At 40.6% G+C, this 144,179-nt stretch overlaps 1 protein-coding gene across 3 annotated transcripts; it reads right to left on the reverse strand.

Moving 5' to 3' along the window:
* Positions 1-13,343: 13,343 nt before the first annotated feature.
* On the reverse strand, positions 13,344-111,915 carry FLRT2 (fibronectin leucine rich transmembrane protein 2). Of its 3 annotated transcripts, XM_084864011.1 has the most exons (3): positions 107,992-108,688; positions 100,853-100,968; positions 13,344-20,192 (listed from the first exon to the last, which is right to left on the reverse strand). In XM_084864011.1, the coding sequence occupies exon 3, from the start codon at positions 19,748-19,750 to the stop codon at positions 17,753-17,755; it is 1,998 nt and encodes a 665-aa protein (XP_084720137.1). In that variant the 5' UTR covers positions 19,751-20,192; positions 100,853-100,968; positions 107,992-108,688; the 3' UTR covers positions 13,344-17,752. The 3 variants fall into 3 exon arrangements, with proteins under 3 accessions (XP_084720137.1, XP_084720136.1, XP_084720135.1); XM_084864010.1 differs by lacking the exons at positions 100,853-100,968; positions 107,992-108,688 and adding an exon at positions 111,474-111,915; XM_084864009.1 differs by lacking the exon at positions 100,853-100,968.
* Between the last annotated feature and the right edge of the window lie 32,264 nt (positions 111,916-144,179).

The following is a 144,179-nucleotide window of genomic DNA, read 5'->3' on the forward strand; positions in this document are numbered from 1 at the left end:
GAATCTGCCAGTTCTGAAAGGTCCATCCATGTATCTGTTCCCCATACCTCCTATTATCAATCTTTCAAAATTTATCCATCTTTCCAGAAACCTTTGTTTTTAAGCAAGGTAAGATGTGCTGCTGAAAGATCTGCTCGCTTGAAGATTTCTCTTCTCTAGTTTTACTCGTGAATAGGTATTGATTGAAGAAGAAGTGGCAATGCAACAAGTTAGAGCCCATTGCTCAAGCAACAGATTGGAGCATTCAGCTAATCTTATGTATTATGTTTCCAGTTGATATAGGTGTTTGGTCGCACAAGCGCAACTTTATGGTAAGGTGATAAAAAACATAACCAAAGTTATTAGCGTGATCATTTCGTAAGTTATATAAATGTCTAATCACTCTTTTGTACACCTGACACTAATATAATATTGTACATCAACTGTAATTGAAAAATAAAAAATATGTAAATAATAAATAAACATAATAATTGTTGCATGATCACTTGAGCATCCAATGGTCAAGTGTTTGGCTTCTCTCGGCATCTGTTAGCAAGGCAGGATATTTTTCTCAAAAGGAGATTAATAATTTCAGGAAGAAGACATGATTTGTTTTAATACCCCAAAGGTCTACATTATTAATCTCCTATCAGACTTGCAAGATTTTCCAAACTGTACGGCCATCTGCCTCAAACACTTTGGGCACCACTGAGCTTGCTGAATCGCTATGATTACCAAGTGGCAGAGAGAACAGCTTGCACCACAGCCTGGATAAGCTGGAGAGTCTACTCTTGTTCTGGAACGAACTGGAAACTCACAGCTGTAGTGATTACTTGGGGAAAGTATTGAAGTAGCACATCCCAAATAGTATATGTCGCTTTCAAACGTTCAAGAAGCCCACAAAGAACTGGGACTATTTATTTGGAAGGGATAATCCCGCATGCCCCACTGAATGCCCAGAAATTTGAACAAGATACCAGGTCCTGAATTTTCATGCAGGGTTTTCTCCTACCTTCTGGCATGTGAATACTGACGCTGTCTAACATCATTTATTTCCAGCTCTGCCATTTCAGTCACTTGATGTCATTAAATAGTAGAGCTGTGTGACATCCTCTGGTACAGTGAGATAATCAAGGGCCCTGGGCGTAATTCGTGCTATGGCCATGAAACATGTTAATTAAGATGAAAGCAAACCACTTTGGTGTTCTTTGCTTTTTGCGATAAAAATAAACTACATTTCTAGGTTAATGGCTGAATATGAGATGTCATAGCTCAGCCGATTTGGTTTCAGTAGCAACTGGAGTCATCACTTGATGAAGTGTACATTGCTCTGATATTTTCCAAAACATGTCAACTTTTTCAGAGGTAAAAGAAGCAAGTGAAATGGGGCTGTCACAGAAATCACCACCCCTATTCTTTAAGTCAGGGGATATGGATGTGGCTGTATTTGATTCTTCATGGTGATCATTAAAGTCAGGCTTCTATTGGTCTTACCTGTGCTGTTACTTCAGTTGCACAATTTAACACAAGTTAAATTGATTGAACATCTATTTTACTCATAAAGTTACGATGAGTAATTGTCTACTCCTAGAAAATTGGTCAAACCATTTTCCTACTACTTTATTTTTATGACCATGTCCTCTCTGATGGCCATAGCTGTTATCCTTTGACCTCTGTCACTCCAAAATTCCATTATTCCCACTGAAACATGAAGTTCATTTCAAGGGTCTACAGCTTCATCTCTGTCCATAAGAGGACAGCCCTCATTAACGTATTGCTAAATGCCTTAGTGAAAGAAATACTCTACGGACTCTCTTTTGAGACATAATTAGAGGTTAAAGGGAATCACATGATAGATAAATTACTCCAATGTTCCTGTTGTCCCAAGTCTCAGATTCTACAAAATGCCAAGGAATTCCTTCCTCCCAATTTACTTTTGTGTGAGTCATGATTGAGTCCAGTTTTTCAATCAACTAACCCAAAAAGCAGCTGATATTCAGAACTGTTTGGGCAAAAACATATTAGATGCAAACTCTGGTAGGTGCACCTATATTGGTCAATTTGGACCGATATATTTCAGATTTTTCCTATCTGCTGCAGTTCCCTTCAAATCCAATGCCACACATACTCCCCAGGTTTTTGCTGATAAAAACAACAACAAACTCTTGCCAGTTTTTTTATGTTTTAGCCTTTTCCTCCTGGTGCACACTTTGACCTCCCTGACACACTGGAAACCAATTCTAACTCTAGGTCTGAAGGCAGTGAGTTGATGTGATTAGACCATGATGAGAAATGGAATCCCTTATACATTAGTTACCTCAATGGAATTAATTCTCCAAGGAAAGGAAGAATGAGAAGCTTCTATTAGCAAGGTAAATTAAATGGATTTTGGATGTTCAGCATAGTCACAATAATCTAAATCCACCTAAAATTTACATTCAAATATTCCTAATTAATTCCAGTCAAGGCCATAACTTTCACCAAGAAAAGACCTGGTGAGGCTTGATTTAGCTCAAACTATAATTCATCAATAAACAGGATCAGACACTTTACATTTTTCCCCAATAGCAGCCCTGCAGCTACAAGATCTAAAAAAAAAAAAAAAAAAAAAAAAAGGGGGGGGGAGAAATAGTCATGGATGCTCCCTAGGCCTCTGAGTGCCTTGAGCAATGTATGTAAAACCCAGAGCTTGTTGTTATCTTTTTCTACACTCTTCAGTTCAGTCAGAAAAAAAGCCTACCCCCAATTAATATATTTATATTCCCATCATAAAATACTATTGAAGAAATCACCATCCACCGAAACCTTGGCTTTATAGGTATTTCATTCCATGTGACTTGAGGCAATAATTTCAGTAGCCAATTTTTTTTCCCTTTTCCCTGCAAGCCAAGAACTACCAATGTTCCACTTTGCACTGAATAGGTGTGTCTTCTCTTTCGTACTCATCCAGATTAGGCAGCAAATACCAAAGTTACATCTTTGAGTACATAGACCTGCTATCAGTTTTGGTACCAAATACTTTATCTGACACATAAAATGCAAAAAAGAAAAAGAAAGAAAGAAAGAGAGAGAGAGAGAGAGGGAGGGAGGGAGGGAGGGAGGGAGGGAGGGAGGGAGGGAGGAAGGAAGGAAGGAAGGAAGGAAGGAAGGAAGGAAGAAAGAAAGAAAGAAAGAAAGAAAGAAAGAAAGAAAGAAAGAAAGAAAGAAAGAAAGAAAGAAAGAGAAAGAAAGAGAAAAGAAAAGAGAAAGAATGAAAAAAGAAAGAGAGAGAAAGAAAGAAAGAAAGAAAGAAAAGAAAGAAAGAAAGAAAGAAAGAAAGAAAGAAAGAAAGAAAGAAAGAAAGAAAGAAAGAAAGAAAGAGATTCCAGTTATTATAAGAAAGGGAAGATTTACTGCAAATATTAGGTTGCACTAAATTAGTGAAATGGCTAAGGGAGGAGAAATCTGAGGCCACCTCCTACACTGCTACATCCAAGGTCACTCTGCTATACTCTTTATCCAGAAATCAGGGCTCTCCTGCTACTGTTCTTGAACCCTGCGAAGTTAGTGACTGACACTGCAACACTGATGATGGATGGCCACCTAGCCCGGCTCCCTCTTATACTTAAGCCCAGGCATTAAAAGGAAGATAACCCCCACTTCGCTTCTGCCGTGAAAATGTCGCACATGCGCTTATAGTGGGCAGAGCCTAATTCACGTATGGAACCTTATAGGCCAAGGGGTCTAGCAGATGTGGTTGATTCCTCCTGGAAAGAAATGTACCCAGGAAGAATTAGGAATTACGAACACCAGACATCTCTAGGGCTTTGTCTCAAATGTTGACTCTTGAAGCTTGTCACGCCAGCATTAAATACTGGGTTCTCTTCTTTTATCCTTGGAGGTTGTCATGGTTGTAAAAGCCCTCTGTACTGTTAGTGTTCACTTTAGTGGGTTTCAGCAGAAATATGACAGACTGAATGCACTGTGGGAAGAATAAGAATATTGCCACCCACGTCATGGAGAACTACACTGGATGCCCCTGCTTCCCAGGCACTTAAACTCATTTAGTACTTTCGCTGAGTCTACAGGTGAAGCAACTTGCTCAAGCTCACGTGACTCTTATATAGCTTGGCACCTCCGCTGGCTGCGGAAAAGCCTCTGGTAGGTTCTGCACTTTAGAGAGCTTGACACTAATTCTCTCAAGCTATTAGCGAGACGGGAGAGGAGGTGGTTTTTAGTGATGTGTTTGCCAGGCTGTCTGAGTAGTTTGCTGTGTTTTCATCAAGCGGCTTACATCCCTTTGCAGAGAAGCTGGGCTAGGAGTGAGAAGGCTGATCCTGGCTAGCGAGAACTCCGCACATGTGTACAGTCAGAGCAATAGTCACAAGGCACATTTATTAAAAAGTGGGAAATTTATGGCAGCCAATGGCTCCTTCATGTCAGAGGTCTTAATGAGAGAGTGTAGTCTTTACTTTTATTAGTATTAATGGATTCTGACTCTTCTAATTTGCTCTTGGAGAGAGAGTTCTCAGTGGCTTTCCCAAGGATTGAAAACCTCTCAAGATATCTAATTCTTGCTATATATACTTCGGTGACTCAATTTTACTTCCTGAGGGAAGCTGGGTCATGACCTGTATTAAAAGCTAGTAATTGCATGATTCTAAATGTAATCAGCAGGTTGGCGGGGTCATTAATCCACTGAGTGCCTTGCTACCCTGATAAAATATATATATATTTGGGGGAATAAAGTACTCAGGTGTGTCAATTCCAGATTTTCTTAGCTTTTTCTGCAGGATGGTCTCCCACAAGCTCATAATAGAATGGGTGCAAGGGGATGGGATAGCTTTTAATAACAGCAGTACAACTGTCTAGTATTTGGAGAGTTAATGTGTTAAACTACTTTTGGAATGCTTTTGATAACTTTTTGGTGTAGATGTAGATTTTTTTCACATTTCATAAACCTGATCATTTAACTTATTCTCATGTCACAACTGATTTTTATGTTTTTTTCATATATTTTATTGATTTTTTACAGAGAAGAAGGAAGAGAGAGATAGAGAGCTAGAAACCTAGATGAGAGAGAAACATCGACCAGTTGCCTCCTGCACATCCCCCACCAGGGATGTCCGGCAACCAACCTACATGCTCCTGACAGGAATCGAACCTGGAACCTTTCAGTCCGCAGACCAACGCTCTACCACTGAGCCAAAACGGCTTTGGCCAATTTTTATGTTTAAATGTATTTATCCGTATGTCCACAAAACACGTTGCTTTTTTCCTAAAAATGTATGTCACACAGCTATTTAGTTGCCTATACTTTAATAAATTTTCTGTAAAACATGATGGGTTTTGTTTGTATGTTTGTTTTTGTTTTTGTTTTTTAAGTTTTGTTTTTGATGGGTTTGGGGGAGCTGTTAAAATGCTAACTATTTTGCATAAATTTTTATTTATGTATTTCCATCCTCCTTTTGCTAGTTTTTCCAGGTTACCATGTTTTCAAACAGACCCACTTTATAGTAATTCTTTCATTACTAAAAACTTTATTAAAGTAAATGATTTCAAAAGCAAGTCTCTGAAGTTTTGAATTTTTCTCATTATAGAAAAATAGTTAAGATTAATAAGAATGTGTTTTTACCCTAGACTTGACCTTTGACTTACTTGTATTTAAACAGTTTTAGGAATGTTTCTGAACTGCCAGGTAAAATGTTTATGTTTGGGACAAAATACTATTAAATAATTTTATAATATATACTTTAATAAATTTCTTTTAATAAATGCTATTTGGTCCTTTATGTAGCATAGCACTAAACTGATTTTTAAAATAATTATATTACCAACTTGGTTACATTTTATTAAATTCTCTTTATAGAATCAACTTTTAAAATTTCATAACAAAGAGCTAATGAATGGCTGCCATAAATAATAGCTTGTAAGAGAGGTGAATAGATAATAATACCTCAATCTGATTCTCAAGGAGCACTTTCCAACTATACAATTAAAAGCCATTCATTTAAAATATCAATCTTTAGACTGTTACAAATTATTGGAAAGTCTGCATTATATAAACATCTTTAATAAAACAATATTTCATTATAAAATTCAGGTGTGTCATGTAATCAAATGAGGCTATTGTTTGCTGGGAGGGATTCTTAGGCAACAACTTGAAAGCTAAATATTTGGAAATTAGCATCCATTCTTATCTGTAAGCAGTTTTATAAATGTTTTTGAAGTTCTGGAAAGAAGTATTTTCTAATTATTCAGAAACTCATCCTTTATTTTTAAGAACATATCGTATACTTTTTTCAAGTTTCACTAATAAGTGGAAGAGTCGAGTGTTGAAATCTGTTCTATTTCATCAAAAAATAAACCACATTTAGCATTTTCATGGATATTCTTCTCATAATGCCCTTTCTGTTGAATATTTAAAGCTCAATCGCTATTGCATAAAAGCCCTGCAAAGAGAGAAAATGCATTCAATATTTTAAGAAACAATTCTGCTTTATACAACTTTTATTGCAGAGAAATCTATCTTTGATACATTTTATGGAAATAATAAATTTATAAATATGCCTATTTAGTAATGTGGCTTGACTTTTCATATTTCGAGGGAACCTTAATTGAGTAAAAAAGAATGCATTTTATTTCACTTGCTTTTCTTTCTATTCATTTGTGATTTTTCAGCCATAAGAGATTTAAACGAATTCCAGTCATTGCACTGAACTCTTGATATAAATTACCCCATTGACTCCTTACAAGTATCAATACTCCATTTTACATATGAGCACAGTGAGGCTTAGGGACATCAAAGAATAGCACATGGGTATGCAATCAGAGTTCTGGAGTCCACAAGTTTGACTTTTAATGACTGAGCTTGTTGCTTCCCAAATAAATTGAGTTTACTGTTGCAAAAACTAATGGGGCCATTGCCAGTCTTTCAAATACAGTTAACAACACTGAGTGTCTGAATGCTTCCTGTTTTCTCTCCCATACACATCTTCCTGAAATGTGTAAAAACATAGAACATAGGTCAGCCCAATTAACTAGTACTAACCGTGGAAAATTAACAAGGATGAAACAGAATTTAAAGAAAGGGGGACTTAAGAAATCAACCTCCCAAGCCTTTCACTAGAATAAGGCAGAGCCATGAATCCACAGGAGATCCGAATTAGGAGTTGGGTAGCCTGCCTTTTTGGACACTGCTTTCATATATTTCAGAAAGTAGCTGACATAAACTGAGCACTTGGTGTGTGCAGGCATTGTGCTGCATTGTGCTTGCTGAAATGAGTTTTGTAATTACCCCTTGCATAGAAAACCAAACAAAACACAAAGTATAAATGTGCCCATGGCCCAAGGTCACGGGCCTTGGCTGCAGCTGGGATGAATCTAGCCATAGACAGCTTTGAACTCAGAATTAAAAGGTTTCATCATGTTTCAATAATTTAGCTCCCCATCCAATATACTGCATAGAAATGGCTGTTCTCTCGGCTGTGATTGACCTCCATTACAAAGCCTGAGATTTCCCCTTCAGATATACTAGTGGAGCATGCTCTATCCCAGCCATGAGAGCTGATATGTGAAATATTTAAGAACAGAAAGAGATGGGGGCCAATCTATCAAAACAGACACTGGCCCAAACAGAATAGAAATTGGCTATGGACCACAGGAATGCCAGTATTGATTTATAACTGCCCTGAAACCAATTAAACTCTGCTGTCAAGGACTCAGAGAGAAAATAGTTTTCCCTCTAGCATCCAAACATCCCATCTTCTGCATTTATTGAGCAAGGAAAACTGGATAAAAAAGGAAACTAATGCTAACATAGCCCCCAAGGAGTGTGCTGCTTTGAGCCTATTTCAACTACCATCAATAGAAAGTGTGCAGAAGGAAGAAATACCACGATGTGGCCAAAGGAGATGCATTCTTAATTACAGCTAGATATCAAGATTAAGAATGGTATTGATTGCAAAAAGTATCTCTGGGACAGCTGGAATACTATGATATCTGCAGCACAGAGCCATGGATGTGTTCCTCCTTTTGGTTGCTTCCATCCCCACTATCTGCCAATCAAATGTGGATGTAGATGCCATGTTTGATCATGTAGTAGAATGAAATAAAACGATGTCATTTTACATTAGAGATGCTTGAAACCAAGTTAGTCCCTTGATTTTTAAAAAAATTTCAATGTCCCAATGTCTTCTGGACACTCATTTTGGGGATTATTTGACACTCCATTTCCTGAATTAATTTTCAACTATAACCACCCCTGTATGTGCCCTTCAGGTCAAAGAGGAAATATAATACACTGAAGGGAAGACTATTCTTTTTCTCTTCAACATGCTATTCAGTCGTCCCACTCACCATGAGACAGAGGGACTGGTGCTCTGTGTCACCCTGTGGGACCTCACTTTCCCAGAGAACCTGAGGGAGAGGAGAGAGACTAGGGAACATGGAAAACACTCTGTCAGGCTTGTATTAATAATGCTTGCATAGATTTGTAGGAGATTTGGGATACTAATCACCTTTAAAGGGATGATCCTTACAAATAATTCTGATCCGAATACTCACGAAGTTCTGTTTCATCACGTAAAGTTGGCAGTATGTAACTCTGTGCTTGTGAATTGGCTTTGGCTGGAAAATAAATGGTGCTTGATATCATTTATTCAGTCCCAGCGACTGTGTTAACTGCTCTATATGCCTTTAATTCTGACAACCACCATATGTGTTAGACTTCGCTGTCTCCGTTTACAGCCAAAGAAATCAATGACCATAAAGTGTAATTTATTAACAGGGCCAAATGGCAGGTCAGTGGCAGAGGCAGCCTTCCAAAAGAAGCCAGCCTGATTCAAGTCTGAGTCCTTAATAATCACCACTGCCCCAGCCTCCTTTAAGGGCCATCCTTTCTAGAAGAGAGCTATTTTCATTATAATAGCCCCAAATAGTGCAACGTAAACCTTTACAAAATTTATGCCATATTTTAGATGTAGGATGCAACATGGTGAATAATGACTGTCTCTTTTGATATTGCTGATAGAAACAAAAAAAAATCTACCTCTGCTTTTACATGTGAAGAATTCATTTTGACTAGCAAACTGTCAAAATGTTTGACTTTGACTTTGTGTCTGCCATACCTTTCATGATGGTGACATTGTGTTACAACAGTTCTTTAAGATATTTCTTATATGCCTTTCTGCAAGCTGGCTCAGAGCTTTGAGTTTGTCTGTGAAATGTAAAAAGGATGTTCTCCAAGTCATTTTAATCGTTCTCACAGCCTTCCCTGTGGGTGTAGACATATCCTGATTCCATCTAAAGCTTTCAAGTCAGGTTAATGTGCGGCCAGCCGATAATCCCAAACATAAAATGTCTGTAAAACATGGGTAACCAAGAGCTTTTTTAAGAAAATATGCATGTTCTGCTGCTTCTTGTAAAATGCATATTGTGGTGTTTGAACAAGGCTTACTGAGCATATTTCAGAATGCCACAGCTCTTTCTGAGGCTTATTTTGAAGTCATCCTGCCATAAAGATGGACAAAGCAGCTGGCATTTGAGCTGCTGCTGTGGGTGGAGACCTTATCCCACAAGGAGCCTGCAGGGTCCCATTTGCTCCATTCACACTTTGTCCAAAAAGCATGTGCTGGGCTCTAGCCAGAGGCTAAATACCTTAAGCAGCCCTGAAGGAGATACAATTGACAGAATATGCCCTCCGACTCCATGGGCCCCAGAAAGCAGGCCTGAAACAGACCCATGGAAAGTTTTCTTACTGAGGTGCTACCAACAAAAGTATTTAAAAGCTATACTAATTGTACCAGGGGAATCAGTTACTGACAGGTGTGAGGGAAGAAGTTTTGGGGGTAAGGGAGCATTTGGATTGTATCTTGAAAGAGAAGCATGTCACCAGGCAAAGGAGAAAAAAAATCAATGTCATAGTATTAAAGACATTGAGTAAATCTTGGGATTGCTTGAAGATAGCCTGAAACCTTGTTTATTCATTTTAAGTATATATAGAAAATAAAGCACAGCCCAGCTGGTCTGATGTGGCTCAGTGATTGAGCATGGACCTACAAACCAGGAAGTCATGGGTTGATTCCAGTCAAGGGCACATGCCTGGATTGAAGGCTCAATCCCTACTAGGGGGCATTCAGGAGGCAGTTGATCAGTGATTCTCTCTCATTATTGGTGTTTTTTATCTCTGTCTCCCTCTCCGTTCCTCTATGAATCAATAAAAATATATTTTAAAAAAATAAAGCACACAACAACTGAGGAGGAAATACTTGTAGGAATATCAGAGATAAATGTGTGCTTTGACATATATGTGACACAAATATTTAAAATAAGGCAGTGTCACAATTAGGCATTCAGTTCACCTGGTAACAGACTGGAGCAAGGGTATTAGCCATGATCAAGTTAGGAAACAGAGAAGCAAACACGTGTGAGAGAGCATGTAAGTACTGGGCTATGACTGTGGGTTCACTAAATGCAGGAGGGTGAGCACTCAAAGACAGCAACGTGGCAGCAACAGCCTAGAATATGGATATGAGAGAAACACATTGATTGGTTGCCTCCCAGGGCAAGGTCGAGAAGGAGCCTGCAACCGAGGTACATGCTCTTGACCGGAATCGAACCCCAGAACCTTCAGTCTGCAGGCCAACGCTCTTTCTATTGTACTAAGTCAAAATGGCTAGGGCCAGGAGAGATTGATGGTCCAATTAGCTCTCCTGGAAAACAGGCTGTTCAGCAACAAAATGTACCTGGCCTCAGCAAATATTTACTGAATGAAACAAAACTAAACTAACAAAGGGCCATACTACCCAAGCCAAGGAGTTGAGCAGGCTCTGAGCTAACACAGTGTCTGATTAGAAAAAGATTGACTCAATAGGGAGTTTTAAGATGTCATTGAAATGATAAGAATCCTCCGAAGGGTAGATTGACATTTTTATGTAGTTTAGATTTCATACCAAGGGAATGGACACATGGAATTACCAGCTGGTGCATGTGCTAAAATGACATCTGGTTTGGAGTATGACATTAAGAATGCTTTATTAAAAGAAAATGCTTTATCCCTTTTATATGACTAGTGAATATAAAGCTTGTGTAATATCCTCTAAAGCAGTGGTCGGCAAACTCATTAGTCAACAGAGCCAAATATCAACAGCACAACGATTGAAATTTCTTTTGAGAGCCAAATTTTTTAAACTTAAACTTCTTCTAATGCCACTTCTTCAAAATAGACTTGCCTAGGCCGTGGTGTTTTGTGGAAGAGCCACACTCAAGGGGCCAAAGAGCCACATGTGGCTCAAAAGCCACAATTTGCCGACTGCTGCTCTAAAGCCTACATTCTCCATTTGTGCTATGAAAACAGTATAAATCCAGAAACTGGTTTGCTAATGCCCTAATAGATTCTGACGTCTGAGCATCTTCTGCAGGATATACAAAATGCTTAGAGCAACCTCTCCAGTATAAAATGAATTTATTACTAAAAATAACCTGCCTCGAGTCCTTTTAATAGTTTGCTCAGCTCTCCCTGTGGGTGTAGACATATCTGATTTCATTTAAAGCTTTCAAATCAGATAAATGTGCAGCCATCACATAAATCACAAAAACAGAATTTCTATTAAAATATGGGGATGAACTACCAAAGAACTTCAAAGACATAGATATTTTGAGGTTTATAAAACTTTCCCTTGATTTGTCAAAAACACTATTTAATATATGCATCCAGAGTGAAGAGATAATACCTCTATTATCAAAAGTCTAAAACATCAACTACAAATTTGTACTAAAGGCTAGTCAGTGTTACGGCTAGTCAATTTATTAAGAGGCAAGAAAACAGTTAAAAGTCCATAGAGTCATAGGTGAGGTTAATTCCTGACTCTACCATTTTCAGGAAGCTGAGTTTTAAAATCTGAAAAAAATCATAACAGAATACACCTTACAGATTAAAAGACAAAATGTAATCACCTCTATCAAAGCACTTGGGATGGAATCTTACAAATACAGTGATGCTCAATAATTTGGGGGTGCCATTATTATTTTAGTTTGATTTCCATTCTGGCACTCAGTGGAAGTTTAAGAGGTTGCATCTATATTTATCAAATACAATTCTTACATTTTTAAAGTGCTTGTTATAAATTTGAAAAATTAAAATTGAGTTCTGATTTTATCCATGTAAGATCACTTGGTTTCATCTATTAAACACCAAGATCATCTAATATATGACAGACATGTCATTAAATTTACCAAAATGTACATATGCCTCTTTTGTTACCTTAGATACTTTGTTGAGTTTAATGAGTGTTAAGTCATTACATAGGCTCTCAGACACTAGAATGAGTGAGAACATGAGTTTATTACATAATCTGTGAGCTCCTTAGCAATAGAGTCATACTTTTCTCTGATCCCCTCTATAACCTAACATGATCCTCCATATAAAGTGGATGAGGAGTAAATACATTGAACAAGCAAACACATTTCTTTAGAACATTGTGGAGTAGAAGGTATATTTTATATGGCTAAGACTGTATTTTAGTTGCCTATAAGACCTCTAAACACAGCCCAGTGCCTGGAACAGAGCAGAATTTTAATAAACTTTTTTGAATGAATGATATTCCTCAGATAAGGATCTGGTCTTAGAATAATGCTCAAAGTATGTGTTGATAAAAGTAGCCCGAAATACATGAACATTATTTTGAATGAAATCTCCCAAACTTAATATGAGTACCACTGCCATTGTTATTTTTCCAACAGAGATTCTACAAATAATTAATACTAGTTAACTGTAGTGTCCTGATTTTATTTCCTGGTTTAATCTCTAATATATTATTAATGAAATGGCACAGAGGGGATTTAGAAAAAAGGGGGGGGGGGGGCCTGGAAGATCATGAGGTTAATCCAGAGTCAAATTTGGGCATATGGATAAGTTTTTCATGAGTGCTAATTAAAAGTATAGGTAGATGAGAGATAAAAAATTTTCAAGTAGAAAACCAAAAGAATTCTTGAGGAAAATTGACATTTAAAGCCAATAATTTATAACGGAAAAAGACTACTCTGATTAGATAACTACACTGGTGTTTACCTATATGCTAAACAACATAGGCTTCACAAATACAAAATAATATGCTCAAAGTATGTGTTTACATTTTAAATATATTTTTAGGAATGCATGATTTAATAGAAGAGAACATGAAGATTTCATGTAAAACCCTTACATGACTAGAGTCAAATGATCTTAAAACACCAACACTGTCTTCAAGGTTAGGAGAGAACAAAAATCCTATTCTCCCCTTCATTCCTGCCCTCTTCCTGTATGATCTAGAACCATCTCTCGTTTCTCTACCATTAACAAGCATTGGCTGTAACCCAACAAATGTACTCAGATAAACACAATGTGGTTTTCTTTTAAAATAAGCCTTTACTGAATATATCAACAAGGTACTGTATAGTGTAGAGTGAATTTGTAGTTAACAAAGTGTGCGACATGGTAGGTCTCAGAGGGTGAGCGATGCAGAATCTTCCAGCCCCTTGCAGTCCCTTGTCAGCGAGTACTCACGGGAACAGAAGCAAATCAACATATGATTCAAACAATAACACATCATCAGGGTTAACACTCAGTGAAGACATGCTGGTCCTCTGAGGGACACACAGTGGCCACGCCTTCATCCTGCCTCCGAAATGATATAAATCTGACATCCCATCTCTCTACAAATGACCCAGCGTGTGCGTTTGTGTGTGCACACACGTGTTTTACACTTGTTTAAAAATGCCTGTTGTGATGGCCTTGCTTTGTGCTCTTCTGGTGGGTGTGCTGCTAGGTAAACGAGGCGCTTAGTAAAATGACATGATTTGTGTATTCTAACAACAGTGTCATATGTGTACAAAAACGTTCTCCCCACACTCAGTGACAAGCATCCCCCCTCGCCAGTACTATCTTTCTATCCTGCTGTAGACATCAGAGAAGGATGTACATGACAGCTTTCTGTATTAGAGCTTTGTGTGAAACATAAGAGCCTCAGGCAAGGTTTGACAGAATTGAGGACTGGAAGGGGTCTTTTGTTTGTTGTGTGTATATATCTCTTTCCCAATTGGGCACTCTTTCCTGTTTCGCTTTCTCAGGCAGCTGGAAAGGTAAGTCATGAGCAAAGTTATTCTCACCTTCTAAAGTGAAGCGTAATGTCTCCTTGTGATGGGTTAGAGAAGGACGTTATGAACAAAGAAGTCAATGGAAAGTAACCACTTCACTGTCAAAGTTTGCTATGGCCTGCAGGACCACCTCTGCTCCCTGTGTTAGGAATGAATGTTCTGCTCACATGAAGAGCATGTCCTCAGTGGGGAAGTTCTGACTCCTGTAAAATGTCTGAGACCATTAAAATCTGCACTGGTAGAAAATGGATCTGTAATATTAGCTACTTCATTAATATTGTCTTACCAGACTGGTAAAATGACACCTTTTTTTTTTTTTTTTTTAACCTCAGGGCAGGGGAAATTTTAGTGTATTTTCAACCAACATCCAGAAAATTAGAAATTGCAATATTTCTCATGGGTAGAACGAGGGGAACACAGTCCAGTCTCCCAGTCTCTGCCTGTGACTGTCCCATGTGATGGGCCACTAATGAGTCTGGTAGTTTTGAGGAAAGTCCAGGGTCCCTCCATGATCAAACACATTTCCTTAAACAAGCAGGTATGAATGATGACCCTGGACATGAATGGTGGTCAGTAATATCTCTATGATCATGACTATGCCTCTTTCTTAAGAGTCTCTTCTGCATGCTGGTGGCCTACTCTCTGAAATCATCTCACTTGGTCAGACAGCATCAGCTCTTTACAAGCCAGTGGGTGTGGCTTTGCTCACCGTCTTGGCCTGCACCTTCAACTTTGACTGTGGACTGAACTCCTCAGAATACATAACGATGCCAGCAAAACAGGCCCAAATACCTCGAAGCATAAGCTACCACTGATGGTTGTTGAGCAGTTTTCCTAAAACACATACCATATTACACATCCCATGATGTGTTTCTCACCTTGGTGTAGGTGAGCGCCTCAGGTATGTGATTACAAATGGGGTCTGCTTTCCATTTTAGCCATCTTTGTCATGTTGCACTACAAGATGTAACCAGATTATCTCTCTTCAGGAGCATCTTCTAGCAACAGAGCCTTTTGCGATCATCCTAACCATTTCACAGGACTAGTTCCCAATATACCCATTAAGCCCCAAATGATCCTGTGAATCCCATAAGATGTGAAAGAACCTCTCCAACCTTGGCCCAGAGTAAATCATTTTAGCAGCCAAATATCCCACTAGGGATTAGACACACAACGCAAATAAATAAGAGTGATTATTCGGTGAATAAAAGAAAAAACAACTCAAAAGTCCAAGTACCATCATTTGAACACAGTTTTATCTACACAGCCAAGGTGAGGGGGGCGGTGGGAGTGAATTATCCAGTTGAATACACAAAACCCCATGTCATTGTCCTGAAGTTGAGGCGGTTCACTGCTTTTACTGACCACCTGCACAGACTGTCTCATCCCTTCACTGTGTGGGCCTCATTCTAGAAAAGCAACAGCCAAAACTCACTAGCTAATCAACTAAAATGGAAATCAAAATCACTGTAGAATTAATTCAATTAATTCATAGTTAATTTCAGCTCCACGGACTGCACAGTTTCCATTCTTGTGTCTATAATATGATATCATCCATTATGTTTTCTGCTTATTCTGAGGAAGAAGGAAGGCTAAAACATATAAGTGGGGGCTATATGATTAAAGAAAATAAAGCTCTTACTAGAAAGAAAAACTTGCATAGCATTGTATACCTAAACGTACAAAGAAGACACATCACAGTTTGATTTTGTTGAAAGTGGGTGACAGAGAGAGAATGTGTGTGTGAGTGAGTGCAAGCACAAAATGATTGTGACATTAAATTTCTGGGTCCCTAAAATAATGGCCAGTGGTAGAGAAAATATGCAACAGAGTGAAATGCCTAAATTTGCCTTTGCAAAAAATTTTTTCCAGGGTATATTTTTTTCAGAGGATATATGAGATCTATAGCCCTTCTAAATCTAAAGGATTGAAAGGAGGAAATTATATATGCTTTGTGAAGATGGGCATTGCCTCAAAATGGTCCAGATTGAAGCACGGACATCCCTCTCTTCTTTATGCCCTCCGCTCTGTGCCCAGCCCTGCCAAGATTAGGGGAAAAACTTGGCTCTCTGACTTGTTCATTTTTCATCTGTTATCATGTTAATATAAGATTGATTATCCCTCTGCAATTCCCAAAGAAGAGGAACATCCAAGATTGAAAAGGAATAAATAAAACTTCAAAATGGGACAGAATCAAAGTCAGTCCAAGGAGAAAACTCAGTATTGTTTGTTTGTTTTAAATGCATTTTTGTTCAGTTTTGATGTGTCCTCATAGAATTATTAGCGGTGAAAATTAGTATACGTCTTAAAATATATATGGATATTTTGTGCAACCAAAACTGGCATCCATAATTTTCTTTCAAATTTTGAGCAGAGCAGGGAGAAAAACAAACAGCATAAACAGCTAATTATGAAAATATAGGTGAGGTGACTGGAAGACAAGAATTTGCCAGGGGTTAAAGGTATTAGTTCAAGCTATTTCAACATGATACTAACAAAGGCAGTTGACCGTATAGCAGAACCACTGATCTCTTGCTTTTGTCCTGAAGAGTATCGATAATTTTTAACTGCCGAGCTGTTTTAGTCTATTCCAAACATTGATGACCCCTTGTTTGTCTCAATATCATGTTGACATAGCTGCAGTGACTCTACCAAATAATTCTCATTATCAAAAATAATTCCATTCAATATAATCTTCCCATTATTTTTTATTAGCCTCTTCTAAAAAAAGTATTCTAGAATATATCTCTGTTGAATGTGATTCAACCTGACATATACTTTGAATTGTAACACTTCTAAAGGGAAATCTTGTTGGGACATTGTACATGTCCCTGAAGATGAGTCGAATCAGACTCGGGTCTCTAACTCTGTCATCACATAGGACCAGGGAAGCACGAGGAGTGATTTTTTTTAAAGTTCCTGGTCTGAACATCAACCCCCAGGTTTGAGGGTCTGTTCAAAACTCGCCTCATTTTCTTGATGCCGCCCATTTGGGTTAAGGCATCTCACAGGAACTGCCTTCCTGGTGATGCTCTCTCCATTTCCTGCTTTGGGTCAACTCAGGGTAACTACCTCCTTTCTTATATTTTGGCATTTTTTAAAAAAACTTTTCTTCCAGACCAGGAAGTTTAGAGATAGCATGAACATATCTGGGCCATCCTTTGCTTGACCCCCATTAATGTCTCCTACCCCGATGAGTCCATTTGCAGGGCCCCTTTCGTCTGACCACCAGCTCTAGGAAAAGACATGTGTCCTGACAGCGTCAACAGCAAAGTGGTGAATGTGCATCAGAAGGAAGAAATCACTGGTTCTCTCTCTCGCCTTGGCGTTGGGTTCTCTTTTGTACCACCCTGTACAGTACTTCAGCGACTATAGATATATTTTTTGTAAGATTTTTAAAAAGCAAAAGAGTTACAAAACCGTCTGTAATTAACTTGAAATAGAAAAGATAGCACTTTTTTTTTTAAATCCCATTATATAGTACACCGTATAAATTACAGAGTATTCAAATGCACAAACGCATCTGAGGAACATTTATCAAATGTAATCTGCGTGTCTCTAGGCCGCACACACACACGGTGTGTGTGTGTGTGTGTGTGTGTGTGTGTGTGTGTGGGTGTGTGTGTGTGTGTTCCCGGGAGGGTCCCCGCGGGCCAGGCCGTCACGTGTGGCAGTGCTCCAGGTCTGGCACGCTGCTGTTGCAGTATCGCATGTTGTTGGGGATGTGGCAGTCCGTGTAACTGATGCCCCCGTTCGGGGTGTAAATGGGCTGCAGTCGGAAATCTCCTTTAAGGAGCTGATCGTTATTTAAGGAGACGATCTGGAAGCTGGTCTCCGTCATCTCTAGGATGGAGTTGTCCTTCTTGGTGCCCGCCTCGCAGTAGTCGTCTTTCCGCCGGCCGCGGTTGTACTTCCACTTCTGGGACGTGTAGCGCCCCTTCTTGTGCATGTGCCAGCAGAAGACGCCCAGCAGGGCCACGAGCACGAAGATCACGGCGCCCCCGATCAGGCCCGCCAGCAGGAACGGGGAGCCCAGGCTGTGGGGCGTCGTCGTCTGCTCGTGGCTGGAGGCCGTGTTGCTGCTGCTGCCGTTGTTCAGATACGAGGCGAGCGTGGTGACCTCGGAGCACACGGTGTCCTCCGCCGCCCGGTGGTTGAACGCGTCCAGGGGCACCAGGCAGATGCGGTAGGTGGACCTGGGCTCCAGGTGGACCAGGCTCAGGTGCTGCTTCTCCCCGCTCACGATGCGCTCCTGCACGATGCCCCCGACCAGGCTGTGGCCCATCTTCACCCACGTGAGCTTGTAGGCCATCACGGCGAAGAGGGACAGCCAGCTGACCTGGATGGACGTGTCATTCACGAAATGCACCGACAGCTGGAGGCGCTCCGACAGAGGCGGGGTACCCCTCTCTCTGCCGTCCCCGTCCTCGTCGGGCAACGTGGGGACCTTGGAGGCGGTGGGGGTCGGAGGCGGGTAGCTCCTGCCGGGGGTGGGGGCGGAGGGCGTGGGCGGCTCAGTGGTCGGAGCAGCGGTGCTGGGAGCCGGGGTGAAGACGGGCAGGCCTGGGGTCGTGGTGGGACACGACAGGAGATTCAGATTCAGCTCCCTGACAGCCATCCCCCGCACCTGCTCGGGCCCCTGGCACATGAAGCCGCGCACGTTGAGGGAGGGAGGGATGTACTTGAGCCACTCGGTGACCCACTTGATGCCGCAGTCGCAGAGCCACGGGTTGTTGCGCGCCGTGAGCTGCTTCAGGTTGGAGAGGCTGTCGAAGACCCCGCGGGTCAAGGCGCGCAGCCGGTTGTTGGAGATGTCCAGGCGCTCCAGCTTGCGGAGGTGGGCGAAGGCCGTCAGGGGGATGTGGGTGATCTGGTTGTCCTGCAGGTACAGCCGGAGCAGGTGCGCGCCCGGGAGGTCGGGCGGCGGGTGGGAAAGCGAGTTCCTCACCATGGAGAACTCCTTGAGCCTGGTGAGGTGGCCGAAGGTGCCGTCGGCGATGCCCTTGTTGGTCAGGAGGTTGCCGTCCACGATGAGCCGCTCCAGGCTCGTGAGGTTCTGGAAGGCCATGTCCGAGATGACGGCGATCCGGTTCTCGTCCACCCGCAGCTCCTGCAGGTCCACGGGCAGCCCCACGGGGACGCTGCTCAGGTGGTTCTTGGAGAGAAACAGCAGCTTGAGGCTGACCGCCTCCCGGAAGGCCCCGTCCTCCACGCCCACCGTGGAGATGGAGTTGTCATCCAGGTGCAGCTCCTCCAGCTTCAGGAGCTGGGCCAGGGCCACCCGCGAGATGGTCTGGATGTTGTTCTCCTGCAAGTGGAGGACGCGGACGTTCTTGGGGAGGTTCATGGGGAACTCGTCCAGCTGGTTGCCGTACAGGTAGACCGTGTGCACCGACTGGACGTTGTGCAGTTCCGCAGGGAAGCCCGCGTTGTTGATTTGGTTGTTGTGGAGGTAGAGCACGGTTACGCCCTCCGGGATCCCAAGAGGCACTGAGGTCAGGCTGCGCTCGTTGCAGTAGACGAAGTTGCGGTCGCAGCGGCACACACTGGGGCACGCCGAGACTTTGGACACTTGTGAACAGAGCCCCAGGGAAATGAGAAGCCAGGATTTCAGGAGAAAGGCCCCATGGCTGGGCCACCGTGTGGTCTGCAGGCCCATTGCTGAAGTACAGAAATCAAATACAATGTGCTGGGCAAAAGAAAAAGATGAAGAAGAAGAAGGGGGAAAAATATATCAAAACAAAATGGATGGGGTCTGTTACAGTCCAGAAATCCAACCAGAGAAAAAGTCCCAAAGGCCCACGGTGGAAGGATCTCCCTGTGGCCCAGTCTGGTCTTATCAACCTGTGGTGCCCTCCTTGCTATTGTCCTCCATGTGCAAAAAATAAAAATTAAAATTAAAACAAAGGAACAAAAATTCAATAGAGAAAATTTTCTATATAGACGCTCCAAGCAATAATTTTCTGCACAGGCAACTAAGGAAGCCAAGTTATGAGCGCTCAATAGGGGCCCAGCTGGGCAGGCGGAAGACCCTTCTCCGGTAGTAGTTCCGGTCAGCGTTAGTCAGCCTATGAACTTCTCGGTTAAGCTCAATCTGCAACCTGTTGTAGGGAAGTAGAGAGAAAAAAAGTCAGTTAAGGGAAGTAATGGGAGAAGCGTTGACCTGATTGTACACCTTTCAAGAATGATGTAATTGGGACTAAATGACTAGAGGCAGGTGATTGGCATTAAGTGGCACTTTAAGTAAGAACGATTTCCTTGCGAAGGTATTCAAGAAATGAAAATGACTCAATTATCTTCCAAACAAAATCATACTGTTATCTCTCGCTACAGATGATCAGATTGTGCATTTTACAATCGCAATCAGCACCTTCTCTTCGGTACCTTTTTGCATATCAAAATAGATAGGCACACTGCTGAACCCACTGAACCAAATATGGAGGTCACCTACAAATCCAACTTGTCCAAGTCTTGTTTGCAAGATGAGACAAGTGAACGAGGAACTAATGATATTTTTAAGGGAAAACGATGTGAAACCCTTTTGAGTTATAAATAAACCAATGCAAAATAGGGACTGACAAAGTCATTTAGAAAGATGCAGCCTATGGGTGTGTGTGTGTGTGTGTGTGCGTATGTATTTAATTTTTTTATTGATTTCAGAGAGGGAGAGAAAGATAGGAACATCAATGATGAGAATCATTGATTGGATGGTTCCTGCTTCCTCAATCCTACTGAGGATTGAGTCCATAATCCAAGCATGTGCCCCAACTGGGAATTGGACCATAACCTCCTGGATCATAGGTCAACATTCAACCACTGAGCCGCCATGGCCAGGCTAAAGATGCAGCCTTTGGATCTGACACTGTACTGAAGCACAATAAACATAAGGTGCCAATGGATGAGTGACGGCAGAGAGAAGACATTCCTTCCCCATTTCTTGCTTCTTCTCATCCTTTGTCTTTCTCCAAAACAGTTTACATCCAAGTTACCAATTAGAATGACCAAACTCCAGTCCATAACATTTTCACTTATCCTTCTTTTGGGACCTCCAAGTACAGATGAGATATGCCACTGTGATTCCTTCGAGGGTTGCAGAGCTCCTGATTGGGAATACATTATTTTTCAACAGCAGAACCTTCTTCCCAACTATGAGTTTTTCCTACTTTTAAAGAAGGACTTTGACAGGATAAAAGACACTGCTGTGGAAATGAAGGCAACCCACGGATAGCAACCGTGCCTTCATGCTCCAGGACGTGTCTCATCTGTTTTGAGATCAGAGAGGTAAAGGAGCTAATTGAAACGTGTCAGATTTGATTTTCTATGCTAACATGACAGGACATGGAAAGCTATGAGTCTCTTAATTCTCACCAATATCCAGAGATTGAAATAACATATCAAAATGCATGGAGGGACTATTTGAAATCATTCTCTTAGCTATCTTTAGAAACATAATTAAAAACCAAACAGATTTGTAAGTGCTATTGAAGTGTCAAGGATATTGTAAATGTCTTCTATAATTTAAAAGATGGTGAACCATCTAAAAATGCCTTTCATGACCAAAATGGTCAGATTGATTACTTATTGTTCAGAAACCTGTTCTTTAAAAAAAGGGGGTGTTATCTGAGGGTGGGGGTCTCTTTCTAGGCATAAACAGATGGATGTGTTACTTTATTAAAAAAAATCAGACATCATTTAACTTGTTAAACTTACAGATATATGGTTTGTCACTGAACAGCAGCTATCCCCTCTAGCAAAATCGCTCAATGTTTAAAGAATACAACTAAGGGTAGAAAAGGAAAAATGAGTTTAATGTCATACGCTTGGTGCCTTCCTTAGCTCAGGTTTCAAATGTTCAAACCATCTCAATATTCCCCAACAGCCTGCTACTCAAGTATGACCCTTGGTCCAGAACCATCACCTTGACCTACACGTTAGTGAGAGCCCCTGGTATACACATTGAAATCGAAGCACTGTCCTACACACAGTGCCATCTCACTTACTCATTCAGTTTTAATTTATTACATGCAAAGTGAGTGGATGTAGTGATGTCCAATGACTCTTTTAAGAAAAGTACAGGCATAAGGCTTACTACCTACATCTGTCCCCAAGAGATACTCTCAAATTACATCTGACATGCAAATGACATTTTATAGGTGGGGCAGTGCAGTGACAACATATGTCACCTGGCCTTAGCGGACACCTGAAGAGTGTTTATCTGAATGACAAGCCCTATGTCTGGTCTGAGTCATTTGTAATCAGAAGAGTCCACTTGCATGCTTTATTGAAGGACAAAAAACTGTGCAGTGCTATTAGCACTTACTCTTCAAAAGAGGTAGGAAACGGAGACTAAAAGAATAAAATCTAGTGTTTCTGTGTCCTCCACAGGAAGCTTCCAAGTGTGGAAGTAACCCACAGTGAATAAAACTTTCCTAAAAGGGAAAAACAGCTGCCCCAGGGTCTCTCAGTCAGTTCCTATAACAACAGTAGATGCTTAACTGTGCTGACTAGCCAAGATTTTAGGGCCTGAGAAACAATAAACCAATACTTGAGGGTGACAGAATTTACTTGAGCGTTCCTCAGCTAACAGCCTCTAGGCCATAATCACTGGGAGTGAACAAAGTGTTCAGGACTGGACCTGGACTGTCATTATGTACCCAAATTGGAAATTTTCCACCTGCCTGAGCTGTGTCCTCTGCAGGAAGCAGAGTAAGTCCCTCTGCCCCAGGCCTTTGCCCTTGCAGGTCATGCTACTCAGGAGTGCTTCTTTTCTAATTGCATGAGACAAGGATTCCATCCTGAGGAGGACTCCTCACAGAATTGCAGGGCAAACGTTACTGGGTATCCGCCTTCCTCGGAGAAAAGTCCCGTCTAGATCACAATGTGCTGATCAGCTATGACAAGTGCAATTTGAAATGACAAGCTCTCAGGGTTTTTGCTGAGCTTCCTGGGAACCCCGCAAAATAGCAGTGCACGGTAGACTGTTTTTCTCATCCTTGGATCAACAACAGCCTTCATAGTATGTCAGCCAATATACTGTGTCTTTGTGCAAAACAGTGCAAGTATAAAATCACAAACACACAGAAAAAGACATTTTTGAATTTCAGTAAGCTAAAATGTCCTCTATATTTTCAGCTCTAAGTCCTACTGAATACTGAAGGCAGAAACCTTGTTAGATCTCAAGCTGGAGATAATTACAGAGAAAGTAGTATGGAGCCATAGTCAAAAGACAGGGCCTTGAGTTCCCATCCTATCTCTGACCCTCAGTGGCCGTAGGACTCTGGATAACTTAACCTTTTAAGTCTCAGTCTCCCCATAAGAGAAAAGAGTTCCTAACTCACAGCACTCTTGAGAGAATTAAGTTTGATAATATGAAAAGCTTATAGAGTGCCTGACACATTGCAAAAACATAGTAATTATAAACTTCTTCTCTGTGTACTTTTTATTGGTACTATCCAAAGAGGTAAACTCCAGTATATAAAGCAAAATAAAATCACCTTTGATCTGGCACCACCTGTGCCCATTCTCTTACCCCAGGATTTCTCAACCTCAGAACTATTGGCACGTTGAGCCCCATGATTCTTTTGTTATGGAACTGCCATAACCACCCAAACATGTTTCCAGAAATTGCCACATAAATGTCCCCCAGGATGCACATCTTTTCAAGTTGAGGAACATTGACCTGCCCCATCATCTGAGCATCTAGAAGGGTTGACATTATTATTCTGATTTTACAGAGAAAATTAAAGGTCACTTTCTAATGAACAAAACCTAAACATGCACCTTGCCACACACACTGAAAATACAGTATGTTTTGCGTTCATTTCCTCAACCAGTATTGACTGGGCACTAGAATGAGGTGCAGTCTTGTTACAGAGCTGATGTGTTTTTTGTGAGGCTTAAAGTTTAGTGAGTGGAGAATGCTGGCTAAGCAGGGAATTGAGGTATTGCTTAAAAAGCACCAACTTTGGGGCATCTGAGAATTATGGTACCATGTAAAGAGCAGTAACCTATCCCATGGGTTATCAGGCAAAACACACTAATGGGGAAGGATCACCTATGTGACAACCTGAAAGATAAGCTGCAAACAGGGGAAGATTCAAGAAGTTCTGCACATGGATCCAAGTTGGTTTTAATGTTGGTCAAGAGGCAACACTCAGCCCAGCTGAGAAAAAGAACAAAACTTGGTCTGCACAGCCCTTTGTCCCAACTCTGTCTGCTCCTCACTGAGGTAGTCCAGTTTCTAGAAGATCATAAACAACCCCATGTTTCAATCACTGGCCATTTCTTTTCTTGTTTTAATATACTTTATTGATTTTTTTACAGAGAGGAAGGGAGAGTGATAGCTAGAAACATTGATGAGAGAGGAACAATGACCAGCTGCCTCCTCCATACTCCCCATTGGGGATGTGCCCAAAACCAAAGTACATGCCCTTGACCAGAATCGAACCTGGGACTCTTCAGTCCGCAGTCCACTGAGCCAAAATGGTTTCGGCATCACTGGCCTTTTCATTGAAAGTCTCTACTGCTGGGAATAAAAAGATGTTGCTTCACAGAATGGATTTCAAATATTGAGAGCAAAAGCTGTGGCTTTTCTTTTTCTCTTTCCCTATTTGTTTAAATGCTGCATTAACTATGTTTCCCCTCCAGGAAACTGGAGATTATGAGGACTGGCTCCATGGAAGGCACTAGGTAAAAACATAAATTTGTATTTAAAAGCAGAAAACTCCATTTCAAAACCCTGGGTGTAAATCAATGAGCAACCACCGCTCTCTGGAGACAGCAAGACCTGGCCCTGCCAATGCGTTGAAGATGACAGTAACAGCAGTTCTTCTGGCCACTTCACTGTAACACTGTTCATGGGAACTTAGACTCCAAGCACACAAATCATGGAAAAGCTTTCCGTAAGGTGTTTCCCTCCTAGTGCTGCCTGAGAAGATTTCTTTTTAATTAATTCCAGGAGCCTCTATTCCAGGAGCGCTTAATAAACTCAGGCTATAAAAATCATAGTTCAGAACATAGGAACTGTCCATAAGCACTGGCCATGGCATGATATAATGATACTCGGACAAACCTAATAAAATCTTAATGGGTTCAGCATTGGCTGGATTGTGAGCAGACAGCACAGGGCGTATGATGCGGTACTGATGCAAAAGCTCACGTGGAGAGGGATTCTCCTGGAAGTTTCCTAGGATCCGTGGGACTCAGAGCTTCTGGAGTTAGGTAGTTTGTGCTTTAAAATCAGACGCACGCAGGTGCAGGATCCACAGGCCTTCCGACACTACAAATGTCTTTGTCGCAATCTGGAAGCACTAAAGCAATCTTAGATCTTGAGCACATTTCCACATTCCTGAGAAGAGGTTATAAATACTGTGCATACGACAATCAGGAGAGCGCTATAGTTAGCTGGCCAAGATGTGGGGATTAGCAGAGGAATTTGGAGGAAAATATAACAATAGTCACCCCCTCACTTGAAATCACTTTTCCATCTCATTCACTGAACCTCTACCAAGCCCCTTAACGTTTCTCATTAGGCAAATATTTTTCTTTGCTAAGACAAAGAGAGAGAAAGAAGAGAAGAGAGAAGGAGGGAAGGAAAGAAAGGAAACACTTTATTTAACAGTTGACAATTTCCTGGCTCCGGTCCATCTAGAATTGAAAACATTAAAATTTGACCAAAAAAACCTATTCTCCCGGCAAGCATAAAACTTTCTAACACATTTGAAGAGTTGTTCTCCCAAGATTTCCAATGCAGTTGGTTCAAATAATAGGGATAAGCTTAGAACAAGCAACCAATGTTACAAATTCAAATGCATACACTTTGAAGACACATCCATCACTGCCACAGGCTGCTCTAAATCTCACAATCCACTAAGGAGCTCCTACTGACCATCCCCTAGGTCCATTAAAATCTGCATAATCTAAACTGCAGACTGAGCCTTTAGAGTCTTGGACAAACCCAATGGTGAATAAGCTCTAACACAGGAGAACTTTACTGAGACCACAGCAATTGAATTAAAGGAAATAAAAACATACATGGTCCATAAAGAATGAACTACAGCTAATCTACATACTTTCAAACCATTTCAAAGAGTTCATTAAAGTTCATTTATTCATCCATTCATTTGCTCAAAGAAACAGATACTGAGCAGCTCCTGTTTCAGGCATGAAAAAGAGATCATTTCTTAGACTCTCATCTCTGTATGATATTTTTCCCAGCATCTGATCCAGCGATTCCCCAACCCCAAGAGTTATCCAAAACACCAGGTGAAGGTAATGAAAATTGAAGATTTCTGGGTCGAACCCCTGCAGATTCTGGTTTGATGGGTCTTCAAAGAGGACTGGGCATGTACATTTTATCAACTTTCCCCATTTGGGTCTGATGATTAGACACTTTAAGGTTCCACTAACCAGACACCCACTATCAGAAATTGCTTTCAGAGCATTGAGACAACTGGTCTTTCTCTCTTCTGGATCAAATCAACATGTGAGCAAAGGGCTGGGAGGCAGAATTCAGCTTTGATCACAGCTCAGCCACTCATTAATAGCATGACAATGGGCCCTTGATTTAACCTCTCTGAATCTCACTTTCTTCATCTCAAGAGAGGATAATAAGCCATGGTTATAAAATTGTTGGGAAGACTGATTATAATGCATATAAAGTAACTAAGAGTGCTAAGCAGGGATTAAGTAAACTCAAGAAAGTGTCATTTGAGAGAGGTACAGATGGTATAATGAACAAGAGCTGGCTCTAAGGACAGTGGACCTGAACAGCTTCCCCACTTATCAGCTATGCTAACCTGGGCACCTTGCTTTACCTCCCTGTGCCGTAATGAATTTGTATGTAAACTGGAGAAAATGGTCATATTAATCTCTCACTGTTTAAGCAATTGTCAGACTATAAATCACCTAGAAAATTACCTAAGATATGGAAAACACTTACTAATTATGTGCTGGTCAGTCCTCCTTAAAAAGCAATTATAACAACAATGGAATACTACTCAGCCACAAAAAAAAAAGAAAGAAAAATGAAATCTTGCCATTGTTAACAACAAGGATGGACCTTGAGGGTATTATACTGAGTAAATAAGTCAGACAAAGATGAATACCAGATGATTTTACTCATACGCAGAATCTAAAACCAAACCATACCAAGCTTATGGGTAAAGAGAACATTGATGATTACTAGACGGGAATAGTGCTGGCTGGGAAAGGGACAAGATGAGTGAACAGAGTCAATTGTATGATGAAAATGGAAAATAGACTTTTGGTGGCGATTACTTTATAGTGCATCTGATGCCAAATTACATGCCGTACCCCTGAATTTATATAATGTTATATACCAATTTTTACCTCAATAAAAAATGAAAAGTAACAAAAGACTCTTATTCCAGAGCTTTTGTCTCTAATTGGTAGAGAGTTGGTTTGTTTGAATCCATCCAGTGTTACACTCCTCTACCTTTTAATTGCTGTTTTGATCACAATTCTTTCCTTTGGAGATTCACACATACACCTTTCCATCCATTATCCCTGCAAATAGTGGAGATGCTTATTGGGTCTCTGAGATCTTCTCCTTTCCTATGTAAATGTTTTGTTTCTTCCATGTCTTTTGGACTCTTAGCAATGGTAAACCCTTCCCTGGTAATATTTTTCTTGATATGTGTCACCCAGAATGGGGTGAAAAAACACAATGTGGTCTGACCAGCACCAAGTACAGCCCAGCAAATACTTGGGGGCATTCCCACTCCCTGCCAGGCATAGAAATAGTTGCTAGAAAGAACCATGGCACCACCCCTAGTATTGAAAAGAGGTCCATGCCAGATCACATAACTCTTTGCATAAAGCTCTTTTTTAAAATATATTTATTGATTTTTTTACAGAGAGGAAGGGAGAGAGATAGAGAGTTAGAAACATCTATCAGCTGCCTCCTGCACACCCCCCACTGCGGATGTGCCGGCAACCAAGGTACATGCCCTTCACCGGAATCGAACCTGGTACCTTTCGGTCCACAGGCTGATGCTCTATCCACTGAGCCAAACCGGTTTCGGCAACATAAAGCTCTTTTTAATTCTCAAATTATTTTAATGTTTTATTTAATTAATTCCACAACAACCCATAAGAAACATGTATATCAACTTTGAATGAAGTCCACATAAAGAAAATAAATTACTTGAAGCCATATAGGTGGTTTGGGTAGAGAATGGTATTATAAATTTCCTGTAAGAAAATACTAGCTTCAGGTGTGATGTTATGAATGCTGTTAATTATAATGGTATCAAAACCAACACCTACTTCTCTGTAAAAAATGAAGGCCCTTCCTCCTTATTTACATTTATAAAACTAGCAGTTGCCTGACACTTGAAAAAGGTAACACTTCCAAGTTGGACTTGTGTACAGGTGGAGGGTAATGAAGTAGGTACCATGATTCACTCTCCACAGACTACTGCAGGGAGTGGGAAACCAGGGGCCTGGCTACCTAGCCAAAGGGCAGCACCGAGGTGCCAAAGATTAGGAGTGTCTAAAAGACTTGACAGATGCATACAGGATGGCAGCAAGACAGACAACAAGGTGTCCTTGCCTACCTCAGTGCCAGAGTCCTAAATTCTATAGCTTGAGAAGGTCTTGATGTGTACCCACTGTGGAAAAAGCTGTTGAAGGTGAACCTATTCACCAAGTGCCCAACACATGGCCACCTTATGTAGACCAACCACGAAGGATGAGACATCAGAGGTATCATGAGTTCCTTGAATTTCAAAGGAAAAATATCTGTAGAAAGTAGCATCAGTAATCCATTAAAGAGAAAACTTAAGGGAAATGTTGCTAGATCTGCTTTAACTCCACAAAAGACAGTGTCCAGGCAATTCCAGAAAGAGAGCTTAACTCCAGAAAGTCTGAAAGGTTTCTTCTTCTATCTTCCATTCTACAGTTCAAACAGGCAGGGGTCATTCTAAACGTTGAGTGTCCCCATCTGACTATGCACCCAAGTGTAATCTCCCAGCATTTACTCAGAGTGCAGAAGGAGAGAATAAGTCATCCTGCCTCTCTCTTCTTCCCTCCCTTTCTATATTAGAAGGAAGTTATGTTAGCATAGAACAGAGATTTGTTGCCAAACATATGAGTCTACCTGACTCTGTACCCACTTTCTTTTCTTTAAATATTGACCACATGTTTATTCCCCTAGAGCCCTCTCTCTCCAGGCCTCTCCAGAACATAATTATCTACCTCCTCCTTCCCTGTGTGCACAACCTCTTGCTCTAAAACTGGATCTACTCTCACACTTCCAGTATTTTAACTTAAAAATAATCCCCAAGTCCCATCCCCCAGCTGTTGTCATATTCCTCTCCTTTCTTTTTGCCAAATTCCTAAAACGATTAGTCCGTCATTAATATCTGTTTACTCACCTCCCACCCATCTCTCACCATCACAGCCCACACTGGTTTGTGCCCTAGTTTCCCACAAGCATCTCTCACTGATGCCAACCTTCAGCCCCAGGTTGCAAAATGCAAAGGGTGTGGCCTGTCTTCCCCCTGCTTGAGCCCCCAGCACCATTTAACTTGTTGTGCATGCCCTTCTAGAAACATTGTCATTCCTTTGTTGCTATGACATCTAGTGTGCTGGTTTTCTTCCCACTCTTCCCACTATTTCCTATTCTGCAGGCTCCCCCTCTTCAATTCTAGCCATTCGGTGTGAGTCCAGGAAGCTGGGGTCCAGGCATTGGTCTTTCTTTCCCTCTGTAAGAAATGGTCTCCAAGCATTAAGCTTAAATTATCATCTTATGCAAATAAATCATTTATTTAAATCTCCATCCTAGACAGTCCTCTCAACTCCTTACCTATACATTCCAGCACCCCTGGACTTATTCTCTTTGGGGTTTCAAAATCACTTCCAATTTAGCATTTATATTTTCAGATATTTTTAATAACTTTACATGCACTGACTCATAATAAAGTAATGCATTTTATATTGTTATTGCTCCCAAAGAAGGAATGCAGTGGTCATTTTGAAGTTAAATAGCTTCTCCAGAGCCAATCAGCAGGTAAGTGACAGGGATGATACTTGAACTTGGGTGTGGGCTGGAGAGCCTTGCTCCTAACTCTCATTATGCCTCCTTGTAAGCTTCATGCAGCTAGAAGATGGCTCTGTTTTTACTCACTATTGTTTTCCTGGAGCCTAGAGCAGCACATGGCTGGCATTCCAGAAGTGTTTGTAGAACGAATGAAAGAGTCAGATGATTACTTTGTTGGAAGAGGCACTCTGTAAAATCTCTTTGACATTTTCAGTCTGAGGTCCCAAAAAGAATCATCAAGATTAATATCTCATTGCCGAAACCGGTTTGGCTCAGTGGATAGAGTGTCGGCTTGGGGACTGAAAGGTCCTGGGTTCGATTCCGGTCAAGGGCATGTACCTTGGTTGCGGGCATATCCCCAGTAGGAGGTGTGCGAGAGGCAGCTGATGGATGACTCTCTCCCATCGATGTTTCTAACTCTCTATCTCTCTCCCTTCCTCTCTGTACAAAATCAATAAAATATATTTTTTTAAAAAGATTAATATCTCAGAACAGACTTCAAGGGGTTCAAGCTACACTAACCTGTCCAGAGAGATTGAGGGATAGATGGAGAATAGGGTGAATAGTCCCTGAATGCAAAGAAGCTCAATGCCCTTAGAAAAAGGTGCAGAAATGCAACTGGAAAATAATTGCAATTACGACAGCACTATTTTTGTTTTACAAAATCACATCAAATTATGTGCCTTTATTGACCTACAGTACTGCTGACATGGGTCAGTCTGACCCACAGCAAATTTCATTTGCTGAAAGGTATGTCTTACCATCGTGGACAAAAACACTGTAGTTCAATGATGTTTATGACCTGAATTTGAGTCTTATAATTTACAACACACACACACAAAAAAATACATGTTTCTGTTCATATAATACAAATGGCTTACATATTTGCATAAATTCACTGTGACAGTTGAACTGTGCTGTATTGCTCCAGAGTTAGAACCAATACAAAATAAGCCTGTGCCTTTGAGAGCTATAAAAACACTTCTGCACTAATTTTGAAGAATATATGCGCCCCTATGTTCATTTTAGCATTATTTGCCATAGCCAATATCTGGAAACAGCCTAAATGCCCATCAGTAGATGAGTGGGTAAAAAAACCGTGGTACATTTACACAATGGAAAATTACAGGGCTATTAAAATATAAGGAAATCTTACTTTTTGCAACAGCACGAATGGACCCGAATAGTATACTATTATACTAAGTAAAATAAGATAGTCAGAGAAAGAAAATCACCATACATTTTCACATATTTGTGAAATCTAATGAACACAATTAACTAACAAAATAGAAATGGATTCATGGATACAGAGAAGAGACTGACAGCTGTCAGAGGGGAGAGGTTTTGGGGGGCTAGGTGAAAAAGGATGAATGGACTAAGAAAAAAAATCAAAAAGAAGAAAGAAAAAAAAAACACTCATAGGCACAAACAACAGTATGGTAATTACCAGAGAGAAAGGGAAAAATGGGTAGGTGTAGGTTAAAGAGGGTAAATAAGGGGATAAGTGGTGATGGAAGAAGACTGGACTTGGAATGGTGAACACAATACAGTATACAGATAATGAATTATAGAACTGTACGCCTGAATCCTATATAATTCTATTAACCAATGTCACCACAATAAGTTAAATACAAATAAAATAAATAAAAATAAAGTGTTTATAAGCAAAAAAATAAAAAAATAAAAAAAAACCTTGTGAAAAATATAAACTGAAGCCCCAAATATAAATGTGACCTTCTTTCCTATAAAAATATTGCCGTATACAGGATATCTGTATAATGACACAGGTCATTGGATGTCTTCTTCACAAAAAGAATACAGATTTCAGTCAGTGATATTGATCAGCACATGGAATGCAATTACACAGTGTGCATTTCCAGGTAAGTTATCTGATTTTGAGCCTAAAATATGAAAAATTCATTTCTTCATCCTATATCGGTATCATAGGGATGTTCTGAATGTAAATGCTATAAAATTCCCTCACTGAATAAATAGACTTTATGTGCAGCTTGTCTTCAGAACGCCTTTCATGCTGAGGTGTCAGACCATGTTCAGGGAACTATTTCTGGATTTAGGTGACAAAAACCAAATTAAAAATATTTATTTCATACCCTTGACCTCTCCTTCCCTCAAGGAGATCTCTCTCCCCTGAGACATGATCATGTGTGAGTTAAAATAAAATCAATTGATTTTCAAGACTTAAAATAAAACCCCTGATCAGAAGCATCCGTATGATATCCATTGTAGCTACAGAGAGCACATAAGAAACAATTCAAAGGAAAACAGTAAAAAGAAAAATGAGTGTAAAAGCTACCTATAAAAAACCTATACTGGTGGGCTTTCTCATTGGAAAGAATTCTGAAATATGTTTCCCAAACACAGAGGCATTTAAACATCTGAGCAGATCCTTCTAGATTTTCATACAGTCAGAGCACTGCTTTCACTTAGGGGCAGAACAGGTTTCAAACTTTACCCAAATGCAAGATGCTTGTATTACCTTAAAGATATTGTTTCTAAAAAGAACCCACCCCACCTCCACATATACACACAAATCAGAAAAACATAACTTTCTTCTTCTTTTTTATTTTAAGAAAAGCAAGTTAAGGTATGGCTCAGTCCATGCCACCCAGGTCTCTGTGCACATAGCTGCCAGCAGAGGGAGGCAACACAGCAGAAAGATGGTCTCTTAACATACATGTGCACACTCACACAATGCACACAGTCACACACTCGTACACATACTCACACATGAGTCACATGAGAAGATAGTTTTGACTGGTTTCTTATCTTTGTCTCAGCTACATGATAGCTGTCCAGAAAAGAGTTCTAATCAACTGTGAAGAAAACCAAAATCTGAAATTTTATGGAGTAATGTGAAGTTTGGGGTGATAATCAGATTGAAGTTATTGAGATTGAGTTCAGATTGGATTACTTATTCCTTCCTTAGCTAAAATCACAACTGGCCTCTGTTGCCTCTAAAACCTTTTCTCACCAGTTTCCTGACACTTAAAATTTTATAATTATAAACCAATTTATTTAAATTACAATGCTACCCTCTCAACAGGCAAATATTCTTGGCAGGCCTTCTAATTCAAGTGAAGTGTATCAGATCATTCCCAAAAATCTAGAGCTTCACATTCATTCATTCATCCAACAATTGCTGGATGGCTGCTTTATGCCTGACACAGTGTAAGGCCCTTGAGCTGCAAGGTGACCAACACAAAGCCCCTACTGTGAGGAAAGTGATGTTTAGAAAGCAAGACTGAAAAAAAAAAAGTTAAAGAAAAACAATAGACCTAAGACTAGACATAATAAATCTGAGAGCCATGTCTTGAAGGACATAATGAATTATGTCAGCGAATATTGGGAGGCTGGAGGCATGGATTTAGATATGGTGGTCAAGGTTGCCATCAGGTACAATGGGATTCCAAGAGAATGAGGAACTGCTGCTGGGGATCCAAGACAAGGAAGGACAATGCATGGAAGGAGAGAGCTAAGGCAACAGGCAGGCCTAAGTAAGAGCATGTGCAAAGAGGTAAAGGAAGAAAACCAGGAAGGACCAATACGGCGGGGGATGACCTGTGAGGAGTAGGGTGAGTGGAGAACCTCAGGTTCTGATGGGCCTGCTCAAACCAAGCCCCATGACTTTGGAAAACCACCTGGATTTTATTCTAAGGGTAATGGGAAGCTAACACTTAAATGGACTAGAACAGGGGAGTTATGGTTAAAGATAAAGAGCAAAAGCACCCACTTGAATGTACAGCAGAGTTGAAAGATAATGGGCCAGGAAAGTAGCATTGAACTCAAACAACATTATATCTAGAAAAAGAGCTTGAGGAGGAAAAGCAAGCTCCAAACTCATCTTCTCAGAATTTTCTCTTCAAATGTCCTGTTTCAGAGAGCCTCCCCATATATGGTATATATATATATATATATATATACCAACCCCCCCCCCCACCCAACTACCCCCCACCACACACACACACACACACAGGCACATTTTTGCAGTTGTTCTGAATTCTCTTTGGAAGTAGTTAATGTATGAATAATAAATAAATAAAAGAAATACAGCTTTGACTAAACGAGAACTTTGATGACAAAGTGAGATACCCATGCTGGGTAAAGACAGCCATGTGATTAATTCCAAGGGTCTCTCCCCTTCTGTGGGGAGAGCTAAAGCCTGCCACCCCACTTAGCATAATGGCCCTTCCACTGGGAAAGGCACAGACCACCCGCTGTTCCCTAGCAAGTAAATTGCTCCCTACCTATAAATTATTCTATGTGGTGAAGAAAAGCATTGACTTCTTGTTCTGAAGCTATAAGCACAGCCTGGCAAACAACCATAGATAATTTGAAAAAGTGGCTTTTAATAAGCCTCATGACAAAACCGTCACTAGTGCTGTGCACTCCAGGGTTTGACACAGCTGTGTCACTAATGAGCATCTGTAGGGGTCAGGTTGCGCCCCCCCCCCCCTCCACCAAGGGGTCAGGAGCCCACCCATTGCCTGCTTTTACTTGAAACCTGTTCACACGTTTATAGACCCAAGTCCCCTCACAAGTGATAAGATGGTCCTTTGGGGTTCTCATGGGTGCAGAAACTATGAATATGTAGGGTCAAGACTTAATGAAATAAATTCTGAGGTGTCCCCCCCTTAGCTGCTTTTGGATGTGGCCAAGCCCTGAGCCAGGGTTTTCTCAGAATATCTGTCCCTCTGACTCTCTTGCTCAGTCTTCATGGAAATCAGATCATGGGAATAATCTGAAAACCAGTGGGAGATCCTGAAGGATCTGAAACTGACCGCAGTACCACCCCCAGAACTATGACCCACACCCTCCCATTTGTGCAAGGTGTGCACAGGGCCAATGGGGCATGACTGTCCAAAGCCTAGAGAGCCCCTTCTAGGATAGGTTCTAAGTAGCCAGGCTCCAGAATTTCCTGCCCAATCCTTCTCCCTGGACCAGGTTGAGCTTCTCCCCTGGGTCCTTCCTTCTAAGGTTATGACATCTGTAGGCCCCTTTTCTGGAGAAAGAAGAATGCAGATCTGGTGGTGGTGGTGGTGGTGGTGGTGTGTGTGTGTGTAAGGTTCCTTAAAGCTGAGGATGGAACCTCCTCAGGGGGGAAAGAGGCTTGGGACTAGTTCTCTCTGTGCTGCCACTTTCCATGCAGAACATGGTAGACTTTGAGAAAATTCTAAAGGCAAACCTGCCTGGCCTTCTAGAACATTCTGAAAGACAGATCAGTCACAGGAGAACTGGGCATACTTTTTAAACAATGTATTGATATGATTTATAATTTCTGAAAGATGAGAGCTATGGTGGGCCTCTCTCTAAAACTTGCCCAGGGCCCTACCAATGTCTGGGCAGGAGGCTGATGGTGTGGCTCTTCACATGATGAATCATTGAATAAATAGAAATATCACCATGTAATTTTATCTCCTAAGCATTATCTTCAGGCTGAAAGAAATATACATTTTAATAAATGTATTAATAACTCACAAGTACTAGCATTGATAGAATTGCTTATTTAACAAATTTAGCAAAAATTAATTAATTCATTAATTCATTCATTGTTGAATGCCCACTATAAGGCAGATAACTATAGACTGAATTGTGTCCCCCTAACTCATTTGTTTAAATCCTAACCCTCAGTATCTGAGAATGTGGCCATATATGGATACAGGGTCTGTAAAGAGGTGATTCAGTTAAAATGAGGTCATTTGGGTGGGACTTAATCCAATCTGAATGGTGTCCATATAAAAATACAGAGATTTGCAAACTTCAGTAGTTGATTATTGAGTGTAAAATAAAAATACACCACACCCAATCATAAGACAAGGTGATTAAGAAACCTCACACTGAACTCTCGCAGCAGAATTTGTTCATAAACTGAAGGAAAGTCTTCATTCTGGACATTCACTGTGAATCTAATTTCAGCTTCCAGGCCTCCCCAGAACCACTGCTCATTCTTGGAGCTGAAAACCTTTCCTCAGGTGCCAGGGTCATACCCCAAGCAGTTCCAAGAATCCAACCACCCCCTACTTTTCAGGCCAATGAATAATGACTTCCTATCTTCAATGACAGTCCATTAACAAAAAATTAAAACTGTTAGGAAATGTAGTAACAACTGACTAATTGCCTTTTCAGACTCTAAAAATCATTGCTGTGCCTCCATCCTTTCCTGGGTCCTCTAAGTCAACATCTCAGGTGAGAAACATCATGGGAGGAGAGAGCAAACTCCCAAGCCAAAACTTGTTCAACCCTGTATTTTCAAGAGTCAACCCCAATCACACATAGTACTGATGCCTTGGGTGGGGAGACACCATCTGAAATCCCATAGATCATACATTCTCAACAAGGGCCATATCATCTCTAAGGGGTAAAAATTGAGACTTGGGGAATAGAGAAGAAAACCTTAGATATAATGAGTGTATGATCCTCCACATGGAACATAAACACATACACATCTACTGTATTAAAATGTCATGAGCGAAAAATAAACAACCTCCTTATAAGAGTCAATAATGAAAAACTGTTCTAGAGACACTGCCATAGTCTACCAAGGAAGGAATTCAGAATAATAGTAGCTAACATACTAAATACGGTGTGAAACAATGAAATGCACAAGGCCAATGCTTGAGGTTTGCCAACTCATTTAATTCTCATGGCAACCCTATGAGATGGACATTATTATCATATTAAATTTTAGTGATGTAGAAATTGAGGGGTAAAATGTTTAAGTCATTTCCCCAAGATTACACAATATAGTAGGTGGCCTATGTGTAGCAGAAAGTTTCTTACTAACATTCCACTTGATCAATATTTTGATCAATATAGCAGAAATCTCTGTGTTAGTGGCTGCTCGGGTATTCTTCAAGCACTTTAGCACATACTCCTGACTGTTTACCAAGAGATCCAAACCATATTATGCTTTTGTACTATAATTATATAATCATAACAAATATTCTGTAAAGCAATAAAATAAGAGTACCAAAATGGAGTTACTCATGTGGAAACCTTGTTGAATGGTTTAGAAAAATCAGGGTGGAGATGGAGATGGAAAAAACAGAGTCTTAAATCTTAAAAATATGTTATGGTTCTACACTCAGAATATCTCCAAGTGTTACTCAAAAATAACAAAGCAAATGGGAAGTTAGAATTGATGCATCTGGTGGAGAAAACAATATTAATTCAATCAGTGGTTCCATATGCAAACAATTACCCGGGCACTACATCAAAAGCTTGGCAAATTCATTTTCACTTAAGTGTGTGTGTGTGTATGTGTGTGTGTGTCACTATTAAATATTTTAATTATTTTTTTAATTTAATTAAAATAACTTTTCAATTATGCTTGATTGATATTAGATGATTTGTACACTGCATATCATGGTTCTACCAGCCTTAAAAACTGAAAAACCATGTGGCTTATTGAGGCAAAAATTTCAAGAAGAAATGAGCTCCATTCCATGGAAAGAGTTCCAATTACTGAAATAAACAATGCTCCTCACTTCGAACTATATTTCTGAGTTATTGAACGCAAATTAGCAGAGAGAAAACCAAACACTAGACCCCCCAAATGGCCTTTCCTGACAAAAGATAGAGGCAGAAACAGATGGAGATAGAGGTGATAGAGATAAGGAGAGAGAGAGAGAGAGAGAGAGAGAGAGAGAGAGAGAGAGAGAGAGAGAGAGAGATGCTTACATAGAATAGAAAGAAAGACCTGGGTTGATATTAAAGAGAAAGATGAGCCGAAACCAGTTTGGATCAGTGGATAGAGCGTCGGCCTGTGGACTGAAATGTCCCAGGTTCGATTCCGGTCAAAGGCATGTACATTGGTTGTGGGCACATCTCTGGTGGGGGGTGTTCAGGAGGCAGCTGGTCGATGTTTCTTTCTCATTGATGTTTCTAGCTCTCTATCCGTCTCCCTTCCTCTCTGTAAAAAATCAATAACATATATTTTTTTAAAGAAGAGAGAGAAAGATGAGAAAGCACAGTGGAAGTGTTCTAGACCCAGGCATACGTTGGACTACCTAAATTGCTTATCAGGTGCACTGTATTTAGACCCCAAAGAGCTATCTATGGGTTCTTAACAGGGTCTTTCTAGTGACCTGTGATGATTCTGAAGCCTTCCTGTCAAAGTCCAGCTTTTGGTAACCAGCTCTGACAGCCAGACAAGGCTGGGGAGGCCACTGCCAGGTCTTCCCATTGCCTTTGCTAAGCCCTGCATTCCACCACTCAGTGCGCAAGCACAGCAGGAAAGACTAATTTCTTCCCATTTTCTAAACCCTCTTTGAAGACATTTCCCTAGCACTGCTCTGAACTGCAGCTATTTAGAGCAATTTACTTTATCCGCGTCCTTTATTCTCTCTACCCTCAGTCCAATTTCACAAATGTTAAGAACAAAAGAAATTATTCTCGGTTTTAAAAACAGTCCTTGTCATATTTATCTTCCTTCTAATGTTTTTTTTCTCCTTTTAAGTGAAGTTTTCCAACTCTCCCTTTCTTCACCCGCAGCAATTTGCGCAAACAAATGCTGCCCACGGCCATCATTAATCTTTAAAGTGTGACCTATTGTGAATAACAATGTTCAAAGAATCGGGCTTATTTGTGAGAGTTCAAAATGAGTTAAAAATATGGAATTCTCGAAAAAATTTATAATTTAGTTGGATAAATAAAATACTCACATTAGAGAAGATTACCAGGCAACAGAGAAACATGTGAACAATACATGAAATAAGGTAGAACTGAAGGAGGACCTGGATATGAGTTTGGAAACATTTTACTCCCAGACAGTCCACTGAAACAGGCCTGTCACTTCACAGGCACGCGCTTCATGCCACACATCTCTTCGGAAGGAGGTGGATTTGACTATATCTAAGCACCTTTCAATTTTAAAATGTGACAATCTGCACCCAACCCACCACCCACAAACAAAAAACAATACCTGCCGAAACCGGTTTGGCTCGGTGGATAGAGCATCAGCCTGTGGACTGAAAGGTCCCAGGTTTGATTCAGGTGAAGGGCTTATACCTTGGTTGCAGGCACATCCCCAATATGGGGTATACAGGAGGCAGCTGATTGATGTTTCTCTCTCATAGATATTTCTAGCTCTTTATCCCTCTCCCTTCCTCTCTGAAAAAAAAAATCAATAAAATATATTTTAAAAAATAATAATAATCCCTGGGAAGAGATCAACCAATGAATTTTTATGCATATATGCATGACCCATGGACACAGACAATGAGGTGTTGAGGGCTTGGGGGGATGGTCAAGGAGAGGAGGACAGAAACATGCTGGAAGAGAAAATGGGAGAAAAAAATAGAACCAATGTAATTCTTAGAACAATAAAGATTTTTAAATTTTTTTTAATGATAAGTCCCTGCAAAAATGTTTTTTAAAACTGATAGAACAGGCTGGGATTAATTTGGAAAGGATAGCATTTGAAGTTCTTGAGTTCATGCAAATATATTTAAAGAAAAACAACGCATGTGGATTTCAGCGAAAGCAGTGCATTTTCACATGTCAAAATTGTCTCATCAAGATGCAATTAAAAGTCACTCTTCTTTGTTACCCAGAAATCTGTACAGTTTTAATCTCTAAACTTTTCTCTGTTCTGAATCCAGGTCTCAATTACCTGCCACAATCTAATAGAAAAAGAAAAGAGAAGAAAAACTAACGAAGGAACCCTTCATCTCCCATCAAAAGTTATTTATCTGTCCTTATCTTGTCCTCAGCAGAGAGCGTCAATCATCAATGTACAATAAAGGCAGGGTCATTCTTTATATACTGCCTTTGAGTTTATCAGTTATTCAGTCAATGCTATTATTTTAAAAAGCATTAGGACACCAGTCTTTCCCCCCTTTGATAATCATTACCCTAGAACTTCAACTTTCCTCTTCCCCATGGACACAAGCAAAGGGGTCCCTACCTATTGTTCTCTGGAGTTTATGTCATTGAACAGCTCACAGTTATCAAGAGAGCACATACCAAGTGGAGGACTCTGTACTAAGTGCCTTCAGAGCACTTACAAATATATCAGTTCAAGTCCCTGCCTGCACATTTGAAGACAAGAAAGATGAATAGATCCATCATTGAAGACAGAAGGTCATAAATGTCATAAATAGAGGTATCCACAAAATTATATCCAGGCAGAAAAGAGAGGGAATATTTGACTGGAAAGATATGAAAGACTTGAAAGAAAAGTATCATGAGTTGTGAAGAAGAAAATCACCTCAAGACTTTCCCCAAAACCCCCAAATAAACCTGAGAACAGAGATGATCATTAATTTGGGATTATGATAGATTCTCTGCAAGATATCTTCCAAATGGTTATTAGTTTTATTTTATGAAGGAAGGAAGGAAGGAAGGGTCCCCACACAGCATGCACATGTATCAAAGGATACATCGTCCACTTATGACATTTTAGAAACTTGGTTCCTAATAAAAAAATTGCAGAACCATTCAGCTACCAGGCAAATTGGTCATTGTTGTGAATGAAAGGTTCCAAAAGCAAAATTATGCCTACCCTTTCCATTTCCTTAATAACTGGATGGTTTACCTAATCATAGTTGTCTGTACTAAAGATAGAGTTCCCGAAGCTACTCTCGCTCTGGACAATCTTTGGCCAACTTGGCTTTGACCAAACCTTAATAAAGACAAAGAGAGCACAGAATATAATCATTCCTGATTTCTCCAATTCATTCCCTGAGCTTCAGGGTGATTTCATAAATTGGAAGTGCCACCTAGCTTTCCAATGAAGAAGCTGGGCATGGAACTGAGCCAGGAATAATTCCACAATGGGAACTCCAAATCGGATCAGAGATAGGTTGTTTTAGCAAGAAACTTACACTGGGAGAAGCTGGAATAAATGTTCCATCACTGGAAAAGACAGTTTTGTTAGGAGTGAGTAAATAAAATAAGGCAGTAAGTAATGTAAATATTTTCATGTAACATGCATGTACATTATATGTGCATTTATGTGACTATATTATAAATATATGTACAAATACATTTATAGTCACATGACACATTTAATTACTCCTTACTAAAAATAAGTAATGACAACTTTTATATATGCTTTAAAAAAGTGTTTACTGTGAAAAGAACATTTCTTCCATATTAACCGAGAAGTGCTGTTTGTCATAGACAACGAACTCTTATAACTGACCTCCATGGGCAACCACGTATATGGCCTGCCATTCAAAACATTCCATAGTGGACTCAAGGGTAAATCTCCCTTTTATGAGTGCTGTACACCAGGCACAGAACTATCAGAACTGCTTCTTAGCAATCTACATCTATGTGGCTTTACCAATAATAACGATAATTATTAAAGGTTCAATATTCACATACAATTTACAAAGTACTCACCCATACATCTCTATAAGGAAAGTCTTGTCATAGGTCCCATTTTAACATGACAATCTGAGGCTCAGGCAGTTCCACAGATTTGTTCAAGCTTATCTGTGGGTGGGATTTAACTCCAAGTGATTCCAGGGTTGTGCTCTTTCTTTTGGGGTGAAATATTTAGGGCTTTTAGCCCAGGCCATTAGTTCACTGCAGGTTGCCACTCACCAGCTGCTAGGACAGCCTGCTGCCTTCTATTACCCAGAGGCTGCAGTCTCTGTGGTGAAGTGGTGATGTTGGGCAGAAGTTTAGTCCTGGCAGCCTGGCTGTGCTCCAAGACCTCTTTATTAGGATCATGGCTGACGTCATTTAAAGTTCAAAGGGACTTGTAAGCAATGCTGATAAAATGGCTCAACAATGGTCTATGAGTCCATGGTGGGCTCAACCCAGTTCTGATGGGTTGGGACTGCCCCTTTACTGCCTGTCTTGGGCCATGATCATCAGTGGTCTCTTCCAAGTTTTGTTTCCCTTCAATACCATCCTACACCCCCATTTAGCACTATAGCCTCTGTCTCTGCATCTTCGCTGCCTTCCTGAGCCTTAGCCCATCCGCTAAACCTACTTCTTTGTGAAGTTAACATGTGTTCATTCTAACTCCTCCTTACCCTCTTGCCTACTATAGGACATGGCTCCCATTTGTTTGATTCAGTTTTTTAACATACATAATGTGGGTAATAACCATCTTTCTGGACTGATAAAAGAATAAATTAGTCATTCAACTAACATCTACTAAGCACCTGGAGTAGATCAGTTGTATAGCATGTGCATAAGTCAAAGACTTGACCTCAAATGAAGTCCTCCTTGATGACAGAGATGATCAGGTCTTCAGTATTCCAAAATCTCTGGTGTTCACCAAGTTCTCACTCCCTCTTTCTCCTTGCGTTCATGTAAATTATTTCTATTTCTTACCCTCTAGCTCTTACAAATTCTTGAAATATTTGTGTAATTCATCCCTCAAAAGTCCACAGTATTATTTCAAAATATAAAATCCCATGGTCTCTTTCACTCTTCCTCATGATTACTTTTCTACAAGAATTGATACTCCTGACCACTTTCCCCTTCCATGAATGCTCCCCTCCACCAGTTTCTGTGATAGCATCTCAGTCTTCCTCTTACTTTTCTGATGATATGTTTTCTTCCCATCCCCTAAATATGGACAGTCCTCATAGTTCTGGCCTTACATACCCCCTCTTCAATACATGTTGAAATGCTACTGCTTTACAAAGTTGAATCCCAAATCTCCTATCCAGTTCCAATATCTGATCAGAAATAGTCTTCTATTTCCATAGACAGTAATAGCCATACATCCATTTGGAACTTCAAACCAAAGACCTTAGGCCTTTCTTCTGACTTCTCCATTTTGACCAATGGCATTGATGTCCTGTCACATGCGGTAAAAAGGTCACCACTCCTCCTATGTGCTCCTACCCTGCCACCCAAATGAGTCACTAGTGACCACAATTCTTTCTTGAAAACTTTCTCTTCAAGTATTTATTGCTTTCCCCCATAAATGAGTTAAACTTGCACTGGAGACTCATTGTCTCCAGTCTCTCTTCAGTAGCCATCCTCAACTACTTATAGGTAAACATCCTGACAGTATCATTGTATTGTCTGACTCAAAACGTCACTTCTACTGCCTGTGCAGATAATCCTATCTTTTTACTGGGGTTTTGGATTTAAATCCCAGATTTACCACTTCCTAGCTATGTGATCTTGAGGAAGTTACTTAATCTTCCCGTGTCCTGGTTTCTTCATTTGTAAAGTACACATGATTTGTTAACTCACTTATGAAAGAAAGGGTGAATGAATAATTAAACTAAATTTATAAGGAAAAAAATTAAAAGGAGGTAATTTTATTATGCATAGCGTTCTTAAACCTACTTGATAATTTTTCAGCTTTAATTCTTTAACCTTAATGTTGGTAGTCCAATGTGGTACAGAAGGAAATATGCAAGCTTAATAGTTAAGATAAACCAGTGTTTAATTCCTGGCTATTCCAGTGAATAGCTGTATGACATTGTTAAGTCACTGAACTTCGCTGAGTCAAGGTTTTCTCCTAGTGAACAGAGATAATGATACCTACCTTATAGGTAGCTTTAAAAATTGGGAATAACAGCCAAACCTGGTTTGGCTCAGTAGATAGAGTGTCAGCCTGCGGACTGAAGGGTCCGGGGTTCGATTCCGGTCAAGGGCATGTACCTTGATTACGGGCACATCCCCAGTGGGGGGTGTGCAAGAGGCAGCTGATCGATGTTTCTCTCCCATTGATGTTTCTAACTTTCTATTCTTCTCCTTTCCTCTCTGTAAAATAATAAAATAAAAATATTTTAAAAAATTGGGAATAGCAAACATTGTATCCATGGTAGCCACCAACGTGGTAGTCATTAAGATGATTCTTGAGAATGGTTTAAGGAAATAGCAGCCATCGCTGACACTAGAAAATATTTTTATCTCATTGGGGAAAGGGTGTTTCATGGAGTCAAAAGCTGTCTGCATTTTTTCATCTGAATTTCAAACAAATAATCCATTTCCCTTATTCATCTTAATGCATAGCTGTATAAAATATATTGTATATGATTAAATCTATCACTCAACACTGCTTTTTAAAGAAAGGCTATCTGAATAGTAGAAAGAGGTAAACCCCAGATTCCAGAGACCAGGGTCTCTGGTTAAAGTTCTGTCACTAAACAGATGTGTGGCCTTGGGAAAGGTCATTTCATTTTTCAGGCCTTGAGCATTTTTAAAATGTTTAAGGATTCTTGCAGTTTGAAAATCCCATGAGTTCCAGAAATGGAGCGCCAGCCACGGTGTCCACATGAGAAGTGTCTTTAAGATTTGAAGAATTCAGTGTCACCATCAGAAGTTAAGTTCTATGATGAATAGAGTAGACATAACATGTTGATGATGATGACAAAAACTTGGCTTTCTGAATCTGCTCCCAGCATCCAGTTTCTCATACGCATCACTTATGAATTGAAACCTAAAATCTCGTGAAAATCTAAGGGAGTTTAGAATTCCTCTATTCAATTAAAAAACAAACAAACATCAGTTTAGCCCTAGCCAGTTTGGCTGAATGGATAGAGTATCAGCCTGCAGCCTGAAGGGTCCTGGGTTAGATTCCAGTCAAGGGCACATGACCAGGTTGCGGCTCCATCCCCAGTAGGGGGCAGGCAGGAGGCAACTGATCAGTGATTTCTCTCATGACTGATGTTTCTATCTCTCCCTCTCCCTTCCTCTCTGAAATCAATAAAAATATATTTAAACAACAAAAACAAAAAGCCAAACAACAACAACAACAAAAACACAGTTTAATTCTGGGATGAATAAATGAAGTCATAGACCTGTGTGTCCAAACATTGTCTCTGCCATTAATCAACTGAGTGCAAATATTAGGCAAATCACTTAACTTCTTTAATCCAAAAATTCCTTACCACATGGCTAGAAAGATGAAATGAGGGCACTTATGCAAAGCCTTTATTTAGTAAATGGTCTGAATGGAGTAAGTGCTCAATAAATGTGAATCACAATTTTCACCATTAGACTTGGGCTGTGTCTATATCAATTAACTAGATAAAGTTTTGAATGAAATGACTGAAGTGAAATAGTGATGAGTGTAGACAAGCCATTAGCGAGAATCTCAAACTGAGGGAATCAACGGCTTATTTCCCAACTGCAGACAGCAATATTTATGACTGCACATAAGTCAATTTTGCTGCTGCACAAAACAAAACTGCCAGCAGAGCATATCGTCACCACAGTCCCACTCAGCTGTAACATCCTGTCAGTAAGAAATTTTAAGCCGCATGTCTAACTGTATAATTCACTGACACCTTTAGATTTCCACAGAAGCAGAAATGACTGAAGCGGAGAGAAACATGGTGTCTTTGTAAACGGACCAGACTTCTCACAAGTTCTTTACACTCTTGAAATGTCTGGCATTTTGTAATTTCTTATATTAAGCTTTTAACTATGACAACAGTCCAGTTTAAGAGAAAAGAAAAAATAACCTCATTGACTCTTGTTATTTAGCTGGGAATGGCAGCCAGGAAAATTGAGTAAAGAAAAAAACAGACTCTTCATGGCACAACTAGGATGTCTTTCCTTGTAAAGAAGCCCAGTATCTCCTAATGGCTCAATTCATTTACTCACATGCTGCTCTCAGTTGGTTTATATGTACTGAGTAATATATAGAGAAACTAGAGGTCTGGTGCACAAAATTTGTCCAAGATGGGGAGGGAGATCCCCTCAGTCCAACCTGCACCCTCTACAATCTGGGACCCCTCAGGGATGTCCAACTGCTGGTTTAGGCCCCATCCTGCAGGTTTTCGGGCCTAAACCGGCAGTCAGACATCCCTCTCTCAATCTGGGACGGCTAGCTCCTAACCACTCATCTGCCTGCCTGCCTGATCGCCCCTAACCGCCTCTGCCTTCCTGTCTCACTGTCCCTGACTGCCTCTGCTTGCCTGCCTGATTGGCCCTAATAATCCCCTGCTGAATTGATCACCCCTAACCACCTCTGCCTTGGCCCCCATCACTAGGTCATCCAGAAGATGTCCCATCTATTGGTCTAATTAGCATATTATGCTTTTATTAGTATAGATATAGTTCATGTCTAAATAGCTCATATTTTTCTTCATCTTTCTTTTATGCTTTGACATAGTTTCACTCATTTTCTAGCTCCTTGAACACCATTTTTTCTTATTATGTTTTAATTGACTTTTCATAGTACATTTTGCTAGAAAGGATGCTTTGAGTTGCAAAGCACCAAAGAAGTCAGACCTTTTGAGCAAAGCCTTATTTCATATTTAATTTGATCCAAATTTCTATTGCAAATGCTGATTTGCCTATTTATTTTTCCTATCAACACAATAAAATATAATAAAGGCACAGCTAAAAAATAATAGAGAAGAAGAAAATGGTTTCTGTTACTCAAACACTAATTTCACCTTGACTTTCACTATCATGAAAATTCATTTTTCTTCAATGTTTGCTTGCTTTCTTAGAATCTAATTGTTAAGGCCATATGCTATCTCCTAGCTCCGCATTCTCATTATCATGTAAAGTATGCTTAAAATCAATTGAAAGTCAATACATCACATAACAAGGTGCAGTTAGCATGTTCTGATTTAGGTAGTAGCATGGTAAATGTTCACCCATAAAAACACTCAAATTCTCTCAGGTACCATGGTGATAGGCAATGGAAAAAAATGTAAAAGAAGGAGGAGAAGGAGGAGGAGGAGGAGGAGAAGGAGAAAGAAAAGAAGGAAGGAAGGAAGGAAGGAAGGAAGGAAGGAAGGAAGGAAGGAAGGAAGGAAGGAAGGAAGGAAGACCTTCAAATGATGATGGGTTCAGTTATTTTACAGTTTCTAAATCTGAAATTCTTTTATCATCTTGCACATTGGACCAATCCAGAAAATAAATTCTCACATTGAAGTCCCTTTTTCACATAAAAGAAGGGAAACAAAAGAGTTGCTTAAAACAAAAGAAAACAAACCAAAAAGTGAAAGGGGGGGCGGAGCTCTTTTATGTTTGGTGTAATCTGCAGTTTAGACCATGATTTACAAAGCATACGTGTGACAAGTAGCAAGAGTGCCGGAGCATTTCAAAAAAGATTTTACATTAGAAAACATGTGTCCAATTGTTTCACTATTTCCAGAAGCATTTGGTTCATTTTAAGTTTCTTGTGAAGATGAGGGCTGATGGCTATTGCATTGACCACACCTAAACCCATGAGGACAAGTTCTGTGTCATTCTCCAGATGTAGAAGAGAAGATAACGTTTGAAAACAAACAACTGTCAGATTCAGAGGAGCCTGTTTCCTGGCCCCTGGGTGAGATGCAGCCTCCTCGCCCTGCGCAGGGAAGGAGACTGTTTGTTTGTTGGACATCACTATTTTAAAAGGCTCTTCCTGAACAGTCCAAAAATGACCTGTCATTTCCCCAGAGATGCAGCCACAATCCTGTCTAAAGATAATGAAAAAATGACTGATCCCAACTGCAGAAATCTCAAAGACCTCCACATCAACCCCAGGAGACTTGTGGGGGTTTACTCTGAGTGACAAACCAAGCCAGGAACATGCTCACCTCTTGCTATTTAACTGAACAGTTCTAACCCTTCTTCATGGCACCAAGAAAATATACATGTGAAAGAGGAAAATACATTAAACCAAAAATGGCCTCCTTTTCCTAATGGGCCTGTTATTTGATATTGAGACTTATCTCCCTGTAGAAATAGCGATGGGTTTTATTCCCAGGCTCTTCTATATTAGGACTTCAAAGAAAATTCTGGATATTAATCCTATTGATGCCCCTTGAACTTGATAGATGCTTATACCTTGGATAAAAGCAGGACATTAATTCCTAAGCTCTTTTCATATAGACTTCAAAAGGTTCCTCCCTGTCTTTGAAAGGAATCTTGATTTCTCATGGTTATGTGCATATACGCATCCATAATAAACAAATACAAATGTACATTCAACATATGTGCTCACCAATGCCGTTTGTCTTGTCAGGCATTTGTTTATATCTTTTCACTAATCTTCACAAAGGCAGGTAGGTCACTATTACTAACCCATTTCTAGACTTCTTTTAAAAATCTAAAATTTAAAAAAAAGTAAAATACTTTGTTCAAATGCACAGAGATTGAATTCAATTGCTCTTGAATTTAGGATCATGCAATTTCTTTCATGGAGGGCAAACTTGAAATTCAGAGAGGACTTGAGCAAGATCATTGCACCCATCCTCAGTCATTCCATCACTGCCTACATTTCCAGCCTCCTACTTCCTTTAATAGACTTGTGACTTGTAACTTTCCTCAGGATCAAGCTCCTGCCTCTTGAGTCTGTGGAATTTCTCATGGCTCCACTCCTTTGCTGTCTCCTCCGTGAGTCAGATGGATTGTTCCATCTGTCCTTTCCCCAGTCACCTTCCCTGGGCTCACTCTTATTCTAAATCAAAAATCAACATTGTACCATTTTAAGGGCTCATTGATATTAGAAGACCCTCTATTCAAGATAAATGTTTGTAAAATGAATTCTTATCTGCAGGAAAGCTCTGGAAGATGCAAAGGAAGGAGGCCATGATGGTGGTAATAGACCATGGGGCTGGTATTTGGGCCAAAGCAGGAATTCCATGTGTCTCCTCCCACCAATCCATGTTTCATGTTCTCAAGCTCAGGAAGATGCTCATCTTGGTCATGTCAAGACAGTGCCTTCTCTGTTTTCACATGACTGCTGAATTACCTGGGTCTACCAAGTGCAATTTGAATTTTTTAGAGAAACTGGATTGGAGCGGGGGGGGGGGGGGGGGGCGGGGGGCTGAAAGGGGGACTTAAATATAAAGTTGGTCATGAAAATAGGCAGAAGACCATAATTTGAGCAGCCTAAAATCTCATTACTACTGAAAATATAAAATTTAGCTTAAATTCTTTTAGGTTAAAAAAAATGCAGTCATTCACTGTCAAAAATGCTATTACTTGTTTGTTTAATATTATGTAAATAATAATATTTAATTATAACATATTTAATATAAAACAATGTTATTTTAGATAAAATTTGGAATCACCTTAATAACAGATAATTGTGACCATAATATTCTATATGTGCAGACAAATGATGGGATACAGAGACTGTAAAGTGAATAGGAATTCTAAAGATTATTTTTAAAAATCAGATGCTGAGTAACTGTAATGCTCAAAGCCAGGTGTAAAATTATTACAGTTTAAGAAAGAAAAAAAAATACAGGAAACTAAGAGCTATGTAAACAATGCTATAAAAGCAAAATAAGTTGTTAGGGTTGGCAATGATGTAAAGAGTGCAGGATCTATAAAACTTTATTCATTGGTTCCCAGGTAGACTATAAATACTGAACAATAACCCTTGGTTTTAGTCCCCAAAAGTACTTGGTATATTTTAAATCCTATCAGCACTTATTGATTTTAGCTAAACACATTTTCAATCATATGGAATCAACAGGGTTTCCTTAGTATTTAAAGAGAAATCATACGAAAGGTATGACAAGTCTTAAATTAACCTGCTGGCCATGGAGACAGGAGATGAATTTTGAAGTACAGAAAAAGAATTTGGACATCATAAGGAAGAAATTTTAGGAAAAGTCTAAAAATGTATTAATCATTTGAAAGTCTCGTTCAAAGAAACAAAAAGTTAGAGATATCATAGAGACATCTAGTAAATAACTTTTTTCTCCTTTCTTTTGAAGTTAACCTATTTTAGATGATATAAAATAATCAGAGTTTGACTCCTTGGCAATTATTTATCAAAGGAAGAGAAAAAAATATTATCCAGTGTGTTTAGTGATGACCATGTGTTTTGTGTATTTTTTATCTACTGATTTAAAAGTATCATGGAAACTCTTTATGTAGTTTCAAAATATTATGGATTGACTACAAAGAAAGCCCTATGCTCCTGAAACCACCAATGTAGAATCATCTCCATCTCTGTAATGGCATCTGTATGCACAGGTGCAGAACACATTAGGTTTTTGATTGAGCAATACTCAATCAATGCCATTACTCAAGTAATGCCAATACTTCTTCGCACACACCAGACCCTATTTATTCTCAGAGATGATACATGTTTATCCCCCAAGGGAAAAGGATGTACCACTCTCCTACCTGTTAAAGTAGAAAGGGAAGGCCCCCACTTCCTGTGTGTCCCAGTTGCTGCCAGTGAGGGAGAGAAACCAGGAAGGAGGCTTTGGGATATAAAGAGCAGAAAAGAGGAGGAGCTTCTCCCTTCCTTTTCTAGTAATTTCCTTCCTTGTCTATGCCGTCTTTCATCATCACAGAATACCTGGATTTACATGAAGAAGCATGAAAGCCATCTTTATCCTATCACTTGCTTTTTTTTTTTTTAAATCTCATAAAAAGATTTTTGTTATCTTCTTGTCACATTTATTTTAATCACCCATCTGTGGAAGGATGAAAGAAATATTAATTTGACACTTTAGCAATCAATTGGTAATTTACTTTGTTATTTAAATTTAGTGTGGTGAGTCATTCATTTCTTAACTGTCATATGTGTTTAAAACAGTGAGATAAATGCAAATTAAAGTTCTATAGCATTCCGTGCAAGCATAATGCTCCTTTATTCCCTACACCCATAAGAGTCAGGGCCTAGCTCACAAAATATTTATTACTCAATAAAAATGCTATACATACAGAAGACAAATGCCAACTCATTTATAAATTAGGTAGCCATGTGCACCTGTCACTCAATAATGAAAAAGCAATTAAGAAGAACCATTTAGCTGCCTACTCACATAGATATAGAAGGATTTGTTTTATGCTCAGTTAACTATTTTTTTTTGTACTAACTGACAAAAAAAAAAAGGAGATGGCTGTTTTGCAGGCCCAATGTGATGGGATTTCTGATCACATGATCATCCACCTCAGTTATGTTTCCATTGTTTAATCAGTACCTGCACCATAACTTCCCCACACAAGGGGAAAGACTGTGGTCTGTCCCCTGGCTGTGCATCTTCAGATCTTCCAAATCCAAGCTCTTTGCCGCTGCATACTCCCTCACCTGGAGAATGGATTCCCATAAGACAATGCACTTCAAACACCCAGGATGAGAGAGGGCAAGATGTGCCCTTAGCTTCTGTGAAATGAAGGTGTAACATCAACACCAACATCAACACACCACAGGTGTGTGCCTTCATTCTGTTTTTCCAAAATGGTTTGTGTGTCTCCAAATGCTCAGTAACTAGAAAGGCTAAGAAGGTATATACCACTGAGAAGAACACAACCAGCCTGAGGATGGCTTGAAAAAGACTTGTATGCTCCCTCTGGACTTTCTTATCACAGTATTTATAGAGCAATAGCTGGCCAATGGAATATTAATCTATTTCATCTCAAAAATTAATTCCCATGGATAATGCTTGTTTTTTTTCAAAAAGTGTATTTACACTTCAAATGGAATGTCAGAATTCCTTTCAAAGTATTTTGCAGTTAATATCCCACCACTCTCCAAAGTGAAAGGCAAGAAGCCATATGATAGAAAGATGGTTTTCATTGTGTCAAAAATTGAAAAAAAAGAAAAAAAAAAAAAGAAGAAGTACACAAATGATTCAGTGACTTGCTCAAGGCCACTCACAATTCAGAGGAAACAGAGATAGACCTCTGTCCCAGTGACCACATGACTGTAACACAAGGACACAATCAGCAAGGGAAGAGAGAGGAGCACTTAAAAATGCTTACTGCCTGCTTCCTCACTCCTGCAGCTATGCCTACTAGTATGCGTCATATTCACAAGGCCTAGACCTCTATGCCATTTTTAACTGTCTACACCCACAAAGAGAAGAGGAAGGTATTTATCAATGCAATTAGTAGATCTTTGCGGTGAACAAGCTGATGTTAGTGATCACTAATGAAGGACTAAAACTCTCTGTTCAGAACAGAAGGAGGGAGAGAGAGAGGGAGTGGAGAGATAAGAAGAGGTGAGAGCTATAGCTATGCACTGTGTAAACAGAGAGAGACAATATTGCACAAGAGTTAAGAAGGGAATTCATCTAGCTGTACCCCATACCCATTACTAATGCAATGGTACTCAACAGGGGAGATTTTTGCCTTCCTCCCCTAGGGGACATTTGGCAATGCTGGAAAATTTTTGTCATAACCAGGGTTGCTACTGGCATGTGGTGAGTAGACACCATGAGTGCTGCTCAATCTCCTATTTTGCACAACACAGTTCCCCACAACCAAGAGCTGCTCAGTTCAAACTGCTGATAGTGCTGCAGGGAGGGACCCCAACTAGTGATAGAATAACATCGAACAAGGTATTCAACTTCTGGAAGCCCAAGTCTCCTCCTCTGTGTAATATTAATAATAATATAGCCATGCCTATCTTGAAGGCAGATTAAAGGAACCGCAAGAGATAATTCAATCAAAGCATTTGATCCAGTCACTATGCTGATAGAGTTGCTTTTTTTTTTTTTTTTTTTACAATTTATACTGCCCATGTCTTTGACTGAACAATTATATAAAGAGAGAAAAGGAAAATATAAAATGCCCCAAGAATAAGCCCTCCTTTTACATTGACAATAGTATTAAAACATAAAATTCAGTACATGAAGAGTTACATTTGGTTCATTCTAGAATATTTAATCTAATCTCATCACCACCATTAAAAGAGGAGGAAGAGGAGCGGGGGTGGAATAGCTGGGGGAAAAAAAAATCTTCCAGAACTTCCAGAGTGCCAGAGATATCAGTAGGGTGACAAAGCTAATACAGCCTTATGGGTAGTGTTTAATCAGGAGAAATGTATGCTAAAGGGCGCTGTGAAAAATTATTATCATTTTAATATCATCTTTGAAATATGAGCTCGCATTCCAAGGATGAGCTTTTATTTCAAGTCTTAAGGGTTTGGATTTCGCTCTTTTGAACTGTCAACTGTGAAGACCACATCTGAAGAGACAGTTTGCATTTGTCCGCTGAACGTGTGGTGGGGTTTGAGTAACAGCAAAGTGTTCACTTAAGAAAAGAAAAAAAATCCACTCTCAGGTCCTTTGATTTGTTGAAATAGTCAGAACTTGAAGAGCAAGTTCCAGTTCAAACGGCCGAAGAACCCAATGTTTTTCTGCTTTAGGTGGTGAAGAGGGCCAGAAACCACAAGATCATACATTAAACGAGCAAACAAAACAAGTGGGGGGAATCTAGGCGGGCAGAAGTGGCTCTTCCACAGGAATTTTTTGGTACTGTTGGCACATGGGTGTCTGCTGTCGGTGCCAATTAGAGTGACCAAGATGAGTTCTGCTTTTTTTTTTTTTTCTTTCCTCTAGCCAGCTGCAAACTGATGACAAAGCAGTTTCAAGGCTAAAATCTACTCTTGCCCATTTCCTGAAACGCTGGAAGAATGTAAATGTGGTAAGTTCTTTTTTTAAGATATCCTTTTGAAAACAGAGTAAAACTGAGCTTCCTCCTTTGGTGGAAAAACTGGAAATTACGACACGTAAGATACTGGTTAGATGAAAGTGGCATAGATTTCCCTATGGCCAACTCCACATTTTTAAAAAATCTCTACTATTTTTTTTTTTTTTTCCACAGGCTCCTGGGAATTCCTTTGACTTACCTAAACTCCAGGAGAACCAGTTTACCAGTTGACCTTTCAGAAGTGAATTCCTCTCCAGTGACTGAGAATTATCATGGCCCCATGGCACAATCCAGGCCATGAGGATTTGTGGGCCGGTATGCTACCTTCAACTGTTTTCAAACAATATTAAACAAAGACCCCATTTTACATTTTACTTTTACTAACACCATATTTTCCATTCCGAAATTATTAAAAAATGGACACATAAATAGAGGTGAGTTTTATCAGAATTATAAAATACCAATTTAGGCATGGTTTATTTTCATCTTTTTTTTTTTTTTAATTGTACCTTACAGGGGTAGGAACAATTAAGATAGACTCCCTTAACAAATTTTAGGGATAAATATTGTTACTATAGGCAGAATCTCGTACAGGGGATGTCAAAAGTGTATTTCTTGTGCACAGCAGAAACGTTTTGCCTGTGGACTGAGTGGTAGTTCATACCCCAGCACTGCCATCGCAGGAGGCAGAGTAGATAAAACACAAGCTCTGCATCCTCCTGCTTAGTGGCTGTGGGACTTGTGGGCAAATTCTTAACCATTCTGAGCAGCCTTTTCATCTCCTGTGAAAAAAATTAAATAACATATATAACATAATGGTGTATGTGTGTACTGTAGATGTATGTGTGCATGGCATGTCAGACCAATGTCCCTGTAAAAATAATTGCTATCAATATCACTGATAACCAGCAAATATGAAGCATTGGTTTTGATGAACATTAAGGGAAAAAAGTATTTATGATTACATGTGTCCTTTATTTGTCAATAAAGTTGTAAGGGAGGGAGGGATTTAATGTAAAAGTAAAATGCACCACTAATTTTTTGTTTCCCAGCTCTGTGCCTTCACCTTCTAGAAGGCTCCAGATGGAATTGTCAAATCTCTTGTGACTTAGATATGTCTAAATATGAAGAAAATAAAATCTATCCACCATCAATCTAAAAAGAACTCAATTTTGCAAAATTCAGACCATAAATTACATAAATTTATATAATCCATGCCATATTAACTTTCATGCATATATATATAAGATATATGCATGAGAGTTAATATGCAGGGTTACAATATAATACTTCTTTTCTGTGTATTGAGATTATAAGTGCTGATTATTTTACTCTTTAAATTTGGGTTTTCCAAATTACCTATAATCAGCCTGACTTACATTTGTCATCAGAAACAAAATGGCTTGTGTTTTTAAATTTTAGTATTTAGGAGGTAACTTCAGTATCCTCATTGTAAATGGACACCATTGACCCTCCTCTGAGTTGGGGGAGGCAGCATGAGCATACTGATAACAAATACTTCCCTGAGAAACCACAGTCTCCTATAAACCAAATGTGAAAAACATTTGAGCAAATGATCTTGCTCCTTCAACTCAGAGGGCAGACTCAGTGCAGTCAAACCCGAGGAGCAGTAGCTTCAAAAGGCTTAGTGACCGGAGACACTATGATCTGCTGATGACAGATGACAAGCATCCTCTCTCTTCATCTCATCTCCACCCCGTTAGAGAGCTCTTGGGACCCTGGTTTTGCAAATAAGGAACCTAAGGTTCAAGGTCACACAGCCAGTCAGCAGCCAGCAGTAGAATGCCAACTGCATTTCCGGGCTCTAAGTTGAATATCCTTGAACCGTGCCTTGCGTGGGCCCTCTCCTATCTTCATTCAGAGCCTCTATCATGCTCCCCATTAAAGCCCACGTCCTCCCATGCTTTCTGGATGCTGCCCCATTTGCAATGAAAAGCGAGCAGGGTTACAAAAGCCTCCTATAGCTCCCACACAGAAGGCTCGCCTAAGTATTCTCGCAAACGTGCAGCTGCAGACACGCTCACCGACTCTGCGAGGCTCATAAAGCAGCTTTCAGCACCACTTAGCACCCCGTGTGAGCGGGCATCTGCAGGGGCGCCTGCCACCGCACAGTAAGTAATTCTCTGCCGAGCCGGGCAGCTCTGCTGTGTGAGCAGAGAAGCAGGCACCGGAGCCCAGAGAAGAATGTGTGTCCTCTGTGGCTCTGGAGGGCATATTGGCATGCCCTGGAAGGCAGGAAGGGGAGAAAAGAGCTGCAGAAATGTCTAAGAACTTCCAAGTCTGGGTGTCGCGAGTCACCCCATGTAGGCACTCCGTGTCTGCTGCTTTACGCAAGCACAGAATGAAGACATCAGAGGACAGGCCTCTAGCAGCTCTCACTGGCCACAGCGTTTTTCTCATTGAGGCTTCTCAGTGGGGTTTTCTTGTCTTATTTTTCTTCCCCATGTAATTTCTTCTGCTAATTATTTAAACAAGGAACTAAGTGCAATGTCCTGAGTCAATACTTGATGGCCTGGTGCATGCACATTTCATTCAGAAAAGGAGCCTCCTGATTCTGTGCAAATATTAATCAACTCTTACATTTTGTGAGGCAGGTAGCTACGGCAGACCCAGTGTTCACCAGTGGTTAAGCAGAGAAGTTAAGACAATAGAGCAATTTAACCATGGCTGCAAGCTTTGGGGGAGAAGGGCGAGCCCATATTCCCTGAATGAGAGATGAACCCATCAATAACCAGAAACCGGTGCTGTGCTTAAAACCTCCTATAGTCATGGCCAGGTTCTGATTAGCTCAAGAGAGACCCATTTTCTCTCCCTTCTCCCTGATTTTCAGGAGGTGGCTATGCTACAGAAGCATCACAATCAACAGGCAGCCCTCATGTCATAGGAAGCACCTCATACTTTCTTCCCTGCACAATGCCATTAAGGATTACTGTAGAGCAGGCCAGGGGTCTGATCTTGACTTATCCTGACAGGGATGTGCTGGGAGCATCTTTCCTTGGCATCTACTGCCTGATTCTGGGTATATCTGGGGCTTCAAGTAACTGTTGCCAAAACAGGAGCGTTCTGCTCCTACAATGTACTGCTGTCACCCGCAATTGGAATCTGTGCAGGGGACAGAGCGCCCATCCCTTGCTCAATAGATTAACTCCTTGGCTGCCCACTCTGACTTACCAACAGCATGGATTCCGGATGGGTTAAAAGTGTCTTGTTTGTTTCTGCTTTGACAAAACAAATGAACTTTATATGTTCCTTCTCATTGCCTCTGGTTAAGTAATCTGACACAGCATAAAAATAAAATGAATTAAAATTAATTATCATGATTAAAGGTGCCTCCAGTATTTGCTGTTGGAAGTATTGGGAGAGATAGATGGTCTAACCATCAGGGCTGATCCTACCCACGAATGTTCAGCATCTTATGGAGATGACCTTTCAATCATTTCCTGTTCATGGTTCCTAGAGACCAAACCCTTCGCAAGGACAATTTCTTTCCTTACGTGGGAATGTTCTTTAGGGTCTTCTCTTTCAAATGGCCTTCTGTTTCCGATAAGGGCAGGGAGAGGCGAGTGGGGGAAAAACTTTAGCTTTTACCTCCAAAGTTGTGCAATGAAACAAAGTGAAAATATTTATTCTTAAAAAAATCTGAAGAATGTAATAGCAAATGCATGGTAAAAAACTGAAATATATTTCATTTACTCAGAAATAAATATAAAACAATGCTCCTTTTCAGAGTCACTACTTAATATCACTCAAAATCAGGTGATTTCCTCCCAGGTTACTAATAAAAACAGCTAGAGTATCCTGAGCACTTTCTTTGCAAGACAAACCTACGCATGAATGTCTCATGTAATCCTCTGGACTGTGTACCATAGGACTATTATGGCCATTATACCTATCATAATAAGGATCACAACAACAGCTCGAATTTATTTATTGAGTGCCCAACTGTGTGCCAGACACCTTATTTAAGATGTTTCATTTAATCCAAGCACTAAATGGTTGGTTTTCTAGTTAGTCCCATTATATGATGAAGAAATTGAGCCCACAGAGATTAACTCACCCAAGATTAATACTCATAAATGCCAGGATTTCAACCCAGATTGACCTGATTCTGGACTTCTTAACCATTTTGCTATACTGCTTCAAACAAACACTAACTACAAATTAAAATCAGTAAGGAGGGTTGAAAAATATTTCTAAGAGTTATAGGGCAAATATCTTTTAACTTTAGTTTCCCAACTCAAGCTTTGTATCCCTTTCATGGATAGTCTTAAATTGAAAGAAACCATGATTACCCCCCCCCCCCTCTCTCTCTCTCTCTCTCTCACACACACACACACACACACACACACACAAACACACTCATAAGGCCATATTGTGCATGTATCAAAATAATGTTATTGAATAGAATGATATCCAAACTCCATTTATTTCACCTTCTTATCAGCCTTTATATGTAAGAACAGGATCTAAATATACCTTAAACCTGGAATATCCCGCAGAATATGGAACAGTAGCGGTTATTATCTTCCATTGTTAGAAGCAATGTTCCCTATAAACAAACTTCAAGAGAACGTGCAGAAAGAATTCTAATGTACAATTTAGAGACACAAAAACCTATATTCAGAAAAATAAGATCTAATAAATATTTAAGATCAGTTCTTCCTCCAAACCTGTGCTTTTTACAGTAACACACTGAACCAATGCTACTTCCCATTTGCTACATCTCACCTCCCCAGCCCCCACAAGAAAAAAGTAGCCGGTGTACATTATGAACTCCATGACAGGTAAGTCATAACCCATAAAAAGAAACACATAAGCCAATGACAAACTGTACCCATCTTCGCGGGTACAGCTTTTAGCCAGAGCCAAGGCTTCATCCATTCAAAGGCTATGACCCATGTTAAAATGAAAGGACAGAATCACATTTATCGCACATCCTAATTGTACTGCAAAATGACCCCAAATATTGGACCTTTTTCTATTCAAGTAAAATGTATTAAGGATCTTTAGACACCATCTTCACAACCCTCATAAGTAAACACATCTATTTTTTCCTGAATAAAAATAATGAAATCACTTAAAATCTATAAGTTTTAAAATAATTGCTAGCATAAAACAAACTATAAAATGCATGTAATGTCACCATTGCATAAAGAGAATTTAATATTTTATTCCAGAAGAACGTGGACCACTTCAGCTGGGGATCAGCCTCCAATGCTAATGTTATGGTCCTTCTGACTCTGAATGCCCTTGAGGGAACCTGAGGGAAGGGAACCACCACCATTTTGTTGCAAGTGGAGACGTGGAGGATTTTCTAAACTGTTTGAACGAGGACTCTTTGGTACTGTCAAACTATTGTTTTCCTTTCTTTGACCACTAAACACAGAGGCTGGTCTTTTCTGGGGATAAATGGCATCCTGCTTGAGCCAGATGAAGCCACAGGCTTGTCATTCAGAGCACTGCTTGCTCCAGTCTAGAATCCTGGAATACTGGCTGGCTGCTGCGCCCCCAGACCATCTCAAACAAATGGGAGGCTAATTTGCATCGGCCTCATTTTCATCTTATTCATCCTCTGCCCAAATCTAGATTAGGATGGTTAATATCATCCCACGGTGGGAGGTTTCGGGAATGTAAAGGGCATTTGTAGTCAATGATTAGAAGGCATGGGTTCCAGAACCGAGTCTCTTGAAATTAAAAGCTGAAACAAGAGGAAGCCTGTTGCAATATACAAAGGAAGAAAAATAAAAGATCAACTAAAGTATAAACATGGAAGAAATCAAAAGTATCACGAAGGTCTTCTATCTCTACCAGTGACTTACAGAGCCACTGTTTAAGGAAAGACTATGATGTACGCCAGAGCCTTTACTTGCATGTCCACATTTAATCTATTTTTACTCTCTGATATCCAAGTAAAGACCCAGAGGAAAAGGAAAGTCAAAAGGCAGGTGGTTTCCTCAATGTCAAACATCCTCTAAGCAACAGAAGCAAGATTCTTGCTGTAGTGTCTGCTCCGGCCCATTCCCCTCACCCACCACTCCAGGTGGCCTCGTCTGCTGACCCGTTGTTTTCTGAAATCAGCCCTTCCTGTGTCCTAATAAGTGTCAACAAAAACTTCGGCGATTCACTCAGCAATTGAGTGTCTTCTTCTCCTTGAACATGAAACAGACTGAGACAAACTGTTAACTCCAACCGAACTCTATTTAGGTTTATGAGCCACATGTTTGGGTGTGAGTGTGAATATTATTTTCTAAGAATAAATTGGCTCAGTATCATAATAAACGAATACACAGAAGCATATGTGTGCATGCCTACCTAGGAACGCCTATTTCTTGAGCAAACATGATCCCATTAGAAGAAAGCAAATTTACTTCTGAAAATGCTACAAAAACTGAGCAACACAGACAGCACCTTCCACGGCTCATTAATTCTGGCCTAAATTTGCTACTGTCAGGCAAATCAGAAGCACCGGCCAGCAGACACCCACCTGCTATTAGGCTGAATGTGCCTGGCATCTTGACATTCTATTGATTCCAATCCAAAGGTTATGTAAAAAAGGCAGCTCAGAGTCCAAAATGAATTTTAGCCACAAATACTTTGGGAGGAAGCCAAACAACTAAAAACAGAAAGAAAGACAAGATGCAAACCAGAGTGACACAATTGAAACCACCCCAACCAGGCTGGTGAACGTTCAAGGACAAATCTACACATGATCCAGCCATCCTCTTTGGATTACTCCTAACTTTAGGAAATACCAGTCGCTTATGCATTGAATGACCACCCTTTCTAATCAGGACTGTGGCATTTAAGTTCACAAGGACATTCATTATTATTCCAGTGGTGTTGCTTTTAAAGAAGACCCTGTCCACTTCTACTCTTTTTTTTAATTTATAATATATTTTATTGATTTTTCACAGAAAGGAAGAGAGAGACAGAGAGTCACATCGATGAGAAAGAAACATCGATCAGCTGCTTCTTGCACACTCCCTGCTGGAGATGTGCCCGCAACCAAGGTACATGCCCTTGACCAGAATCGAACCTGAGACCTTTCAGTCTGCAGGCTGATGCTCTATCCATTGAGCCAAACCTACTCTTTAGACCCATGTATATATTCATGAAAATTTGCTGTACCCTAAATACAGTCATGATCATGCCCAAGATTCCAATTAAGCAGTCAAGATGAACCGGAAACTATGTGAAATGTTTAAAAAGGCTGCATCTTTTCATCTTCAAAACAACTCACTAGCTGAGAGTTTTATTTCCATTTTGTAAGTAAGAAAGTTGAGATTCTGGGAGGGAAGGTCATTTTCTCCAGGTAGCTGGGGAGGAGATACTAAGAAGGTGGGGGGGGGGGGGTGCAACAAGAGCATTTGTAAATGTTCGGACACCTCCCAGTCCTTTTCCTCTCCTGAATCAGTTAAATCTGCACGAAATGGGTATAAGTCTGATTTCTACATCCTGGCACTTATGGATTTGGCAGTTGCCTGTCACCATTAACTCTGCCCACATACACTGCCTCTGGGGGTGTCCTGTAAAACCAGACTGATCCTCTCTGTTTTATTATAGCCAAGAGACGGCGTACGTTGTGAAATAAAAGTGAGCATACCTTCTTTTCAAGGAGGAGAAAGAGAAAGCTGTAATCCCAGGGAGCAGCATGAATTCCAGCTGCCCCTGCTCCTCCCCTCGAGCTCCCCACTCCCACCAGCCAAACACAGCTCTGCCTGACTTCAAAGACAGCCCAGGAGAGAGGAGCATGAAGTCTGTGGGCACCTGCTGTAAGCAGGACCTTACGCCTGGGGGAAGGTGGAAGAGGACTCAGGATTCACTGCAGACACCAGTCATCCCCCAAAAAAAGCCTTGCAGTGTGTCCAGGAGCTGATTTCTATCAGGGCTGCTGGGGAGGATCAGAAGGCATGAGGTTCCAGCTGGGAGGGTGTTTCTGCTGCCCAGAAGTTTCCCAGGTTTTCAAGATGGTTCCAGGTTTCTGAGTGCCAGTCTGGGTTGGAGGAGCAGTGATCTAGAAGGCAATCAGTCTCAATTTACCCCTGTGCCAGGAGAGACAGTAGCTTTTCACCCACCCAGAGAGCCAGCTGGGACTCTGTACATTTCCATCATTTGAAGCAATCCTCTTTTTATCAAAAAGAAAACTCCTGAAATGAGCCACATGAAGCAAATAAGTCAGATAACCAAAAAGTGCCTTAAAATAGTTTGTTGCATTCCCAACCTCTATTTGTCATACACTGCTGCCCTATTTTATTGATTTCAGAGAGGAAAGGAGAGGGAGAGAAAGAGAAACATCAATGATGAGAGGAAATCATTGATTGGCTGACTCCTGCATCCTCCTCCCTTCCCCAGGGATAGAGCACACAACCTAGGCATGTGCCCTGACCTGGAATGGAACCATGTCCTCCTGGTTCATGGGCTGATGCTCAACTACTGAGCTATACCAGCTGGACTGCCTGTCTATTTTCTTTTAGTGTATCCTGGGCAGGGGGGAGGGGGGAGGGGGGGATGAAGACTCTGCCTGGAATGTAGGCATCTTTCCCTCTGCTCTGCCTCTAATTTACAAGGTGACTTTCTTAGAGAGCCACTTAGCCATCTAGTTTTGGTTTATCACCCATCGATGTTACTGTTACTGCTGCGATTATTATTCTACATGATTACAGACTTGCAAAGATGTTCTCATCTGATAATAATGTTTGCCATATGCATTTACCCTGCTGTATTAACACAGTGAGCCTGGGATGGTTGTGCCAGCACAGTCACAGAAGCTGATCCAGGGGAATGTTTAGCAGTTTTCTGAATGGTCGCAGAAAGAACTGGGGTGGGGGGGTGTGAAAGGAGGGACTAGATAATGACAAAACAGGCCAACAGTGCACGGTGAAAGGAGTGTTAGGGGTAACATAGGCAGGTTTAGGGAGTTTAGGAATTAGGGGGTACATGGGGAGGAAGGCATAGTTGGTCAGGGCTTGGAGCTGCCAAAAAGTGTCCATTCACAGAGAACAAAACGTGCCACAGGAAGGGGGGAGGAAGACATTCATTCATAGAAGCCAGGGACAAGCCAGAGCATATGGGGAGAAGGAGGAAACAAACTGTCATAGATAGAGAAATGCTGACAAATGGGAGAAAGAGGAAAACAGATTTTCACAGGAGACAGAGAATTCTACCACTGAAGGGGGGGGAAAAAAGGGGGACACCAAGTAGGGTTCCAGCTTGGAAGCTGATATAGTGACCAATGGGAAGGGAATATCAAGAAACAAAGACCTACAGCCTTTGTACACCTTAGAAAGAAGGAGTTTAGTGGGCTACCTCCTTTGGGCACCTCCCCCACCCCATGTGGGAGTCTGTACTTGTTTCCAATAAATTTCCACCCTTTTCATCAACCAACCTTTATCTGTGGCTTTATTCTTCAAATCCACCTGGATGAGAACCTGGGAAAGAAACCACCCCTGCATCCTGCTCAGGAAAGACCATCCAACTCAACGGGACATTTAAAGTATCTGGCCCTTTGCTTCCCCACTCACAGTTGGTCAAACTCTCTAAGGGAAGTGATTGCCATTTGCTGAATTAAAGCCCAAAGTCTGTCCGTGACCTTCACACTCAAGTCCTATTGACTCTAAGGAAAGTAGAACACAAAAAGTGAAGTCAGGGCATGCAAGTCAGAGGCTAATAAACTGACCAAGAGAGGGCAGAAAGCAGAATATTCTATGTGGAGTAAAGCTGCAGGAAAGGAATGAAAATCCACACGTCTCCTTTAAAAGACAGAGGCACTAGAATTTGATACTAGAATTCTCCCCTACATGCACGCACTCAACTCTCCCTAATGTCAGCAGGAGAGAGAGAAGGGTGCCTACATCATTTTAAATGAACCATTTCCCCTCCTCTCCTCATCTTGTGTACATATTGACAAAATATAAAAAATACATTTTTAAGAAATCGATTCAGCTTTGTAGTTTTCTCTTTTAACAGCAAAAGCACGCATCAAAATGATAAGATCCAATGGCCTTTGAATAATTAGTTAAACAGGGTCACCCACAGAGGAATTTCAGGGGCCTTGGACTTGTCAACCCAAAAGGAAAAAATGCAAATGGCAAAAGCATTACCAATCGCTTGCTCCTTATTTATTCTGAGATTTGAATTTCCATTTTGTTTTGAACAAGAGCTTCACAGCCCACTGACAAATGTCCCAAGCTATATTTAGAGGAGTAACAATATGTCAGATCAGCAGCACACATGGCCAGAGCTGGCTTTTCACTCATTCTTAAAAAAAAAAAAATGCAAAGCATGTGCACATTGGGTACATTTCATGTAGAGGATTTGGGTCTGCTCCCCTCTGAGCTCAGGGTGTCTGTCAGTGCTCTTGGGGGCACATCTGGAATGCCTCTTGGGTCTGTTAGTCATACCCTTTCCCTAATGCAAGAGATATTTCCACCATCAAGCAAGCAGTTAGTTTTAATACGGAGAGCTGCAAGTCTGAAATGAGTTTGAAAACAGAAGGACAAATGGCTTGTTAACCTACCCACAGAAGATCCAGGCGGTTTGTACTGCCATTGCTTTAGGAAGTCAATTTTCAGGAATTGGAAAACACAGTCTCTGGCTTTCCTTGAAGAAATGCCAGAGGCAAGGAATATGCTGATTATTTTTCAAAGGAGGAGAAGAAGGTGTTGAAAGCTCTTTCTAACATATAAAGTTCCCAGTTTGCAAGCACCAAACACAAAACAATGATAATGTTTTTGCACTTTATAAAAATAAGTCACTCTGTCTATTGTTTGGAGACAGCAAACTCTTTTGGACAAACTCTCATATCTCTCTGCCTCTATATCCAAGTACAGGAAAACAGCCAAGTACTTGGAGGCCTCAGAAGATACCCATGGTGATAACAATATATAGTCCTGAAAGGAAAATAGGAAAACGCATATAATTAAAAAGCAACCAATCTGAAAGAAACCTGAATCACTGAGGATTTAATCAGGAGTTGTGGGGGCTGCCTCTGACAGCCAGAATTTTAAATATAGCATACTACCCAACTTTCAGTTACACAATGAATAAGTCATGGGGATATAATGTGCAGCATAAAAAATACAGTCAATAATATTGTAATAACTTCTGTGTGGTGCCAGATGGTCACTAGACTTATTGTGGTGATTATTTCATAATATATATAAACATCGAATCTTATGAAATACACCTGAAACTAATAGGATACTGCATACCAATTATATTCCAAGAAATTTTTAAAGAAATGTTTATTACAATAGAAAAGAAAATGTTACCCTTTGTCTCTAGTCATAAGAAATAAAGCCTATATAATAAAAGCCTAATATGCATATCAACCAAATGGCAGAAAGACCAGTGAAATGACTGGTCACTATGATGCACAATGACCACCAGGGGCAGATGCTCAATGCTGGAGTTGCCCCCACCCAGCAGGCCCCAGGCCAGGCCACTCAGGTGCTAGCAGGGAGCCCTGATCACCCTGCTGCCAGTTGCCCCATAGATCAGTCCTGATGGCTGGTCAGGCCTAGGGACCCTACTCATGCATGGATTTCATGCACCGAGCCTCTAGTATGAAAATAAATATACTTATTGCATAGATTTAGAGTAAAGCAAGATCATTTTATCTCAAGATTGGTCACTGGGGAACTCCACGGTAGATTACCAATCAGAGGAAAAACAGATTACAAATAAACAAGTCCATGAATAATCTCTTAAAGTGTTAGTGCAATAAGCATCCTTTCCAATTCTAGAATATGCCCTAACAAATGGAGTTTTACAGACAGGAGGGAATTAAGGTTTACGGAACTCCATAAAAGTCTACTCCCTCCCAGACATTGTACTAAGCATTTAATATATATTACTTTCTTTAATCTTCTGGAATAGCCTAGCCAAGCAGGCAGTATTATCACTTCGTCACAGATGAACAATTGGACATTCAGAAAGAAAGCACTTGGTAGCAGAAGTATGGTTAGAAGGTGGTTAGGGACAAAGGTGGCCAATTCTGCTTTCCCTCCTGCACACTCTCACTCTCCACAGCCCTTAAGGAGAGTCTGGGGATGGCTGCCACAGGTGGTTCATTTATTAGCCCATTGGCCCTACAGGAAGAAGTACTCATGGGAAAACCTGGGGCAGGGTTTCCCATTCTTGTCAACATTGTCAGTTTGAGGCCTCAGGGATCCAAACTGTTCATCTCTGACAGTTCTATTTAGCTACCCTTGGTATGAGATTCCTTTGGGGGGCTATTTCACTCCCCCAGTTCCAACTTAGCATGTATTTACTAAAAATGTGAGTTGATTCAGGAATACTTCTATATCTTTCTTGAGCTGCAAAGCCCTTAATCCATTCTAAAACAATGATCTGAGGGAGAAACAGAGGTATTGGTAGATTTTTTTTTTAAGTTTGAAGAGATCCTTTAATAAGAATGAATCAAATTGACATCAGCCCCAGAAGTGGGAAATGCGGCTCTTAAGTCAGACTCACATATTCCAAGGACACACTCCTCTCCAAGGTGCTGAGACATATCAAACATATTCAGTAGTTACCTGCACTGTGACTTAGGGTCTGTTTGAGACAGAAGGATTGAGTAGGATGAGCTGGTTTCAGGTTTTTAGATTTCAGTGAGAAGGTAAAAGTTTGGGGGGCAAAGGCTAGGAATAAATAGCCATCAGATAGCTCAGTGGTTGGCAAAATGAGACTTGTGAGCCACATGCGGCTCTTTGGCCCTTTGAGTTTTTAGCAAAGGCCAGCTTAGGAGTACCCTAATTAAGTTAATAACAATGTACCTACCTATATAGTTTAAATTTTAAAAATTTTGCTCTCAAAAGAAATTTTGATTATTGTACTATTTATATCTGGCTCTGTTGACTAATGAGTTTGCTGACCGCTGAGATAGCTGAACATGGTAATCACTGCCACCTATTGCAGGGGTCCTCAAACTTTTTAAAGTGGGGGCCAGATCACGGTCCCTCAGAGAGCTGGAGGGCCGGACTATATGAACTACTAATTCCTACTGTAACACCTCGGCTGCGCTCACTGCCCAAAAAACCTGGCGGGCCGGATCAGACTCCTCTGCGGGCCGCAGGTGGCCCGCGGGCCGTAGTTTGAAGACCCCTGTATTACAGGATAGTATCCACCACAGTCACAAGACAAGTGTGCCCAATCAGTGCATCAAAAATTCCTCTATCACTTATTATTAAAGGCCAATGCAAAAGTAGAGGCTTATCTAATGGCCATAGGCCTTTTCTGCTGAGTCAGTTTATACTAAGCACAAGAGGTAGGTACCCAGAGATCAAATTCGGTGGAAACTAATGTTGGTGTTGCTAGTGTTGACCTTGTCTGCTCTCAAATAATGGCCCATGCCTCTGTCTTACCTTACCTGGTATGCCCTACATAAATGTTTTCCAAAGGAGACTAACGTGATGCAGTTCAGTGCCAGTAGAAAATATTCCACTTGGAAGAAAAACTACTTGGGAAGACAACAAATTGGTCGGTTGGGAGGTCTTAGATTCCACATAAAGCCTCACATCAAAATAGAGTTGTGCAATTTAAGATAAGATAGTTGTACCTACAAGAGAAACGCTGAAACAAATTTCCACATGAAGTGATGGCTTAATAGGAGCCTTGTGGCTAAATTCCTTAGCACTCTAAAAAAAAATACCTTCAATTTATTTAAGAAGTAAAAAGGGAATGCAGTACTGGCAAAATGCAGCATAGAGGGGGGGAAAATGAATGAAAGATGTTTTTCTTTAAATCTTCTAATTTTTTTCTAAAATAACGGTGCTCAAAATGATCAAGATAGAGTTCAAGGACAGGCCCAAAGCCTCCACAAACATTCTTTGACTCAGGATCTCTTTCGACCCTTGGTATTAACAACGTCAAAGACCCAGAGTCTATCCTAGTTTTCTATAACATGAAAGATTGGCAGGTGAAGGACAATAAGATACAGTGCATGGGACATAGATGTGCAACAAAATATATGTTGTTTATTAGAAATCCAAACTTAACTACCCATTTTTATTTATTAAATCTGTTATTCCTATAACAGAATAATCAGTCATGAGCAAATTTTGAATGAGCTATATTTTTTACCTGGTTAATGGTGCAACCAGAGGTCCTTAATCACTAGTGTACTTCATAGTTCCTGGGAAGCTCTTTGAAAATGCAGACTCCTAGAAACCCACTTGAGATTAGCTCTTCTCCGGGCCAGAATCGCTGTTTACAAACTCCCACATTGAGGAATGACTATTTTAACCCAGAGTCATAAAAAGAAATGAGGAAGACACCAGAAGCCAAATTTCTCTGATGGCTCAAGTTACTCCATTAGGCCTTTAAAAGTGGCTCAGAAGTCTTCAATCTTAAGACAGTGTTAACTTGAGAATGTCAGAAGGAGATAATGTAAAACCCAAATACTGGTTAACAAAGTAAATTGTCAGGGACCACTTCCACATTACCCAGATGAGGCCGCTGAGGAAAAATCACTCACTCTAAATTAGCAATCCAGAAGCACAACCCAGAATAGAATTGCTGACACCTGATGCCAGAAGTCACCCCATGCTGTCATTTCTAAAGGAGTCCTCCTAACATCCTGTTCCTTGAACAGCTGAAAGAGTTGGCACACCCAAAAGGAGGAGCTGAGACATTCTTCTTCCCTTAGCTAATGTGTACACTCCCTCACTACAGAGTAATTGTCCAATCAAAATGCAGCATCAAGAAATCCACAGTGAATCAGGAATTACCTCAACAGATGTAAGCTGCCTTTTCATTGTATCAGTAAATGCCAATAATATAGCATTAAAAGTGAGTAACGAAACAATCTGATTGCACTTCACTGAAAATAAAACTCAATTACTTTTTGCTTCCAAGGATGTGTGTGAAGTGTGTGTGTGTGTGTGTGTGTGTGTGTGTGTGTGTATGATAGGGAATGACAGAGAATAGAGATTTCTCTTCTCATCAACAAAATCTCATCTCTGTGATATAGTAACCATTTAAAATAACTCCCCAACACCATTCCATTTATAATTAACTAGGCACCTGTTGCAGGAATATTCCTGCAAGACTTCCGGCGGGCTTTCCTCCCGCCACCGCCACCTCTCCTGCCCCACCACACCCTCAGCCACCTCCGCCACTGTTTCCTCTGAGCACCTCGCCCCATACCCCTGCCTCACTGTGCCCACAGCTGCCGCTGCACCCTTGACTAAGCTGCCACCGCTGTCACCACCACTGTAGCATCCACACGGCCTGCTGTACCCACTGCCTTGGCGGAGCGTGGTGCCACTGTGCACCTCCCCCTGTCCTGCCCCTCCCCTGCACGTGCTGCAAATGCCTTTCCTCCAGCAGCTACAGCAGCCTTGCTTTCCATTTTTCCTCCCTCTTCCTTCTATCTATACTGTCTTTAATCTTCACTCCTTCCTCCCTCCACATATGCAAATTAACTACCACCTTTGGTTATTTTGGATACTTGCTCTGATTGGTTGGTGGGCGTGGCTTGTAGAGCAGAGTGATGGTTAACTTGCATATCACTCTATTATTAGGTTAGATAAGAACTTTCCTCCCATGGAGGCTATGTTTGACAATTTTGGGTTGCTATCTCTGAGGGCCACAGGTCCAAAAGGAAGACTCAGCCAAGGATATTCACACAGAAGCTGTGGCTAATCAGTGATAAAAATGACCAAGCACTGGAAAACAAAAAAGGAAGCAAGGGCCTAAATGCAATAGGAATCCAGGACAGTGGGGTCTGCTGTCTGAGTGAAATATCTACCCAAGGCCACAGTACATGACTTACTAAATGGGAAGAATGAGAAGCAAGAGTGTGCGTTTCTCTGGGCCTGATGGGTCAGCAACTCACTATATATTTGCTGGTTCCTTTAAGTACAATCTTACTCTATGTCTAGCTGAGTCCAGAACAAATGAGCTATAAAAGATATCAAGACCTACTTACTGTCTGCACATAATTGTCTTATAATCAATTATCCATTTAAGCAATTAACCAGTGCATGTTTAATAACAACCCCTGTAGTGAACATGAAATCTGGTTAATTGATGAAGACAATGCGAAAAGTTCTGACACGCTGCCCTGCTCCCCAGGTCTTGGTTGAGGAGCTAACACATACCAACCTTCAGAAGCTAATGAAAATGGCAGTTAAATAACAACAGTAAGAGAACACATAAAAATACAAGTGGCAGTTGATGAATAGCTGATGAGTAAGTCAGAGAAGATAGTGCCTATGAGCTCAGAGGAAAGGGAACCGTCATGAGTTGAAGCAGTCTGGGAATTATTCACAGAAGATAAGTCACTGGAGATTGGCCTTGACAGAGCAGTAGTATTTAGATAAGCAGAGAAGAGGAAATCCTATGTTATATACAAGTAGAGCCACAGACATGAGAAAACAGGGCTAAGTGATGACTTTGAGATACAGGGCGCATTAGCAATGTCCTTGGTAGCATTGAGAGCCACGCACAAAAGTTGCACCATTGCAATAGCTCATAATTCTTAACATTTCATTGTATGTCTCATCACTCTAGAACAGTCAGATCATAACAGTGTTCATTATCAATGGTCCATGTCAAAATGTAGGGGGTTGCATAAGATTGGTTGTATCGGGTCTAGTAATAATTAATATCGTTTTTAAACATTCGTTTAAAATCTTGCTTGGCGTTGACTTGTATTGACATAACCTTCAAACACGTGGTATCTACAGAACGTGTGCAGTGCAATTAACAAGTTTTGCTTTAAAAAGTTTGTGTTTGGTTTGGTTTTTGTTGCAAAACTAGGGCTAAGAAGATGGCGGATGAAGAGCATATTCGGCACTGCATGCTTTACGAGTTCCAATTAGGAAGAAAAGCAAGTGAGGCTGCAAAAAACATCTGTAGTGCTCTTGGTCAAGATGCAGTTAGCGCCAGAAAATGCCAGCGTTGGTTTGAGAAATTTCGCGAGGGAAATTTTTCGTTAGATGACAAGAGTGGTCGAGGCCATGTGTCCAATTTTGATCAAGAAGCTCTTCAAGCTCTTTTGGTGCAAAATCCTCAAATTACCCAACAAGAGCTTGCAACAACTTTAAATTGTTCACAAAAAACAATTTCCAATCAATTGCGTGCACTTGGCAAAGTCCAAAAGTTTGGAAAATGGGTTCCTCATGAGTTGACCGACAACAACCGTAATCAAAGAGTCACAATTTGCAGTTCGCTCCTCTCTCGTCAAAACCGTTTGCCGTTTTTAGAGCAAATTGTTACCGGAGATGAAGAATGGGTGCTGTATGTTAATTTGAAAAGGCGGCCTCAATGGTTGGACAAAAATGAGGCTCCGCAGCCCACGCCAAAACCTGACTTGCATGCGAAAAAAGTGATGTTGTGTGTTTGGTGGAATTTTAAAGGAATTCTTCATTATGAACTTTTACCATCTAACCAAACCATTACAAGTGCAGTGTATAGTGCCCAATTGGAAAGGTTAGCCCAAGCTTTAAGAGAAAAAGAACCCGCGCTGATTAATCGGAAGGGCGTAATTCTTCACCACGGTAACGCACGACCGCATACTGCAAGAATCACTGCTGAAAAACTGCGCCAGTTGGAATGGGAAGTTCTCCCTCAACCTGCATATTCTCCTGATATTGCCCCTTCCGATTACCATTTGTTTTGTTCTTTGCAAAACTTTCTTCTAATATTAGATGATATAAAATCCTAGTAAACTGGTACTAACATCCTCCTCCCCAAACATGCCATGCACACACATTTCCATGTTACTGACTGAAAGACAATGTTGTCTCTTGGCTGCCTTGGGGAGCAGGAGCCATGAAGAGCTTTGTTAAGCCGAATCAGGAGACATTTGACAAGGAAAGAACTGTGTTCTTCTACATCAATGCAGCCAGAATAGGAGAATGCCTCCTCAAAGGCTCTGCCCCAGGGGACTTAGCTCAGCTCACCTTGTTATGACTCCTCTCACTGTACCATGGTAAGGGAGTCAAGGAAATAATTCAGTCCTGGGTGAATAATCATTTCTTTTGAATCTCTTTATTGAAATTGATGTTTCAACTAGACTTTGGACAATTCAATGGAAGGGAAGAGCCCGGAGATTAAGACAATCCATTCCTCTTTTTTCATGCCCACAACAACTTCCCAACCCATTGGTTATACTTATTTAAACTGCCAATTTTGAAACATTAAATACAAATGTTATAATATACACAATCAGGCAACCTCATAAATCCATATCCTCCCTACCCCACGGTGTTCTTTATGTTATCATCTATTAAAACCAATCTAGGAGTGTGAAAATTTCAATTTTAATAGGAATTCTAAAATAAAAAAATTTACAGCAGATCCAAATATAAAAACATTATAGCTATCGCCGGGACCGGTTTGGCTCAGTGGATAGAGCGTCGGCCTGCGGACTGAAAGGTCCAGGGTTTGATTCTGGGCAAGGGTATGTACCTTGGTTGCTGGCACATCCCCAGTGAGGGGTGTGCAAGAGGCAGCTGATCGATGATTCTCTCTCATTGATGTTTCTAACTCTCTATCCCTCTCTCTTCCTCTCTGTGAAAAATCAATAAAATATATTTTTTTAAAAAAATACATTATAGGTATCAACATAAGGAACATCCAAACCTGTAGAGAACTTTTATACGGTTAATTTGAACTAAACTGATAACATATACTGGGGAGCAAGTCCTCAAATTCTCCAAAGACTAACAGCTTCTTTTATGCATTTAAAATTAAGGAGGTAATATAAGATTACATGGAGGTGGGAGAAAGCAAGGTGGGGATTGGGTTACAGGATAGTTAACAAGGTTATGTACTTGAGGGTAGCCATGCTTTTGAAGGCGGGGTCTGAAAGGGTTGTCAAGTATTAAGAGCAGGGGTCTGAAAAAAAGCATCTCAAAGGTGTGTTAATCTAGAGGCACAGACACAATGGACAGAGCTTGCTAAAAGCAAAGATAAACCTTTTACTGAACATGTATATGCCTAGAGCATGACTACCCACTATGACCTGCCCAGTTAGGCACTTACAATTTATTACAGCACCCTGTTTTCCCCCACACAGCCGATCTAAGCTTACATCATGGTGACACTTAAAATGATGAGACCTTCTGGAGAAACACATTAGCAGACAGCATTCTGTGCTTAAGTTTTAAAAGTATATCCATTATAAAGCACTTCAGCCCTGAGCAAAACAGATGAAGCAAAGCCTTGGGTTTCAAATCCTTAGGAAGTCACCAGGGCTCAAGATACACCATTATCATAACTTTACGGCATTCAAACACAATGCCACTGAGAACCGCGAACAGACACTCTCCTAAGAGGCAGGTCCTACAAACACTTGAAGTGACATGTTGCTTTAAAATCAAACCCTTGTCTCAGTGTAGAGTGCAAGGGAAAGAAAAGCATAATGGAATACATTAAGCTACCGGAAATGTTCTCAAGAAATAATGATAATTTAAGGGAAAACTAACATAAGGATTCCTTAAAACCATACCCTTTACTATTTTCTTGGCCTCTAAATGTGAACCAAACTGATGACAAATTCTCCAAAGAACAACAGTTTTGCAGATTCTTTTATGTTTCTTCCAATACTGTGGTCAGGTTGAGGTAAGGAGGTAAAACTATGAAACTGAATGCCAAAAAAGAAAAAGGAGTTGAATTATTATGTTTCATTTTCATATGTATGTACTGAGTTATTTACAATATCCTCACACTTAAGTGCTAATCTGGAGTTGGAATTTGAAATCAAGCTTTCAGCGTTAATACTCAATGCAAACCTGACAAGAGAATGAGGGACCCTCTTTGAAGGAGCCAAAGTATAAGTTATGTATCAAAATGACAACTCTACTCTCTTCAGTGAAGGTTGTCAATGCTAGAATCTGGAGAATGAGGATATTGGAGATACACAGTCTTACTTGATGTGAAAGCTGGTCACTTTCTCTTCTTGGTTGTTTTTTCCTAAGGCTGAAAGATGATAGGTCCATTTGGAGAAAGCTTGTTCAAAGATTACTGTGGCAAATGCACTGGGCATACCAACATTTTATAAATGCCACTGCGACTCACTGTCCGAGTAATGATCATGATCCCCAAACGGAACTGGTCAAACTTATTTTTAAAAAGTATTAGTAATAACAACACTTTTGATCACTTTCATGGCTAATGCAAAACTGCTCCAAAAGCACAGGGGGGGAAATGCTTTCATAACATTTCAGGATTGGTATTCTGCCATGGTGTCATTGGTGTTTAGCAAGATAAACATGTTTTTTACTAACTCTGATAAAACCAAAACAAACCATGGTGACTGGGCTTGGGAACAAAATAAGCCCATTTGAAATTCTTAAAAAATACCCCTAGTGGGAAGTCTGCAGACTTTTATTAGAACTCTAAAGCGCATTCCCAATGTTCTGGTTCTAAGGTTCCTTGTCTAACATTTGTCTCTAAGGGCCAAGATGAATGCACCCACTGCAGTGTTTGCTGCTGAAAATGATTTCTTGCTTCTGCTGTCCTTGCCCTGCCCTGGTTCCACAGGCCTGGCACAGAGCACTCTGCCCTCCTTGTTGCTTCTGGTGCCATTTCCTGGTCAGCCCAGGGAACTGGTCGACCTTTACTCCAGCCCAGGCAAGAAAAAGGAAGTCCAGGTGAGGGTGGGAATGGGGGTGCCAGGGCAATGGTAGCCTTAACAATAATGGCCAGCTGCCAAGAAAATGGGGTGATGGCAAAGCTGCCTTGGGGCAGACACATTTCCCCTGTTCTTTCTAGGGGAAATCCAAGAACAGAGCTCAAAGGCAGAAGGACAAAAACAGCAGGGTTAATATGCCCTCCATTTGGCCCACAGAGCCCTCACAAGTTTGCCACCATGTCCAACAGGTCCATCATTCTTTTACTCCTTCTTTACAGAGGAGGTTGTAGTTTCTAGGAAGTTGCTGTTAAATATTACTACCGTGTTTCTCTGAAAATAAGACATCCTCCGAAAATAAGACCTAGCACATGGAAAGATAATACATTCCCTGAAAATAAGACCTAGCGCAACTTTGGGAGAAAAAAATTAATATAAGACACTGTCTTATTTTCGGGGAAACAGGGTATTCATCATTAAAGAGTTTACTGATCCATTGGTATCAGAGCCCACATTTCTTAGTTAAAAGATAGTGACTTGGAAGTTTCTATTATGTGCAGACACCATGCCAGTGATGAGAATATCTTGATGTTCAAAACCCCACCCAGAGGACCACAGGATTCTTGAGGGGACAGGTAAAATGCACCGGATGAAGTGGACTGGTTTAAACCATTTTCGTAAAGCTTAAGTCTACCACACTGCCCCCAACTTGTGGATGTGTCTACCCATGCCTTTCCTGACCTCAGCTCTTTTTAGAAACCAAACAAAATGACCACTGGGCACAAGCATTGCCACAAGGTCCATTGGCATCTCGTGTTCCTGGGTGCACTCTCATGACAGTATTGGCAAGTGGTGGCTTCCCACAAAGCACTATCGTATTTTTCACGTAGTTTCCAAAATCTGTGTCCTTCCTCCAACTTTCATTAACACTGTTTGAATCATGAGAAATTTTGTGTGACTAGCAGAGACTATGTTCATTACTGTTTAGTCACAACACAAATATTAATATCATTTGCAAGTTCCACACAGCATTACCCTTCATCTGACAGAAAAGGACTGTTTTATCATGATGAGTAATTCACAAAGGATCGCACTGGAAAATATTTACTATTGCTTCATTCCTGGGAAGCTGATACATAGAAGGAATATGTTCTCTGTTATTCATGCCTAAGTTTTCATAGTACTCAAAACTGAGACTATTTTTTCAGCCACCAAATGACAGTCTCTTTCCCTGCAACTAAGCCAGAAATATACCAGTAAACCCTGTATGTTCTGCCATGCAAATTTGAATCAACTACTGAGCAATAAATACAGAATATTGTATTTTCTAAAATGTTTTAATCAAAGTAAAAGCAGAAATGTCCAACTTTCCTTTACACACACACACACACACACACACACACACGCACAGTGAGCACATTTCCTTTAGGATTAGACATGAGAAGTTAGCAAGTATGATCTTATGGGCTGAAGAATCAAAGCGATCCTCAGGCTGCCTTCAAGGAGCCATTTTCTTCTTGGAGAATAGCTCCTGATTTCAGTCTTGAATGGAGTAATATTCTGTTACATTTCTTTCTCAATGAAATCTTCCTCAGACTCAATAATCACCTAGTCATACCATTACCTTGTTCCCTCACCCATGCATGCAATACTTGTCAGGGTTACTTTCAGCCACAACACTGTTGACTCACCCCCACCACATGTACCCAACACAGTCTGAAACTATAGTTTGTTGGCTCACGGCCCTCAACCAGAGAGAATTAGGCCAGTGAATTCTCTGGAAGGCCCTCAATCAGAGAGAATTAGGCCAGTGAATAATGAGAGTGGGTCTCCCTGGTCTCTCCTACTCTGTCCTCCACTCTCCATTGTAGGAACTCTCGGGATGACTCATGAGAAAAGGACTGCTGGCATAGTGGCATTTGCAAATTCCCCCACATTTGTCACCTTCCTGTTCTGGTTTATCTGTCAGCATGGCCTAGATCTGGCAGGGGACAAAGACCATCTTTCTTATTCTAATGATTGGGGGTAGGGCAGAATCTTACAAAATCTGGTACATTTGGCTTGTTCATCCTCCACTCAAAGGAGTCCCCAGGCACTGAAGTTTCTGTTTGGAGGACAAAGAAATGGCTTTTTTTTTTTTTTGCGGTAAGGTAAGTCCTGTTGGTAAGCATTTTGTAATAAATTATATTATTGGCTCTAAACCTTCCTAAGAGCCCATGGATTCAATAGGTATGAATACATCAGTCACCGCAATTTCATTTTCCCTCGTGACTTAGAACATCCCTTTCAATCTAGGAGTCTTTTTATGCTATTTCCAAGCATCTTTTCAGCATGACAAGCCCAAAATAGCAACTCTTTTTTTATAAGTTAACAACCTGTATTTTAATACCACTAACCTGAGCACAAGGACTCTCAAGCACATACATCTTAATGCATCTCCAAGTATTTGGTTCCTGAAATAACTTGAAATTTAAAAAAAAAAAAAAAAAAAGTAAATTTGGACACTAGCCATGCATATAGGAAATAGGTGGTAATATCTCTATTATCTAGGCTCCAGATGCTACATATTACTCTGAATAGTTTCATGAAGGTCATTAACTCTATGGCCAGCCATTAAAACAACTGCAGAATCCACTTGTCTCATATCCACATTGTAACTTAAAATAAATATGACAGATTTCTTATGAAAAAAGTAGAGGCACATAAGAAATATTATGACAAAAGCTATTTTTATGACTCCATACACTGAGGGTATTAATATCACTCTTTCTATGCAAAAAAATATATATTTGGGTCAGGAAGACTTTCATTATACCCATCCTAAAATGAAAAAGAAAACAACACAGAACAAACAAAATAGTTTCTAAAGTAGGATATTTCATTCTTTTTTCCTAAGATCCCTGAAAAGAATTGAGATGAGAGAATTGTAAGTCTAGCTTAAAATAGAACTTAGAGTTTCTGTGGCTTTGTACCTTGACTGTTCTATATAATAGCTTATAAATTCTGTTCCTGAAACTGACATTGCTCATAACTCCACTACTCTTTTCTTGCTGTCATACAAACGGTAAGACAGAGACAAGATAAAACCAGTGATCATACGATAAATAATTCTTACTATAAAATGACCAGTGCACATTCAGCTGTTTCCATTTCAATATTATATATAAATTAGGTAGAACCCATCAATTCAGGAGCTTTAATTCTCTTTAGTATTAAGGAAAAAAGATTTTAAAATCCCCAAAGACTTGATTGAATTATAAAATTGATTATTTTTGTAAGCCCAGAATTGCACTTGAGAACTAATTCATGGCTGTACAATAAGATAAAGTGATTTATTGAAACAAAAGGAAATAATTTAAAGTGGGTATTATTATATACACTAAAGATATGACAAGAGAAGCCATATGAACAATGCTATAATGTATGAATTATCTCATGTAATCAGAATAATAATCACCACTAGGACTTACACATGAATAGTAACCTTCAACTTGCAAATTACTTTTAGATATGGTCTCACATCTGATCACCTCAAAAAAAAACCCTTTAAGATTAGCACTATTATAACCCTCATGGTATAGATAAAGAAGCTGATTTGTAGAAAGAATGTAGAGTGGCATAATTTAAGAACAATTACATTAAATTACATGTCATTTGTTTCAATCATGATAGGCATAGTAGTAGTTTTCTATAATAGTGTTATCCGTATCTACAAAAGACAGAGAAGATGGTTTGTATGAGAGAGTCTTACTTTCAAATACTTTATTTTATGTTATCCATGAATCTGATGGCACACTCAGAAAACCAATCTTTTTTTTTTTTTTTTTTTTTTTTTTTGTCAAAGTCAAAATGTTTTCACAAAAATCCTTCATAACTACATTTGGAATGCTCTTGTGTGGCCCGATAGAGTTGGGATGATTAGTTACCTAAATATATTCCTAACTTAGGTTGCTAGTACTGGTTTTTATTAATTTAGTTTTATATTATACTCTCTTTTACTCAATTATTTTGTAAAATGAGGGAAACCAGCATTTATTTTTTTTTTGGTAAAGATTCCAAATTGCTACTCATTTTAATGGTAATAAAAAAAAAATCATAAAGCATGTGAACCTACCTGCCCAATTCAAACAATATGTTGTCATTGGTGTAATCAGTTCATGAGATATGAAAATAATATCAAATGGCTCTACTATTCCCCATAACCTGGCAGAGAAGAGCAGGTAGCTAAGTGCCATTTTGGTTTGCTGCCATGTAAAGACTGAAAACATAGCCAATGCAGCCTTCCCTATTTTTCCCTTGATAAGGTCATCTCCTGGATCAATCAAAGCAAGGGGACCAATGCATCACTTCCAGTTGGCCATTCAAATGTCAAATGTGGGACTGCCTTTTTAAAGGCCTTTCCATGCTGGGATTTTTACACATGTCAACACCATCTTCCTTTTAACTCTAGTGTCTTCAAGGATTAGAGCCAACTACCATCTACTAAGTTGGGTATAAACACCAGGCAGATCCATGCTCTCTCCTAGGAGAAAATGGATACATTTCACTTTCTGTTTTAGAAATACCTTTATCTGTGTTTGTTTTTCTCCCCCAAGGTGGCACATAATAAAGGGATTTGAATATATTAGAAGACCTGAACCCTGTCAGTCATAAAAGGCCGGGTGTGGGGAGGAGCATTCAATACATCTGGCATTTGCATAAACTTTGGACTCAGATACAGTTGAGCCTGTTTCAATTTCATCATCACTTGCTGGTTGTGTGGTCCTGGTGATAAGGATAACTGCTGTAATATCACTGGGGCATAACCATGACAACTTCTGCTTCATAAGGCTTCTGTAATGATTAATTTGAGTAAGGGAACAGAGTTCAGAAAACCAAATTCTGAACAAAATAGAACCAGAAACATAGAATCATGGAACGGATTGTCAAATCTTAGAGGACGGGTGGGTGGGTGGGAAGAGATTAACCAAAGAACCTATATGCATATATGCATAACCCATGAACACAGTCAATAGTGTGGTGAAGGTATGAGAGAAGGGGCCATGTGGGATAGAAGGGGTCAATGGGCCAGGGAGGGACATCTGTAATACTTTCAAGAATGAAGATGTAAAAAATTAAAAACAAATAAATAAACCAACAGAAGACACACTACGCGTTTCTTGTAAGTAGTGGATATCCTGTAGATGCTTCTGGATGTCTAATTTTATATAGGAAATTGGTTTTAAGAATGCATTCCTTTAGTGTTTATCTTTATATTTATCTAAATGCCCGGTGCACGAATTTCTGCATGGGTGGAGTCCAACCAGCCCTCTCAATGGGGGCCCAATGGCCCAGGATGGCAGGGAGGAGAGGCCACAGGCAGTTGGCAGGCCAGCCCCGCCCCCAATGGGGTGGGGGGGGGAGGTCAATTAGGGGCTGGGCCAGCAGGGGGTGGGAGGGCCGATCAGAGCCTGGATCAGATTGGTTGGCTGCCGCACTGCACGTCAGAGCCAAAGGTTGTTTTGGTTGTTCCACTGTTCCAGTTGCTTGGCTTTTATATATATTGATACTTTGGAAACAGTCTTGGAAAAGCAGCAAAGGAAGCCAAGGCTGTAGGGCACAGGGCTTCTCAATCACCTCTCCGTCTCGGGGACTTAAAAGCCTTGTCCCTTCTTGCAGGATCCTTTTTCAATATATTGATTTTTCCTCACAGTATAAAATTTCCTTTAATTTCATTGGGCTGTTTCCCCTGCATCGTTCTGACCAATTATGTTCCTTGTTGTTTATACTGTTCAAGAACATGATACAATCATGTGATGGCATTTTTTCTTATTATTGAACTGTTGTTGCCTGAACAATGACCTAAAGAACAAAAATAATCAATGCCCATGAACAGCATAGCCTTTAAGACAATCTATATTATAAAAGGCCTGTGCTGTAACACCGTAATGACCAATGATCAGACAGGGAACCACGGGAGACCAGGTGGGTGGCAGCTGAAGCGAAGCAGCCCAAGTCACCAGGAGGTGCATGGAGAACCTCTTGGTCCCTCTCCCCCAGGCCTGTGAGCTGCTTGCAGTGGTAGGGTGGGGATCGCCCCTCACAGGGCATGGCTCATAGGCTCTGCTTGCAGCAAGGCTGGCAGGCGAGGTGGTGGGCAGAGGTAGGCGCAGTGAGGCACAAGGCAAGGTACGCCCGGGTGGGTGGGCGGGGCATGGACAGGTGAGTGGGGCTGGGAGCACAGCAAGGCACATGTGGGAGGGCCATGTGATTTCATGCCCTGGGTTTCTAGTGCTGAAATAAATTAGAAGAGTTGGGAATTAACTTCAAGTAGCTGATATTACATACCCATCTACTCTCTCCTTCTCTCCAAATACAGATAGCGTCTCACTTGATCCTCAGAATGAGTCCATGAGTTAGTATCATTAACCTCAGTTTATAGAAAAGAAGATTGGGTTTCCAGAAAGTCAAAAAATCTGAATTAAGTCTTCACAGAAAAAAAAATGGTAGAGATTGCACTCAAATTTGGACTTCCTGATATCAACTGCCCCATATCTTCAATAGAAAATCCAGAAATCAAAAAAAGAAATGTAATTTTCTTACATAACATTCCAGTTACTTTTGGTTTGAACTGAAGAAATCACTACATCCATGTGAAGTGAAATGTCCATTAGGAAAGCTAAGTCAGATGGACTCAACAAGCTGACCTTAGGTTCAGTAAACTTTCAGAAGAGCATGATGACTTTCCTCTCATGAACATTCTTTCCAGTGGTCATTAGCTGTTAGTCTATTTCAGAAACCATCTTCATTTACTCCCAGGTCTTACTCATAGTTTGAAAATGAAAATACTTTCGAAAAACCAGCATTTAGCATTGTTATCAGTCATATACACTGTAGTAAGAATTAGTTTCCAACTTATCTTGAGGCCAGTTTTATTGGTATGACAGCTTGAGGACAAAAAAGAAGTGTGGTGACAGAAGTGTCCCCTAGAATGAGGATGGGGAGCTCTGGGATATTAGGGACACTAAAGCCACACAACAAAATACCAAGACAACATTTATAACAACAGAAACAATTTCATAATTTTACTAAAGACTGGGACTGTCCAAAAACTTATGATTTGCCCTGACTAGTTTGGCTCAGTGGATAGAGTGTCGGCCTGCAGACTCAAGGGTCCCAGGTTCGATTCTGGTCAAGATCATTTACCTTGGTTGCAGGCACATCCCCAGTAGGGGGTGTGCAGGAGGCAGCTAATTGATGTTTCTCTCTCATCGATGTTTCTAACTCTCTATCCCTCTCCCTTCCTCTCTGTAAAAAATTAATAAAATATATTTTTAAAAACTTATAATTTAAGGCTACATCTTTATAAATTTTAAAACAAGGGGAGTTTTCCTGGCTGGTGTCACTCAGTAGTTTAGCATTGACCTATGAACAAGGAGGTCATGGTTCTATTCCCAGTCGGGGGCATGCAGGAGGCAGCTAATCAATGATTCTCTCTCATCATTGATATTTCTTTTTTTTTTCTTCTTTCTTTTTAAATATATTTTTTATCGATTTTTTACAGAGAGGAAGGGAGAGAGATAGAGAGCTAGAAACGTCAATGAGAGAGAAACATCAACCAGCTGCCTCTTGCACACCCCCTACCAGGGATGTACCCGCAACCAATGTACATGCCCTTGACCGGAATGGAACCAGGGACCTTTCAGTCCGCAGACTGACGCTCTACCACTGAGCCAAACCAGTTTCAGCTCATCATTGATATTTCTATTTCTCTCTTCCTCTCCCTTCCTCTCTGAAATCAATAAAAAATATATATATATTTTTAAAATAAAGGGAATTTACCATTCTATTTGGAAAGTTTTATCTCATTCCTACTTTATCACTGTATACTGCTAGGCAGCCATTCTGCAATGCTGTTGGTTATCAACAATTTCATCTGCTGTAATAACGGAGGGACAACTTCCACTTCCACGCAGGCAAGGCCATGTGTGTGGATGTTTTGTCGTTTACCTGCCAGGGCTCTGCGAGGGGTCTAGAATATTCCCAGCCCTCATTCTGCACAATCCATAATCTAGCAGATGGCACCATTAAATAAGTGTTCCTTGTAGTCAGTCTCTTTGAAAAGGAGGGCACCAAAATGCAGAATAAAATGGAGTTGACTAGAATAATACACACCCTCATTCCTTACAGTATGTTGACAACGGCTGACAAATTCCTGGTGGATATAATCTCACAGAACATGCACAGTAACGTTTTACAACAACATAAACTGAGATTGTAAGATACCTTGATAAATAGCCACTTTCTCACCCCGGGCTGTACTCTACTCTCTCCAGATACATGCACAACTCCCATTACCATCAAACAGCCAGGGGAGAATTACATACTGCTCAGGAGATAGCTTCTGAAACAGTGAGATGTTAAGAAGCTGCAATTCAAATCATGGGTGGTGGAATACAAACATATTATATGGAATGTAATATCATTTTCGGAGGCAAAGAAATATACAGGACACGGTGCAACAGAAAGATAACCAGGAGTGGGGGGAAATTTAGTGTTCTCTGCTCTGACAGTGAGCCATTAACAAGGTAAAATTACCCAATATCGGTGCAATCTAGAGTTTGCATTTTGTGTTTGGGGAATTATGATAATGTGGCATGGTTATTGTTATAATTAGAAGAGTAATTAAAGTAATGGAGGAATTGCTCTTCTGCATATCTCTTAGTCAAAAAGATCTAATTGTAGACAAAAAGAAGAGAGAAGAACGTTCTTCATTTAGTTTAGTTGTTTTGGGTTTTGTTGTTGTGTTTTAATCTCTCACAAGCATCACAGAACCCAAAGCAGCAAGACTAGTCACATTGGTACATAGCACCTTTCAATTTCCTTCTCATAAACAACTTATTTTTTTAGCTGTTACAAATTCCTTTTTCCCCAGCATGTGTTCTATGTGTGAAGACTTCCTATTAGAAGTCTTTTTTAAAATATATTTTTATTGATTTCAGAGAGGAAAGGAGAGGGAGAGATAGATAGAAACATCAAGAATGAGAGAGTTAGTTGACTGGATGCCTCCTACACACCCCACCCAGGGGATCAAGCCCGCAACCTGGCATGTGCCCTTGACTGGAACCAAACCTGGGACCCTTCAGTCCATAGGCTGACGCTCTATCCACTAAACCAAACCAACTAGGACAGAAATCTTTTCTTTTTTTTTTTAAAATATGTTTCTAATTCTGTTAGGTTAAAACGTTTTTCTCTTTCATGCTTCCTAATTCTGGACTTAGTTTCAATTTATCATGTTTACACTGTCTCATCAGAAAAAACAAACAAACAAACAAACAAAAAAAAACCTTAGGGCAAGCAAACTGTTTCACCAAGGCAGATAAAAATCCACACATAGACAAGTAAATAGACAAGTAAAATTTTAAAAATAAATATATCAACCTACCCATCCCTAAAGAGTCAAGCTGGGACAGACAAGGTCTGTCTGGCAGAATCACTTTACAGTACGAAAATGAGAATGTAAGTAGTATTGAGAGATTTGTTTAAATTCCTGGATGACACAATGTATAGATATATAATTGTACACCTGAAACCTAATAGTTTTTTAAATATAATTTTATTGATTTGAGAGAGAGTGAGAGGGAGAAGGAGAGAAACATCAATAGGCTACCTCCTGCTTGCACCCTACTGGGAATGGAGCCACAACCCAGGCATGTGCCCTGACTGAGAATCAAACCAGTGACCTTTTAGTGAATGGCACAATGCTCAACCAACTGAACCACAATGCACTGGGCTGGGTCTGAAACCTATATAATTGTATAATTAATGTCACCCACAATAAAATCAATAAAAAATAAATTAAACCTCAGAGGGAAGGTAGGGGAGGGTGGGGTTAAGGGGCAGAGATCAACCAAAGGACCTGTATGCAGGCATATAAGCCTAACCAATGGGCACAGCCACCAGGTAGGGTGGTGGCATGAGTGGAAGGGAGTGGAGGGGGGGGTCATCTATGGGGGCATAAGGCACATGTGTAATACCTTAATAAATAAAGAAAAAATAATAATTTAATTAAATAAGCAGATAGATTCCTGGGGGAGAAGGGAGCTGACCTGGAAGAGCTATAAGAATGTCCACATATTTTTGTTCAAATCCCATGGCCTTCCCGAAACCGATGAAAACTTTGCCCACTCAACTGGAAGTGAGAGTGATGGAGACAGACTGACCGAATCCCGACAACTTATGCCCCAGAGGGCCTTGTGTCAGAGATCTTGCCTGTACATTGCCACCTGACCTCAGGTGGCAAGGACAGCACAGACCAGGCCACAGTGGTGTGTGCCAAGAACATTACTGGAGGGGAACTGAGCCACGTGACTATGCAGATGGTACCATTATTGTGGGCCCCCCTTTCCTTACCTGAAAAATGGTCCCATCCATCTCATTTGCTGAGTTGCCATGAGGTGATAGAAAAAAAGTATAAGGGGGCTTTATAAAGAGCACATGGATTACATGGTTTCACATGCACATATATTGCATATCACATATAACCGTTACTACACGCACCTATGGTTTAACTTTCTGAGCAGTAATATCAGCCCAAAGAACACCAAACAATTTGGAAAGAAAATAACTCACATTCATTGTGGTGTAAATTTAGCCCTAAAGTGATTGCTCACTGCACCTGGTAGACTTATTTTTTTCTTATCTGCTTATTTCTGTTCCTTCATCAGGGGTCATCGCTAAGGTTACCTCCCCGGGGAGCCTTCCAAGGGTCACAGAGGGGGAATGAGCCCCATTCCTACTCTGCTCCAGGCACCTACTTACATCCCCCATCACAGCTTCTGACATTGCTCTTTTATCTTTCCTTCATTGGACCATGACCAACATGAGCCAGGGACTGAGCCCTCTGCACCTCTGTGCCCTTAGGCTGAGCAGGTGCTCAGAGAAGATGTGTTTACTGGGCTGCATAGCAAAGCCTTCAGCATGAGGAGCTAGGAAAGCTATATATGTGTGTCTATATGTACGCCTATATGTGCATATCTACTTGTATGCATGTGCTTACTCGTTCCTTTATCTGCCCATACAAATATATTTTCAATACAACTTCCTTTGATTAGGATACTACACCCTTAGGAAGCCAGGAGCCACCCACATTACCTGTTCCGGAGGAGGCGATGTGAAGAACTGTCCCTTCATATCGGAATTCATTAGTTCCCCAAGCTTATGATCTGCTCTGGCAATGGCAGAATCACAGTCACCCTCTAAAGAAACACTGAGCCCAAAGGGCACGCTACAAAAGCCCTGGGAGAACAAAATGGAAATCTGGAAAGGAATCATGCGGCAGGGACTCCCCGGTGAGTCAACACCTCGCTGCTGCTGAGGCTCCCGCCTCTGTTCTCTGAGCAACTGCATCTTCCCCTGTCCTTTGTGATGGGATTTTAAACGAAAAGCATTAGGTAGCAAGGAGCACTGTAATTAAAGCTTCAAACAGAGGATGATTGAATGCTGAAAGAGACTTCTCCTTTGAAAGTGCATTTCAATTCTCCCCGTGTCTCCAGAAGAGAAATGCTTCTGACAGTCTGTATTTTACCTGTTTCATTTAATAATGCATATCGACATCTATCCAGGAACATCGGCCGTTGCTTTGCTTCTGGTTTTAAATCAGGGAAGCACCAGCCCAACTTCATGGCTCCAATTCTCCACCCACCCCCCTCAGACCTGCTTGGTTTATGTTCTCTGCTTATTTTTCAAATTAACTGTTGAAGCAAGGAGAACTGGTACAGGATGAAAACACAAAATTCCTGAACATGCTAACCATAAGTTGGGGGGGCAAATGAGAGCCCTTTGCCTCTTTCTCTGCTAACAGAAGGATAATGTCATCACCCACCTGAAAACACAGACACACACAGGACATATATCCCAACAGCAAAACATGCTCTGTGCTTTGAACATCACATGAGACACTTTCTACAGGACTCCATGACCTGCTTCTCTGAAGAGAACTTCCTTTAACTTATATTTCTACAATCCCTATGCCCTTTCTCATCTGAACGCGTGCTGTATGCAAAATGGTTTGCAAACGAGTCTCTTTTTGTTTTGCTTTAATTTTTATGCTGTCTGGGTCTGTGTGATTTTTATACTGTCTGGATCTGTATAATTTTTATACTGTCTGGGACACCACTGTGTATCCTTTTTGAAAATCGGGGTACCCCACTCATAAACCTAACAGTCATCATGTAAACTTAGGGAAGCAGAAATCCAAGCAGATATGTTCATCCCTTCATTCAATCCTCGGCTAGGAGCCGTGGAGGTTTTGCAAGATGCTGAATATGATAGGAACCCTGCTCTCAAGGTTGCTGCAAACTGGTAACATAACTACCTAATAAAAAGGGGAGGCTCTGTGAATTAGTCATGGCTTTAAGCATCCAATTGAGTGAGAGCGTCTGTGTGTTTTGGGTTTATCGCTCAAAAAACGGAAGTGTTCACAAAGGCATTTACTAGGATAGTTACAAATGGGACAGAAATTGTGCTGGCAAAGCATTATTTGCAACCAATGGCAGCTGCTACTAATTGTGCACATGCTACATGCCAAGTCCTGTTCTGAGCACATCATATGTATGAAAAAGATTGGTTCAGAGAGACAAGGCACCTATCTAAGGTAGCCGAGTATGAGGAGAGATGATGTTTAAGCTCAAGGAGTCTGCTTCCAGGAAGAGCTTAACAATTTTCTACAACTGGCTCTGAGTGCAGGTGCAACCCTGCAGAGGCAACATTCCCGGGTTGAAAATGGGTTATCCTCCAGGAGCAGGTGTGGCCCGACCAAGCTCAGGCTCTGATGCGATTTTAAAAGAGAAAACATTTTTAGCCATAGAATTTTATCACTAACTTTTTGAAATCACCAAAAATGAATTTCGCCACTTGCCCATGAAATTTGGGAAAAGAAAGCAGGGTATTTGGGAAGCAGAACAGAGCTTGCCAAAAGGGAAGGAAAGGCCGTAACCAGCATGTGAGGCCGTACCACCCTGGTTTCAAAAGGACCAGGAAACATCGGAAATAAAGCTCCTGCCAAAGAAAGTACTGTGCCTTGCACAAATCCCTTGCCAGGCCCACAGGGCATTGTCTCAGACAGACAGATACTGCCGATGAAAACTATACAATTGTCTCTGAAATATCAAAATTTTTTTTTTTAATTTAAACATCCAGACAGCACTCCTTATTACTATTGTTTTGATTTAATTTTAAGGGAACCATCTGTATATTCCAGACAGTTTTATGTAAGTACAAAATGTCTATATTCAGACAACTGAATTTAGCAACTTCATGGTAAATTTCTTAATTATATGCCTTCCATCCATATTTGGTTAATATTTCACTGCTAGAAAATACAAATGTTTACATCTTCCTTTAATCATTAAAAGGTTTTTTTTCTTCTTTATTGATTAAAGTATTACATATGTGTCCTGATCCTCCCATTGCCCCCACCACCCCCATTCATGCCCTCACCCCCCTCTTGTCTGTGTCCACTGGTTAGACTTATATGCATGTATACAAGTCCTTTGGTTGATCTCTCTCCCTTACCCCTGCTTTCTCTCTGAGGTTTGACGGTCTGATCGATGTTTCTCTGTCTCAGAATCTGTTTTTGTTCATCACTTTATGTTGTTCATCATATTCCATAAATGAGTGAGGTCATGTGATATTTATATTTCTCTGGCTGGCTTATTTTGCTTAGCATAATGTTCTTTAGCTCCATCCATGCTGTTGCAAATGGTAAGAATTCCTTCTTTTTTACTGCAGCATAGTATTAACAATTATCTTTTTTCCAGTTTTTAATAGTTGGGTTTCTTCCCATTTTCTTCTATCCCTACCCGACCGATTTTAAGACTTTAGGTAGGGAAGAAATAGTTACATTGCTGACCTGTAGCATTTTGTAGGAGTCTAGGCATCATCTGACATACAGAAGAGTCATTTCTGAAAGTATTAGCAGGATTATCAAGGCTGCTAATTTCTTTTGGCCCCTTACATCAGGATCTCCATCTACTATGCAATTTGATGTGAAAGCCTGCAATACTTTGCCACTTGTAGACTTTCCGACTCTCCCTTTCGATGAAAATAGCTTTTACACAAAGAATAAAATCAAATTCCTAACTTGCATGCCAAGTCTCTAAGGGCGCAAATTGCGTTAGCAGAATAATGTCTATCTCCATTAAAGAGGCATTATTAGATGATGCTATAGGTCTTTAATCCACATCGGAGCCTTGTGTGGGGTGTGATGTATACCCAAGGGGTGAGGGGTATGAGCTGGCACGGCACAGAGGGCCACCTTTGCTCTGCAGGGCAGTAAACCACCTCAGGGAAAGGAGACCTCAGAATCAGATCTCAAAGGTCATCCTGCAGTGATACCTAACTGTTCCATGAAGCAGTCCCAATTCACTAAAATCCATGGCAGTAACTCTCTATTTTTCCATTGAGAAAGAAATGGCTAAAGGGTCACAAGCATTCATTAAAGTAAACACCATATCCCCGTATACATAATGCTAAATTGGTTAGGTTGAAGATAATAAATTAAATTTTACAAAGAATGGTTCAAGTAGAAATAGCACAATTTCAATAGGGAGGGAATCTCCAGTCTATGAGATGAGTTGACTGTGTTGTCAGCTTCAACTGAATCACCAGGTACCAGTTAAGAAATGAGGTGGAGGATTCAAAATAGGTATTCAAACCATGCACAAGTGGTCAGATAGGACCTCAGAGTCATTCGTATGTTACTGGCAAGCTTCAAAAAAAAAAAAAAGAATGTTGTACATCCCGGCTGCATTTCTTAGGTGCACTAATATGTCAGGAAATGAAGGAATAATACCTTCCCTCTGTAAGGAGGCCATTGGCAGCCTGTGATCACTCAATGTCAAGTGTTTATCTACTACGATTCCTTTTTGCAAGATGACAGTTTATCAAGCCCCTCGGGAAGGCCGCTAAACTAGCACTTAGAACTTTCTGGTATTTGAGATTTCGATAAATACTTGTGGATTGCTGGCCCAATGATGAAGCGTTTTGACTTAAATATATGTGGTGTCCGACAGAGCATAGTGAAACCCTTTAATCAGTTAAACTCTTTGAAAAGAAGAAAGAAAAAACGTTTTCCCCTTTCTTCTATATGAGACTAAAAAGAGAAGGGAGGCTTGGATTTCTATTCCTGATGAGATTTTCTTTCCAATTTAAACTCTCAAAATCACTTTTGAAAGGTATCTGAACTACCCTATAAGTTAATGAATACAAAATTGAGTCTATTCTGGTTGCATAGTAATCTGGACCACTGTGTCAAGCACATAGGCAGAGCTGAGTGACTTTTAATGCACTTCAAACCTCATCTGTTAGGCTATTTCTTCAATTAGGACAAAAAGGCTCTGTCCTCTTCCAAAATTACAATGCAGAATCACCACCCCATATATAATTACAATACACACACACACACACACACACACACACACACACAGAGAGAGACAAACACACACACACACACACACACTGAGTGCCCAGATTATTATGTGTTCAGAGATCATAATAATCTGGCAATTCAGTGTATGTGCAACAAGACTCATTAGTTACAGTAGTTTAGGCCTCTTAGAAGGATTTCTGGAATAGCTCCTTCATATCAAAGGTTTCCCAATCAGCCTTCTAAATCCTGCCAATAAGCCAAAAGATCTCCTTGCCTTACTTGTTTATACCAGGAAACTCCATGCCATCTATAACAGAATCATTAATGTTATCATTACTCAGCATTTGCAGAGCTACTATAGGGACCTAGAGGAACCATATCTCTCTTTGAAGAGGCCCATGGATGTTCTTCTGTGATCGTCTTCTCTTGGTAGCTTTGAAGGCCATGACTTAGGCTGTTGGGTCAGTATTACAAGAACATATTAATGTCTATTGCTTTCTGAGAACATCAGTCAGTGAGACTTACCTATTTTTGAATAAGCCATGTTGGAAGACTTGTTAATATTCATTGAGCATTTAACTGACCCAGGTACCAGATACCACAAGTATCACTTCACTTAATCCTCATTGCAACTCATTTAGGAGGCTTTGATTTTGCTCTCCCCACTGCACAGATAAGAAAAGTGAGGCTTCTAGAGATTAAGAATTGTGAAGCTGTGAAGGCAGCTCAAGCCCACGCAGACAGAATCCAGAGCCAAGCACCTAACCACTAATGCTAGTTCCCTTGATCCTAATCATTTGAGAATTATTAGAAATGCTCAGTCTTGACCAGATTAAAAAAAAAGTAAGACTCAAGAAGGTTGAGTAATTTGATAGAAATCAAACATTTTTAGAGTTAACACAAAAACTAGAACTCAGACTTTCTGTGCAGCAACCTACTGAGTTTTTGAGTATCCCATACTGCTTGTCCAACTCAATTCATGGCACCAACCCTATATAATAAAAGGCTAATATGCAAATTGTCCCCTTGACTGGGAGTTTGACCAGGAGTTCGACCAGGTGGTGGGGTTAGCCAGCCAATGGACCATGACTTCTCCCCACTGCAAGCCACAGCCCCTCACCCCAGCCAGCCTTGCCCTGATCAGCTTCTTCCACCTTGATCAGGAGTGAGGCCAGCTGGCCAACCACCCATGGCCCTTACCCCCCAGCCAGCCCAACCCTATTGGACACTATCAGGCAGACCAGCCGGACCCCACCCATGCATGAATTCATGCATCAGGCCTCTAGTTATTAATAAGATGACTAGGCAGTATGTAGCTTCACAAAACAGAAAGGAATATGACCTTCAGCATTTTATTACATGTCCTGCCTATTATGCGAAAGTACGTAAAATTATATACCCCAAATAAAAATTAATAGAAACACTAGTTACAGAAATGAAAGAATTATCATGAAAAATGGCTCTCATCTTCAGTTTCTCACTTCATACTATGTTTTCTCTCTGGCAATAATTATAGTAAGTATTTGGTTATTTCATTAGGGTCTACTGAAATCTTAAATAAACTAAATCTTTTCTGTCTTTTAGGGCAGAATCACTATACATATTTACCCATTCCATGCATTTATCCATGCATACATGCATTCATCCATCCACTGATTAAAGGATTTAAAATTCAGTGGTAATTAACCAAACATACATAAAACTGATAATAATGAACCAAGATCATGTTATGTACAATATCTTCCACAAGTTATTTTCCTTAATCTTTATAAGAACTCTGTAAGAGTGTAATACCTCATTTTATAGAAGAGTTTGATAAAATGTATAATTTCCCCAAAGTTTCACAGTCAGATAACAGCAGAGCTGGGATTCAAACTCAGTTCCACCTCATTCCAGCACTGAACAACCATGCAGTCCTTGAGATTCCATTTACTTGGAATCATGTGTGGGTGTACCCATGAACACAAGGTACCAACCCCTCCATACTTCCCATTAGACAGAACAAGTGGACTCTATTGCTACCACTTGGGCTTTAGAGTAAAATTATGGAGTGACATGATAAAAAAAAATACATTACCTTTTTTAAAATTAAGCCCCTATAAATGTCATTTGGAGAAGGGTAAGAGATAATATAAGCAGAAAAGGAGATTCTAAAAGGTTATTTCTACAAGTGGCATGCCTGTGCACTTCTTAAGCTTCTCCCCAACTGCCACTTCCCAATTTTCCAAACAACCCCATTGTTTATAGCATTTCAGTTATAACCTAATGTTTCTCTTCACATTCCACAAGAGCCAACCATCACTCCTCCACCAAGAACGTGCTCTGAATTTTGAAGACAGAAGATAAAGGGACTTCAAGTTTAAATCCCTTCATCTTTCTTGTTTTAAGAGTCAGAATCAAACCCAACTACCAGTTAAATTAGGAATGTCTCTCTAGATTTCATTATTTACAAGTCTCTCCATCACTTAAAGACAACGAATTATCTGAATACTCATTTTTTATTTGCTAAATATTTTCATAAAAATTCCATTAATGACTTAGAAATTCAGATTCATGGAGAAGGAAGGAGCAATGACAACCCAGCTTGTTTCGCACACCTATCATAAGGACCACATTTAGGCAAAACCATCCAGATAATTTTCTTCGTTATTTTAAAAATTGCTAATGATGGCAATGTTACAATTTCCCCAGGAAAACCATTCTAGCTTTCCAAAGTATTTAATACAAGATCAATATTTCACATATAGAAAAATATAATCAAGGGGGATCTCTAATATCTGTCTCTTAAAGGAGGAAAAATAATGTTCTATATATCCTTCTTTTTAGGGGATAATATACTTATTTTTAACATAAATGTGTTAAGGGATTTCTTGTTATTTTATTGTACTTATCTTTATTGGTGATAGTATTACAGATGTCTCCCCTTTTTTCCCCATTTTCCCACTCCTCCAGTCATCCCCTCCCCAGACCTTCACCCCACTTTTGCCTGTGTCCATGGGTTATGTATATATGCATATAAGTTCTTTGGTTGATCTCTTCCCTCCTCACCCTCCCTCCTCACCCCCTCATTCCCTTTGAGGATCCTCAGGCTGTTGCATGCTTCCATGTCTCTGCATCTATTTTGTTCATCAGTTTATTTTGTTACTTAAATTCCACACATGAATGCGATCATGTGATACTTGTCTTTCTCTGACTGACTTATTTCACTTAGCATAATACTCTCCAGTCCTTCCATGCTGTCTCAAAGAGTAAGAGATCCTTCTTTCTTACAGCTATATATATATATATATATATATATATATATATATATATATATATATATATATATATATATTTCATTATCTTACAACACTGTGTTTCCAGACTATGGATAAGCCTTAAACTGAAATCTAGATTAAGGACAAAATAACACTGACTTTTTACCAGAAAAGAAGCCCATAAATATAATTGTACATCACTGGGGGTTTTGATATGCAAAACACCTTCATCACTTTCGATGACACTAATATTATGCAGGAAAAGAAAAAAAAAATACTCATTAGCCAATTATAATTACATCCGTCATTCCTGCTAAATGAAATGTGGCTCCTATCACTTCGTTTTTTCCACTGTGTGCTTTGCATTAAAAGGATTTACTGGATTTGCCTTTTTTGCTCCCCTTTGTAATGGCTTTTGCTTATTGTTCACCTGGTTCCTAACAGGAACTCCCTCGGGTTCTCTCAGAGCAAATGCTCATCCTTAGAAGCTCTTACTTGAGAATTTCACCTAGTGGGAACACTCACAGCATCGTCCCCATAGAATATTATCATGCGCATTGCAATTTTCATGTTTATAAGTGACAAGCTAAAATTTTGTAGAAAAAAAAATTCCCCTGTGCCTGGTGATAAGTGTCTCCTCTGCCAGCGGTTGTTTTTAAGAGCACTTTCTTTGGGTAATGCTTTTCTAATGATCCATGATACCCACTGTTGTTTTGAGGGGACTTCTGGAAAGATTGTCTTTTTTTTTCCCTCCAGAAAGAGAAATGATTTTAAGAGTTCTTCAACAGTGAGTGTCCTAATTGAGACAGAGTGTTAATTATTTCTTGGGTAGCCAATCCCTCTTCTGGCCCCCGGAAATAAATGTCATTATAGAGAAATCAGGCAAAAGGCACCATAGCTCTACAGAGAGTTCCTCTGGAGAAATACTGACATAGTATTACAGAACTGCCTTCTACATGCAGAAGAAAAAACTGCCATTTATAAACCACAGCATCCATATTATTTCAATTTGGAGGGGAAAGGGGAAAGGAGCCAACACGTAGGAGCACTTGATGTGTGGCAGGCATCACCTAATCTATTCGTCACAGCGATGCTATGAGATACGGATTGCTTTTCCTCTATTTAAAACTTGAGGAAGCAGACAAAAAAGATGAAGAAACATGCTTAAGTTACGCTGGCTGGTGGAGGCAGAACAAATCCGGTCCGTCTGAATCCAAACCCCTTGGACTTTACATCTCCCCCACTCTGCATCTTCCTGCAGATCACCTTTTAAAGGAAGACCATAACGGACATGATAAAAAGCAAATGATTGTTGTATTTTTGAAAACATCCAGATGTCTTCCAAGATCCCAACAAGCCAGAGTCAAGGGTTTTGCAGTACTGCAAGCATCTCTCTCAGTCTATCAAACCACTAATTCCTGCTATCAAGCCTCAGTTATAAGAATCCAACTCAACATAATCAAGTTCTAATGCCTGTGATTATTTCTGTTTGCTCTTGCCTCAGGGCCTGGAAAGACTGCAGGTTTTACAAATATAAACAGGGATCATGATGCTGCAGGAATGTTCCACCTTCCTGTTTTCAAAGCCAGGCTCCCTGCTTGCACACAGGATTCCACAGAGGGAACAAAGGGAGCTTCTATCAGGCAGCTCTACAATCCAAAGACACGAGTTGTTTGTGCAAACTTTGTTCGTGCTCATTTGCTCAGTATTTAAAGTCGGGTGGAAAGTAGTACAGAGAGGAGACATAGATTTGGGCGAGTCTGTATGTTTCATAGAGGGAGGTTGGGGTCAGATCCAGGAGTTCGGTTTAGCTCCTGGGACATTGATTGGGCATGGCTTTTGCGCTAAATGAGCTCACATACAGTTGAGTAAAGTATTTGGTACAGTGTTATACCATCTTTGGACCACTATAAAGGTAAAAGTAAGGACACATCCTAAATTTAGTTCCTAAGAGGAGATTAACTTTCAGGTGGGGAGATTAGGAGAAGCCATGGAAGGAAAGGCCTTGAGTGTCCAGCTAAGAAGTTCGGACTTGACCCTGTAAATGATGGAGAGTAATCTCATCAGCACAGGACTAGGGAAGAGGAATGGAACTATTGTGTGAAGGTCAGAGGTGGTAAACCACACATGGGCTTAGCTACCATGGATACAGTAGAACCATCTTTAAAGGGCAAGAGCAGAATTTTTTTTAAAGAGGCATAAATCTAGGAATACAACAGCTGAAAATGAATGAGAAAGAGAGTAATCAAGATGACTCAAAGTGGTAGTTCCAGACAGCATATTTATTGGAGAACTATAAGCAGAATGGGACCTGGTTAGAAATAATGAGCTCATTCTAAAACATACCAACACTGGAGCCCAACCGGAAATCCAAGCCAGTTCAGTATTCAGAGTAGAGAGGAAAGGGTAACACTGGGTAACAAGCTCGTCTTTCATAGATGCATGTGGTCCAGGCAAACCAGGCAGCCATTTCCAGGAAGTAACACTGGCATGTGTAGGTTTCTCCCACGTGGCTGATCACATCTCCCTTGCAAATGGCAGAGAGCAAATGTTTTGGTTCCACCCAATTCAGCTGGATTCCCACCATCAGAGACAGATACACCTCAGAATTCACCGGAGGGCCAAACAGGACTTGTTTTTTTCATGTGGTCTTAGAGCTGGCTGGCTACGGAGCCATTCCCCAAACTTTTACCACACCAGGGCAGAGCCTGCTTTCATAAACAACCACATCAGTGAGCCCACCTAGATTGACCTACATCAGCAGTAATCTTATGCCACCCCATCCACAGTTGCCTCATGACAGATCGTGGGCAAACAATGACAAAAGGGTGTAGAAATAACAGTAGCCACAGTCTAGCTGCCTCAGGGGAAATGAAGGAACTAAGGAATGAATCACTTAGTTTGGACAGTATGGATAATAGTTACATGGAACTAAAAAAGACCACTAATTGGAGGGCCTCAGTTACAATCTCTGAATTCATAAAATACAACCCTGACACATACAGGGATGAATGCATCAACAGAAAGTGGGAAAAGGGAGAGATGGTCAAAAATCAAATTCAACAAAGGCTCACAGGTACATACTGTGCTTCTTTTTGAATTATCAATGTGGAACAACGGCCTTCTCCAGCCCATCTGTTGGTCATTTTTTCACCTAATAAATTCTACTGCCTGAGCAACTATACAGATTTAGAAAAGGAGAGAATCTGACCTATTTATAACATAGTCAATTCTCCATTATTTCCAAGCTCTCAGAGGCCATTGGCTTTATGTTATTATCTGACCTCTGGCCATTCATTGTCCATTATCACCTCCACAGGGAAAAATGGGTGCATCTCAAATCCATCCATTTAACTTTTTATTAGTAATGCTGGTAAAAGGGTAAAAGCAAAAATGCAAGTGTTCTCTACAATAAATGCTTTTCTCAGTCATTAGCCATTTATCCACAGCTTTCGTTAATACTGAAAACATGCTGAAAGTTGTCAGTCACACTTTATTTTAAAAGTTGTAGTTCTTCTCGCCTCTCATTTTACATCACTAAAGTGAGAGACCAAAGAATATCTTTCATTCTAAAATGGCAAAGAGTGAATCATGACTTTTTATATTATAATCCCTCAAAAAGTCAATATAAAATGCTGGACCACAGCTTACTTACACATGGACAGTAAGCAATCACCCTAAATTTGATTTTAGGACATGAGAAAATATTACTGGACAGAGCCTACTTTATAGGCTTTTTGTGAATATTTAAATGTGATAATATACATAAGCTGCATAAATAGTACTCTACATAAACCTTATCTATGATCAATATCATTAATTTGATGAGTTATTATTATTATTATTATTATTATTTCTTCTGGGTGTGAATGTGGCCTTGCTAATACTCAGTATGATTCAAGAATTGGAAGACACTGTTTCTAAACATTCCTATAAATTAACATAATAAGACCTTCTGGGGTTGTGTTGTAAGTCTCCAGTACTAAAGCATAGTCACTTATCAAAATCATCTCATACATTACTCCATGTGTATCCTATTGGCATAGAGTTGCTAACATATAGACAGCCCAGAGGGCACAAAGAGTTAAGGTAGGGGCATATCAAAATATATTCCACCATAATCTACTCTTTTTTACCACTGAAAATTTTGCTGAAAAAAAGGGGGGAAGAGAATGGAGTATACTTACAGGTGCATACCCTGCCCCGTCTCTCCACCCTCCGTGGCTCCCACCTCCCCCCACCATATGAATGTAAATCATCTCTGACCATCATCAATAATCTACCATGAAAGTGGCAAGGTGGTACTAGAATGTTCTTTTGGTAAACAAGAGGAATTAAAGTCCAACTCTGTCACCATCAAGTTCACATGAAACCCTGTAAGTTTACAATTGACTGTAACTTCGTGTGATCTTTGTTGTAGTCAATGTCAAATCGTAAAGACTAAGGAGAATCTTTGTGGGTGTTATCATTTCTAGTTTTTTTTTATCTTCTCCGAGGGACCCTGGCTCCTCAAATATCTCCATCAGGAAATAATATGCCTAGTAGAAAATAAAAACACAGAGCAAAAGAAAGAAAAAGAAAAAAAAAAAAGAACTGCATCCATTTTTTCACAAGCCCCAGGCTCTCTTTAATCATGCCAAGATACACAAAGTTCAAGTGATGAGGTAAATGTCTCATTCAATGTAAATCACATATGCATGAATATCTACTTAACCCGTGGCATTATTTGGTGCCAAGAAAGATCACCCAGCAAAATGATTCCTTTTTAAACAGACCTTCCGGTGTGGCATCTGAATTTCCCCATGGGCGGTTTGGAGGGCTTGACACTGATCTGGGTTGGGTTAAGCGGCAGGCATTTGCCTGCTTAGAGTAAGGTAAAAAGGTGGGGGGGGGTATATTTTTTCCCATATGGGAAGACAAAAGCACTTCTCAGGAAGCACTCCCTATCACTAGATTATGAATCTCCTTGTCTTCCAGGATTGGCCAACACAATCATTCACTCAATTACATCTGGGCAGAACCTGCTGCACTGGACACTATTGTGTGCCCTGAGGAGACAGAATAAATGAGCCACGGTTCTCGGAACCTAATGGGAAAGACGGACATGTGAACAGAAACAGTGCAAGGCAACACAAATAGGGAACTAATAAAGGTACAAACAGAATGCTGTAGAAGCCCAGAGAAGGGAATTATTAATTTTGACCAGGAGGGAAGGTGACATTCATGAGATCTTAAAGGAAAAGAGTCTGCCAAATGCAGAGTAAGCAGGGAATGTTCTATACTAAGGCTGAGCAACCTGGGGAATGCTACAAATGAAGAGGAATATGTTTTGCTGTCCTTGGCACATGGATACACAGGACGGGTGCCTGAGAATGAGGCCTGAGTGAAGGACTGACATCAGAGTGTCACAGATCTCACATGCTACGATAAGTTTGGATGGGCTTTGTATAGGTGGACAGGAAAAAAGGTAATTTCTAAAATGTGTCTTTAAAAATTAACTCTAGGGACACCAAGAACAATGTGTCCAGTACAATGGTTTAGGACAGTGGTCGGCAAACTGCGGCTCGCAAGCCACATGCGGCTCTTTGGCCCCTTGAGTGTGGCTCTTCCACAAAATACCACGTGTGGGCACACACGTACAGTGCAATTGAAGCTTCGTAGCCCATGCACAAAAGTCGGTTTTTGACCTGGGTGAGTCTATTTTGAAGAAGTGGCATTAGAACACTCAAGGGGCCACAGAGCTGCATGTGGCTCGTGAGCCGTGGTTTGCTTACCACTGGTTTAGAAGATACTGATGGATGATGGAAAGACCATACAAAAGGCCATGGCTACCAAGGACAAAGTTAGCTCTGATGGGTGGCCCCTCTGAAGGTTCTTTGCTAGGAGAATTGGGTTAAATTTAGAAATATTTCCTATGTGGCAAAATACACAGCAAAAACACTCTCAGAAATTCATCTACGTCAGTGATCAATCCTGAGCTTTTCAGCATCCACATTCCCATTCATTTATTGAATTGAGGCCTGATCATAGATTTAAAATCAGAATCTTCAGGCCCAGAGCTCAGGAACCTCTATTTTTAACCACTTCCTCCCATCAGTTAGGATAGATGGGTTAAGTTTGGGAAGAACAACTTGGGCCAACCCATCAGATTTCTTGGTGATCAGGAATGAGTTCCCCTTTGAAAAAATATCCCAAATGTCTGACAGGAAGTTTAGCATGGTGCCTGGCATGTGGTGAAGCACCAATCTTGGTCAAATCCCCAGTTACAAGGGCATGACTTGAACGGATGTATGTCTTGCATTCCTTCGGGACTCAGAGATTATTAGAACAGAGTTTTAAATTCCATTGCTGTCAGCACTACTGGACTTGCTCCTTACCTATTTGGGTAAAAATATTTTAAATCATTTTCCAAAGAATTTTAATCTCTCTTACTGTTCCAGAGAAACAAAACAAGGTCTTATTGTTTTATGTTGGGGGAAATGTTGGTTCAGAGGCTACTTACTAAGATGTTAACAATTTACAAAATACACTCTAGCAACTGTTTCTGTTTGCTCCAATTGGATTAATTATATTATGTGATTTTTATCAGAAAAAAAGCTTTTGTGCTTACAGAATTGGTGGTCTGGGACATACCTAAAGTCTTATTAAACTTCCTACATTAATAAATTTATAGATTCAACATGTCAATAAAAATTTCAATTAGTGAGTAGAATGAGAAAATTATATTATATACACTTGAAATTATAATAATAAAAAATAACCCCAGCATTATGTATCTTTACCAGTGCTGAGCATTGCATTTGTTCAGAAGTATCTGCCATACAAGCAGCAAGAAGTTCCTTTACATAAATCTATTGAAAATTATTTCCTGAAACAAATATTTTCACACTGAACTGATAACACCAAAGCATCTATCATTAAACAAGCCAGGTATCATCTTGATCTAAGTATAGGATAAGAACTATATAAACATAATAACAATTTGCATGTTAGTCTTCTACAATAAAATATTTTTATGACTCTGCCAAGAGTCATGTATGAGATGAATTGTGTGAAGAAAGTGTTTAGCATCTGTTCTGATAAATCTGGGAACAGTAGCCAAGACATAATAACCACAGCTCACTGTGCCTAGTGTCAGAGTCTAGAACAGAACTTGCAGCAAGCTCCATGCGTTGGTCACCTGCGAAAGGGTGCATGGAGGCGAGTGGGGGTGCATGGAGAAGCACCCCTTAAATGCCAAAGGCAATGCTTTAAAAAAAATCTACTGTTGTCCAGCCGGCATGGCACTGTAGTTGAGCATCAACCTATGAACCAGGTCACAGTTCCATTCCGAGTCAGAGCACATGCCTGAGTTGCAGGCTGGATCCCCAGCTTGGATGTGCAGAAGGCAGCTGCTCCATGATTATCTCTCATCATTGATGTCTCTCCCTCTCCCTTCCTCTCTGAAATATATAAATATATATATATATATGTATGTATATATATATATATATATATATTAAAAAAATAATAAAATAAAAATAATAAATAAATAAATAAATTTTCCCAAGTGTACAAAATTAACAACAGCCAGCTATCCCTTTCCAAATGGAATGCTCATGTATTCCTGGCACATGTATTGGGATTGACTGCACTGTTTTTAATCATGTATAAAACTGCAATGGAATTAGGTTTTCTGTCTCCATCTCTCCTCACCAACCTGGGTAGACTCAAGTGGATGGATCCTACATTACTTGTTTGTTTCTCCAGTCTTACTTTAAGCCTGGACATATGTGCTAAAAACCAACTTCTAAATGAATGAAAAAGCTTTCTTCATCATCTATTATATGCCTTCTGCCTCTACAAGAATAATATATTCTTCATGATTACTGAGACAGCCACACAAAAACACATTCCCTCACTGCATGTTGTGCTTTTCTTTATTTAGAGTTTCCCTAGGACCTACGTGGAAAAGTACATCTCCAATTAAAAATAATTGGGGTTAACTCATTACTCCATTACATTAGGGACATATGGGCAAAATGAGCACCACCTAGCTGAAGGGAATAATAGTCCATCCCCCGCTTAACATTTAAGATATAGTTTTGGGTGTGAATTTCAAAGATGCACACATGCACACTAACTGCCCAAACACATACCTACAGATTCATCTCGTTTTATTAGCAGAACTCTTCAGAGTAGTAGTAAACATTTTTCTTCTTCAAATAGCATTATTCTACCATTCAGCACTGCCAGAACAAAAGGTATTCAGATTCTGTGAAAGTAATTTGTCATGTTAAAATATAGTGCTGTGGCCAGATAGTTTACAATGCACTACCAAAATACTAATCAACTTAAAAGAAGAAAAAAAAAGAAAAAGAAAAAAAAAAAAGAAAGAAAGAAAGAAACAAGTGTCAGAACTCTGGCAATCACAAATAGGAAACTGAAAAGAAAATTGTCAGATAGAGACTGTCGTACATTCAAATCACTGATAGAAACATTCCTTCTGACCAAGAATCATGACCCTAATCACCTATTTCATAAATACACACTTCATGTGGGAGTGTTTTCTGAAGGCTTCAATTAAGCAACCTTAAACTATTAAAAATTAACCTTGACAAAGGCCTACCTGTGTCCAAATTAGAGAAATAAAACCAACACAGTCAGAAAATTTAAAAGTATCTCGGATTGGAAAACTATAAAAATAACAACTGAATATACTATGAAGAAATAAGTTGTAAAGAATGCCCCACAAAGGTTTTGTGACACTAATAAAGTCAAAAGAAGGTCAAGTTTGGAAATTATGTCCGTGTCAGAATAAATCAAGCCTTCCCATTTATTGGTAATGGGCCCAGGAGGTCTGCCAAACTCCTGAAAAGACAGTCTTGTGCCCTAACCTGCCTTATATTGCAAAACAAGTCTTAAAAATCATCATATATCCTATTAACGACTGTGTTTTTTGCTAAAGGTAACTTGAATGGCTAAAGCATAAACCCAGCCAGAGGGGAAATGACTCTATTTCAGGGAATGTTGATGGTTTCTTCCCAAAAGACCTTCAGTGGAACCCATTTGTGATAAATTCAGTGTCCAACGTCAAGCCAAGCTGTCAGGAGAGGAAAGTTTGGCCCTGGCACCCAACTCACCCCATTTACCCTTGATCCTTGAAAAGAAGACTTGTATCAAAGTGGAGCCAACTCTAAAAAGGAGACAACGCACCATTAAAGGAATGGAAGAAGTGATGAAGAGAGCCATCCACACTTTACCAGTTGGATGATGTCCCATAGGATCCAGGGAAAAAGCTCCTGGAGGGCAGGACACTCTGCCTTGGTTACCGTTTTATTCATATAAAACCCGGAATTATCCCTAGCACATGACAGTCATGAAGTGATAAATGGTATCAATTTGAATAATGCCTCTTTATGGGAATATAAAACTGTACTGTTATCAAGGTATTTCCACACACATTAATCTTATCCGAACCGGGAACAACCCTGTTGAACTCCGCAGAGAGGAAATTAAGTCTCCAAGAGATTGAGTGATCCGTCCAAGGTCATAAATGTAAAAAAGAGAGTGCTGACATGAGAATGCAAGTTTTCATTATAGAAATACAACCTTTCTTTTCCCAAAAACAGCCTTCCCTTTGCTCATTCCCGTTGCTCAATTAAGGTCCCAAGTCACAATGCCTACATCATAAAATGATCCCCCTCCAGAACAGGCAAACTTGCATCTTATATCATGTTGGAGAGGGTGAAATCCTACTGTTTAAATAAAAATATTTATAGAATTGCTGTATTTTTTTTTACTCTTTTAATTTAAAAAAATCCAACTCTGATCATTTTGGAATATAAAAAGGAAACTTCTACGTAATAAAATGTAATGCCCATCATTTTGTGTAATGTCAAATGGTTTCAAGAACTCTCCATAGCCTTAGGTAGCCTTCAACCTCTTTCTGGCTCCAATTACCCAATGAGAAGCTAGGCAAGTAGGGCTTCCTCATACCAATTCCCAGAGGCAATGATGAGGAATAAATGATATCCTCTATGTGAGAACTGGAAAATGCAAGAGAGGAGGTGCCTATATGTTCAGTATGAATGTGTTTTAAAATCAGTTTCATTCCTCAAGACCTACACAGAATTTCCTGGAACCTCTATGCTAAATGCTGAGGCAATTGACTCTCCCTATTTTTCACTTCCTTTTTATCTAATATCTATGAGGAATATTACTATTTTCTGCATTAGTTCCCCCTCCAAAATAACCGAGAGTCCTAACTCTTGAGCAAAGTGGGAGAGGAAACTACCCCAGAGGCTATTTTGACACTGGGTTTCATGAAAGTGATGCCCATAGGCAGCTGAGGCTAAGAGTGACACCAACACGTGGACCTATTTCTGGACTGACTTGAGTCTAATGTTTTCCATTCAGCCACATGACCTCTGGTGACTTCCATGGGCCGTAAATTTGTGAACCAATTTTAGGAGCCCTGTTGAAACAGGTTTCAGCGTTCTGAGGCCTAATAGCATCTATGAACTTTGGTACCTGATATTTTCCGATGGGTTGAAATCCAAAGCCCTGAGGTTCCTAAATGGTTCCAATAGAAGCTTCTTTTATCTGTGTCTTGAAAGCTCTCATAAAGAGAACTGAAATACATAACGCACGACCTGTGACCTGGAGGGGAAGGGGACCTTTTGCCAAGTTTCTTGCACATTCTCTTAAAAGCAACCAGGGAAGAAAGTGAGAAAAATAGTTCAGTTTTAATGAGCTTAGGCTAATGGCTAGAAACGCCAGATATTTATTAATTTTGTGAATGCTTAAAAAAAGAAAAGAAAAAAAAGGCTCAGGACTTTTAACCACTAACTTTCCAGAAAACGTGTGCCTTATTAGGGGCGGAATAACTGACCAGTGTGAGAGCCATGAATGTGGCCTTTTGACTTCCCAAATTATGCAAGGATATTCTCTTTGACCTTCCCCTATTACAGAACTGCAAAAAAAAAATGACACTGCTTTGTTCAGGCGACTCGGGACACATAGCGAAGCGTGCTTCTGCAGAAACACATCCCACGTTAACTTTTAAGTTAGACGTGGTATTTGAAAAATAAATAAATAACGGAGTTCCAATTCACTGCAAATGGTGCAGGAGGCCAGTGAGTGGGAAGCCTGCAAGAGAAGGACTTCTTTTAAAAAGATGTTTTACAGGACTTTTTCTGCATCATTAACTCTTCTGGAATCCTGAACGTAACATGATGAATTTCCCTAAAGAAGTAGCTACTGTTGAATTTCGAAGCACTTCAAAGACCCACAGCAGAAGAAATCAAAGAAAACCAAAAAAGACCAGTAGATGTGAAAGTCGCCAAAGGGGTTTAAAAAAAAAGCCATGAAGGTTCTAACAGATTTTGACCATGTACTGAAAACACCACTGATTATTTTGCTAATACAGTGTTTTACTGTTCCATGCGGCTGAAATAAGTCTCTGTATTCATCGGAACACAGGATATTTTTATTACAATATTTGTGTCATAGTTCTTGAGAAAGGAACATATTTTAAAACCTTGAAAAGAATCTCTGTCTTGAAATGGTTCTTGATGTGTATGCATGTGAGTGTGTGTGTTTTCCTCTACACAGATACTTAATTGGAGCTCACATAGCTGGAAAAAAAGTAAAGAAAGAGAAAAATACTGATAACTTACTCAAATCCCCAACATGTAGGTTTTAGGAAAAAAAATTAAATAAGCAAAGCAATTTGGAGGGTGGAGAAAAAAAGAAGTCTGGCTGGGGTAGTATAATGATTATTGAACTTTAATAATAATAATTAGCCCTTTAAAAATGTCTTTTGCACAAAACCATACCAAGGAAAAAGAAAGGAAAAAGGAAAAAAAAAATCCTTAAAATCCCATATCCCCAAATACCAGCACATCAAAAACCATCTGGAAAATGTCTGATAATGGTATCCACCCTCCTAAGAAATTCAGCAAACTTTGTCTTCCATTACCATTAGAATAATCAACTCCAACTGAAAATTTCAACTTGAAAACCCCAAGGAAACAAAGCTGGATTCGGAATCCGATTTTGAAGGTCTCCTAAAAATACCATCTGTTTATAGACACCCTTCTCACACCTGACTCGCTCTTGATCTTGCCATAAGTTCACAGCTGAATTTAAAGACATACACACACTGCTACTATGAAATCTAGTCACCACATACATGTTCTGGGCTTGAATCAAGTTTCCCTTGTTATGTAAGCACTCGGGGGCAATAAAATTCCACTGACATCTAGCAGCTCTGTGAGTCTCAAAACATTAGTCTACCTGACTGTACAACCCCTTTATTGGCAGCGGGTACCACTGCTGTTTTATTTATGTTGATCATATCGTCAATGCTCCATAGAAGAGCCGTTTAGTAGGCGATTACCCTCTAACATTTTTATTGCTGTTGTTAAATATCATTACTTGCACTGAACTCTGTATTAGAAAAATCCAGTTTGAAAATCAGAATATCTGGAAAGAGCTACAGGGCTGTGCGTTTTCTCCCCAGCACATAATCTGTAGATTCTGATGAGAAGAAAAGAAAAACAATGAGTATTCACATCTCACAGACAGAGGTCACTAATGGACTGAATTTGAATCACTGTGGCAGTAACCACAAAGTCATTAAAGTAATCTAGTGAAAAATGAACGTGCAATGAAATTAAAGTAAAACATACCAAAAGATGATTACCCAGGAAGGTCTGACCTGAATGGAAAATAAAATGACATCACCTTGACCTTTTTTGGAATCTTGGAAACAGAGAGAGAGAGAGAGAGCGCAAAACTAAGACCCCCTGGCACCCTGGCTCGCTTTTTAACTTCAGACAGGGCTGATCTCAGAAGCAGCAATGCTTCCTCGCAGAACACAGAGCTGAAGACTCAAACTAGATCAGAGGTTCACAGGGGGTCTCTACCTTCTGAAGGCTTTTGGGCTCACACATACTTGAGCCTTTCTTGAAACCATAGCTTCAAACTGGGAAGATGTAAGGTTGCTTTAAGAAGCTATGCCTACATCCTAAATCAAACTCTCCAGCAGGCCAGAATATAAATGGAATAGGCATCAGAGGAGCTTCCAATTAGATGCAGCAGGGCCAAGTCAAACTCAGATAAGATCACATCATCTGAAACCCAGCATACAGAAAAAAAAAAAAAAGGAAAAAAAAAATGACTGTCCTGGGAACTAACACCAAGGCGGCCAGCATAGTGTCACTTGGGAATCTACTTTCTTCTGTCTAAAGCAGTCCCTGAAATTTGTAAAACTGCAGTGAAACTAGTGAAGTGTTAAGAGGGACATTAAAAGAAAGGGAGAAAAAAAGACGTTCTTCCATGCTAGTTTTGTAACAGGCTCTGCTCCAGTACAGCCAGCCCAATTCTTTTCTACAACGCCTTGTGTCCACTGACTGACAGAGGCACAGAATCCTGTTTGAAATTGCATCTACAACCTCTTCCACTCAGGTATTTGCAACTCTATGTGACAGGATGGTGTTACACTGTCATCTCTGGCTGTTAGAAACCCTTCAATGGCTTAACCCTATCCTGTTTGGGGGTTTTGAGCAGGGGGGAAGAAGAAAAGTGTGTTCTGGAGGGCAGTTACATTGTGGGGGAAATTAGCAACTTTCTTGGTGCCTGCATTTATCCAAGGATTTATTATCTTCTAATACGGTGGCCCATTATCTTATGGATCTGGCGCATGTTGCTTAGCGATTCTTTTGTAAAGTCCAGTTCTAACACTTTAGATGCCGAACTGAATTTTTACATGCACACTGCAGCCACCAAATACATCCCTGGACAAGTGCCAGGCTGCATTCTATGCACCTCATATTTGGGGGATCCTTTCCCTGGCGATTTAATAAGGTCAACCGGACAATATCTCCCCGATATGGAAGCTAGCCTTTGCATTAGCTGTGGACTGGGAGAAGTTAGACATAATAAATTCAGCAATAAGCCCGAGAGCTGGTGGACATGCCCCGGAGCTCCCAGAAACCCTGCGTGATGAAAGAGCCTCCCAGCTGAGCGGGGAGCAATAGATCCCATTTGGAAGAGGCTTTGCATAGCCAATGCAGCATGCAGAGAAATCTCATCAGCACCTTGCACTCCTGGGCGAGCATTTACACGGATTTGTGCCTTGCCCTTGATTAGCTTACTGCAAGCTTTACCCGGGGAGTCCCTTCCGCTAAAATTAATCACAAGCTCTTGCAGACGGATTTCCATTTACAAGAGAAGGCACCGTCAGTTTCCAGGTGAGTTAATAATGATCCTAATAGGAGAGAGAGAGAGAGAGAGAGAGAGAGAGAGAGAGAGAGAGAGAGAGAGAGAGAGAGAGAGCAGGGCAAACCTTGAGCCGCTTGGAAACTCAAAACTCAACTGGGGGAGAGGGAGAGGGAACATTGGGGAACCCGGGGCTGGAATCCTTTCGCTCTCAGAGTGAAAGGCAGGGCTATTTTCTAACCTAAGTGAGGCTGAGGTCTCCAAGCTGCCCCCTCCTCAGTGCACACTCACAACCACTCAGCGCCCCCCCCACACACACACCCCAGCACATCAGGCCGCCTAAGAAAAATCAAAACCTCTCTACAACACCACCACCACCACCCCCACACACACACCACACAAACACCCACACACACCACACACCCCCTCACCCCTCCACACACACACACCAGCACACACGCGCATTCCAAATCACATCACCAGTGGCTAGTGTTTCATCTCGCCCTTCAATCCAAACGTGACTTCTAAAGTTCCAGTTTTATGATGCCCTAAGCTGAATGGCAGGAAGAAAGCGCCCCCCACACACACACACACCCTCCCCAGGATGTCAAAAGGGGAGAAGGATAAATGTCCCCCCTTCCTGGAAATTTTCACACAGCCCCTCACCCCATTTGCTTTCTGCACCAGCTGAGCGCGGTAGGGGGATGCGAACGGGCTCTCATTTGCAATATGCCAGAGGAGAGTGAGAGGGTGAGATCCAGCCATCATCTCCCCTGATTGAAAAAGGCTGAAAGCCTCTCTGCCCACCACCTTCTAAATTCCCTGGGAGCCCTGAGATCGGGCACCAGCTGGAGCCACGGCTCCGGGTCCATTCCCAGGAGGGACTCGCCTGGCTGCACAGCTGCCTTCCCCCCCCAACCCCCCCGACACTGGAGATCTCCGGGCACCAGGTGCCCACGCCCGGGATGGAGGATCTTGAACTTCGCCTCCCACTTACTTTCCGCCAGAGCCCGGAGGGAGCAGGCTCACAGCGGAGGGGACCCGGGGAGAGAGGGTTGGGGGTGCCCGTTACCTGCCAAGCGTTCCGCGGTATCCTTCCGGCCTGCCGGTAATCCCGCTCAGCGCCGCGTCCTCCCCCAGATCCAAACTTTTGCCCGCTCCTCCGGCTGGAGGCGGCGACGACCGTGGCGGCTGCGGGAGCCCGGCCGGGTCGCCCGCAGCGTCGGGGCGCGGGGATGCGGAGGCCGGAGGAGCCTCAGACCGCGGCTCGAGCCTCCCCGCAGCCGGCGGGCGCCCGGGAGCCCCGCTCGCCTCGCTCGCTCTCGCCTGTTTCCCCTACCGAGCGGCGGCATCGTCTCCCCCCGGCCTCCGCCACCTCCGCCCGCAGGGCTGGGGCATGCCCCTCTCTCTGCGCGCCGGCCCCGGGCCCCCGGCTGCCTCCCCGGCTCCCCCGCCGCCCTCTCTCCGCTCAGCCCGAAAGAAAGAGAGCGAGCGGAGGGAAAAAGGGGGTGATCGGTGATCGGCAGTCCCTAGGGTCCGGGATCCTCCGGAGAAGGAGGATCCCGGGGAGGGGGGGCGTCTGGAGAGCCGGGAGGACTGGCCTCCGACGCCCGGGTGCCCCCTGCCAGGACCCCGGCGCGGGGCGCTGCGCGGGGCTCTCTCCAGCCGGTCCCGCGTGGGGCTGGAGGCGGCTCCGACCTCACTGCCGCCCGGATCCGACGCGGCCGGGCTTTGTAGGCGCGGCGGCCCCCACCCCCGCCCCTCCTGACACCCCCCCCGGGAGATGTTTACAGTAATGAATTCACGGCGTCGCCTCCGCCGCTCCCGCGCCCCTCCTCTCCCCCGGCCCCAGCGCTCTGGCGCGCTCCCCTCCCGGAGCCGTCTTTCCTTCCCTCCCTCCCGCCTCCCCCTCCCTCTGCAAGTCCCTCCCACATTTCTGGTTTAAAGAATGCTTGGGAGGCGCGGCCGCAGCCCAAAGCTTTCCAAGAGGCAAAGTGAGATGGAACTTCTCTTAACCCTGTCCTCCCTGAAGAGAGTGGCAGAGCGCCGGGCGGACACCGGGATGCCACGGTGACCGAGCACGCCTCCTCCCTTCTCTCTGCCCTGATCCGTCCCACCTGCCCCACGACAGTTAGGGATCGCGCCCCCACCACAACGCTGAACGTCTATTTCCCCCTCCCCCAGCCCGCTCGGCGTGGTACTTCCAAGCCAGAGGGTCTATTCCTTAGACGCCTGGAAATCATGGCAAGGACAGATGAGGGGGTGAAAATATTACAAGTGTCTCCACCAAGATGGCGTGAAGTCAAATGCAAGCAATCTTGGTGATCCCCCCCCCCACACACACACACACACACACACAGAGAGAGAGACACACCTCATCAACTCATCAATCGTTCCCTGATCCCGGACCTTCTTCAATAACTTTAATTGGTGATCTAACCCAAATGAAAGACGGTTATCTTCTAATCTTCCACACCCGTCTTCTCCCTTCCCCTTGGCCGCTGGAAAAAAGAGCGTCGTTGCTCACTTTGCTGGTAGATTACCAGGGACAAACACATTCGGCCCCAAAGGTTTAGGGAACGGGCTTGACAGCTAAAGAAGAAGCCTGATGTGTAAGCATCAGCATTCCCACTTGCAAGCTCCTGGGAAAAGTTAGAGAGATAAGAAAGCCAGGCGCACGTCTCGCTCTTGGGGTGGGAAAAAGGGGTTCTGGTTTCCCCCTCTCTCGTTTCATCGCCGCCGCTCCTGCCTCCAGTAAGTTGCTATCATGTTCGAACAAGTCTGCAGAGAGGCAGAATCTGAACGGAAGAGGGAGAGCGAGCTCTCGCCAGCTGCTGGGCTGCGCTCCTAGGCGCCCGCGGCCGTCCGTAGGGCCGGGCCAGCAGCCCCCGTGAGCTTGAACCTGGCTCGGGACCCACTCCCTAGGGAGCCTCTCAGCCGGCAGAGGCTGTGGCCTGGCCACGATCTGGTCGGGATGACTTCCCCGTCCTCCGTCCACAGCCTGAGTCACTTGGCACCGCTTTCCCAATTGTTTTATTTCCTTCGCATCCCCGTTGGTTGGGTCTACCGCCTGCGCGTCTCTGAGCGCCAGCATGGTGTTGAGACGATTGGGAAAAATGCCCGCGTCGCCTCCCAAGCACAAGCCACGCACAGATCCACCCAGATGCATGCCCTAGACGCACGCTGTCACCCAAGCACACACCACCAGGTTCGTGCCCGCTAACCGCTGCTCTGGTTGCGTTTTGCAAAGGTGGCGAGGAGAGTGTTCAGCCTGACTTACACATAGCTGCTCTTCTCCCCAAACTCAGTGTGTGATCATGTCCGGAGGAGGAGGAGGGGCATGGCTGGGGGTGTTCATTGAACTAGGACAGACACCGAGTGCCATCTTGCCAGGAGGTGCCAGGAGCGACCACACCGGCAGTGGCACCGCCTCCACCAGCAGCTTCCGCGGGTCGGTCGGGTCCAGAGGGAGCTCTAAACGCTCCAGGAGTTTCCCAGGATCCAGGGTGGGTCCAGCCCGCCCCCGTCACCCGCTTCCCCACACTTCCTTTCCCCATGAGTGTCCCCACTGCAACTGGCAACCTTGATCTTGCACTGATTACAAAAGAGAAGTGAGCGAGCCGGTGCTGAGAGCAAAGATCTAATGTGCACTGCGTGGAGTTCTTTCTAGCCGGGTCCAAGCCTTCTGGGGGGCTGGATGGTAGCTGGTTAGGTTCAGCCCCTGCTCTCCTCCTCACCTTCGCCTCTCCCCTGAACTCAGTGCCTGAGCTGGGAGGTATCAGCCTCCCCTCCCCGCATCCCACCCACCGGGTCAGAGAACGCAGTGGGTCCAGCCTGGCAAGCTCCCCGCGCCTTCCTGGCCGCCGCTGGCGCGCAGAGAATGCGCTGGTGCCAGCTCAGTGCCAGGCCACTCAACACCAGCAGATCTGGAGAAAGACTCGGTTTTGGTAAAAGTAACCACCTCCTCAACTCAAAGAAAAGGGAGCTAGCAAACCGTCCCCCCCTACACACACACACACAAACACACACCATCTTCTTAGCCACTAACAGATACCAGGGGGTGCTGGTGGCTCGGGCGCCAGCTCCGGATGAGAAGGCGGGTGACATTAACCACAGATGGAGCCTGCTGGAAGTTAACAGATTCATTCTGGGTTCCGGCAAGTTTGGTGGCTCTGGAACCCCCATGCAGAAGGATGCTCCCGGCAGGCAGGCAGGCAGGCAGGCAGGCAGGCAGGCAAGCAAGCACATTTACGTTGTGACTCGGAGCTCAGTTAGAAAACTCCTTGGAGGAGGTGGATTCCACCTGAACCCAGATCTCCCCAAAGTCGGGGGCCAATGAAGCAGTGCGTTTTCTCTCTGGATGAAAGAGCAACTGAAACACCCCTCCCACCCGCTCGCTAACCAGCCCCCCTCCCTTGCTCGTTAAAAAAAGAACCCCCCCACCCCCCCCCAAAAAAAAGGAGAGAGAGAGATAGAGAGAGAGACCGCGTGGCGCCCGCATAGCGGCAGTGCCCACGGTTCCTGGAAACACCACCTGGCACCGCAGCCCTTTACCTGGTGTCCAAGTCTCCCGGCCACGGGCTCATCCGAATCCCACCGGGTCAGGGAGGTGGAAAGGAAAGAAGCTGGCGCGGCGGCAGCAGCGGGGCTCCCGGGGCATGGTATTGTTTTAGGGGTCGCCGCCAAGGTCCCTCCTGCCCATCGTTGAGAACGGCCAACCGGTCCCGGGGCTGGGCGGGCGCCGCGGCCGGCGGAGCTGTGGCCTCGCTGCTGCTGGTCACCCAGGACCCGGGAGCAGAGAAGCGCCCGGAGATCTCAGAGCCTCGGCGCGGGGATTCCGGCCACGGATGCGGTCTGGGAGCGCTCCTGGCTCTGCGGCGACAAGGAAAGATGTCAAACTCCAAAGTAAAGGCGACAGGTTTCCAATGTGCAACTAACTACGAGGTACCCAGCCGGAGGAGACACTAGGCTGCTTTCCTCCTCCCCTCCCCTCCCCTCCCTCCTACGGGCGGAGGGAACTGACTTAACCCTGTGTGTGCCCTGCGCTCCGGGGAGGAGCTGGATGCCAGGAGGAAACCGCAGGCGGCGGCTCCCGGGGCCAGAGCTTTGTTCACGTGTGTTTGGCGGGGGGGGGGGGGGGGGGGGGGGGGGAAGGGTGCTGCTGTCTGGGGGCACTCGCGTGGCCAGACGCCAAGGGCAGGCTTCCAGGCTGCCAGCCCCAGGCTCCGGCATGGGAGGGAGCCCTAGCATTTCATCCGGACCAAACGCAGCCCTCCGAACCTAGTTTGTGCCTCCCGTTACCAAATGTATGGAAGTTGCCAGCGAAGTTGAGTCTGATTCCTTTATTTCAAACACCCCACCACGCTGTCCCCGTGTTTTTTCCCTTTGCTAGCGGCACATGGGACATGTGGAACTCTGGGTTCCTCTACACTATCGTTTTTATTACTATTATTTTTTAATTAACTGTCGTGTGAGAGAGGAATTGTGTCAGGAGCCCACCCACCCACCCAGGCTACATTTAAAGGAAACAGCCAGGAAAGCTGCCTCCTACCCACGCACCCAATGCCCGCCTAATAAGACCACAAATAAGACTAAGACACCGGAAAATGGGGGAGGACTCCGGTTTGAGGGAGTACGAGATGTGTCTAGGCAGATGGGAAGGCGGGGGCTGGGGCGGAGGAGGGACAGAGGCGCAGAGCCTTAGAATGGCATCACCAGGAGAAACTAGCAGAAAGGATGATGCAGAAGAATCCCGACATTGATAGGCATTTTTGCCCTAGCGCTCTCTTTTGGGAGCCATTTGGAATAAATAAATAAATAAATAAATAAATAAATAAATAAATAAATAAATAAATAAATAAATAAGAGAATACAGGAGCCTCCGCCTTGGCCACCCAGGTGCTTTGCATTTACTAAACAAGATTCAACTAAGTGTTCTGGGCTCAGGGGAATGAGCCGGCATCGGAGCCGGGTTATCTTGTGGACACGAGTGGAAGCTTAGACCATAGAAAACGGATGAATGGCCGAGCGCCTCAGCCTTGGCCATCGCACCCAAGAGCCCGAAAGTCTCCCTGAGTGCACACTCAGTCATCTTCCACCTTTTCCTTCTTTTGGCATTTCCCTTCTGGACTGAAAAAAAAAAAAGAAAGAAATCCGAAGCCTTTCAAAACAACTCAGAGGATCACACGTGGATCTTGCGGAAACGGAGTTATTTTAAAAAGAGGAAAATCTGGTTCTCCACCGGAAAGATGTTCTCATTTCTCTCAGCAACATAGCCAAGCCAATGGGAATCTGTAATAGCCATTTCAAACACCTCCGAGCCAGGCCAGCCCACAGAGGAGCACGGTTCCCAGCCCTCCCTTTGCAGAATCACGGTTCCCAGCCCTCCCTTTGCAGAATTCCGTTGTAAATCCTCCTAGTTTGCCAAGGGGGCAGCAAAGCACAGGGAGAGCTATTCCTCAGGCTGCAGAATCAACAACCACATTGTACGTCAAACACTCCCTAGCTATCTGCTTTTAAACATGCACCTTTGCATGTGTTTGTAAGTTGCATAAGTATCCACACACACGAGGCTCTTTCTCTGATGATACCTTGATCGGAGATTAGCCGTATGCTTCGTTCATCTTTAAGAATTTATTTTTGTTTATAAAGACAAAACAGAACCTATACAGGTTTAACTTCCTAATTTATGTTCCTGGAAAATGAATGAGACTGAAAAAGGGAGAGAGGTTGATTGCAGATGTACAGAATCTACATTTTATTATTGCTGTTCCTAAATTGTAAGAAAACAATGTCATGCAGATATGCTTCATGTTCAAGATTATCTGGTGCGATTATTGTAATCAGGACAAGGAAAATTGAGTGTGGAAAATATCTCAAATATTACATTGAGTCAGCTTTAGAAACGGGTGATGGTGGGGCCAGAGGAAGCAAAGAATAGTAAATGTGATTCAGGGGCCCCAGAGTGCAATGAGTTTGCACACTCAGAAAACTGTGATAATTGGGTTACTTCATTTTTATTAAGACACTATCATTCCTATAGAAAGGTAGGGACTTAAAGAGATAAAAACCAAATCTTCCAGCCTCCCAAAACAGGAAGTCAGCTCATTAGTTATTCTTAATTAAGCTTTCAGTCGTCAGTGGAGTTTTCACTTCAATGGAAATTTGACTGCCATCTCACATCATTTTGCACCCATGTTTCTTGTACCCTTCTCCCTCCATACTGTGCACACATCCATTATATTCTAATACCTGGTGAAAATAAAAGCAGTGCAGGACTCTGATTCAGAAGATAGTGGAGTAAGCCTAAGGCACTGAAATTTCCATCTTGGATGAGTTTAGTTTTGAGCCACTGTCTGCTCAAAATGGACATAAAAATACCTCTACTACCAGCTTCAGAATATGGTCACATCATGAACTAGTGTATGGGAAAGTGCTTTAGAAATTTGAGTTGTTATTGCTAATGATATTATTGTAGTCCCAGACTTCAAAACAGGAAAATTACATTCATCGAAACATACTCTGTTTCCCCTAACATTATTGTGTTACATTATCTTGGAACATTTAACAAAAAGAAGAAACCAATGCTACCACACTGCTATTAACTAAACTCCATATTTTATGCACATTTCGTCAGTTTTTCCATTAATGTCCTTTTTCTATTTCATGATCCGTTTTAAGACACTGCACCACCTTTAGTCACCATGTGTCCTTTTCTCTGTGACAGCTCCATAGTCTTCCCTTGCTTTTTGTGACCCTCAGAGTTTTGAGGGGGACATGGGCAGGTATTTTGTCTGTCAGATTGGATGTGTCTGATGTTTTCTCCTGATTAGACCGTAGTCATGGGTTTGGGGAAAGAACACCAAGGAGATGGAATGTTCTCATGACATCATATGAGGTTGTACATGATGGCAGCATGACATCACTGATGATGACATCGGCGCTCTCTAAGGAATTGTATGAAAGCTTTCTCCACTGCAAACATATGTGTCCTTTTCTACACGCTATCATTTGGAGGTGAATCACTAAGTTCTGCAAGAATCTAGAATTTTAAAATGAGCCAAATAAGCATCTAGTTCGACTTGCAAACAGCCCCCACCTTCATCCCACCATCCCTGAGATCCATTCACCCAAAAATAATCTCCCAGGAAATTCCTCCTGTACTTTATATATTTAGGAAAGTGGTCAGCAATTTCCTCTTGGCTATGTGCTAGTATTTTGAACCCATCTTTCCCCAACCCAGTCACTCTCCAAATCTTACTAATTCTTTTTGGAAATGCTCCCTTCCTTTGGAATCCTCATTGCCACATGTGGTTGATTCAGAATGCCTACTTCCCTGTAAAAAAAATGACATTCATGACCTCCTACCCTTTTTTTTCGTTCATGATTTTCTGATGATATGGCATTCATATCATTCTCTCTTAAAGTGAAAATGGCTATCTGTATGTTTGTCTCTGGACTATATCTGTCTCAAAGAATTGGGTTGGCCTTCATTTTTTATTCTCCTGGTAAATGTTCTAAACAAGCTTGTTGACTTCATGAATAAGCTCCTCCTTTCTCCTAAGATGAGGATCTTTGTATGGAAATTCATGGTTAACATACTGGGGAGAGGTAGCTTTTCATTTCTCTCATCAGTGTAAAATACTCCTAATATCTTTCAGACACCCTTTTTTGTGAGTGTGGTTTGATTCATATGAACCCATAACATTATTTCAATACCCTTCAGATTTTGAAATACCTCACTACAATTTGTAATTCATCATTAATCTAATAATCATTTGTAGAAAGCACAAAATACAGAGCAGGACTTTGATGAATAGACTCCATCCCTAGTCCTTATTCTGTCAAAACTCTTCGTCTAGTTACACATTGGTCGGCAAACATGTGGCTTGGGAGCCACAATTTGCCACTCTGTTAACTAATGAGTTTGCCAACCACTGGGCTAGGTCTAGTAGAGTCAGATAGACAAATACACACTTGTTAGGTAAATATAACAATTTAGATATATGCAGATTACTTCAATGCCTTAAATGTTACTCTCTACAGGGAAAAACTCATCAAAGTGATGATGAGGTTCTTTTGGAAATGTCCTGATTTTATAAGGGACTTTGCGACATCATTTTTATATCCAGCCTTCTGCATTCAGCAGTCGCAGGTAGGAGTTGGAGCTCCCTGTCTCATTGAAAGCTCCTTGGGCCAAGAATTAGAAAATCAGTGTGGAAATAATTGTTTGAATCTTTATTTCCCCAAGCATTGGACTCTTTGCCTTTTCATGCAGGTTACAAGATGATTATGAGTGAACAAAAACAGAAGGCACATACTGACAGGAAACAAATGCACATTAAACCATGGAGATTTCCTCTTACAGAAACCTGCCATTTGTTAAGCAATTGCTCTGTTCCAAAGGGAAGCTGGCAAAAACTTGAAGCAAACATTCTCCAACAGCACTGGGGAAGAATAAGAGTCGGGAAATGCCTTTTTAAAAGGGGTACAGGGTGATATAAAGACGTAAGCCATTTTAAGGAGAGATGAAAGATCTACCCAAGGACTTGTTCAAACTTGGTCACAACCATAACAGAAAATGTTACTGAGCCTTCTATTTCTGACAGATGAAGAGGAAATGCCATTTTATTCTGAGAAAACACATTTAGTAGTCTGAGTGTATATTATTCTGAATTAGAATACATATACTTATATTTATACATGTAAATATACACATATTTATACTATACATATAATTAAAACTTCCCAATACACTATATATATTGAGTGGCCAGATTATTATGATCTCTGAATGCATAATAATTGCCCCCTCTAATTTAATTTTAGAGGCCCGGTGCATGAATTCCTGCATGGGTGGGGTCTGGCCAGCCTGGCCAGGGGGAGGGGACAGGGGGACAGTTGGCCAGCCTGCCTGCTGATTAAACTCCTGGTCAAGGGGACAATTTGCATATTAGACTTTTATTATATAGGATATACACTGAGTGGCCAGATTATTATGCGTTCAGAGATAATAATAATCTGGTACTCAGTGTAAGTATCTACACACACACACACTTTCCACTGTTTATTAATATATTAGAAAACTACAACTGCATTCTTTAGAAGGTCAAAAAGAATTTTTGAGACTCATTATGAAAAGAAAATATCATACCCATTAAACTTCCTGTAGTTGTAAGGGCCCTGAACTTGTGCTTGGAGGGTGGTCACATCCCCACTCCTTTACCATGGGAAACACTTGCATGAAGCCTCAGTTTCTCTTCTATCAAATAAGCAAACCAAAAACCATCTTTCAAGGTAGCTATATAAAGAATAAGTGAGGTGAGCTATTTTCCAAGTTCAAAATAAAAATAAACTGTCATAATTTATATAATTGTGTTTTGTATCAATTAATGTGAGAGGTATTTTACTCTGTATAACCTTAGACCGTGGGATTTACTGGTGTTGCTATTTTTATGTATTTCTGGGAACCTTGTTTTACATAATGTCTCAGAGCTTCAAAGATACAGAGCTGCTTAATTCTGTGCAGTCACTTTGAAGGATACTAGTCTTTGCTATCAAGTTTTGAACTACTCCAAAGATAAACTTCCTCAGGGTAAGGAATTCTTAGTTTAACTTCACACTGTATCATTAAAAAAGTTCATACAAATTGCTGTTGGCTGATTTTCTTCCACAGTTCCTCCACTTAGCTAATAGAAGTAACTAAAGGTTTGCAAGTGATTATTTTATTTTTTTTTATCTTATTGTTGGGTAATTTTAGTGCTTGACTTTTCTGGGTTTAGTCATCTCATTTGCTTACTCAGTTGGAACAACTTGGATTGCAAGTTTTCATCTTTCTCCACTTGAAATATTTTTGAAAAATAAAATGAACCCTAAAACTTGGTAACAAAAAAATTTAAAGGAATAGTTTCTCACAGGTAGCATCTCTTTCTCTGTCTCTCTATCTCATCTTTGAAAGGTTTCATTGGTATTTATTCAACACCGCCAGAAAGTCACATACTATGAAGTCAGTGAGCTTATTGTCATTTGATTTTTTCTCTTTATCATAACACAGGCGCAGGAGTTCACTTCTCCTTCCTGAGAACTGAAGGGCCATTGTGGATCTCCAGTCTGTGAGGAAAGTTGACAAAGGCCTTGGGGCTCTTTTCTCTGAAGAAGTCATTAAGAACTTGATTTTGAAAGGCCCCATTTTCCTCTGTGTTTTGAAGAGAAGTCTAGTGAATCCCAAACACAATATCAAACCACAGAAAGATCTGAGCTGTTCTGTTCTTGGGTTGTGTATTTATTTTTCTTTCGAAGGATTCTGCATTTTCATGTTTATATAGTGGGGTTTCCTCTTCCTTTCACTTCAATGCCTTATAAAGGGTACAGTGTTAGATGATTAAGTGGATCGATACAAGAATATGGATTATAAATTAGAGTTATTACAAAGTTAAGTGGTTAACGTTAAGAATACCTCCAGCCCTGATCAGTTAGGTTCAATGGTTAGAGCAGTGGTCAGCAAACTCATTAGTCAACAGAGCCAAATATCAACAGTACAACAATTGAAAATTTTTTTGAGAGCCAAATTTTTTAAACTTAAACGTCTTCTAACACCACTTCTTCAAAATAGACTCGCCCAAGCTGTGGTATTTTGTGGAAGAGCTACACTCAAGGGGCCAAAGAGCTGCATGTGGCTCTCGAGTTGCAGTTTGCCAACCATGGTGTTAGAGAGTGGCCCTCAGATCTCAGGCTCATAGGTTTGATTCCAGATCAAGGGTGGAAGTGGGAGGCAACCAATCAATGTGTCTCTCTTATGTCATTGTTTCTCTCTCTCTCTTTCTCTCTCTCTTCTCTCCGCTTCCTTTCCACTCTCTCTAAAAAACAATGGGAAAAAAAATACCTTTACTCCTTGGGTGAGGATTAAAAATAAACAACAACAACAAAAAACAATACCTCCATTTCTAAAGCCTTTATTTCTTCCAGCATCCCTAAATGAATGACTTCACATGAGAGCTCCCCACCCCACTCACATGTCCCAAGTCACAGAAACAGTGACACAGCTAATAGTAGATGCCAGCTTTCAGGAAGCCTGTCCAGAGTTTGGCCCACTGCCCTGCTGCAAATGTTATTCTCTTATCAGCAGGGATACTTTTACTTGTCACTATGGATAAAGCCAAAGTATTCACATTTTCTTCTAAATGTCTATGAATGAAAAGCCAGAATCCTTCAAAGACACTGTGCATTCCTTACATGTGTGTCCTAAACAGACAGCCGTAAAAATTACAGAAGTAAGCCCATAAAAGCTAAGGCAGTCTCAGCATCATTAGAAAAATGCAAATCAAACCCCAGTGAGATACCACTTTCCTCCCATTTGAATAGCTAGAATAAAAAACAGAGGCAATACCCAGTGTTGTTGAGTAAATAAAGAGACTGGAACCCTCATTCACTGATGGGAATGTAAAATACTGCAGCCAATTTGAAAAGCAGTTTGGTGTAACACTGTCTTAACAAGTTTAACAGAAATTGATCATATGGTACAGAAATTTCACTCTTAGGTATGTCGACCGAAGAGAAATGGTGACATGTGTGGACAAACACTTTCACGTGAATGTTCTTAGCAGCGTTATTCATGATAGCCACAAAGGCTATTGACTGGTAAAGAGAAAGTATGGCATATCTATGTAACAGAATGCTATTTGACAATGAAAGGAAGAGTATGGATATGTGGTAAAGCATGGATGAACCTCAAACATGTTTTGTTCAGTGAAAGAAGCCATATGGAAGAGATCGTCTATTGAGTTATTTCATTATAGAAATGTATTTTAAAAAAGCAAAGTTTATGAGAAAGAAAGTAAATTAGTGATTCCAGAGAGAGAAGAAATTAATGGAAGGGAGAAGGAACAAGGATCAATAGGGAACATTCATGAAAGATTGTAATGTGATGATGAAAATGGTTTAAAGTTGACTCATGGGGATAGATGCATAATTTGGTAAATTGACTAAAATAATCATTAAATTGTAGACTTGAAATGAGTGAATTATGTAACATGCAAAATATATAGAAATAAAATTATCTTTTTAATACTTAGAAGATTGGTGTTGGTATCCATGAAATTTAATCTGGGTGATGTTCTTGTTAGATCCTCCCACAATACCAATGAATAGGACTTGAATTATCTTAAGAGGGATAAAGAATATGGAGAGTACCTGGTATTAGAAATAGTAAACTAATATGCACATCTAAGAATTCCTCTTGTGCCCTACTTCTTCAAAATAGCAGGTCATTTGCAATCTGATTAAATCCACCCACATGATCCATAAAATTCAAAAGTAAAATTAACGAAAGGAAGGGTGACATATTCTTTCTACTCCATTCTCTGGGGCGGGGGGTGGGGGGGGGGAGTGGTGAGAAGATTTTTAAAATGTCTATGAATCAAAAATAAAAAACAAATTTTCTTCTTTTGTTTGAAGGTCTCTGTTCACCAGACTCTTCTGCCAAATGATTCTTTTATTTTTACAATCCATGGTACATTTGTTTAGGATGGCTCAAGGAAAGACAATATTTTATTAATACAAATATCTCTTTGATATTAGTATTATCAATTATTTTAATATACCCCTTGAACAATTTAATTTCTTCAGATATTCATTGATCAGGAATCTTTATTTCTTTCTGTCCACTACTTAGAGCAATGTAAATATCACTTTGCAAGGCTGTCAAATTTCTTTTTTCTGGCAAAACAAGAAAGCACAAGACAGATGGGTTAAGAAGAAAGTCAGACACAGTATCAGTTGCCAAAAGAGAAAAAAGAAAAACAAAGACAACATCTTGTCCATCAAGGAACTCAGATCAAGTCCTCTTTTCTCAAAAGATGTCTTCTTTTCAATGACAGCTCCAGAGCTGTGAAGCGATCAGAAAATAAATAAGCAACCCACTAAAGGTGTTTCTCCTATGTCTGGTATAAACATGCCATTTTACCAGGAGGATCCTCTTTTTAAAAAATTAGCTACAGCAAATCAAGCAAAAACTAAGAAAATTGACTAAGAGCATGTCATGTCTATTACTCTGGGATGACCTGTTATCATGCTTTTCTGGGGGCTGCTGATGCAAATGTCTGGGAAGAATAATCTACATCTACCTTCAACAATATAGAAGGATCCAAAATACAGATTTATAATCCTCCCCTGAGGTGCTTCAGGACACCTGTAGCTGTAAGTTGCTGTAAGTTGATGGGCACTGATTGGTGTTCTGTGTTTATTTTTCCTCAAACAGGAGTTTACCCACTGGATGTGGTGAGTTTGTGTGCTCTTTAATGGCCTTTGTACAACCAGGAAGGCCTTGTTTTTCAGGCCTCGGGAAGCTGTTGATAGAATGAAAGAGGTTAGGGCTGTATATAGATCTACTGGATCTATGAGTCATCCATCACTCATTCACAACAATATCCCAGATGGGAGAGAGATAAGGGTAGGCACATTTAATGAGGTGTGAGCTTTGACTAGAGGGGTGGGGGGGGGGGTGGGGGGGGGTGGGGGTGTACAATTCTGAAGGTTTTGAAATCCACTTCTGAAATCGACTCAATGAAAAAATATTTTATCTTGGATATAAATCACACTCCCCCCCCCCCCCCCCCCCACATTACTTTCAGGCTGTAGGATAAGAGTAGAGACTAGGTTTGAAGAGGTTGAGAAAATTTGCTAATTGGTCACATTCTTTGCCAGTGCCTTGTAGGATATGTTTAAGTGTAAGAACATGTTGCTGTCTATTTGGAATCGAATCAGGCTGAGTTCTGGTATCAAATACATTCCCAACTAACTGAGTATTTAGGAAAAGCCCCTCCATTTTCTAAGGTCCCAGATGTCTCATCTCCTAGGGTGATAATAATTCCTGGCAAACTTTCCATCGCTTTATGGGCATAGAGTAAAATGATAAATGTAAAAGCAAGAGGAAAGCATTTCTCCAAGCAAAGGTGTCATTCTTATTAAAAAATGAGAATGTCTCCTCTTTAACCCCTTAGTTTGCTTGAGGATGAAAGCCAGGGCAACTCCTCTAGGAAATGCTCAAGTTCTGGTTTACATTTCTCATGTTATGAGGGCGATAAAGGGCGATCTTTAGATGTGACAAGTACAAAGTCTTATACTGGGGCTAGCGCTTGGAGAGCCTCATTAATCATGCTCCATTGTGTTATAGGTTCTGTAAACATTGCAGAAGCATAAAGTACAGCCCTTCTCTTGGTGACATCTCTCCAGGAAGCCTTTGAGAGTTCCTTAAATGACTGGATTTCATTTCAGTCATTCGTTAACCCTGCCTAGTGGGTGACTCCGAATCCCACCAGGCAGGAGTAAGGGGATATGGATTCAAACAGAACAAACATGGCTTGTCCCAGCCACATAACCAGTAAGAGCAGTCGGGGGGCTTTCCTCTCTCAGGATAAGTCCATTCACGTACGTGAATCTCATAATATTTTACTTTATTTTTTCTTTGCCTTTGGAAACCAATACTATGAAGTGAGAGTGAGAAAAAGAATGCTGACAGTCCTTCCTATGGATGGTTTGGCGGAGATTAAAAGGCAAGTATTGTTTCTTATAATTTATACATTCTACTGGCAAAGTATTTTTAGCTATAAATGGGCTACTCTGAACAATTAAGAAGCAAGTCCACCTTTGGGACTACAAATCAGAGTCCTTTTTACTAGGACTTGTCTGCTTAAGATTCCTTCTTGTATTTTAGATACACTTAGTTCCCCAAATCTCTAAAATCCCCTCATTTGTAAATATTTTACTAATTATTAATAAGTTGATGTTCCATTACTGTGGGAGGTTTTTTTCCTAGAAATGTTTTAAAGCATAAGTATCCATTGAAGTCTATCAAGTGAAATCTAGCATTGCTTGAAACTAGAATAACAAAGATCCTAACAGAATAAATGCAAATGAGACCATTTAAATAACTGTGTGGGTGAAATTTTACAGAAACATAGCAGCGTATGTTTTAATACTGTTAATTTTGCAATTTAGTTTATGCAGAGTATGTTGAAGTACAGTTTCCAAGTTGTTTGGGAGGTCCAGATACAGTAAATGGAATAAAATTGGTAATTTCTGGACTGATTTTCTTGCTTTTGACCTGTCCTATTTAGTTACACCCTAGTTAAAGCCATAGATATTGGAGTTAACCATTGGACCAATAAAGCAAATGTTGGCATTTAAATAACAATCAAGCTATCTTCCTCCCTGTAGACAACAAGAAAAACTTCATGAGTCTTATAGTTGGATGATTTTTATACACAGGGGAATAACATGTGGCTGGATTAGAGGTAACCCATAATGACCTATGCATAAACAACTCACGATATGAAATATGCTGACAATGAGTCACAATTAATATAATGTTTATGGAAAACAAAGCATGCATTTCCTATCAAGATTTGTTGGTGATCCTAATGTCTTCTCCTAAAAGTTTTCCTCTTTTATACTAACAAATACTTTTCACGTATTTCAGAATAGTGAAATTCAAACTAAGCAATTACTAAGAATAATAATACTTAATCAAATGCATATATGAATAATTGAAGTGGATCAGTTAGAACCATTAATAATAACAAGATATTATGGATGTGATAATGTCAACATGCTTATGATAATGGGCTGAGCATCATGAAATACAGCTATAGAATTGACTCTTGGTTTTTGCATATCAGAACTCAGTAAATATGTATAGTTATACATGGTTACTACATTATCTTTCTCAAAGCTGTAGTATATTACCTACTCAATTTTTAAAAAAAATATTTTTATTTATTTTTTTTTTAGAGAGAAGAGAGGAGAGAGTTAGAAATATCGATGAGAGAGAAACATCAATCAGCTGCCTCCTGCACACCCCTTATTGGAGTTGTGCCCACAACCAAGGTACATGCCCTTGCCTGGAATTGAACCTGGGACCCTTGATCTGCAGCTGACGCTCTATCCACTGAGCCAAACCTATTAGGGCTTATCTACTCAATTTTAACTGATTTACTAACAAAACTCCATATTAATTCTACCACTCTTGAGCCCTGTTTATCTCTCTTTAAATGTGGCTGCTCTCTTTCTACTTTGCAAACTTTACATGATTTAAACAAATATATATTTTATTGGTTTCAGAGAGGAAGGGGGAGGAAGAGAGTGATAGAAACATCAATGATGAGAGAGAATCATTAATTGGCTGCTTCTTGCATGCCCCACACTGGGGATCAAGCCCACAACCCAGGCATATGCCCTGACTGGGAATAGAATTGTTACCTCCCAATTCATAGATCCATGTTCAACCACTGAGCCCTGCAGGCAGAGCTATATTTTTTTTAGTATGTGCATGGTATCAGTGTTTTATTGCTTAGATTACTAAATATTTCTGAAACTGTACTATATGCCAGAAACTGTATTTAATGGTGGTAAAGTGGCAGCAAGAAGTAGATTATTGTAGAGAAATAGACAAGTGAAATTTCAGTGTAGCTATAGTAATGCAAGATTAGAGGAAACAAGTTTTTATGGAAAACATGGAAGAGTCCTTTGGAGTCCCAAGTCCTTTCTTGTAGAGTGTGGAATATTATAGAAACATAAAGTTGTAGAGGAAGAGGAAAAGAAAAGAGAAAGAGGTAGTGATAGGTCTTGCAAGATGTGTTTAAAAAGTTGAACTTTATAGAGAGAAACTGGCAGCCATTGAAAGTTTTTAAATAGAGGAGTATTAAGAGTCAGTTCATACTTTCATTACTCAATTCTGCTGTAGAAAATATGTAAACACAAGTGTGGATGTATTCCAATGAAACCATTTACAAAACAAGGCAGCTGGCAGGAATTGACCCATATGCCACAGTTTGCAAAACTAGAATTACTGATGAGCTAAAATGACAAGGTTTTGGTCTCTGGCTAGAAGTAAAGAAGAGAGGAATACCAGGTTTCTGGCTTAGTCAGTGTGTGAGAGATAACAACCAATGAATGACCCTGAGTCAAGGAAGGTATATGTATTTGTATATTATGTAAAATGTTGTAGAAGAAGGCAATGACACAGTAAGAAAGGTATCATAATTGGGAAGATAACTTTAAATGTTCATACAAATGAGTTAGATTAAGCACTGTAGAATCAAAGTATGAGCTAGTCATTTTATCTTTTTTTTAAATTATGACACAAGTTTATACCTGTAAAATGAATAATCACTTTTAAAAACCACAATAGTTAAGAAGACAGTATTTGAACACTGACTTCTAAGAATAAAATGTGCTAGATAGAGGCAAAGCAACATGTACTATTTTGAAATGCTCAACAAAGAGTCACACATAAGCTGCAGAAAGAGGAGGTAAATATGGAATCAGTTAAAGAGAGGAAGTGACTCACAGGAAGAGAGCCAATCTGAAAATGCAAAGAAAAATAGGGAGGAGACCAAAGAGAAATTCAGAGTGAAATAACTGTTTGGAGAGCAGATGGTGCAATATCTTATTCTTAAGAGATAAGAAGAGTGAAGAATCTGCCCTTTCTCCTCAAAAAGTTACATTACTTATATTTTTATTCCATTTCTTTTCTTTGGGAAGCAGTTTAATCAGTAATTCATCTTTATTCAAGTTTGGAATGTTACCAATTTCCTATATAACGTCACTGCTTTTATCTTAAAGATGAGGATGCTCATGCCATTTTTTCTTGCCCACTCCATCTCCATTGTTGCTTCTAAGCTTCCTATTCTGCAGAGGAACATGAAATCAGTGAGGTTGCACCCTAACATGATGTTAAAATATTTTTGCGACTCCTAATTGCTGTTTGCTGCAAGACATTTGGGAGATATTATATATTACGACTAAAGGAAATCCTTCCATCCTCTCTTTTGGCATACTTTTCTTGAGCGATCACAGAGACCATCAATGGGAGAAGATGTAGCTTTAAAATTCTTGGCAAATATAACTTGGAACTTCAACCTTTTATTGGTTTTAGCATCCCCAATCCAGATATCCTGCCTGTTCCCCTCCTCCTTGCCACTTCACCATTCTCTGAACACTTGGTGTCCGTGTCTTCGGCGTCTGGAAACTTTTTGGCATGGAAACCACCAGCAAACAATGAAACATTTCCTTTTCATATACATTGAGTCATGTCAATGTGTGTTAGATCTCGGGAACCCCTCCCAGAACTGTCTAAATGCCCCCGTTTTAAAGGGGAGCATTGACACAAATGTCAAAAACCAATGACAGCAGGGCTGATGCCATCCCAACTGCTTAGTTCCAACATGACAAGCCCTGAGTACATCCAGATGTATGCGGATAAGGTTTCGTTTAACTTGCCCAGAAAAAGAATTTGGAGGAATACAATTGAATGTTGTTTATTTAGAGCCTATTTATACATATAAGCTATACTAGGCTATAAATACTACTACACACATACATCTATGTATATTAGTTTACATCTCCAGAGGGCGAAAGCCATTGTCCAGAAAAATAAAGTAAAATGCATGGATCCCCAATGGTCCACAAAGGCTTACTTTTTTTTTTTTTTTTTTTATCAACTTCAAAGATCTTCCTTGTTATACAGTCTATCATGTAGAAACAAGTACACATGTCTAACAGCACATCCTGGAGCTTTTTTTTCTTTCATGGCATGATTCATTTTAATAAAACAGGACATGGGTTAAAAAAGAAAAAAAGAGAAAAGGAAGAGTGCTAGCTTTTTTAACCATTATATTGTTGGAATGTGGCTGAGTTTATCCAGGTTTAATTCCAAGTTCCCCTGGAGGTGGTCCATTGTATTCAGAGTGTAAGGAATATTTCCATTCTGTCACTCCTAAAAGCTAGCAAGAATGTTATATATGTTTACTTGAAAAAGTCTAAAGATTCCTGTTTGACACTGTTTTGTTTGTTTTAAATTACTTTAACATATCCATTACTCTATGTAATGAGGATTAATATGGCTTAGCCCTAATTTAATTTTCTCACAAGTAAGTGTCTGCGGAGAGCAGGCAAATTATCATATCTCTTTATTAGGCTCATTAAAACCACTGAAAGGTGATATTTACAATTAGCTGTAAAAACTTATGTCTTTGGCTGAAACAAATCCAGAATAGGTGAAAAAGACTGTTATTCTTCAAAATGTCACAGCCATAGTACACGCAATACATTTTAGATAATTCAAAAAGCAAAGTCAATGCTTAAAAGACACTGATTTAAAAAGTCATGTTTCAAGAAGTAACTAGCCAAGCCACCAGAGAATGTCCAGAGTTTTCTGCTTAAAATATGCTTCTCCATCTATATTACAAGAGGTTGAAATTATATATATATATATATATATATATATATATATATATATATATATATATTTGTATTTATTACGGTGTTACATATGTCTCCTTATTCTCCCATTACCCCCCTATCCCTCCGTAATGTAACAAAAATTACCCCTTTTATGCCAACTTTGGCTAATTATACCAATATGTGAATGGAAATACATTCCCAGCAACCTCTAGCTCCCCCCCCAAAAAAAAAAATCAGAAAGCAAAATCAACTTGTATCTCAGACTTTGCATCTACATGAGTGTAGATTGTATGCCCTCAGAGATAATTTACAAGTCTCCAAAGAGAAGACTGGTGTTCTCCAGTCTTCTTCTTATGTAAGCCTCTCAAAAGTAACATCCTCGTTGCTATCACACATAATCTAGATACCCATAGAGCGACAACTTTACCACAGCAAATAACTTACTACACATATGCCACCCATCTGTGGTTGGTGTTGGGGTGGAAAGCTGAATAAGAAGCTCTCCTCTTTGTGATCCTTTGGAGTTTACTTAGTTGAAAAGGGAAGGGAGAATATGAGTTTGCTCTCCTTGTAGTTATCATATAAAGTCCATCAGTTAAAGTCCTCCTCCAAATTATTGGTTTAATTTTGTTCTAGACCTAACCTCTGGGTTTATTGAGCAGGTATCTGCTCATTTCATTTGCTATCTAGAGCTTCTCAACGTGACAAAGTATCCTTAGAGCATTCCTCTGTTAATTTCAAGACAAAATACGATTTTAAAATAGGTTGTTTCTGTGCTTTGCACTTCCCTGTGAGTTAACAGGACAAAGCCTGAAGTTAAAAATGGAATCTACAAAGAAACCACCACCTGGTAATTGAATAACTTTCAAAACCTGTAAGGTTCAGCAAGGGTAAATGCCAGATAGAGAGGAGGTGGTCCACTCTGCCTATCACCTTATGTCTTAGTATATCTTTCTCTTGGGGTTTTCCCACTTTCAACTCTGCTGCCAATTTACTCTCAAAACCCCTTAGATCCCTCAGCTGTAATGTCAATATAAGGTAAAAGAACCAAAATCCATCTCTTTGATTGGCTATTGGGCAAACTTATTCTGGGAGTTCCACATTTTTACCGAATGTCAATAGAGAACAAATAGAAAGTAAATACAAAACAAAAAAGTATTTCCCCTGGTAAGGTAGAAGTGTGTGCCTCTATCATGTCTAGCTTTCTAGCATCTGCTCAACTTATCTTGTCTAATTAGTTAATTACCTCTAGAAGCCATCGTGGTTACAGGGTCAATGGAGAGGAAGGTCTGGAGGGAAAATAGAGTGAGTGGAGTTTCAAGGTATAACTTAGACACCTTTGTTTTTATCTTTCATTATTTTTAAATTTTCTCGGTTCTTCAGAGGTTTCCTTTGAAGAAAATTTTTGAGATAAATGGTTATTAAAACCATTATACAAATCATGTGGAGCTAGCTACTTTCTGGCCCACGTGTGACAAATATATGACAAGAATACTGCTTATTATGTTCCTTGCTTCCATGGGAGGTATCTCTACACTCATGTAATCCTTGCTGATTTCTGATAGATCTTCAGAATCCTTCTCAACCCAGCAGTACAGACAGCTACAATAATTGGTCAGTACTGGCCTCTTATTTTATAATTTTTAAAATATATTTTATTGACTTTTTACAGAGAGTTAGAAACATTGATCAGCTGCCTCCTGCACACCCCCTATTGGGGATGTGCCAGCAACCAAGATACATGTCCTTGACTGGAACCCAACACTGGGACCTTTCAGTCCCTGGGCTGATGCTCTATCCATTGAGCCAAACCAGTTTCAGCAACTGACCTCTTATTATAAACCACTGCATCACTATCCCTATTCTAGCTCTTTCTTAGAGTTCCTTACTTCCTAGCTCCAGGCCTATCTGATGGCAAAGTCTTGATTCTTACATTTTCCTTGGGGTATCATTCTCTGCTCAGTATCATAAACTGGAAGTTAACATGTTAATTCTGCATCATAATAGCTCTTAGATTAATCCACTCCATCAATGTTTTTATGAATATCACTTTACAATTATATGAATCATTCATTGAAACATGGTTTCTGTCCTATATGCCATGAAAAATATTCCTTGGGCAAATATATTTGGAAAAAATAGTACATACTATAGTCCCGTATGAAGAATAACAATGTGTAATAGCTAAGGAAAGATTCTGAGAATCTTTATTAGAGAATCCTGTCTGACCTAATTTAGCTAAGCATTTCCCAAATTTATTTGACCACAGAAAACTGTTTTGGTTTTTTTTTTTTTTAATCCTCTCCTGAGGATATTTTTTCCATTGATTTTTAGAGAGTGGAATAGAAAGGGGAAGACAGAGAGAAAGATCAATGTGAGAGAAACACATCGATTGGTTGCCTCCAGCAGGAGCCCCAACTAGGCCCTAAGCCAGGAGAACCCTGCAACCAAGGTATGTGCCCTTAACTGGAACCGAACCTGGTACCCTTCAATCTGCAGGCTGACACTCTATCCACTGAGCCAAACCAGCTAGGGCAACCATAAAAAACTTTTAACCAATGGCTATTTTTTGACAACTCTGTGTGGGAACACGTTTTGGGAAATGTTCCAATAATGCAGCCAATTTTTTATACTCAAAATTCTTATCCCTTCAAGCCATCTTATTTTCTGACAAAAGCATTATCTTTCTAAAATTACATGGTAAATCATATATTCCCTGAGTTAAAAAAAAAAACTGTGCTCAAAGCTTGAGGTTCCCTCTGCAATTCATTATCAGTTGTACTGCCAACAGAGTGTTCCCTTTCACATAGTAGATGCTTTATCAGTGAATCTGCCTCTGCTTAGCTCCAGATCTTCCTGAATGTCATCAACAATGGCATGCTCACTCACTTTTATTTCTCTGTGTTTTGGATCTTTTTCTGTTGTCAACCAATTTTTATTTATTTATTTATTTATTTATTTATTTATTTATTTAAAGTACAGCTCAGAGATTACTGCAGGTGTGAAGCACTTCTAGTGAAATGGAATATTTGGACTGGAACAATGGTGTTCCCCTGGGCAGATTGGTTCCTGGACTCTTTGTCCGCTGGAGTGGAAGAATGAATCCACGGATGGAAGATGGTATAGCAAAGGAAGAAATTTATTGAAGAACAAGTACAGATTCCCATGTGGGGAAGGGGGGATAATTTCACAGCACAGACGCCCACGTGGGGAGGGGGAAAGAGTTCAAATGAGTTCCTTTTCCCGATGGCTTATAAAGACATTAGGTCCAGGTGCCTTGATATCCCCTCTGATTGGTCACTATTTTATTGGACTGGTCACTGTAGTAACTTCTGAGCTCAAAGGTTCTATGTGAGGTTTTTTCCTCCCCTCCTCCCTTATTGTTTTCCTATTCCCTTTGAGTTTTCTTCTTTATTTTGTAAATATAGACTTTCTGCTTTTTCCAGCTCTTGCATTCTATGGAAATGTACCTGTTTGAGCTTTTCAGCTCCCTTATTCTATGGAAATATACCTTCTGCTGCTCTGCAGCCCTGTGCTTCTTCCATGGCCCCTTATTTGCTAAATTTCTTAAACCTGTATTTTTCACCCCTAAAATTTCCTGTTTCATTATCTTCTCTACATCTCTAAAAAAAATAAGCACTTCCTCAGACATCAGACACGTACCCATTATACTTTGAGTATTCTTCTCCACATGTTTCATTCGTGTACATAGAGTGAAACACTTTCAAGGACTAGTCCCTAGTTTCTTAGCCTGAAGCTATTGACATTTTGGGCTGGATAACCCTTTGTTGTGTAGAATTGCTGTGTGCAGGGTAGGATGTTTATCACTGCTCCTTGCCTCTAACCCACAAATGCCATTAGTACCCAATACCTTCCCCAGAGTCAGTTGTGAATCAAAAATGTCTTCAGATATTGAAAAATATCTCCTGGGGACAAAAATGCTTAAGGTGGAGAGCTACTCTTCTGGATCAAAATTTCCATCTTCCTGGACTTTATCCCATGCTCACCAAATAGCCTGTGTGTGAAAACCCATTTCTAGCAATCTCATCAATTCACCAAATTCAAGAAATTTAATTCTTATTTGCCCCTTGAAGGTTTGACTGTAGTTGACCAGGAGGAAAAAGAGAAAAAAAGCAAATAAGATATTTTTTAAAATGCTGTCCTTTGGGAAATCTGAGCATCATTATTGTCTTTTAATTGTTGACACTGTGACAGATATTCCCATTTTTCTTTCTGATCTTAGGTTCATCAAAGTTAAACCTGAGAGGATGCAGGATGGATCCTCCTCATTTAAAGATTACCCAGGCCAGCCAAAACCGGTTTGGCTCTGTGGTAGAGCTTCCTTCTGAGGACTGAAAGGTTCTGGGTTTGATTCCGGTCAAGGGCATGTACGTTAGTTGCGGCACATTCCCGGTGAGGAGTGTGCAGGAGGCAGCTGGTGGATGTTTTTCTCTCATCGACGTTTCTGGCTCCCTATCTCTCTCGCTTCCTCTCTGTAAAAAATCAATAAAATATATTAAAAAAAAAAGATTACCCAGGGCTTCAAAGTCTCCCTCTCATTTCTAGGATGTTGTTATTCAAAAGTCGTCTTTTGTGTTCTCTCCAGTGTTCAGATTTGGTGAAGGGAAAACACAGTTGCGGCATTAAGACACCTTAACTGCATTGATTTGTTCTTTTCTTTTGTTTCTCTTTCATTAATGATACATAGAGATTTGTCTCCTGAGACTTCTTTTATCCTTTAGGAAAAGAAATCTTATTTTCTTTCTTACAAAGAGTTGTCTTGTGGCATGAAGACTCATCAAAGTCATAATTACATTTCAATTGTCTGCATGGAGCTGTCTGTCATCTGTAAGCATTTGAGCCTGGCACAAGTCTGTCTGCATTTGGACTACATTTTTCTGAGTTTCTTAGGGATCTGAGATGATTCCTCAGTGAGTCTCAGCTGTTTTTGGCTCTCTCTGCCTTTAATTTTCCTGACTCCATAACAAGGCTGCTTATAATCTTCTAACGTGCCTTCAAGCCAAAATAATGATGATGCTATTTATTTTTATTTATAAAAATTGCTCCAAGATATTATTTGTCATTAACCTGGATGTTTGTCTGCATCTCTACTGGTAATTTCTATGCTTTATTCACAAACACCCAACCCCGACTTTCCATGAGGAGATGAATTGAAGAGGTTACAAATGCATTACAATGTTAAGATCTTCCTCTAAAGTTTAGAGTCTGAACCTTTTCTGAATGATCTGTGCTTTCTGAATCTCAAGTCTCAGAGACTGAGCTGGAAATTAAGAGAGCAACCTGTCTCACCAGCTTTTCTGCTTTTAAGAAAACTAGCAAATTCTGGGGGGATTGCTGCATGCAGAGAGGCTACTCTTCAGGAACCTCAGGTACTTAATTAAAATTACAATGGACACCTTGTCACTTGGCTTTGTTTGACAAGACTTATTATTTTGGACTCAGAATAATCTTAATTCAAGATCCATTTGACATCTTCAATCTACAAATGGGAGAACCTTGGTGGAGAGGCATCAAGTAGTTTGCATTTTAAGAGAAAGATCAAAAGGAAGTTAAAAAGAAAGAGGCTTAAAAATACATATATTTTTACTCCTCCACCTTGACTCCAAACTCTGACACTTTTCATTTGATTTTGCTCCAGGGGATGTACAAGTGTAATTTAACCAAAACACAAAATAATGGCAAAAGAATTGGCATAGGGGCAATCTATCCCTTACCTTCTCTTATTTCTGCTTTTCTCTTAATTTTTATATTGACCATTAATTCCATTTATAAAGACAATTAATCTTCACACTCACCCACCGTCCCTTGGGCTCTTACACTCAGTGGAAAAGAACAGCATTGTTTGTAGTCATCACCACTTACCTCCATAGTTGCACATGAGAAATATAGATTGCTTACTGCATGTTTTCCCCTATTTTAGGATCAAAATGCCTCAGGATTTTCATTGATTTTTTTCTAGTTTAATTGCATTGCTTCCAAGAATGCTAACTATCAATATTTGGAAAATGTCAGCCCTTCTAGAACAGTGTGTCTTAAAAGGGTGGTTGTGCCAGAATTATCTAAGAATGCCTGCCAAAAATGCCGATTCCTGAAAGGGGGAGAGAGTTTGCTACCTTCAAAAATGCTTCTGAGATATTGATTATGCTAAGGTCATTATTTTGAAGACAGGAAAGACCCAGAAAAAATGTTTTTGTTATAGGATAGGGTTGCTGCTAAGGGTTGAATTCTTGTGATATCTAGAGAAAAGAAATTTTCTGGGACTCACAGGGAAGAATGAGTGGTTTTTAATTGTGTGGAATTACACCTTTGGGTTTCCAAAGTCCCATTTCTTTTGTCCAGTCCTGGAAGAAGTGCAGCTGGGGCTTCAGTAGAACTAAAATCAAAGCCAATGTCCGTACTTTCCTTACAATATTGAAGTTGGGACCTGTCCAGCATCAGGCTAACTTCTCATGTGTTTTCTTTCTGCAGTCCATCCAATGGTCCATTACATGGGTAAATGCAAGAGAACCAAGAAAGCATGCAATAAGAGCAAGAAGAGAGTTCCTTTGGTTAGAGGATTATGTGTCCCTCAATTTTCATGAGCTTGCAGTGGCCACGGCCATTCTGGCCAATGATCTCTGTTTCCCAGTGTAATTGACAGGCAAGTACCTTCCCTAGCCAAAATGTCATGCTTATAATGTCTGGCTTCTTTCTCCTTTACTCCTTTTCTATCCTATATAATAAAGATATAATATGCAAATGGTTCTTATGCTTCTGAAGTGTAAGACCAGATCATAGATCAGCAGGAGGATGGGGCAGCGGGCTGCTGGGAGCCAGTTCCAGCATGTCATAATTACAAGAGTTTCATCAAAAGCTGGATGAAGCTTGGGGGCTGAACAAGAGCTGAGCCACATCCTATCTAATAAAAGAGTAATATGCAAACCAACACTCCACCATACCCACAAGCTATGCCCAACAACTAATCAGAGTGAGTATGCAAATTAGCCCCAACCAAGATGGCTGCGGCCACTGAGAGCAGGAGGGAGGCTTGGGTTTCCCTGGCAATGGAGGAAGCCAAGCTTTCCACATGCCCTGCTGGGCACAGGCCTCCACTCAAACGTACAAAGTTTCAATTAAAAAAGTTAAATAAATTCCAACAGAAATGCAGCAGCCATGGAGCTGGAAGAGCAGGAGGCTAGGGTTGTCCCAGATGATAGAGAAAGCCAAGCTTCTGCAGCCCTGGCCTGCCTACTCCACCACTCCAGACTACAAAATTTCAATTATAGGAGACACATAAATTCCAATAGAAATGGATGCCTCCACAGAGTGAGCAGGAGGCTTGGCTCTGCTCCAGGTTACAAAGTTTCAATTGCGGAAGATAAATAAATTCCAGATACCAGGGCCTCTGCTTGGGTCACCAGGGGGCATGGCCAGCTTGCAAACCATCACAGCCTACCCCACAGCCCAAGGGAACACCCACTTTGATCCAGGACACCCTTCAGGGAAAACCAGTTGGTCCCTATATGTGTACCAGGCCTCTATCCTATCTAATAAAAGAGTAATATGCAGATTGTCCACCACTCCAACACACAAGATGGCTGCTCCAGTGTGGCCAAAGATCCCCCCATCCCTTGCAAGACTTTCGTGCACCAGGCCTCTATTATGTAATAATTGGTTGGATTGGCTAAAAAGCATCTCCCTCAAACCTGAAGAGGATAATGGTTTGCTGCCAGACAGCCCAAGGCATCTTAATATACAAGCTATTGCCTCCTGTTGGCCAAACACCTGAATAGCTGTAGGCTATTCCCAATCTGACAATGCTTCTGTAAACCCTACCCTTTGAAGCCTTACCCTTTGAAGTGTATTATCTCCACCTTGCCTTAGGCCAATTTTGTTAATAAAAAAGTAAGGGGTCCTGAGAAAAGAGAATCTTTAGCTCCTTTATCTGAAGCTCCTCTGATCCCCCCCCCCACCCCCCCCACCCCATGCCTTTCAAAACTATCTTTCATCTTTAGACTGGGTATTGCAGTGGTCGGCAAACTCATTAGTCAACAGAGCCAAATAACAACAGTACAACGATTGAAATTTCTTTTGAGAGCCAAATTTTTTAAACTTAAAGTTTTTCTAATACCACTTCTTCAAAATAGACTCACCCAGGCCATGGTATTTTATGGAAAAGCCACACTCAAGGGTCCAAAGAGCCACATGTGGCTCATGAGCTGCAGTTTACTAACCACGGCCTTGTTGAATCTACTCACAGCCTTTCTCCAGATTGCTGAACCCCTTCTTAATGCTGGGACAAGAAACCTGGCAGCAAGCTATTGGGGGGGGGGGGTGGTTAAGAGGGAGTGAGGGGGAGCAGAGAGAGCTACAGGTACCTGGGTGGGGTCCAGCCACTCTGGCCAATGGGAGGGGACATAGGTGGTTGGCCAGCCTGCCTGCCTGCTGGTCGAACTCCTGGTTGAGGGGACAATTTGCATATTATCCTTTTATTATATAGGATATACACTGAGTGGCCAGATTATTATGCATTCAGAGATCAGTGTATTTTAAAGGACCCACTAGTATCAAAAGTACAAATGCTATAATGCTCTTAATGAGTGAACTGGCATGACAACCCAGATGCTGTCTGCATACAACTTAAAACACAAATGATAGCTGTGTATCCAAGCACTGAGTTTACTTAAAACACCAGGAAAATAATTTAGTACTTCCTTATTCTGACAAGTAAAGATGATTCAGGTATAATTTAAAATATATATATTCAAATATGCTATCATGTATTACATTATGAATAAATATTTAATCAAGCATTATCTTTAAATCATAGAAAAGATTTCAGTTGTCATCTTTAGCAGTTGACAGCCTCTTGTAAATGGAAAAGGGAACAATAAAGAACAATTTAAAGTTGTATTCACCCTGAACATACCCTTATCATTAAAATTAAATTAACATTGGAGGCCTTAATAAAGGTGGCACCTCAAGAAAAGTTGGCTAACAATGACCAGCTATGAACCAAGTTTTTGTTTCTCTTCCAAATTTAAAAAATATAAAATATTTTAGTTTTTCTTTCTTTTTAAAAAAAATATATATATTATTAGTTTTTTTTACAGAGAGTAAGGGAGAGGGATAGAGAGCTAGAAACATCAAACAGGTGCCTTCTGCACACCCCCTATCATGGATGTGCCCACAACCAAGGTACATGCCCTTGACCTGAATCGAACCCAGGACCCTTCAGTCCGCAAGCTGAGGCTCTATCCACTGAGCCAAACCGGTTCCGGCTAAAACCTACCTTTTAAAAGATTTGAAATCTGAAGACCAAGGAAAACTTTCTTATTGCATTCTTTTTCATATTCTCCTTCCTTTGTTACTCTCAACAGGAAAGGTAAACCAGGTGTATACAAAAATATTTGTTAATCTGGCCTTTAAAAAAAAACAAAACTTATTTTCTTGCTCTAATATGAATTTAAACTTTAACTCAAGGTAACAGCATATATGTTTAGAATTTTCCAAGCAACACACCATTCTGTTTCAAAGATGTACAGAATAAATACTACTGATCTCATTTTCAAAATTTTCAACTAGTAAATTTATACCCCAAACTTTAAAAGTTTTAATTATCAGAGTTTTGAAAGTGACTCATCTCAAAAGTCAACCTGATAAATAAATAAATAAATAAATAAATAAATAAATAAATAAATTGAAGTTCTTTGATAATGTCTTTGTGGAAAATGGAGAAAATACATGCTTAGTCTGGGTTGGCTCTGGTATTTAGCAGTTGGTATCTAATTCATTAATTATGAGGGGTATAATAACAGTGAAGCAAGTCCATTTCTCCTGATTATGGATTGCATTTTGATGGTAAAATTGTTGGTTGTGTCCTTCCTTAGGGACAGATTTTTTATGATTAATGACTCTAGAACTATTTTTCTTTGTCCCTTTCATACAAAAGACAACTCAAACTCTCCATCACCAATCAAAATACAGCTTCTATCCCCTTAAAAAAAATCACCTTTCATTTTCTCTTATCATGGTTCATCTTTAGCCTGGTGTATGTATTCAACAGTTAAGAACAAAATGAAAGACCACAAAGTTGCTATACCCATAACTGCCAGGTTAATTTAAATTATGGCTGCAGAGTTCTGAGCTCCGCTAGGTTTCTCTGCAGACACAATCATTTGCAAGGAGTATAGTTCGTTAAATGTACTTGTTTTAACAAATATGCCACTCAACAAAACACTGTTTTTGCAATTGACCTAACCGTTTAGTCATTTAACTGTGGTTCTATACATTGTTGTTTGTTGACACCCTCGGGCAAATATACCTGGTTTAACAAACATTTGTTCAAATGCATGTGTAAGATACATTTTTGTATATGCAATATAAATATAACTTCATGGTGCCCTTAGCTGATGATCTGACAGACTCGCTTGTTTGAAGGAAAAGTGATATATTGGAACCACCTTAAAAAACAGTGACCTAGAGAGATATTGTTGTGTTTAGGAAGGTGTGTTATTTCAGCGCCTGTGCTTCTCTCTCTGACAGTTAAATTTCCCTGTAAAACAACTTTCTCTCATTTGCACGTTGTTCTACGTTCCTTCCTACCTTTGCTGCCTGCATGGACCTTCCTTGTCATCTCTGGGCCATTATCTACCTGAACTGAGTCAGCTCAATCTTTCAAGTATCCAAAACCAAATGCTGGCTCAACTCACTTTCTTAAATGAGGCTGCAGTGATGAAAGATTCATTAACAGTACTGTGGATTTCACTGCCTGGAGTTGTGGCTCATGCTGGTCTGATCAGTCCTATCCAGAAGAAGATTATCAGGTGGAATAAAATATGGCTTTCTTAGCCAACTCTTTAAATTTATATGGATAAGAGATGTCCCCTTAGAAGAAGGGTCTTATATGGATAAGGTTAAATCTTAAATGTCTGTGTTATCTCTGAAAATTCATATGTTGAAGCCAAATTCCCAGTGTGATGTTATTTGGATGTGGGGTTTTTGGAAGTAATTAGGTCATAAGAGTGGAGGTCTCATAAATGGGATTAGTGCCCTTATGAGAAGAGACACAAGAGAACTTGCTCCCTCTCCCTCTCCGTCTCCCTCTCCCTCTCCCTCTCCGTCTCCCTCTCCCTCTTCCTCTCCTTCTCCCTCTTTCTCTCCCTCTCCTTCTCCTTCTTCCTCTCCCTCTCCTTTATACCATGTGACAATACAATAAGATGTCCATCTGCAAACCAGGAAGTAGGCCCTCACCAGACACTAAGAAATGAAGGAAAGTGTCCACTGACTGTTCTCAATGAGGGATTCTCTAGAGATAAAGTGATTTTATAATATGGTATATTAAGAAGGCCATTAAATTCAAAGTCAGCAAACCCAGATCTGCATTTTTATTAGCCTTATAACCCAGTCTATCTTACTTTATCTCATCTTCAGGTTGCACATGTGTACAGTGGAGAAATCACACTTGTCTGGCCTACATTTAGGTCAACTTTTCCCTGAAATGGAACCAACCTTTACATACATGGGCCTTAGTATTCTAGATCCATTTGTAAATAACATGGTCTGTGACGTCCTGTGGATTACTGTTCATCTCAGAGATATAAACCAGAGTCCTCAAGGCAAATGTTGCCATTGAAAAGAAAAAGAGAAAGAAAAAAGCTTAGTGCTTACTTCAGCAGCAAGGATTTCATAGGGATCAGAGATGTTACCTGTGGAGTGCCAATAAGAAAATATAGATATAGAAAGGCCAGGCCTGAAATTTATGGCAGACCTATAAAATCAAGTAAACCAGAGACCTCGGCTCACTCTTCCACTGTCAGGCAGCAAGCCTGATAGTTTTTTGCCCTTGGTTTTTGCCATCTTATAAAACTACCTAGCAGGTTTAGAAGAAATTGAGTGAAATAAATTTTAGTCTTTGCTTTTATAGAGAAAGAAATACTTGACATGGGACAAAAACCTTGGGAGAATGCTCTGCTAGCAATAAGAACCCCTGTATTGTGATTTATTTCTTTTTAAAGTTTTTGGGTATAGATAAATGGAACACTAGAGAAAAAAAGCAAGCATAAATAAAAGTTCTCTTATAGGAAGAAATTCTTCAAGTTTTTTTTTTTTCTATTACTCCATTGTGTTTTTATCTAATTGCAATGTATCACATTTCTTAGCTAGCTCAAAAATACATGCTTTATGCTCATGTACAGAATAAACTTATTCTTGCAAATAATAGGGGAAGCTAGTAATTAGCAACTTATCACTCTTATGTAGACCAACCAGAAGCCGCCCCTATTGAATACTCTACCTTGTAAATATAACCTAGCTCTAGGAGTGTTAATTAATCTGTTCTTTCACAGCTACACGTTTTTAAAAGGTAAGGTTAGTGTATTATTACAGAGCACAAGGCTTCCTGTCACCCTTTCTGGGAAGGATTGGAAGCATTGTATTGCTTTTCTTTGTCAGTTTTTGTTAAAGAACAACTACATCATTGAAAGCTGAGAAATGTGGACTGTTTTTCAAAACTGAGAAATGCAGAGGTTTCTGACTTACATGTGGGCAGCATGGAAGGATAATGCCACATGTTGGTCAAAGTTAGCATCTTATGATATAACTAGATAAATAATTCATCCAAGTTCTACTTAGGGAACACCATCGGTGGTCTTTCAACCAGGTTCCATGTGCGGTGGAGAGTTGTAAACTTTCAAGGTAGATGAGAGAGCTGGAGAGTTCTACAGATATCAGTGTCTGGACAGTCCACTTTAGCTGCACACTTCCTAAAATTACTCTGTGGGAGATGGAATTTTAAAACCCTCTCTGCTATGATAGCCCTCCTTTCATGTGACAAAATAGTCTCTAGGGTTCTACCTGAAGTTGTAAGATCTTCCAGGTACCAAACAAAAATGGAAAAATGAATAACTAAGGACTATGCCACACATTCCTTTGCAAGTTTGGTGGTTTTCAATTATTTGCTTAAAAAATTGAATGGGTATCTGATTGAGTTGAAATATCAAGGATCATAAAAATAATTTTAGGTGTTAGAACACTATGTAAATTTTGTCGTGAAACTTAAAAAATGGGTCTATGGGTTGAGATTTCTAAATCTCTTTCATTTCCAAATATTATCCTAATAATAAAAGGCGAATATGCAAATCGACCGAATGATGGAACGTCCGGTTGCTATGATGAGCACTGACCACCAGGGGGCAGACGTTCAATGCAGGAGCTGCACCCTGGTGGTCAGTGTGCTTCCACAGGGGGAGTGCTACTCGGCCAGAAGTTGGCTCAAGCACAGTGGTGGGAGCCTCTCCTACTTCCATAGCAGTTGGACATCCGCCAAAGGCTCCTAGACTGAAAGGGTGCAGGCTGGGCTGAGAAATCCCCCCAAGTGCATAAATTTCGTGCACCAGGCCTCTAGTTTATGATAACACGTTTACTCAGTATTACATCTAAAGTCAAAGACAATAGTGAAAAGTAGGGGGGAAACAATGCTACACCCTGTGTTATTCTATCAACAATTTGCATTCATTTGTGACACACCTAGGAAAATAACATATTATAGAATCACAGTCCATCTTGTTATGGATATTTTTAGAATAGAATATCCTTTTTTTATTTTAATAATTTTAATAAAAATGTATAATTTAATTACATTGTTTAGTCAATTGAATATTATTAATAATTAGAGGCCTGGTGCATGGAAATTTATGGATTCAAGGGGGTACCATAGCTCAGCTTGCATCCTCTTGCAGCCCTCAGGGGATGTCTACCTGCCAGTTGAGGCCCGCTCCCCTAGCAGCCTGGACAGGAGAGGCTCCCACCATCACCACTACCCTCTCAGCTGTCAGCCTGGCTGGTGGCTGAGTGGAGCTCCCCTTATAAGAGCACACTGATCACCAGGGGCAGCTCCTTATAAGAGCACACTGATCACCAGGGGCAGCTCCTGCATTGAGCATCTGACCCCGGGTGGTCAGTGCATGTCATAGTGATGGGTCGTTTTTGATCATTAGGGTCAATTTACATATTACCCTTTTATTATATAGAATGGTAACTATACCTCAATCCAGAAGGAAAAATAATGTAGTATTTAAAGATTTAGAGTTATTGAAAATTTCAAAATAAATTTTAATTCATCTACATATTTTTGTGGGAGGCTCATATTATTGGGCAATGAATAAAATACTTTTACCAGTATTCATAAAATATATTACATCATATTACATTCGGATCACATTAAGTAAGGGAAAAGAAATGGAATTATTAGTTTAAGGATAAATGATGAAATGATTTAAAATGTATGAGGAAGATTGTCAAATTACTGTTATTTAGGTTCTACAGGATACATTTAAAAGATGCATTATAATACAAATTATACATTTAGCAACTATATGAAATCATTATAAAATTTACAGATGCCATCTTAAAATTGTGTGAGATTTATATGGCTTTGCAAATTATCCAATGTTGTTCAAGAGCAAAAGTTTAGACAACCACTGCTGTATAGAAAACACAGACCCATGAACAATCAATTTCCCTATGTGCCCTGGCTAACGAGGCAGGCACAATGAGTATGGAGTACATCGGCATGATAAGAAGCCCAGTTTACAGGCTAAGAGCCTGCCTCCTGAAAAAGGTGATGAGAATGATTTTGCTAAGTAGGTGAGTGAGGAAGGGGAGGGGAAAGTACTCCAGGCAGGCAAAAGCAGGACCTGAAACTCAAAGTAGAGGAACACCAAGGACTAGGTCCTAAAAATCACAGAGTCTAACCAGCATTGAGAATGTGAAGTGACTAAAGGAAGACAGGGATGTAGGGGTGAGATGAGAGAGATTTCAACTTGCCAACGGAAGTGTATTCATTTGCCACTAGGGCCTACCTTTGTAGGAGTTATGAGCAATTGACTTGAATTATGAGTTTTCATTTTTCATTTAGAGCAAGGGTCACACACATTTCCTAAAAAAGGCAAGATAGTAAATATTTTAGACACCGAGGTCTCTGTCACAGCTACTCAGCTCTGCTGTTGTGGCATGGTGAAATCTGACTTGCGCAATATGTAAATGAATGAACATAGCACTGTTCCAATAAAACTTTATTTAAGAACATTGAATTTCATATAATTTTCACATTTCACGAAATACTATTGTGTGTGTGCTTGTTTATTATTCCAAACATTTAAAATTTTTAAAATCAGTATTAGTTTGCACACTGTTCAAAAATAGACAGCGGACAGATTTTTCCCACACATGTAGTTTGCCCACCCCACTTGAGTATTTCAAAGATTTTGTCATCTAAGTCAGATTTTGGGTTCAGACCACAGTAGAGCTTTTTCCCCCCTCTTAATATCAGAATTGCTCCAAAACCCTCGATGTTTTGCAGTTTTGTCCCACTGGCATACTTCCTGCACTTCTATTTTTCAAAATATATTTTTGCATGTTAAATTTATTTTTTTAATCAAATAAATTTTTTTAAATCAAAATAAATACATTTTTTTAATCAAATAAATACAGGCTTCTCTCAGCAAGGCAGGAGGTTCTTAGAAAGAGCCCCAAGAGCAAACATTTTAGAAGGACCAGGAAGGAGATTCCGGTCCTCCTAAGATCTGGAATCAGACATTCCAGGACTTTTTCTGTTAGTCAAAGTGGCCGCAAAGCCCACCCAAATTTCAGGAGAAAGGAATAGACTCTAACCATTGATGGAGTATGGGCAAGGTCACATGGCTGCAGAACAGGTGACATGGAAGATGTTGCTGTGACCATCCTTGGAAACACCACCTGCCTCAAAAGGGAGGAGCTTGGAGCTCTATTTTCCCAGAGTCTAGCACTGTGTCTGGCACAGAGTAAATTCTAATAGACCTCTAACCAGAATAACACAGTGGTTAAAGGCGCAGTCTATGGACCCTGATCTGCCTGGGTGGTATCCTGCCTGTTCCACTTTCCTGGCCCTGGGATCTTGGATGAGGTGTGCCTTAGTGATCATAGTGGTAAAATGAAGGTAGACTCTTCCTCATAGTGTGGTTGCGAGGATACCCAGGTTCATGCCTGGCTCATACACTTCCAAGTTACCTACTATATATAGCAAGAAGGTGGGAGAGGAGAAGGACGTTCCCTATAGTGGTTTCCCTCTCTAGTCCTTCTTCAGATTTTCCAATTCTGTTCTCTCCTGTTGAAAACCAGTGGGAAATACCTGGTTGGGTCCCAGGTTGCAATTAAGTCCCTGTGCATGACACCCCATTTGGCAACCTAAAATGTACTGACTATTCCACTAGTGGCATATATAATAATGCCAATGTCTCAAGATTTGTTTGGTGCGGGCTGTATTCTTATAAGTTATGCCCGTGTTTCAAAGTTTACATAGTACTCTCACCTAGCTTTAAACTTCTTCAAGGACTAAGATCTGGCCTTTATAGTGCCTTGTATGATTGCCTTAGAATCTAGTATAGTGCCAGATCTACCATGGGCATGGAATAAATGCTTGTAACTAACATAACACACTAGAGGTCCAGTGCATGAATTCGTGCACTGGTGGGGGTCCCTCAGCCTGGCCTGTGGGGATCGGGCTGAAACTGGCTCTCCGACATCCCCCAAGGGGTCCTGGATTGCGAAAGGGTGATTGACACACCCTGGAATTGGGCTCCCTTCCTCTTCTCTGATTCTGGGTCCCTCACCCTAAAGCCACAGCTGCCAAGTCACAACAGCTCGGCAGCTCCAGCATTGAGCATCTGCCCCCTAGTGGTCAGTGCACATTATAGCTACCAGTTGGATGGTTAAACAGTTGGATGGTCAAACAGTCGGATGGTCACTTAGGCTTTCATATAGATAGATTATTGACATACAGTACTGATAACAAGAGTTCTTATAAAGACAATTCTGCTTATTACAATTAAATAAAGAGATAGTTTTTGGGATTTTTCAAAAAGAAAAAGAGGTCATGGAACATCACCCTAAGAAAGGCCAGAGTCATGTGTTTCAGCTCTATATCTATGGTGTCTAAGAGAGTAAGGTCTCATTACTGGTACTGCCTGTTCCCATCTGGGCTCC

Source organism: Pipistrellus hanaki (assembly GCF_964339955.1).
Source record: "Pipistrellus hanaki genome assembly, chromosome: 1".
Classification (NCBI taxonomy): Eukaryota; Metazoa; Chordata; class Mammalia; order Chiroptera; family Vespertilionidae; genus Pipistrellus; species Pipistrellus hanaki.

Bases quoted from the DNA above. Each gene is read 5' to 3' on its own strand.
- FLRT2 (XM_084864010.1), bottom strand. From the start codon at position 19,750: ATGGGCCTGCAGACCACACGGTGGCCCAGCCATGGGGCCTTTCTCCTG.